General features: G+C 45.2%; 2 protein-coding genes across 2 annotated transcripts; both read left to right on the forward strand.

Annotated features, from left to right (window-relative positions):
• The first annotated feature begins 8,388 nt into the window (after positions 1-8,388).
• On the forward strand, positions 8,389-59,091 carry COQ8B (coenzyme Q8B). Its single transcript, XM_069746747.1, has 16 exons — positions 8,389-8,662; positions 10,329-10,365; positions 11,740-11,923; positions 12,268-12,540; positions 22,388-22,454; positions 22,782-22,859; positions 23,445-23,564; positions 26,238-26,323; positions 26,407-26,547; positions 27,424-27,505; positions 29,653-29,746; positions 30,065-30,206; positions 36,525-36,632; positions 37,262-37,327; positions 39,972-40,058; positions 58,497-59,091. The coding sequence occupies exons 3-16, from the start codon at positions 11,747-11,749 to the stop codon at positions 58,800-58,802; spliced, it is 1,827 nt and encodes a 608-aa protein (XP_069602848.1). The 5' UTR covers positions 8,389-8,662; positions 10,329-10,365; positions 11,740-11,746; the 3' UTR covers positions 58,803-59,091.
• Positions 59,092-71,944: 12,853 nt separating this feature from the next.
• Positions 71,945-137,417, forward strand: NUMBL (NUMB like endocytic adaptor protein). The gene is made up of 10 exons (XM_069746748.1): positions 71,945-72,081; positions 114,549-114,700; positions 120,270-120,411; positions 122,892-122,966; positions 125,192-125,266; positions 125,548-125,688; positions 132,467-132,671; positions 132,759-133,058; positions 134,598-134,759; positions 135,161-137,417. The coding sequence occupies exons 3-10, from the start codon at positions 120,286-120,288 to the stop codon at positions 135,859-135,861; spliced, it is 1,785 nt and encodes a 594-aa protein (XP_069602849.1). The 5' UTR covers positions 71,945-72,081; positions 114,549-114,700; positions 120,270-120,285; the 3' UTR covers positions 135,862-137,417.
• The last annotated feature ends 6,762 nt before the right edge of the window (positions 137,418-144,179 follow it).

A 144,179-nucleotide genomic window follows, 5' to 3' on the forward strand; every position in this document is an offset into this window, starting at 1 on the left:
GACATTATACCAGTATGGGGGACATTATACCAGGATGAAAACATTATACCAGCATGGGGGTAGTATACCACGATGGTGGACATTATACTGGCATGGGGATATTATACCAGGATGGGGCATCATACCAATATGGTGGAGACATTATACCTGTATGTAGAAATTATACCATAATAATAATTTTATTTATATAGCGCCAATATATTCCGCAGCCTTTTACAAATTATAGAGGGGACTTGTACAGACAATAGACATTACAGCATAACAGAAATCACAGTTCAAAATAGATACCAGGAGGAATGAGGGCCCTGCTCGCAAGCTTACAAACTATGGGGAAAAGGGGAGACACGAGAGGTGGATGGTAACAATTGCTCTAGTTATTCGGACCAGCCATAGTGTAAGGCTCGGGTGTTCATGTAAAGCTGCATGAACCAGTTATCTGCCTAAGTATGTAGCAGTACAGACACAGAGGGCTAATACTGCATAAAGTGTATGAGAACATGATGCGAGGAACCTGATTATGGTTTAAATTTTTGGGGGTTTTTTTGTGAATGGGCCACACAGGGATAGTTAGGTTAATGCGTTGAGGCAATAGGCCAGTCTGAACAAATGCGTTTTTAGGGCACGCTTAACCCCTTCATGACCCAGCCTATTTTGACCTTAATGACCTGGCCGTTTTTTGCAATTCTGACCAGTGTCCCTATATGAGGTAATAACTCAGGAACGCTTCAACGGATCCTAGCGGTTCTGAGAATGTTTTTTCGTGACATATTGGGCTTCATGTTAGTGGTAAATTTAGGTCAATAAATTATGCGTTTATTTGTGATAAAAACGGAATTTTTATTCTGTTAAACTAGAGAGTTATGTGACACAAAATAGTTAATAAATAACATTTCCCACATGTATACTTTACATCAGCACAATTTTGGAAACAACATTTTTTTTTGCTAGGAAGTTATAAGGGTTAAAATTTGACCAGCGATTTCTCATTTTTACAACGAAATTTACAAAACCATTTTTTTAGGGACCACCTCACATTTGAAGTCAGTTTGAGGGGTCTATATGGCTGAAAATACCCAAAAGTGACACCATTCTAAAAACTGCACCCCTCAAGGTGCACAAAACCACATTCAAGAAGTTTATTAACCCTTCAGGTGCTTCACAGCAGCAGAAGCAACATGGAAGGAAAAAATGAACATTTAACTTTTTAGTCACAAAAATTATCTTTTAGCAACAATTTTTTTATTTTCCCAATGGTAAAAGGAGAAACTGAACCACGAAAGTTGTTGTCCAATTTGTCCTGAGTACGCTGATACCTCATATGTGGGGGTAAACCACTGTTTGGACGCACGGCAGGGCTTGGAAGGGAAGGAGCGCCATTTGACTTTTTGAATAAAAAATTGGCTGCACTCTTTAGCGGACACCATGTCACATTTGGAGAGCCCCCGTGTGCCTAAAAATTGGAGCTCCCCCACAAGTGACCCCATTTTGGAAACCAGACGCCCCAAGGAACTTATCTAGATGCATAGTGAGCACTTTGAACCCCCAGGTGCTTCACAAATTGATCCGTAAAAATGAAAAAGTACTTTTATTTCACAAAAAAATTCTTTTAGCCTCAATTTTTTCATTTTCACATGGACAACAGGATAAAATGAATCCTAAAATTTGTTGGGCAATTTCTCCTGAGTACGCCGATACCTCATATGTGGGGGTAAACCACTGTTTGGGCACATGGTAAGGCTCGGAAGGGAAGGAGCGCCATTTGACTTTTTGAATGAAAAATTATCTCCATCGTTAGCGGACACCATGTCACGTTTGGAGAGCCCCCGTGTGCCTAAACATTGGCGCTCCCCCACAAGTGACCCCATTTTGGAAACTAGACCCCCCAAGGAACTTATCTAGATGCCTAGTGAGCACTTTAAACCCTCAGGTGCTTCACAAATTGATCTGTAAAAATGAAAAAGTACTTTTTTTTCATACAAAAAATTCTTTTCGCCTCAATTTTTTCATTTTCACATGGGCAATAGGATAAAATGGATCATAAAATTTGTTGGGCAATTTCTCCCTAGTACGCCGATACCTCATATGTGGGGGTAAACCACTGTTTGGGCACTCGGCAGGGCTCGGAAGGGAAGGCGTGCCATTTGACTTTTTGAATGGAAAATTAGCTCCAATTGTTAGCGGACACCATGTCGCGTTTGGAGAGCCCCTGATGTGCCTAAACATTGGAGATCCCCCACAAGTGACCCCATTTTGGAAACTAGACCCCCCAAGGAACTTATCTAGATGCATATTGAGCACTTTAAACCCCCAGGTGCTTCACAGAAGTTTATAACGCAGAGCCATGAAAATAAAAAATAATTTTTCTTTCCTCAAAAATGATTTTTTAGCCTGGAATTTCCTATTTTGCCAAGGGTAATAGGAGAAATTGGACCCCAAATGTTGTTGTCCATTTTGTCCTGAGTACGCTGATACCCCATATGTGGGGGTAAACCACTGTTTAGGCGCACGGCAGGACTCGGAAGGGAAGGCACGCCATTTGGCTTTTTAAATGGAAAATTAGCTCCAATCATTAGCGGACACCATGTCACGTTTGGAGAGCCCCTGTGTGCCTAAACATTGGAGATCCCCCAGAAATGACCCCATTTTGGAAACTAAACCCCCAAAGGAACTAATCTAGATGTGTGGTGAGGACTTTGAACCCCCAAGTGCTTCACAGAAGTTTATAACGCAGAGCCATGAAAATAAAAAAATTATTTTCTCAAAAATGATCTTTTAGCCTGCAATTTTTTATTTTCCCAAAGGTAACAGCAGAAATTTGACCCCAAAAGTTGTTGTCCAGTTTCTCCTGAGTACGGTGATACCCCATATGTGGGGGTAAATCACTGTTTGGGCACATGCCGGGGCTCGGAAGTGAAGTAGTGACGTTTTGAAATGCAGCCTTTGATGGAATGCTCTGTGGGCGTCACGTTGCGTTTGCAGAGCCCCTGATGTGGCTAAACAGTAGAAACCCCCCACAAGTGACCCCATTTTGGAAACTAGACCCCGAAAGGAACTTATCTAGATGTGTGGTGAGCACTTTGAACCCCCAAGTGCTTCACAGAAGTTTATAATGCAGAGCCGTGAAAATAATAAATACGTTTTCTTTCCTCAAAAATAATGATTTAGCCCAGAATTTTTTAATTTTCCCAAGGGTTACAGGAGAAATTGGACCCCAGTAATTGTTGCGCAGTTTGTCCTGAGTACGCTGATACCCCATATGTGGGGGTAAACCACTGTTTGGGCACATGCCGGGGCTCGGAATTGAAGTAGTGACGTTTTGAAATGCAGACTTTGATGGAATGCTCTGCGGGCGTCACGTTGCGTTTGCAGACCCCTGATGTGCCTAAACAGTAGAAACCCCCCACAAGTGACCCCATTTTAGAAACTAGACCCCGAAAGGAACTTATCTAGATGTGTGGTGAGCACTTTGAACCCCCAAGTGCTTCATAGAAGTTTATAATGCAGAACCGTGAAAATAATAAATACGTTTTCTTTCCTCAAAAATGATGTTTTAGCAAGCATTTTTTTATTTTCACAAGGGTAACAGGAGAAATTGGACCCCAGTAATTGTTGCGCAGTTTGTCCTGAGTATGCTGGTACCCCATATGTGGGGGTAAACCACTGTTTGGGCACACGTCGGGGCTCGGAATTGAGGGAGCACCATTTGACTTTTTGAATACGAGATTGGCTGGAATCAATGGTGGCGCCATGTTGCGTTTGGAGACCCCTGATGTGCCTAAACAGTGGAAACCCCTCAATTCTACCTCCAGCACTAACCCCAACACACCCCTAACCCTAATCCCAACTGTAGCCATAACCCTAATCACAACCTTAATTCCAACCCTAACCCTAAGGCTATGTGCCCACGTTGCGGATTCGTGTGAGATTTTTCAGCATCTTTTTTGAAATATCCGCGGGTAAAAGGCACTGCGTTTTACCGGCGGATTTTCCGCGGATTTCCAGTGTTTTTTGTGCGGATTTCACCTGCGGATTCCTATTTAGGAACAGGTGTAAAACGCTGCGGAATCCGCACAAAGAATTGACATGCTGCGGAAAATACAACGCAGCGTTTCAGCGCGGTATTTTCCGCACCATGGGCACAGCGGATTTGGTTTTCCATAGGTTTACATGGTACTGTAAACCTGATGGAACACTGCTGCGGATCCGCAGCGGCCAATCCGCTGCGGATCCGCAGCCAAATCCGCACCGTGTGCACATAGCCTAATTCTAAAGGTATGTGCACACGCTGCGGAAAACGCTGCGGATCCGCAGCAGTTTCCCATGAGTTTACAGTTCAATGCAAACCCATTGGGAAACAAAAATCGCTGTACACATGCTGCGGAAAAACTGCACGGAAACGCAGCGGTTTACATTCTGCAGCATGTCACTTCTTTGTGCGGATTCCGCAGCGGTTTTACAACTGCTCCAATAGAAAATCGCAGTTGTAAAACTGCAGTGAAATGCGCAGAAAAAACGCGGTAAATCCGCCATAAATCCGCAGCGGTTTAGCACTGCGGATTTATCAAATCCGCAGCGGAAAAATCCGCAGAGGACCAGAATACCCTACCCCTAATCCTAGCCCTAACCCTACCCCTAACCCTACCCCTATTCTAACATTAGTGGAAAAAAAAAAATTATTTATTTTTTTATTGTCCCTACCTATGGGGGTGACAAAGGGGGGGGGTCATTTATTATTTTTTTATTTTGATCACTGTGATAGATTGTATCTCAGTGATCAAAATGCATTTTGGAACTGCGCATGCGCCCGCCATTTTGGAAGATGGCGGCGCCCGGGGAGAAGACGGACGGACCCCGGCAGGATCGGTAAGTATGATGGGGTGGGGGGGGAGCACGGGGGGGGGGATCGGAGCATGGGGGGGTGAATCGGAGCGCGGGAGGGGTGGAACGGAGCACGGGGAGGGTGGAACGGAGCACGGGGGGGGGTGGAACGGAGCACGGGGGGGGTGGAACGGAGCACCGGGGGGGTGGATCGGAGTGCAGGGGGGGTGATTGGAGCATGGGGGGGTGATTGGAGCACGGGGGTGAGCGGACAAGAGCACGGGGGGGAGCGGAGCACAGGACGGAGGTGAGCGGGGCAGTGTACCGGGCAGATCGGAGGGCTGGGGGGGCGATCGGTGGCGTGGGGTGGGGGCACATTAGTGTTTCCAGCCATGGCCGATGATATTTCAGCATCGGCCATGGCTGGATTGTAATATTTCACCCGTTATAATAGGTGAAATATTACAAATCGCTCTGATTGGCAGTTTCACTTTCAACAGCCAATCAGAGCGATCGTAGCCACGGGGGGGTGAAGCCACCCCCCCTGGGCTAAACTACCACTCCCCCTGTCCCTGCAGATCGGGTGAAATGGGAGTTAACCCTTTCACCCGATCTGCAGGGACGCGATCTTTCCATGACGCCACATAGGCGTCATGGGTCGGATTGGCACCGACTTTCATGACGCCTACGTGGCGTCAAAGGTCGGGAAGGGGTTAAAACTGTGGGGATGGAGACATTATACCAGGATTGGGGCATTATACCAGGATGGGGCATTATACCAGGATGTGGGCATTATACCAGGATGGGGCATTATACCAGGATGTGGGCATTATACCAGGATGGGGCATTATACCAGGATGGGGCATTATACCAGGATGTGGGCATTATACCAGGATGGGGCATTATACCAGGATGGGGCATTATACCAGGATGTGGGCATTATACCAGGATGGGGCATTATACCAGGATGTGGGCATTATACCAGGATGGGGCATTATACCAGGATAGGGGCATTATACCAGGATGGGGGAATTATACCAGGATGGGGAATTATACCAGGATGGGGGCATTATACCAGGATGTGGGCATTATACCAGGATGTGGGCATTATACCAGGATGGGGCATTTGTTGTGAATTCTGCTTTTGGGCTCCCTCCGGTGGTTGTAGAGGGTAATGCAGTTGTGCCTGGACTGCATGATTGGACAGGTGTATCTGCTAATTGCAAAGCTGACTGGGGTATTTAGCTTTGCAGGACTCTTTAGTCCCTGCCAGTTGTCAACGTTACTTTGGAAGTGTTGGTCCTGCCTGGCCTCTCCTGCTTGCTGCCATTTCAGCAAAGATAAGTGTTTGCTTCATTTTGTTTTAGACACACTGCTGTGTGTTTATTTTCTGTGCTATCTTGTTTCTATTTTGTTCATGCTATACTGTGCCTGATGTTTTTCTCAGTCTAGTTGGACTCGCTGGAGTCGCAGATATACTCTCCACATCTTTAGTTAGGTGGTGGAGTTTTTGTATTTTTCGGCTGTGGATATTTTGTAGTGTTTTATGCTGATCGCATAGTATCCTGTACTTTCCTTTCCTATCTAGGTAGAAGTGGCCTCCTTTGCTTATCCCTGTTTTCAGTCTGCGTGTGTCTTTTCCTCTCCTACTCACAGTCATTATTTGTGGGGGGCTGCCTATCCTTTGGGGGTCTACTCTGAGGCAAGAGAGTTTTCCTATTTCCATCTTTAGGGATATTTAGTTCTCCGGCTGTGTCGAGGTGTCTAGGTCTGGTTAGGCACACCCCACGGCTACTTCTAGGTGCGGTGATAGGATCAGGGTTTGCGGTCAGTATAGTTACCACTGCTCCAGCGAAGGTCATTTCATGCTGCTCCAAGGCCACCTGATCATAACAGGCATTATAACAGGATGGGGGCATTATACCAGGATGGGGGCATACCAGGATGGGGGCATTATACCAGGATGTGGGCATTATACCAGGATGTGATCATTATACCAGGATGTGGGCATTATACCAGGATGTGGGCATTATACCAGGATGGGGGCATTATACCAGGATGGGGGCATTATACCAGGATGTGTGCATTATACCAGGATGGGGCATTATACCAGGATGGGGGCATCATACCAGGATGTCGGCATTATACCAGGATGGGGGCATTATATCAGGATGGGGGCATTATACTAGGATGGAGACATTTTTACATGGGGGAGGTACACGTTTGTCTTTACAGGATCTAGAACACTGCAAGGGCCCATGCATCTGACCAACATGCAGGTGGGGATCCAGGTTAAAATTTTGCACTGGGGCCCATCGGACGCTAGTTACGCCACTGTCCACCAGTGATACAAGATGTTACCATTGGAAGCCCAGTAGGAAGGTTTCTACTTTACGGTGTCAAATACTTGTAAACTTTGATTGCAGCAGAAAAATAATCTGAATGTTTTGCAATTTTTGCACGGAATACTTCTGCCCCCAAATAATGACTCCCCTGACATTTGTATCTAGGTCTTCATTTCCCTTTTAGGTCTTCTCAGGAAATGCCTCGTCCCTGAGCCGTCACTTCACACTTGTCCGTACCAGGTAGGATATAAGGGTCCGTACCTCCACGGTCGCCATGATTCATATCCCCGGCGTGGAGGGAACGTAGGCATCTGACCTGTACGTAGCTGATCATGTAGACCACCATCTGCCGTCAGATCTGCGGCCACAGGAGCCATTAATGGCATTTGACACGGCCGGACAAGCCGCAGCTCGCACTTCCTCTTACTCACAGCATTGGTGACACAAGGGAAGCGTCAGCCCTGCGAGGAGCACGAGAGCCATATAACCCGTAATCAGGCGTAATATTACTTATCTGCCCGACAGTCGCCGATCATAGCGACATCCCCACAGTCCGCCACCGATAACTGGTCACTTCCCGGCAGCAGATAAAGGCCGTGCAGGCGATGTGAAGAAGACGCTGGCGGGAAAAAAAAGCAGAGGATATGGTCATTGGCGGTGATCGGGCACGGCGCCCCACGTAGGCGCCCAACGTAGGACTGCTGGAAGGACTTACGGGAATCTGTCAGCAGAGAGCGTCACAATGGAGGGGCAGAGACCCTGATTCCAGGGATGGAGATTTTTTCAGTGGATTCTGCTACAAAATCCACATGAAATAAACTATATATTCATTTCACTGGAAAAAAGACGCCTAGTGTGAACGTGGTGCTGTTTATATCCTGCCTGGGGGCATTTCTATATGGAAACAGAAGCAAAATGTCAGTTCTTCGAGACGTTTCTGAAACAAATGAAGTGGGGGAAAAAGCTCACGTATAAAAAAAAAGAGGCCATATTATATACGTATATATTTTTTTTTCCTGAAGGAGTTATTTATGCAGGTTTTAGACAGACAAAATGACAGTACGGATAAAGAAAGCTCAAGCAAAACGCAACTAGTGTGAGGCTGTGAGTACATGTACTGAGGAGCCTTCACCATCACGAGGTCGCTCTGCATCACGTGACCCCTTCGGCATTCAAGTCTCGCTGGCTCATAACCTTCAAACTGACATCGGCAGACACAGCCAATCACATCTATTTTGTCATTTCTCACCAAGGCATATTCAGATGACTCCAGCGCTGTGATTGGGCCGCTGTAACGTACAGCGCTGATTGGTTGTTAAGAGTACAGCGCCCTGGGGTTCAGTCTCATTCCCGGCACTCGGGTACGGCACGCCGCAGGTTCCACTCTAGTCCCCGGTGATTATAGGCGCCTCCGGTGCAGCGGGGGTTTGGTGAGCGCGACTGTTGCCCTTATCAAAAATGGCGGCAAGTGATTCTCAGTGAGTGCATGGAAGATAGAGGTGAGTTGTTCCCCATGTTTGGGCAGCTATTGCGGCTGTGGTGGCGGCCCTGGTCTCTGGTGAGGAGTCAGCTCGGCGTACTTGTGATGTAACATCCGTTGGAGCTTCCATTACACTGATTGCTGTCAGTGAATGGGAACATTAATCCTCCTCACAGACTGAATGTTTCTGCTTCTATCCTGCACTTACCTGCTCTTCATAATAATAATAATCTTTATTTATATAGCGCCAACATATTCCGCAGCGCTTTACAGTTTAACAGTTTCAAACACAACAGTCATAAGTAACAACGTTAATAATACAATAAAGCAAAATAAGACGCCCCTGCTCGTGAGATCTTACAATCTACAATGAGGTGGGGGAGATACAAAGTACAGGTGTGTATTTACAATGATGTATTTACAATGATGGTCCAGCCATCTTCAGGGGGTGGGGGATAGATGGAGATAGTGAATGGGCTACACACACACAAATATAAAATGACTTTGATTGCTGAACGAGACAGGCCGCTCTGAACAAATGTGTTTTGAGCGAGCGCCTAAAACTATGCAAGTTGTGGATGGTCCTAATATCTTGGGGTAGAGCATTCCAGAGGATTGGCGCAGCACGGGAGAAGTCTTGGAGTCGGGAGTGGGAGGTACGGATTAGTGCAGAGGTTAGTCGGAAGTCATTTGCAGAGCGCAGCGGTTGGCTAGGCCGATAGACAGAAATGAGGGAGGAGATGTAAGGGGGTGCCGCACTGTGGAGAGCTTTGTGGGTGAGAACAAGTACTTTGAATTGTATCCTGTAATGAATGGGTAGCCAGTGTAACGACTGGCGAAGAGCGGATGCATCTGAGTAACGATTAGCTAGATGGACAACCCTGGCTGCTGCATTAAGGATAGACTGGAGAGGGGAAAGTCGCGTGAGGGGGAGGCCAATTAGTAGAGCGTTACAGTAGTCCAGGCGGGAGTGGATTCGGGCAACAGTGAGGGTTTTTGTTGTCTCCATGGTGAGAAAAGGGCGGATTCTAGAGATGTTCTTTAGGTGTAAGCGGCACGAGCGGGCAAGAGATTGTATATGGGAGGTGAAGGAGAGATCGGAGTCAAACATAACACCCAGACAGCGCGCCTACTGCCGGGGTGTTATTATGGTGCCACCCACGGAGAGGGAAATGTCAGATTTAGGGAGGTTAGTAGAAGGCGGGAGCAGAAGAAGTTCAGTTTTGGAGAGGTTGAGTTTCAGATAGAGAGCGGACATGATGTTGGAGACTGCGGACAGACAGTCAGTGGCGTTCTGTAGTACAGCGGGGGTAAGGTCAGGGGATGACGTGTATAGTTGTGTGTCATCGGCATAAAGATGGTACTGAAAGCCAAATCTGCTGATGGTCTGTCCAATTGGGGCTGTGTAGAGGGAGAAGAGAAGGGGGCCAAGGACTGAGCCCTGAGGTACCCCAACAGTGAGAGGAAGAGGAGATGAAGTGGAGCCAGAGAACAGAACACTGACGGAGCGGTCAGAAAGATAGGAAGAGAACCAGGATGCTCTTTCCTCCTTTTCTACAACACTCTGCCCTCCATGAGACCATAAATGCTTTCTCCCTCCACCACATTGTGGAGATCAGCCAAATTATGGAAACTAAAATGTGTTTTGAACCCATTAAATAATTTTTATTTCTTCTTAACAACAGAGTTACCTTGAATAGAAGAACTTGGAAAGAAACAAAGGTGAGAAATGTGTAGACTCGTGTGGTGCCATGTATCACACTGCAGATAAAGTTGACGGGACCTTGATCCCGCAGCCGGGTGAGTGTTCTGTGGCCCCTGGTCGGGAGCCCTGTGGCCCCTGGTCGGGAGTCCTGTGGCACCGGGTCCTCTTTTGACTAGCCGGGTTACGCCACACCAGCTAATTAACTGAAGAGCTGGGGATTCAGGCCGGTACAATGCGGTTTGCAGGGGCCACAGAATACTGTCCAGGGTCACCAGACCGTGCCAGATCTGACGAGCATCATTGTGAGTGGTCGTCTGCCTCTATGCGCCTCTCCTTTAGGGGGGTGGGAGAGGTGTAGTGGGTGGGCTGCTGTTGCTCGGGTGTTTTAAAAATATCATCACCCCCTGACCAGGGGTTTCTCTGGAATTATTTCCCAACCCCATTGAAGCAAATGCAGCTCTGTTGCAATACCGCACACCACCAATGGTCCGAGGTGGCGCCGCTTCTGCAAGAAAGCAGCCATGTTTCTTCTAATCTTGGAAACCGCTTTTAACGACCAGATGTGAGAGTCGCTTCTCTGACTACTGGAGGGGCACACAGCCTCAACTGATGTAGGGGACCCACACATCCTCCATTATACAAATGTCAAGCGTTTCTTGAATTTAAAGGGATTGTCGAGGATTAGAAAAAAAAAAACATGTCTTCCATCTTTTATAACCCAATGAGTTGTGTGAGTCTGTGCGGTACTGACTCCTTACAGTTCCACATTCACTTCAATGGGGCTGAGCTGCAATAACAGACACAACCCATGGTCAGGGGTGGCGCTCTTTCTAATAGAATGTTTTTATATGTGAGTTAAAGGGATTGTCCATCTGTGTGTGTGTGTATGTATGTATGTATGTATGTATGTATGTATGTATGTATGTATGTATGTATGTATGTATGTATGTATGTATGTATGTATGTATGTATGTATGTATATATATATATATATATATATATATATATATATATATATAAAAAAAATTTTTTTTTTCTTGAAGTGCCCTATGAAGGGTTATTGCCCTTCTTTTGTATACTAATATCATTGCTAGGCTCTGTGAGCCCCTGGAACCCCCACCAATTCCATGCATGATGGGGCCACAGAACTTTGTGAAAGTGTGTAACATATAGCAAGGAGATCTAACCGGGACACTGAAGCCAGAGTGATTTAAAGGGCCATTACCCTATAGCGCGGCCTTATAACGTGCACACTCGGCCTTTCTTTCAGACATTTATGGCTCTTTTGACTTTCGCAGCTTCTTGTAAGATCCGAGCACGTGATCCCGTATTGTGTAGTTGTGGGAATATTGAGACTTTGTCCTGAGCCCTGTTTTATCTTTGCATTGCAGAGCTAGGATGTGGAGCGAGGTGGTCTTGGTGCTGCAGGGAGGGTCTCGCGTGGCGCAGGCGGTGGTGAAGATGGGCTGTGAAGAGCTACGTGTGGCCTCCGCTACCTCCACATTAGGAAGCGGGATTCGGTCTCTGCAGTCCGCGGCGGAGCGTTGTGTGAGCGCGGCGTTCACTAACCTACAGGTAAGTGAATAGTGCCGCCATATACTTTTGCTTTTTACATCCGCCATGACTACCGGAGGAAGGGCCGCACATCGGTAGCGGGATGTCCCGCTGGTTTTGTCTGCAGCGCTGACGTTCTAGTGACAGCACTGCAGCCAATCAATGCTCTCAGCAGTTCTGCCGTCATGGGTCGTTGAACTCATTGGCTGCAGTGCTGTCGACGTTGCAGCAGCGGTGTGGACCCGGGGAGGGTGATTAAGGCCCGGATCATTTCTAATAAAAACAAAACTGTAGTCGGGGGTGGGATAGGAGTTTTTAGAAACGGCAATACCCCTTTTCATTTATTGCCCCTTTTGTCATTTTAGGTTAACAAGACTGATTCCAGGGAGCGCCCGCCATCTTCAGATTTCAATGCCGAGTCTTGGAGTGTGATGTCAGATTTACCCCCTGCTGAAGAGGCGCCATCTTCCCAGCCGAACCCTGCAGGATGGGAGAAGAAGGGCCCGAGCGTGACTGGCATGGGGCAGGTGCGAACATACAGCACCATCAGAGGGTTAACGGCCGATGAGCTCCAGAGAGCGAGGGAGGCGAAGCAACACGGCGGAGCAGAGGATCATGGGAGAAACAAGCGGCAGAAGGTGGGGGACAGCTTATAATAAATATCAAGCTGTCAAAATCTGTGTCTGATCCTGCTTGGTCTCACTTATAACTTTTCTCCTCTTAGTTTTAATTTCCGCCATTCTGCACTCATTTTTTTTCTACTGTGGAGCTCCAAATCCCTTTTAAAATGGTCACAGTTAATTAAGTAGGACCTGATGAGGCTAGTGTACTTGCTGTGAAAATCCATTTCAGAATGGCTATGTATTACCTGGTAATAATATGAGGGTTTTTTTTTTTTTTGAGTCCAGAGTGAAAGATCTCATCAATGTATCCAGCCTGAGTGACAGCGGCAGCTTGTGCTGAGCAGTGTGAGATCACAGCAGGGAGGAGGGACGCTGAGGAGCTGTCAATCAGGTTAGGGGGACGGAGATTCAGTTTACACTTTCACAACTGTTTTTTCACAACCATTCTGACATAGAATTTCTTCACTGTCAGTACACCAGCCTCATCAGGAACAAGATCTATATACCAGTTTATACAATGTGTTGTGAAATCTGGTGACAGCGCATTTAAAGGGACGTCGTCTAGGATTTAAATTTAAAGCAAAACTGCTAAGAGCAATAATAAAATAATAAAAGCACCTATTCAACTCTATGCAGACAATCTCTTTTAAATGGTAAAAAGAAAAATATGTCTGTTTGCAACGACCACTAAAAGGAGGTGCTTTCTGGCTTTTGGAAAACTCCTGACGTCATGTTGACAACCCTGCAGCTAATCGGTGAGCTCAGCAGCTCGTGGCGTTAACCCATGCAGAGCTGATAAGCGCATTCATTGACTGCAGCGTTGTGGACCATAACGGACTCCAGGAGTAGCGGCAGAGACTGTGCTCTGGACCTGGGGAGGGTGAATATAGCGCAATTTTGCTACTTGTTGGTTTTTTTCTTTTTTTTGTTTAAATTGAACTGCACCCTGGGACAGGGCTATCCTGAAATTGGAAAACTCCTTTAAGTTCTGTGTAGTCATAAAGCTCCCCCTAGTGGTGAATAGGTAACATACATTGGTCAGTGCTGAGGATTTGGAGCTTTGTATCAGAAAAGGATCTGACGGCTTTAAAAATAAATTAAGCCAACAGAATTTTGTACTCGCTAAGGGAAAAACATTTTCTAAATGTAAAGCCCATCAGAAGTTTAGAGTGTAAGCTCTATGGGGCAGGACGTGTGCAATCAACTTATGCTGTTGTGTGCGATTCCCCCATGTTTTGTGTGCGGATGATTTTGCCTTTTGGGACTTGTAGTTCTTCCTTGCAGGCATTAGCCATTATTGTTATCGCGGACGTGCTGACAATAAAGTAATTGTGCGGTGAATTGTCTGGTGTCGTTCAGTGTGCGCATGGCGTCCATAACATTTCCATTTACAATCCAGACGCCCAAGTGACGGGCTGAGAAATAAAGTCGGAAGTCGGCCTCTGTTTCTAGACTACGGGGGCGGGTTGTCCGGCAGCTTTACGTTACTCCTCATCGCCAGGACTAACCAGTAACTGCGAAGAATTCAATGCTCTATGGCTGGGGAATCCACGGATATAATGGGGGCCACGTAGTGGAGGCGGTGGTTTCCCCCGAGCTTCCGAGACGTGTCCTATAGTGATGGAAGGTTAGAGCGCCGACATTGAGGAGGTCAGTAATGGATCAGATCCACGGATATAATGGGGGCCACGTAGTGGAGACGGTGATTTCCCCCGACCTTCCGAGACGTGTCCTATAGTGATGGAAGGTTAGAGCGCCGACATTGAGGAGGTCAGTAATGGATCAGATCCACGGATATAATGGGGGCCACGTAGTGGAGACGGTGATTTCCCCCGAGCTTCCGAGACGTGTCCTATAGTGATGGAAGGTTAGAGCGCCGACATTGAGGAGGTCAGTAATGGATCAGATGCGCGGCCAGATCTACGACATCGTCTGCACGGAACGTCCGGATCTCCATGTCGGATTTTATGGGCAGCTGTAAGGATGATGATTAACCCCACGATCAGACTGACACTCGGCAGTAACTCACCTAAAACCAGTCTAATGTAGGCCATTAACTCATTAAAGACCAGGTAATTTTTTTTATTTTTTTTTTCTCCAAGAGCCATAACATATTTTTCTATCAACAGACAATATTCGTATGGCTACTTTGCGGGACGAGTTGTAGTTTAGACTGAACTACTCATTTTACCTTTTAAAAGTTACTGTAATAAAAAACAGGAAAAAAAAAATCCGAAGGGAATGAAATGGTGGGGGGAAAGTAATTGTTCTTGGGAATTTTTTTTTTTTTTCCAATGGTAAAAATGACCTGACAACAGGATCCCCCGGGTTGGTATGATTGCAACTGTTCTAAACTTGCATAGATTATTATTACTATTGTTAATATACTGTATATACAGTATATTTAAAAAATTTACAGTGAATAAAGATTTAAGCATTTAAAAAACAAAAAAAACTTTTTGAGACCTGTAATATTTTTTTGAGCATGTTGAGGGCTTGTTTTTTTGGGGTTTTTTTTTTTTAATACCATTTTGGGGTAAATACAATATTTTAATGATTTTTAAGGATATGTGGCAATTCTGGCACTTTATTACTTTTTTTTTTCCCTTTACAGAATTTACCGTACATTTAATTCATTTTATAAAATGCACATAAAAAAATAAAGGGAACACTAAAATCCCACATACTAGATACCACTAAATTAAATATTCCAGTTGCAAATCTTTACTCATTACATAGTGGAATGCGTTGAAAGCAATAAAAGATAAAAATGATCAACACCCACTTGTGGAGATCGGGCCCTCATACCATCCTCATGGAGTCGGTTTCTAACCGTTTGCGTAGACACATGCACATTTGTGGCCTGCTGGGGGTCATTTTGCAGGGCTCTGGCAGTGCTCCTCCTGTTCCTCCTTGCACAAAAGAGGAGGTAGCGGTTCTGCTGCTGGGTTGTTACCCTCCTACGGCCCCCTCCACATCTCTTGGTGTGTTGGCCTGTCTCCTGGTATCTGCTCCATGCTCTGGACACTACGCTGACAGACACAGCTATCCTTCTTGCCACAGCTCTCATTGATGTGCCATCCTGGATGAGCTGCATTACCTGAGCAACTTCTGTGGGTTGTAGACACTGCCTCATGCTACTGTACTGTACCTCTTGGGGTAAGAGCAATGACAAAATGCAAAAGTGACCAAAACAGCCAAAAAGGATTAGGACAGAGAAACGGTCTGTGGTCACCCCCTGCAGAACATAGTAACATAGTAACATAGTTAGTAAGGCCGAAAAAAGACATTTGTCCATCCAGTTCAGCCTATATTCCATCATAATAAATACCCAGATCTACGTCCTTCTACAGAACCTAATAATTGTATGATACAATATTGTTCTGCTCCAGGAAGACATCCAGGCCTCTCTTGAACCCCTCGACTGAGTTCGCCATCACCACCTCCTCAGGCAAGCAATTCCAGATTCTCACTGCCCTAACAGTAAAGAATCCTCTTCTATGTTGGTGGAAAAACCTTCTCTCCTCCAGACGCAAAGAATGCCCCCTTGTGCCCGTCACCTTCCTTGGTATAAACAGATCCTCAGCGAGATATTTGTATTGTCCCCTTATATACTTATACATGGTTATTAGATCGCCCCTCAGTCGTCTTTTTTCTAGACTAAATAATCCTAATTTCGCTAATCTATCTGGGTATTGTAGTTCTCCCATCCCCTTTATTAATTTTGTTGCCCTCCTTTGTACTCTCTCTAGTTCCATTATATCCTTCCTGAGCACCGGTGCCCAAAACTGGACACAGTACTCCATGTGCGGTCTAACTAGGGATTTGTACAGAGGCAGTATAATGCTCTCATCATGTGTATCCAGACCTCTTTTAATGCACCCCATGATCCTGTTTGCCTTGGCAGCTGCTGCCTGGCACTGGCTGCTCCAGGTAAGTTTATCATTAACTAGGATCCCCAAGTCCTTCTCCCTGTCAGATTTACCCAGTGGTTTCCCGTTCAGTGTGTAATGGTGACATTGATTCCTTCTTCCCATGTGTATAACCTTACATTTATCATTGTTAAACCTCATCTGCCACCTTTCAGCCCAAGTTTCCAGCTTATCCAGATCCATCTGTAGCAGAATACTATCTTCTCTTGTATTAACTGCTTTACATAGTTTTGTATCATCTGCAAATATCGATATTTTACTGTGTAAACCTTCTACCAGATCATTAATGAATATGTTGAAGAGAACAGGTCCCAATACTGACCCCTGCGGTACCCCACTGGTCACAGCGACCCAGTTAGAGACTATACCATTTATAACCACCCTCTGCTTTCTATCACTAAGCCAGTTACTAACCCATTTACACACATTTTCCCCCAGACCAAGCATTCTCATTTTGTGTACCAACCTCTTGTGCGGCACGGTATCAAACGCTTTGGAAAAATCGAGATATACCACGTCCAATGACTCACCGTGGTCCAGCCTATAGCTTACCTCTTCATAAAAACTGATTAGATTGGTTTGACAGGAGCGATTTCTCATAAACCCATGCTGATATGGAGTTAAACAGTTATTCTCATTGAGATAATCCAGAATAACATCCCTCAGAAACCCTTCAAATATTTTACCAACAATAGAGGTTAGACTTACTGGCCTATAATTTCCAGGTTCACTTTTAGAGCCCTTTTTGAATATTGGCACCACATTTGCTATGCGCCAGTCCTGCGGAACAGACCCTGTCGCTATAGAGTCACTAAACATAAGAAATAATGGTTTATCTATTACATTACTTAGTTCTCTTAGTACTCGTGGGTGTATGCCATCCGGACCCGGAGATTTATCTATTTTAATCTTATTTAGCCGGTTTCGCACCTCTTCTTGGGTTAGATTGGTGACCCTTAATATAGGGTTTTCATTGTTTCTTGGGATTTCACCTAGCATTTCATTTTCCACCGTGAATACCGTGGAGAAGAAGGTGTTTAATATGTTAGCTTTTTCCTCGTCATCTACAACCATTCTTTCCTCACTATTTTTTAAGGGGCCTACATTTTCAGTTTTTATTCTTTTACTATTGATATAGTTGAAGAACAGTTTGGGATTAGTTTTACTCTCCTTAGCAATGTGCTTCTCTGTTTCCTTTTTGGCAGCTTTAATTAGTTTTTTAGATAAAGTATTTTTCTCCCTATAGTTTTTTAGAGCTTCAATGGTGCCATCCTGCTTTAGTAGTGCAAATGCTTTCTTTTTACTGTTAATTGCCTGTCTTACTTCTTTGTTTAGCCACATTGGGTTTTTCCTATTTCTAGTCCTTTTATTCCCACAAGGTATAAACCGCTTACACTGCCTATTTAGGATGTTCTTAAACATTTCCCATTTATTATCTGTATTCTCATTTCTGAGGATATTGTCCCAGTCTACCAGATTAAGGGCATCTCTAAGCTGTTCAAACTTTGCCTTCCTAAAGTTCAATGTTTTTGTGACTCCCTGACAAGTCCCCCTAGTGAAAGACAGGTGAAACTGCACAATATTGTGGTCGCTATTTCCTAAATGCCCAACCACCTGCAGATTTGTTATTCTGTCAGGTCTATTAGATAGTATTAGGTCTAAAAGTGCTGCTCCTCTGGTTGGATTCTGCACCAATTGTGAAAGATAATTTTTCTTGGTTATTAGCAGAAACCTGTTGCCTTTATGGGTTTCACAGGTTTCTGTTTCCCAGTTAATATCCGGGTAGTTAAAGTCCCCCATAACCAGGACCTCATTATGGGTTGCAGCTTCATCTATCTGCTTTAGAAGTAGACTTTCCATGCTTTCTGTTATATTTGGGGGTTTGTAACAGACCCCAATGAGAATTTTGTTACCATTTTTCCCTCCATGAATTTCAACCCATATGGACTCGACATCCTCATTCCCTTCGCTAATATCCTCCCTTAAAGTGGACTTTAGACAAGACTTTACATAGAGACAAACCCCTCCTCCTCTCCAATTTTTACGATCCTTTCTAAACAGACTGTAACCCTGTAAGTTAACTGCCCAGTCATAGCTTTCATCTAACCATGTCTCGGTTATTCCCACTATGTCAAAGTTACCTGTAGATATTTCTGCTTCTAGTTCTTCCATCTTGTTTGTCAGGCTTCTGGCGTTTGCGAGCATGCAGTTTAGAGGATTTTGTTTTGTTCCAATCTCCTCACTGTGGATTGTTTTAGAAATGTTCTTACCTCCCTTCTGAGTATGTTTTCCTGGGTCGTCTTTGTTCGAGTCTAATGTTTTTCTTCCCGTCCCCTCTTCTTCTAGTTTAACGCCCTCCTGATGAGTGTAGCGAGTCTTCTGGCGAATGTGTGTTTCCCAGGTTTGTTGAGGTGTAGTCCGTCTCTGGCGAGGAGTCCATCATACCAGTAATTCACACCGTGGTCCAGGAATCCAAATCCTTGTTGTCTGCACCATCGTCTTAGCCAGTTGTTTGCATCAAGGATCCTGTTCCATCTCCTGGTGCCATGCCCGTCTACTGGAAGGATAGAAGAAAAAACTACCTGTGCATCCAGTTCCTTTACTTTCTTCCCCAACTCTTCAAAGTCCTTGCAGATTGTCGGTAGGTCCTTCCTTGCCGTGTCATTGGTGCCAACATGTATCAGAAGAAATGGGTGGACGTCCTTGGAGTTGAAGAGCTTTGGTATCCTATCGGTCACATCCTTGATCATCGCACCTGGAAGGCAGCATACTTCTCTTGCAGTTATGTCCGGTCTGCAGATGGCTGCTTCGGTGCCTCTCAGTAGTGAGTCTCCCACCACCACCACTCTTCGTTGCTTCTTGGCTGTACTTTTTGCTGTCACTTGTTGCTGTGTGCCCTTTTCTTTTTTGCTTGCTGGTATTGCTTCATTCTTAGGTGTGCCATCTTCATCCTCTACAAAGATTTGATATCGGTTCTTCAGTTGTGTGGTTGGTGATTTCTCCATGGTCTTCTTGCTTCTTTTGGTCACATGCTTCCACTCATCTGCTTTTGGAGGTTCTCTGACACTTTTTGCACCTTCTGTGACCAGTAGAGATGCTTCTGTTCTGTCTAGAAAGTCTTCATTCTCTTTGATGAGTTTCAAAGTTGCTATTCTTTCTTCCAGACCCCGCACCTTTTCTTCTAAAAGGGCCACTAGTCTACACTTCTGACAGGTGAAATTGGATTCTTCTTCTGGTCGATCTGTGAACATGTAGCACATGCTGCAGCTCACCATGTAGGTTGTCACATCTGCCATGTTGCTCCTAGATCCTGCTGACTTGCTGTGTGTTTTCCTTCTTGTGTAATCTACTCAGCCAAGCTCTCTTGCAATAATGTCCTACAGGCAAAAATTAGCCTCCTGAAGCTTGAATCCCTGGTTTGGTGATGCTTTCGAAGCAGCTGGTCCCGGCTGTACCCAACGATCTTCTAGCTTAGGGAGACTTCGCTTCTCCCAGAAGGCACCTGGAATATGCAAATTAGCCTCCTGAAGCTTGAATCCCTGGTTTGGTGATGCTTTCGAAGCAGCTGGTCCCGGCTGTACCCAACGATCTTCTAGCTTAGGGAGACTTCGCTTCTCCCAGAAGGCACCTGGAATATGCAAATTAGCCTCCTGAAGCTTGAATCCCTGGTTTGAAGCTTGAATCCCTGGAGAACCACTCCTTTATTGAGTGTGTCTTGCTAATTGCCTATCATTTCTACCTGTTGTCTGTTCCATTTGCACAATAGCCCAGAAGTTTATTCACAATTGGTGTTTCATAACTGGACAGGCTGATTTCACAGAAGTGTGACTGACTGGGAGTTGCATTGTATGGGTTAAGTGTTCCCTTTATTTTTTTTGAGCAGTGTACTATAATAGACCGGACTTTTTTGTTCCATTTTTTTTTGTTGTTGTTTCTTTTTCATGCTGCAACAAATAGTGAAAATCTCGGTCTCCTATGAGGCTCAGCCTGTGGCTGGGCTGCACAGGAGGATCAGCACAAGCCATTAGTGTCCTCGTCGGACCCCCGGTTGGTATGGTAAGCCATCTGTATACCGTGATGGATGGGTGGCGGCGTGCGCATTGGCAAGCTTTTTGTTTAAATGCCGCTGTCTGAAATTGATAACGGCATCTAAATGGGTAATGACGGCTCTGCTCACTGGCACCTGTTAGGCACCGATGCTGTGTATTATAGCCGCCATCTACCGTGGGTGGAGGGAGCTCAGCTCCTGAGTCCTGTCTATATCCGCGGACCCCAGTGCTGATGTACTGGTATGTCCTGTCCATGTTTGCAGACCCCAGTGCTGATGTACTGGTATGTCCTGTCTATATCTGCGGACCCCAGTGCTGATGTACTGGTATGTCCTGTCCATGTTTGCAGACCCCAGTGCTGATGTACTGGTATGTCCTGTCTATATCTGCGGACCCCAGTGCTGATGTACTGGTATGTCCTGTCCATATTTGCGGACCCCAGTGCTGATGTACTGGCATGTCCTGTCTATATCTGCAGACCCCAGTGCTGATGTACTGGTATGTCCTGTCCATGTTTGCGGACCCCAGTGCTGATGTACTGGTATGTCCTGTCTATATCCGCGGACCCCAGTGCTGATGTACTGGTATGTCCTGTCCATATTTGCGGACCCCAGTGCTGATGTACTGGCATGTCCTGTCCATGTTTGCGGACCCCAGTGCTGATGTACTGGTATGTCCTGTCCATGTTTGCGGACCCCAATGCTGATGTACTGGTATGTCCTGTCCATGTTTGCGGACCCCAGTGCTGATGTACTGGTATGTCCTGTCCATATTTGCGGACCCCAGTGCTGATGTACTGGTATGTCCTGTCCATGTTTGCGGACCCCAGTGCTGATGTACTGGTATGTCCTGTCCATGTTTGCGGACCCCAATGCTGATGTACTGGTATGTCCTGTCCATGTTTGCGGACCCCAGTGCTGATGTACTGGTATGTCCTGTCCATATTTGCGGACCCCAGTGCTGATGTACTGGTATGTCCTGTCTATATCTGCAGACCCCAGTGCTGATGTACTGGTATGTCCTGTCCATGTTTGCGGACCCCAATGCTGATGTACTGGTATGTCCTGTCCATGTTTGCGGACCCCAGTGCTGATGTACTGGTATGTCCTGTCCATATTTGCGGACCCCAGTGCTGATGTACTAGTATGTCCTGTCTATATCTGCAGACCCCAGTGCTGATGTACTGGTATGTCCTGTCCATGTTTGCGGACCCCAATGCTGATGTACTGGTATGTCCTGTCCATGTTTGCGGACCCCAATGCTGATGTACTGGTATGTCCTGTCCATGTTTGCGGACCCCAATGCTGATGTACTGGTATGTCCTGTCCATGTTTGCGGACCCCAATGCTGATGTACTGGTATGTCCTGTCCATGTTTGCGGACCCCAGTGCTGATGTACTGGTATGTCCTGTCCATGTTTGCGGACCCCAATGCTGATGTACTGGTATGTCCTGTCTATATCTGCGGACCCCAGTGCTGATGTACTGGTATGTCCTGTCCATATTTGCGGACCCCAGTGCCGATGTACTGGCACGTTCATGTGCCCTACGGGGTTAAATAACACAAGTGCCCTCTGTTCTATCCGGCATGTCAAATCCTCCTTGGCAAGAAAAGAAGACGGGAACACAACAATCTATCAGAAGTGAAGACTGCGCAGGTCCGGCTGCTACAGAAGAGCTTAAAGTGAAATTCTGTGTCTCCATCCCCTAATCGGACCCTCACAAGTCTTGATTTTTCCAACCCAATAGTCATACAATACTACATCTCTCCTCCTCGGCAGAGGCTGCTGGATGGGAGTTGTAGTGTTACATAATGAGTGATCATTAAAGCGTAAAGAAAGAACAATCCCAACGTACATTAATATCTTTTGTTTATTCACAGCTCAGTGAACGGGCCCGAGAGAGGAAGGTGCCGGCATCTAGAATCAGCCGCATGGCAAATTTTGGGGGTAATTTTATTTTTTTAATTTTTATTGTTGATTCTGAATCGTGATGAGTGAACGTGCTCGGATTAGGTGTTATCTAAGCATGCTCAGGTGCTAATAAAGTGTCTTCAGCGTGCTCGAATATTATGTCAGAGTCCCCGCGGCTACAGGTCTCGTGTCTGTTAGACAGCGGCAACACATGCAGGGATTACCTAAGAATCAAGACAATCCCTGCATTTGTTGTGACTGTCGAATATCAGCAAGACATGGAGCCGCGGGGACTTGGACATATTATTCGAGCACGCCGAAGACACTCGGTCATCACTAATCCTGAACCTACCGCTCCTCCAGGTTTGGCCGTCAGTCTTGGGATTGGTGCACTGACAGAAGCGGCTAAACAGTCCTTGAGCCGAGAAAAGAAGTCCGGAGGTGAGACACGGGCAAGCAGCCGTTTGCTTTTATTTTTCTTACTTTGTGAACAAAAGTAAAAATTATGTCGTAAAGTGTTTGTCGCCCCCTCTAAGCGAACCATCGTCGTAGCTGACCGGCACCAGCATGGTTGCTCTATCCAGTTGCACCGTTTGAATGCCGACATGAAATTTTACATCAGCGTTTAATTAGCTGAACAGCAACTATCGGCGCTACGTATGGAGCGGGCTCAGCTCCTGAGTCTGCTCCATGCCCCCGATGTGTGACGGAGGGGGAGAAATGTGTTTTGTTAGAAAATCTACGTTTATGATGATACCAAATTTCTAATAACAGCTTGTCTTTTTTTCTTTACTCTATAAAAGTAATTTTTTGCAAAAAAAATACAATTTTCCTCCAGACCCCCATATTCTGAGAGCCGAAATTTTTTATTTTTATTTTTTGTTGGTAGTGTCCTGCTCCATACAGCGAGTACGCACATCCGCCATAAATGGATGATGCGTAGGTTTTAAAAATTTTCTGAAACGTTATTCTACCCAAACTGCGGACACCACATTGTTTTTTTTTTTTGTTAATTTTTTAATCCAGATCTTACTGTGATGGAAGCGAATTCTTTCATGAATGAAGCCAATGCCGAGAGAATCGTTGACACGTTGTGTAAAGTCCGGGGAGCTGCCCTGAAGATCGGGCAGATGCTGAGTATTCAAGGTGATTATACGAGGATTTCTGGAAGGCTCCGCGCACAGGGGGGGGTCAGGTTTTCTTTTTCTTGGTCCTTCTATCGTGTAAGAATCTATTCCAGGTATCTTAACCCCTTAATGACCGCCAATACGTCTTTTAACTGACCTGAGATATAAGAGAATAGCCTCCCCATACAGGGGACAAACCAGCAGCTGTCGGCTGTACACTATAGCTGACAACTTGCTGTATCAGCCATGATCAGTGTTTGCACCGTCCAAATCTGTTTAACACCTTAGATGCTGCTGTAAATAGTGACTACACCATTATAAATGGTTAACAGAGTGTGGGGGCTTCTTCTTTATCCCAATTGGTGCCTTCAAATCATGATTGTGTGGTCCTGATGTTTGCGATGGCAATTCATGGTCAAATAGCAGCTTTACAGTCTGACAGCTGTTGTAACCTGTTCAGAAGTTAGAGGCATTTAGGTGGTAAAAATACACATTTTCATTTCTGTCATACCACTTTGTATTAATTCCTGTAAAGCACCTAAAGAGTTAATAAACTACCTGACAGCAGTTTTCAATATGTCAGAAGGTGCTGTTTCTAAAATGGTATCACATTTGGGGGTTTCCCAATATATGAGACCCCTAAAGTCACTTCAAACATGGAAAAGTCCCTAAAAAAAAAAAATTGTAAATTTCCTTGAAAAAAATGAAAAATTGCTGCTACATTTTTAAACCTCCTATAATACTAACAAAATAAAATAACATTTTACAAATGGTGCTGATGTAAAGCCGACATGTGGGAAATGTTATTTATTAATGGTTTGCTGTGGTATGACCATCTGGATTAAAGGGATAATCATTCAAATTTAGAAAATTGCTAATTTTTTTTACATTTTTCTCAAATATTACCGTAGATTTTTTTTATAAATAAACACAAACATATTGACCTAAATTTACCATTATCATAAAGTATAATGTCACGAAAAAACAATCTCAAAATCACTGGGATTTGTTGAAGCGTTGCAGAGTTATTACCACATAAAGTGACACTGATCAGATTTCAAAAATTTGGCTCCGTCACTAATGATGCATGGCAGGTGGAGAGCTCGGATACAGATCTTACATTGGGGCCCATCACGAGTTTAGTAATATTAGTTTAGTTGCTTGCATGTAATATCATTCTATAACCGGGTTGAGCTTCTTCATTGCTTACATATAAATATTGCAAAATTGAAATAAGTATATCAGAAAGTTTGTTATTCTCCCTCGTTGTTGTTGCTCTTCTCCCTCGTTGTTGTTGTTGTTGCTCTTCTCCCTCGTTGTTGCTCTTCCTCGTCGTTGTTGTTGCTCTTCGCCCTCGTTGTTGTTGCTCTTCGCCCTCGTTGTTGTTGTTGTTGTTGCTCTTCCTCGTTGTTGTTGCTCTTCCTCATTGTTGTTGCTCTTCTCCCTCGTTGTTGTTGTTGTTGCTCTTCGTCCTCGTTGTTGCTCTTCGTCCTCGTTGTTGTTGTTGTTGCTCTTCACCCTCGTTGTTGTTGTTGCTCTTCTCCCTCGTTGTTGTTGTTGCTCTTCGCCCTCGTTGTTGTTGCTCTTCGCCCTCGTTGTTGTTGCTCTTCGCCCTCGTTGTTGTTGTTGTTGCTCTTCTCCCTCGTTGTTGTTGTTGCTCTTCGTCCTCGTTGTTGCTCTTCGTCCTCGTTGTTGTTGTTGTTGCTCTTCACCCTCGTTGTTGTTGTTGCTCTTCGCCCTCGTTGTTGTTGTTGTTGCTCTTCCTCGTTGTTGTTGCTCTTTCTCGTTGTTGTTGCTCTTCTCCCTCGTTGTTGTTGTTGCTCTTCGTCCTCGTTGTTGCTCTTCGTCCTCGTTGTTGTTGTTGTTGTTGCTCTTCCTCGTTGTTGTTGCTCTTCCTCATTGTTGTTGCTCTTCTCCCTCGTTGTTGTTGTTGTTGTTGCTCTTCGTCCTCGTTGTTGTTGCTCTTCGTCCTCGTTGTTGTTGCTCTTCGTCCTCGTTGTTGTTGTTGCTCTTCGTCCTCGTTGTTGTTGTTGCTCTTCACCCTCGTTGTTGTTGTTGCTCTTCTCCCTCGTTGTTGTTGTTGCTCTTCCTCGTCGTTGTTGTTGCTCTTCGCCCTCGTTGTTGTTGTTGTTGCTCTTCCTCGTTGTTGTTGCTCTTCCTCGTTGTTGTTGCTCTTCCTCGTTGTTGTTGCTCTTCTCCCTCGTTGTTGCTCTTCGTCCTCGTTGTTGCTCTTCGTCCTCGTTGTTGCTCTTCGTCCTCGTTGTTGTTGTTGCTCTTCACCCTCGTTGTTGTTGTTGTTGCTCTTCCTCGTTGTTGTTGCTCTTCCTTCATTGTTGTTGCTCTTCTCCCTCGTTGTTGTTGTTGCTCTTCGTCCTCGTTGTTGCTCTTCGTCCTCGTTGTTGTTGTTGTTGTTGCTCTTCACCCTCGTTGTTGTTGTTGCTCTTCACCCTCGTTGTTGTTATTGATATTGCTCTTCGCCCTCGTCGCTCTTCGCCCTCGTCGTTGTTCGTCATCTCCGTCGTTATTGTTCTTCGTTCTTCTTTCTTTATCACCAGATGCATTAAATTGACATCTATTTCTGATTGCAGTTGTTTTAATTTTTCATATAGGAAGGATATTTATTCATTTTTTTTTCTTTGAATTATTTATTTTTATAGTATTGGGTTCCTTTTGATGTTTTGTGTTATTGCAGATAATAGCTTCCTCAGTCCGCAGCTGCAGAAGATCTTTGAGCGGGTGAGACAGAGCGCGGATTTCATGCCTTCCTGGCAGATGGCGGTGAGTATCGCTCTGTCTCTTACCCATCTCTGCCATAATCTGGTGGGGGGGGGCTGGTGAAATTATAGATATTACTCCCACAGAAAGTCCTGGAGGAGGAGCTGGGCTCTGGATGGAGGGAGAAGTTGTCGTACTTTGAAGATAAACCTTTTGCAGCCGCCTCTATTGGTCAGGTCCATCTCGCCCGGCTGCTGGATGGCCGGGAAGTAGCCATGAAGATCCAGGTGAGTTGTTGTTTCACCTTCTACATCTTCTTTTATTTTAGACTACGTAAAGGAGCTTTATTTTTAAGTTTTGCCAATGGGCAATACTCTAAATTAATTAAATATTCATTATTTATATCATGATGCCGCCACGCTCCAGCAGTCCCAGAAATAAATATGTACCATCCATCGCTGCAGCCAGTCACTAGCAGCAGCGGTCAAATGCTGTGAATGCAAACCTCACCTCTGAGGTCAGTGACTGGTTGACCACAGCGGTACTGCCACTGTCAGTAATGCATATTGCACTTTTTTCCCTAGTAATTGCCATTTAAAAAAATAAAAAATTAAGATCCTGTGCACACGGTGCAGATTTGTTGCGTTTTGTCGCATTTTTTTTTCTGTGCAAATTTGTCACAAAACCTGAAGGATTTCCTGACGCCAGCAAAGAGAATCCTGAGGTGTCATGCACACGTTGCAGATCTGGTGCAGATAATCTGCTGCCTGTCAATTCATTCAGCGTTTTTGCTGCAGATTTCACCCATAGTAAAGAGATGGGGAAAAATCACCGCTCTTTAGTCACCTGACTCCCCCCACGTCTCATCTGATCACGCACTGTTCTAGTCACCTGACCGCTGCAGCTAATCACTTGCTTTAGTAATCAGGTGACCAAAGAATGAGCCTGAGATGGCACATGGTAGCTGTGGGAGAGGACACTCGAGCGGTGGCCCTGGAGCCGCGTAGGACTCATTGCATGTTGTTTATTGTAACTTTTACCCCATTGGGTAATTCTGACGTCCCCGCCGGTGATCATGGACGTGTTACCGCCTGAGCTTGGTGCAGATGTCTCCTATGTGGTGTACTGAGCGCCGATTGTTACTCGTTTCCTTCTTCTCCCAGTATCCTGGAATCGCTCAGAGTATTAAGAGTGATGTGGAAAACCTGCTGTCAATTCTGAAAATGAGCGTAGCCATACCAGACGGTAAGGAGCCGGCCACAATCATTTACTTCTACTTTTTATAAATATTTAATTGGACGCTGACGTTTCCATGAGCTTGTTCTCACGTGATGGACAACACAATGACTGGTAAAATTCTTTATTTTTCCAGAATAATGTTTTTGGGACCTAAATTAACTGAAAAGTGACGATGTTTCTCGTCTGTGTAACCCGCTGTCCGCTGCTTGTTGTGAGCTGTAATCCGTCTCTAGCAGTAAACGCCCGGAGATGGATTACAGGAAGTGGAGGCGGGTCTTTGTAGCGCTATAGGAAGTGGCGGCATGTTGTTTTTTTTTTGTTTGTTTTTTTAGTTTTACAGGAAATGGGGGCGGGTCTGTGTCCCTCTATTGGCTAGGTGGGGGCGGGTCTGTGTCCCTCTATTGGCTAGGTGGGGGCGGGTCTGTGTCCCTCTATTGGCTAGGTGAGGGCGGGTCTGTGTCCCTCTATTGGCTAGGTGAGGGCGGGTCTGTATCCCTCTATTGGTTAGGTGGGGGCGGGTCTGTGTCCCTCTATTGGCTAGGTGAGGGCGGGTCTGTGTCCCTCTATTGGCTAGGTGGGGGCGGGTCTGTGTCCCTCTATTGGCTAGGTGGGGGCGGGTCTGTGTCCCTCTATTGGTTAGGTGGGGGCGGGTCTGTGTCCCTCTATTGGCTAGGTGAGGGCGGGTCTGTGTCCCTCTATTGGTTAGGTGGGGGCGGGTCTGTGTCCCTCTATTGGCTAGGTGGGGGCGGGTCTGTGTCCCTCTATTGGCTAGGTGGGGGCGGGTCTGTGTCCCTCTATTGGCTAGGTGGGGGCGGGTCTGTGTCCCTCTATTGGCTAGGTGGGGGCGGGTCTGTGTCCCTCTATTGGCTAGGTGAGGGCGGGTCTGTATCCCTCTATTGGTTAGGTGGGGGCGGGTCTGTGTCCCTCTATTGGCTAGGTGGGGGCGGGTCTGTGTCCCTCTATTGGCTAGGTGGGGGCGGGTCTGTGTCCCTCTATTGGCTAGGTGGGGGCGGGTCTGTGTCCCTCTATTGGCTAGGTGGGGGCGGGTCTGTGTCCCTCTATTGGCTAGGTGGGGGCGGGTCTGTGTCCCTCTATTGGCTAGGTGAGGGCGGGTCTGTGTCCCTCTATTGGCTAGGTGGGGGCGGGTCTGTGTCCCTCTATTGGTTAGGTGGGGGCGGGTCTGTGTCCCTCTATTGGCTAGGTGAGGGCGGGTCTGTATCCCTCTATTGGTTAGGTGGGGGCGGGTCTGTGTCCCTCTATTGGCTAGGTGAGGGCGGGTCTGTGTCCCTCTATTGGCTAGGTGGGGGCGGGTCTGTGTCCCTCTATTGGCTAGGTGGGGGCGGGTCTGTGTCCCTCTATTGGCTAGGTGGGGGCGGGTCTGTGTCCCTCTATTGGCTAGGTGGGGGCGGGTCTGTGTCCCTCTATTGGCTAGGTGGGGGCGGGTCTGTGTCCCTCTATTGGCTAGGTGAGGGCGGGTCTGTGTCCCTCTATTGGCTAGGTGGGGGCGGGTCTGTGTCACTCTATTGGCTAGGTGGGGGCGGGTCTGTGTCCCTCTATTGGCTAGGTGAGGGCGGGTCTGTATCCCTCTATTGGCTAGGTGGGGCGGGTCTGTGTCCCTTTAATGGCTAGGTGGGGGCTAAGTCTGCTGGGGAGGGGCTCGGGATCTCTTCCCCCACTTTTCTTTTTGTCTTACTGCATATAGGCATAAGAGACCTGGGGTTCAGGTCAATCCAGGCAGGGGCAATTCATATTGCAAAGTGAGGAGGGGACTAAGAGGGAGTTCCTGCACTTATAGTGCTGGCAGATTACTGATAAAGAGTAATTGCCCACTGAGAGAACGGCAAGTTACAGAGTGTGAGATTCAGGATAATTCTTAAGGCTCCTTAGCTCGTCTCGTGCGTGGATTCCCGCAGACCACACATTGATGGCCTATTAACTCCAGTATAAAAACGACAAGTGTGTAGTTACTCTGTGTGACTGCAGACTTGCCTTTCCTCACTGCACACACTGCGGATGCTCCGGTGTCCACGCCTGAATACTCCCGGTCAGATTCCGACTACACTGTGTCCGGCGCACTCAGTATTCCGCGAGGATTCATATTGTGACTGCAAACTGGTCGTTTTTGCCCCTTTATTCCAATGTGTTTTTTGCAGGTTTGTTTCCTGAAAATAGCGTACAAGTCCTGCAGAAAGAACTGGCCTGGGAATGTGACTACGTGCGTGAAGCCAAATGTGCCAAGACGTTCAGGTAGTACGGCAATCATTGTGTGTTTTGTAAGCAAATACCTACAGAAATGATCCAGAAAAAAACTGGCAGAAAATGTAATAAAAAACATAATACACAACTGTGGAACCTTTAATGGTGAAGTCTTGAGGGCGAGTCTATTTACTTCCCACCACTGAAGGCTGTGATCACTGTCCAAAGCGCTGATCCCAGTAAGACCAGCACAGGACGTCCACGGCCAGTAACTCTGGAAACTGCAGAGCACTAGGAGGGCACTAGAGAAGAAGCAGAGTAGATAAGAGTTCTCAAGCTTCGACTAAATGTTTTCTCCATGACTTCCAGGAATCTCCTGAGCAATGATCCGTTCTTCAGAGTCCCGCAAGTGATTGATGATCTGACTACCAAGAGAGTGCTGACTATGGAGCTGGTGCCTGGGGTTCCTCTCGACCATTGTGCAGAGATGGACCAGGAAACCCGCAACCAGGTCAGATGGCTGCATATAGCGGATAGTGAGATCCTGATAGCACTGGAGTAATCGGAGGAGAGCGAGATTCATCTGTCTGCACACTCCTTTCATCCTCTTCCCCACCACAAACATCTTAGTGTAAAATTGTACAAAAATGTTAATTTCTCCTTCGCCTCATTGGGGGACACAGGACCATGGGTTATGCTGCTGTCACTAGGAGGCTGACACTAAGCTGAGACAAAAAAGGGTTAGCTCCTCCCCTGCAGTATACACCCTCATGCTGGCATGCAGAGACCCAGTTTAAGCTTAGTGTCCGTAGGAGGCACACTGATTTTTTTCTCTCTTTTTTCATCTATTCCGGACGAAGGGGGCGACGGATTCTTCTAAGGTCCGATCTCCCCCGAACCAACAACAGGCGAGCACGGGAGTTTCACCTCACCGTATCCTCTCCTGCGACGTGGGAGCCACTGCCTGAGCTGTCCTTTTTTTGGGCGACGGTTTCTCCCCTAATGGGCCCCGATCTCCCCTTATACAGACGAGCACTGGTGTTCCTACCTCCAGTATCCTCCTCTGCAGCCAGGCCATTTTATTGCCGGACATCTGCCCTGTCCACCAGGTTCTACCCTCGGCTGTACAGTGGCTTTATCCCAGTGGCGTCCGTGCAGACCACACTGCATCACCAATGTGACTTGTGACTCAGGTGGTGGACGGTTCCTCTCCACCCCCCATGTGGGGTAGGTGGATAGAAGGCTTCCCAACCCCTGCACCGTTCCTATATATGGCACCATGGTTCCCTCTCACCTCCATCTTCAGGGTAAGTGCCCGGTGGGGGGACTGGGGGGGGGGGTGTCGCCGGCGGTCAGGAGGGCTCCTCATCCCTGGGCTCCATCTGCAGGCTTTTTGGGCGGTCCCTGTCCCTTTCCGGCGCTCGCGACCGCGCGCCGGGCCGAGGCCGCAAATTTAGTCCCCGGCTTCGGCCTAGCCGCTGGTCGCCGCCGCTAAGCTCCGCCCACTCCAGCCAGTGTCTGTGGCGCCGCCCCCCGCTCCTGGCGCTTCTCTCAGCCGCCGAGATTTCTCTTCCTGATCTCGGCGGCCATCTTGGTCCCTCTCCTCAGCGCCGCAGCTCCTGCCTGTCGCATCTCTGGTGCGTCAGTGGCCCACGTGCAGCCGGCTTCCTCCTCTCAGAGTGAACACCCCAGCAGTTCGTCTCTCCTGGATAGCGGGACACAGGACCGGGGTAAGGAGACATCGTTAGCTCCCCTCTGCAGCGCCCTCTCAGTCACTGGTCACCTCTATATAGACCCTGTAATTTTGTCTGCATTAGCATCATGTCGCAGTCAAGGTCTAAAAAATCTTCTAAGGTGCATACAACCTTCTTTTCTGCGTGTACCACCTGCCAGGCCCCTCTTCCCAGGCCTCAAAGCTCTCCCCTCTGCTCTGCCTGCGATGCCCCGTGTGCCCAGGAGCCCTCCACCGCCGCCGACCCTGGAGTACCTAGCCCCCCCCCGTGGGTCGCCTCGCTTTCTCAGTCCGTGGATTTTTTAGTTAACGCCATCAAGTCCATTCAAAATCCTCCCGGGGAACGGGGCAATCCGCTACAGGTGCTAAGGGATCCCTCCATAGCAGGGGAATCGTCGGCCAGCAGGGGCCGCTCGCCTCTTAAAGAGGCACGGTCGTCCAGAAAACGGACCCGTACTACCTCTCCAGAGCGTTCTCCTCGTCACTCAGACTCTGGCAGCTCCACCTCTCGCTCACCCTCTTTGGGGGCTCGAAGCGTTCAGGACTCTGAACATGAGTCTGAAATTTCTTTGGATCCGGAGGCTCCGGAGTTCAGAGCCACGGTTGACTCCCTCATCGTAGCAGTCAATCACGCACTAAAGGTGGATGACGATTCTAATTCCGCTCCGGAACATGCGGTCTCCTTTTCCAGAACCAAGCGTTCTCACAAAGCTTTTGCCTCTCATCCAGCCTTCCTGGACATAGTCAGGCGTCACAGGGAACACCCAGACAAGCGCTTCACGGGTAAGAAGGTCTTGGTTTCCAAGTATCCCTTCTCAGCTGATCTCGTGAAAGACTGGACGGATCCCCCCACGGTAGATCCGCCGGTCTCGCGCCTGGCTTCTAAGACTCTTCTCTCAGTCCCGGAGGGCGCTTCAATTAAGAGTCCCACCGAACGCCAGATAGACTCTCTAGCTCGCTCGGTGTACGAAGCCTCTGGCTCGTCCCTGTCTCCCTCCTTCGCCGCGGCCTGGGTGTCCAAGGCTATGGTTTCCTGGGCGGATGCCCTAGCGAAATCCATTAATGAGCAGGACCTCCCCTCGGAGATGGCGGACCTGGCTAAGCAGCTAGCCATGGCCAGCGATTATGTTATGTTCGCATCTCTCGACGCGGCAAATTGCGCTGCTTCGGCGGCTTCCAACGCCATCGCTATTAGAAGGGCCCTTTGGCTCAGAGATTGGCGCGCAGACTCTTCCTCTAAAAAATCCCTGATTTCTCTCCCTTTTCAAAGCGGGCGTCTTTTCGGCGAAAAGCTTGACCAGCTTATTTCCGACGCCACAGGGGGAAAGAGCAAGTTTCTTCCCCAACAGAGGCCCAAGGCGGCTTTCCAGCGCCAGCCTTACTTTCGTTTTCGGCCTTTTCGTACCAACTCTGCCTGGTCCAATCCCTCTGGCCTTCCCAGATCGGACCGCTCCGCCCGCGCAGACAGAGACGTTCGTCCATCCTTCAGACCTAATCCCTCCTGGCGCGGGAAACCGAGGCAGCCCCGAACCAGAGGTTCCAGACCTCCCAGATTCCCTTCTCAATGACTCGGGAACAGCGCCAGTCGATCCCAGAAGAGTAGGCGGTCGTCTACTCCTTTTTCAACAAGCCTGGCTCTCCGTCGTTCACGACGAATGGGTCAGAGATCTGGTATCGTCTGGCTACAAGATAGAGTTCTCCTCTCCCCCTCCCACTCGGTTCTTCCCCTCTCGTCTTCCCAGTTCGGGAGCTCAGTCTCGCGCCCTTCTTTGCGCCATCCACTCCCTCCGCCAGAGCGGGGTCATCGTGCCGGTCCCGGAACACGAGAGGTTCAGAGGCTTCTACTCAAACCTCTTCGTCGTGCCAAAGAAGGACGGGACCGTTCGTCCCATTTTGGATCTGAAGCTTCTGAACAGGTGCGTGAGAGTCCGGCACTTCAGGATGGAATCGCTCAGATCAGTCATCTCCTCCATGGAAAGAGGGGAATTTTTGGCCTCGATAGACATCAAGGATGCCTATCTTCACATCCCGATCTTCCCGCCTCATCAGAGGTTCCTTCGCTTTGCCATTCGAGAGGACCATTTTCAGTTCACAGCCTTGCCCTTCGGTCTCGCCACGGCGCCCAGGGTGTTCACCAAGGTCATGGCGGCTGTCATGGCCATTCTTCACTCTCGAGGAGTCGTCGTATTACCTTACTTAGACGATCTCCTCATATAGGGCCCGTCGTTTCAGGCCTGCGAGTCAAGCGTCCACATTACCCTGGATTCGCTTTCTCGCCTGGGCTGGCTGATCAACTTAGACAAGTCATCTCCCGTTCCTTCCCGTCGGATCTCCTTTCTGGGAATGATCCTGGACACTTCAAGGGGGCTGGTTTTGCTTCCTCGGTCCAAGGTCCAAGCGCTCCAGCAGGGAGTCCGTACACTCTGCCATCCTCGCCCGCGAACCATTCGGTTCGCCATGAAGATCCTGGGAAAGATGGTTGCGGCAATCGAAGCTGTTCCCTTCGCTCAACTCCATCTCCGCCCCTTACAACAGGCTCTGCTGGACAACTGGGACAGGAGTCTCTTTTCTCTCGACCTCCCTTGTCCCCTGTCTCCTCGGGTCAGACATTCTCTCATTTGGTGGACCCTGGGACCATCTCTTCTCCAGGGGAAGTCCTTCCTCCCGTTCCGCTGGTTAGTGGTAACCACCGACGCCAGTCTTCTTGGCTGGGGGGCGGTGTTTCTTCACCACTCGGCCCAGGGTCGTTGGACTGCTCGGGAATCCAGCCTCCCCATCAACATTCTGGAGATTCGTGCTATCAGACTTGCTCTGATTCACTTCCACGCTCTGCTTGCGGGTCACCCAATAAGAGTCCAATCGGACAACGTCACGGCGGTGGCTTACATCAACCACCAGGGGGGTACCCGCAGCAGGGCGGCGATGAGGGAAGTCTCTCTCATCCTTCGTTGGGCCGAGACCAACCACTCCATCATCTCGGCGGTGCACATTCCGGGAGTCGAGAACTGGGCAGCGGACTTCCTGAGCCGCCAGGGCCTTGCCTCGGGGGAATGGGAACTTCACCTAGAAGTTTTTCACCAGATCTGTCTTCGCTGGGGGACCCCGGACGTGGATCTGATGGCATCCAGATGGAACGCCAAGGTCCACAACTTCATCGCTCGATCTCGGGATCCCCAGGCCATTAGAGTGGACGCGCTAATTTCTCCGTGGCATCATTTTCAACTCCCATACGTGTTTCCTCCTCTTCCCTTACTGCCGAAGGTCATCCGAAAGATCAGGACGGAGGGAGGACCGGTCATTCTGGTCGCCCCAGACTGGCCTCGTCACGCTTGGTACGCGGAGCTCGTAGCCGACGTCCCCTTGCGGTTGCCAGACCGCCCAGACCTACTTCGCCAAGGACCGATCTACCATCAGAGCTCAGGGGCCCTACGTTTGACGGCGTGGCTGTTGAAACCTGGATTCTAGCTCGTGCTGGTTTCTCTCAGCAGGTCATTCCTACCATGCTAAGTGCTCGCAAGGCGTCCTCTGCCTCTATCTACCACCGCGTCTGGAAGACCTTCTTTTCTTGGTGCAGGCTCCGAGGGCTCCCTCCGCTCAGCTTCTCCATCCCTTGTATCCTGAATTTCCTTCAGTCCGGTCTGGATTCCGGTTTGGCCCTGAGCTCTCTTAAAGGTCAGATCTCAGCCTTATCCGTGCTGTTCCAGCGTAGGATCGCCACCAACCTTCAGGTCAAGACTTTCATTCAGGGAGTCTCCCATGTTGTTCCTCCTTACAGGACGCCTTTGGAGACCTGGGATCTCAATTTGGTCCTGGGGGCTCTCCAGGAACCGCCGTTCGAACCCCTTCAAGACGTTCCGCTCTCTGTTCTCTCTTGGAAGGTTGCCTTCCTGGTAGCGGTGACGTCCATCAGAAGGGTTTCAGAGCTCGCCGCTCTATCCTGTCGGGCACCTTTCCTTGCCTTTCATCAGGACAAGGTAGTCCTACGTCCTTCTCCCGCGTTTCTTCCAAAGGTGGTCTCATCTTTCCACCTTAACGAGGACATCATCCTTCCCTCCTTTTGTCCGCAGCCTAAACATAGGGTCGAGAAGGCTCTCCATACTCTGGACGTGGTACGGGCTCTCAGGAGGTACATTTCCAGAACGGCACACTTCAGAAAATCGGACGCCCTTTTCGTGCTCCCGGAGGGTCACAGAAAGGGTTTGGCGGCGTCTAAATCCACGATAGCTAGATGGATCCGATCTGCTATCCAGGAATCCTATCGGGTCAGGGGCAGTCCTATCCCGGCGGGGATTAGAGCTCACTCCACTCGGTCGATGGGTGCTTCCTGGGCCATCCGGCACCAGGCATCAGCGGAGCAGGTTTGCAAGGCCGCAACGTGGTCCAGCCTGCATACCTTCACAAAGCATTACAATGTGCATATCCAATCCTCTGCGGACGCGGCCCTTGGCAGGCGTATCCTGCAGGCGGCCGTTGCGCATTGGTAGTCAGATGGTACATGAAGTTACGTGGTTGTATTGTTTCCCTCCCAGGGACTGCTTTGGGACGTCCCATGGTCCTGTGTCCCCCAATGAGGCGAAGGAGAAATAGGGATTTTTGTGTGTACTCACCGTAAAATCCTTTTCTCCGAGCCACTCATTGGGGGACACAGCACCCACCCTGGTAGCCTTACGGCTAGTTATCTTTTTTAGTCTTTGACTGTTGTTTGACATGTTATGTTCCAATGTTTTTTGATATATTGTTCTCATTATCCTACTGCTTTTGCACTTAACTGGGTCTCTGCATGCCAGCATGAGGGTGTATACTGCAGGGGAGGAGCTAACCCTTTTTTGTCTCAGCTTAGTGTCAGCCTCCTAGTGACAGCAGCATAACCCATGGTCCTGTGTCCCCCAATGAGTGGCTCGGAGAAAAGGATTTTACGGTGAGTACACACAAAAATCCCTATTTTGTTGCGGCAGCACAGGTTGCACCAATGTTGTGTCCGCCCCCAATCCTGGCATAAAAAAGAATGGATTTTTTCTCATTTTTTTTGATTGCCCATGTTATGTGTTGGCTCGCAGTGGATGATTCTCCGCTCTTACAGCGTTCTTTGCTTTTCAGATATCCTACAGTGTCCTGCGGCTCTGCTTACAGGAGGTCTTTCAATTCCGCTTCATGCAAACTGACCCCAACTGGTCCAACTTTTTCTACGACTCTGATCAAAACAAGGTAAGAAAGTCCACTGGTCAAAAATCCATATGATGGACGTGAGATGATTTTTTTTTTTTTTTTTTTTTAAGCGACCATTAAAAGCTATGTCCGCCTTTGCAATTTTTTTTTTTTTTTAATTCTTCCAATGAATCCAAAAATGAAAAAAATATTCTTAATTTCATCACTTGCAATTGTTGCTTTTTTTTAATCATGCGGTAATCAATGACATTTAAAAAAAAAAAATGCTCTTTATTTTTTTTTTTGTGCTTTTTTTGCCTTTTTATTAAAAAATAAAAATAAAAAAAAGGTTGCGTGTTCCTCTTTAAAATGTCTCAAAATTTGCACAAAAATTGGGGAATATGATGTAAACATTTGGAAAACAAAAAGATCTCACACGTTGGCGAACTTACTTTTTGCAACTTTGAAAATCACTAATAAAAATGAATCTACGGTAATTGTAAAAAAAATAAATAAGAGGGATATAAATTGCAATAAGACTTCAGCATCTGACTCAACAAGAAACGTTTGTAGTCCATTACCATTGTGGCTTATTGCTTTACATGGGAGCTGTAGACACAACGGGGAATTTTTTACCTGCATTCGAGGAGCGATCCACATGGAAATAATAGTTTTTTCTTACTTCATAGGTGAACCTCTTGGACTTTGGAGCCAGTCGATGGTTTGATGAGACGTTCACCGATGAATATATTGAGGTGAGTTGAATTTGCAGCACATATTTCATGTAAATAAAGGGGTGGCAGTCTGGACGCTGCTCAGAACCCCTTTATTTTAGGTGGCAGCTCTGGATCGAGACCTCAGGAGCCATGTATAGCCACACATTGTTTTTGGAAATTGAGTCGTATTTCATGGGTTGGACATGTTCGACATTTAGATATCGTATATACTCGAGTATAAGCCGAGATTTTCAGCCCAAATTTTTGGGCTGAAAGTGCCCCTCTCGGCTTATACTCAAGTCACGGTAGCGGTGGGGTCGGCGGGTGAGGGGGAGAGGGCGCTGAGGCATACTTACCTAGTCCCGGCGATCCTGGTGCTGTCCCTGCCTGTCACACTGTCTTCGGGTGCCGCAGCTCTTCCCCTGTACAGCGGTCACGTGGTACCGGTCATTAGAGAAATTAATATGGACTCCACTCCAATAGGGGTGGAGCCGCATATTCATTTCTCTAATCCGCCTTGCCGGTGACCGCTGACAGGAAAAGCTGCGGCACCCGAAGACAGTGTGACAGGCAGGGGCAGCGCCAGGATCGCTGGGACTAGGTGAGTATTTTATATTCACCTGTCCGCGTTCCACACGCCGGGCGCCGCTCTGTCTTCGCGTCCTCTTGCACTGACTGTTCAGGTCAGAGGGCGCGATGACGCATATAGTGTGCACGCCGCCCTCTGCCTGATCAGTCAGTGCGGAGAGACGCCGGGAGCTGCGAGCAAGAGAGGTGAGTATGGCATTTTTTTTTTTTTTTATTATTGCAGCAGCAATGGCAGAGCTTTATACAGAGCATCTATGGGGCAATAATGAACGGTGCAGAGCACTATATGGCATAGTTATGGTGCAATAATGAACGGTGCAGAGCACTATATGGCACAGTTATGGGGCAATAATGAATGGTGCAAAGCACTATATGGCACATCTATGGGGCAATAATGAACGGTGCAGAGCACTATATGGCACATCTATGGGGCAATAATGAACGGTGCAGAGCACTATATGGCAAGCTATGGGGCAAGAATGAACGGTGCAGAGCACTATATGGCACAGTTATGGGGCAATAATGAACGGTGCAGAGCACTATATGGCACAGCTATGGGGCAATAATGAACGGTGCAGAGCACTATATGGCACAGCTATGGGGCAATAATGAACGGTGCAGAGCACTATATGGCACAGCTATGGGACAATAATGAACGGTGCAGAGCACTATATGGCACAGCTATGGGACAATAATGAACGGTGCAGAGCACTATATGGCACAGCTATGGGGCAAGAATGAACGGTGCAGAGCACTATATGGCACATCTATGGGGCAATAATGAACGGTGCAGAGCACTATATGGCAAGCTATGGGGCAAGAATGAACGGTGCAGAGCACTATATGGCACAGCTATGGGGCAAGAATGAACGGTGCAGAGCACTATATGGCACATCTATGGGGCAATAATGAACGGTGCAGAGCACTATATGGCAAGCTATGGGGCAATAATGAACGGTGCAGAGCACTATATGGCACAGTTATGGGGCAAGAATGAACGGTGCAGAGCACTATATGGCACAGTTATGGGGCAATAATGAACGGTGCAGAGCACTATATGGCAAGCTATGGGGCAATAATGAACGGTGCAGAGCACTATATGGCACAGCTATGGGACAATAATGAACGGTGCAGAGCACTATATGGCAAGCTATGGGACAATAATGAACGGTGCAGAGCACTATATGGCACAGCTATGGGGCAAGAATGAACGGTGCAGAGCACTAATATGGCACAGCTATGGGGCAAGAATGAACGGTGCAGAGCACTATATGGCACAGCTATGGGGCTATAATGAATGGTGCAGAGCACTATATGGTACAGCTATGGGGCCGTAATGAACGGTGCAGAGCACTATATGCCACAGCTATGGGGCAATAATGAACGGTGCAGAGCACTATATGGCACAGCTATGGGGCAGTAATGAACGGTGCAGAGCACTATATGGCACAGCTATGGGGCCGTAATGAACGATATGGAGCATCTATTTTTATTTTTGAAATTCACCGGTAGCTGCTGCATTTTCCACCTTAGGCTTATACTCGAGTCAATAAGTTTTCCCAGTTTTTTGTGGCAAAATTAGGGGGGTCGGCTTATCCTCTGGTCGGCTTATACTCGAGTATATACGGTAATAGACCACAGTATATGCCATAAATATATGGTTGTTGCTGGTCCCCTCTCCGAGCCCCTAATCTGGTAGCACCATTGTTGTGAATGGAGAGGAGGCTGCACCTGTCGGACCCGCACCGATCTGTCATTAATAAATGTCTAAGCTGCAAAAGATCCTTTACGGGCTGGTTACTACGATTCTTATTATTTTGGAACCTTATGGTTGTATTATATGGGCTGCATGACACTATATGGCAGTATTGCACGTGTCGGAACAACAAGAACAGTTGTCTAATGTGCCCTTTCATTTCTCATTTTCTACAAAACCATTCCCGTTCTCCCAAACGCATTAACGTCCGATAACAAATAATTTGCCAACTTCTACTGCGCCACACAGATGGGTTAGCCCCATACTGGGACCCCTCTTTATGGGGCTGTTTTGGCAACCAATGTTTTGGTGACTCCCCTCTTCTTCTCTACCATTTAGGTTGTTAAAGCAGCAACAGAAGGTGACAGAGAAAAAGTTCTGAAAAAGTCCAGAGACCTAAAGTTTCTGACCGGCTATGAAACCAAGGTAAGTTGTGGGGGGGGTTCGGAACTGTGTGGGATTTTTCTCATGTTGTCATAAGTCCGAATTTACTTGTTTGTTTTTTACCATGTACCCTCACAGCAGTAATCTCCTCCTCAAAGCCATTCTTTATTAATTACCTTAAGCTACCAGCACTTCTCTGTAGGACTACAAGTGTCAGTGGACTAGAGAGTACCCAGTGAGCCCCTGGTGGTGCCGATCACAGGGGTTTCCAGCAGTGAGACGCTCCGGGACGCTGCAGGAATTGGTTTCCAATATGAGCCTGTCATTTTGGTTTGCTAAGAAAAGGACTGAGAAACGTAACTTTAGAAGCACAGGGTGTCTTAGTGCATATCTGCACAGAGCCAGCTTCATTAAAAATGCATTTTATGAGCCTGTTAATGACCATTTATCTGACCACGTGGCCACGTTCAAACTTTAAAGGGATTGTGCAGGTTGCAAAACTATTTTCAAATACACTTTTGGGAGATTATTTACCCTTGTCGATTGGTGCATGAACCAACATATCTGCGTTACATGGACAACCCAATCATTGCAACTGATCGAAAACTGCATAATGCTTCATTCCCCTGTGGGGGCACTACAGGGGAATTGAACACTGGCTGACTGGCTCTGTGACCGGACATAAGAGATTTGGTTTCATATAACAGCATATTTGGCAAGTCATAGGTTTGGGGGGTCCTTTGATGGCACACAGATACTGATGATTGAGGATTCTCCGGCCATTTAAAGGTCTTTTTTGAGGGTTAAATTGGTTAAATTAAAAAAAAAAAAAAGGCATGTATTGCTTCCCATCTCTATGCCTGTGCTGCTATTGTGATGTCACATCATTCCTGACAACTATAACCTCATATCTCAGAAGTCACTTGCCATAAATGCCAACGTATCTGCCAAGGCCTGAGTGCCGAGAGCACTGGAGCCTTGGGGAATGGAAGAGGCGAGTGTATTTGTTAGTGTTTTTTTTTGTAATAGAAACTTTTTTTAATCTAGCAGCCTTGTCAGAAGTGCATGACTGCCATACGAGAGCTCTCAAACCTAATTGCCCCAGCGCCTCTTTTGATTAGATGCACAACGTCATACGTCCATCTTTCCGCAACTATGATGTGGTGCCGTATTACACCTTTTTACTTGCTGCTTTGGTCTTGTGGTTGGGTAGAGCTAGGCGAACCCGAACAGTAAAGTTTGACGTCCGTACCGAACACCTACTGTTCAGGCCTGGACACCGAACGCGAACTTCACCAGGAAGTCTGTTTTACTGTTCGGTTCGGCCCCCTGGACTCCGGGTGTTTGTCGCATGGTCAATTGCTCTACAGCACGGCAAACACTGCTTCTGATCGGCGGTAAAATCATCACTGGTCCGACAGCCACAGTTGGCAAGCTGTCAAATGTCAGCGTGAGCCCGTAGCTGTGATCAGAGCTATAAAGTTTACCTCCGGTCACTGGTTTCAGCTGATGGGACTACTGCTCTCATCAGCCAACACCTGCTGCCGCTAGTAACCGCGAGAGCAGGAGCAGCGGATGGGAGTATTCATTAGCCAGCGCCCGTGCGGTAAATAAATAATAAAAAAAAAAAAAAAGAATAGCGTGGGATCCTTTTGTATATTTGATAACGAGCCAGGCAAAACACAGCTCGGGGCTGCACCCCTCTGCTATCAGCTTCAGCAAGGCTGGTTATCAAGAATAGAGGGGGTCCCCTGCAGTGAATTTGAACTACGGTGAGCTGACCTCTGCACCGTGAGACTTTTTTTCTCACACTGCGAGCGGTGATCTCACCGAGGTCACACAGTTCACACAGTTCACCCAGGCTGGAAACGCAGCCTCAGTGACTGACGGTAACATCGATAATGTCACCGCCGGTCAGTGATGCTGCGCTCACATCAGCTCATCCAGGTTCTCAGCCTGGACGGTCGCATCTTGGCACCGTCCAGGTTGAAAACTATTAATCCCCCTGACCTGGATTACGGCGTGGGACAGAACGACAGACAGGTGAGGGATATTGTTGTTTTTTAATTTTTGTCTTATTACAGAAGATGAGGGATTCAGTGGAATTAAGTATTAGGTGAGTATGGTCTTTATTTACCATACAACTATCGGAATAGTAATGGAGAGGTGTCTTATAGACGCCTCTCCATTACTAAGCCGTGGGCTTGATGTCACCTGACAATACAAAGGTGACATCAATCCCACAAATATGAACCCCACTTACTACCGCTACAGAGCAAGTGAGCCGGGCAAAGCACCAGAATTGGCGCATCTAATAGATGTGCCTTTTCTGGGCAGTTGCGGGCTACTATTTTTAGGCTGGTGGACCTATATCAATGGCCCCTTACCAGCCTGAGAATACCAGCTGTCAGCTTTTGGCTCAAAAATGAGGGGGACCCCACGCCGTTTTTTGTTTAAATGCTTTATTTAAATAATTTGAAAAATCGGAGTGGGGGACCCCTTTATTCTTGATAACCAGCCTTGCTGACCGCTGAGGGTTGCAGCCCCCCAGCTGTGGGTTTTGCCTGGTTGGTTATCAAAAATACATGGGAACACACACAGTTTTTTTTTTTTTTATTATTATTATTATTTATTTACAGTGCAGGCGCTGGCGAATTAATACTCTCATCAACTGCTCCTGCTCTCACTGTTCTTAGCAGCAGCAGTCCCATCAGCTGACACTAGTGACTGCAGGTGAACTTTATGCCTCCAATCACAGCTGTGGGCTCACACTCTCTTTTGACAGCGTGCGACTGCAGCTCTCTGACCGGCGCTGATGATTTTACCGACGATCAGAAGAGGTGTTTGCCGTGCTGTCATGCACGACAGCGTGGCAAATACTGGATGTGCAGGCCCCCATTCAAGTTAATGGGTTTTGGGCATCGAACATCCAGGTGTCCGCCAATCTCTATAGTTGGGTATTATACCTTTTTACTTGCTGCTTTGGTCTTGTGGTTGGGTAGTATACCTTTTTACTTGCTGCTTTGGTATTTTTCTTGGGTATTGGGTAATTTACTTGCTCCTTCGGTCTTGTAGTTGAGTATTATACCCAACCAAAAGACCGAAGCAGCAAGTAAATGGTATTATACCTTTTTACTTGGTGCCTCGGTCTTGTGGTTGGATATTATACCTTTTTACTTGCTGCTTCGGTCTTGGATTGGGTATTATACCTTTGTACTTGCTGCCTTGCCCTTGTAGTTGGATACTATACCTTTGTACTTGCTGCTTTGGCCTTGTGGTTGGGTATTATACCTTTTTACTTGCTGCTTCGGTCTTGTGGTGGGGTATTATACCTTTTTACTTGCTGCTTAGGTCTTGTAGTTGGGTATTATACCTTTTTACTTGCTGCTTCAGTCTTGGGTTGGGTATTATACCTTTCTTACTTGCTGCTTCGGTCTTGTAGTTGGGTTTTTATACCTTTTGTACTTGCTGCCTTGTAGTTGGATATTATACCTTTTGTACTTGCTGCTTTGGTCTTGTAGTTGGGTATTATACCTTTTTACTTGCTGCCTTGGCGTTGTGGTTGGGTATTGTACTTTTTTACTTGCTGCTTCGGTCTTGTAGTTGGGTTTTTATACCTTTGTACTTGCTGCCTTGTAGTTGGATATTATACCTTTGTACTTGCTGCCTTGGTCTTTGTAGTTAGATATTATACCTTTTGTACTTGCTGCCTTGGCCTTGTAGTTGGGTTTTTATACCTTTGTACTTGCTGCCTTGGTCTTTGTAGTTGGATATTATACCTTTTGTACTTGCTGCCTTGGCCTTGTAGTTGGGTTTTTATACCTTTGTACTTGCTGCCTTGGTCTTTGTAGTTGGATATTATACCTTTTGTACTTGCTGCCTTGGCCTTGTGGTTGGGTATTGTACTTTTTTTCCTTGCTGCTTGGTTCTCGCTGACCCTGTACATCTCGTTTAGGACGATGTTTCCTTTATGTCATTCTTCTGTAATGAAGATGTTCATGTGGAGCAGAGCTAATTGTTTTCACGCCACTTGAGTGAAACATCGTAGCGATTCCAACATCCCACAGGGGAAAGTATTTACCCACAGGAACCCGTCTGCTGGCACTGGTTACCCAAGAAGATGCCGGGCAATGCTCATTACATGGTGTAAGGTCGTTATATAGGAAACTTCTGGGGGTTATTGGGCGTTCATTAACACTTTCCTGCCTGTAGCTTTGTCTTTTAGGCAGAGGTGGGCCTGCCCTGTCATTCAAGTCTTGTTAGGTTAATTTTAACCTTCTTGGATCCGGGATATTGACGGTAATATACAGTGACGGCTCTTCACAGTAATGACAGCCCAGACAGAAGCTGTCATATTGTCTCGCTCTCTGACTGTTCTCATTAGATCCCTTTTATACCTATTGCGCTGCGCTCGGCTAATTATCTGTCGAGCTGAAAGCTTCACTTACTGGAATCTAAATGAGATGAGACGACATATCCCGGTGGTGGGACACCGTTTTATTACAGAAGCAAGGATTCCAGGAATGCTGGAAAAATAGAAAATATTGCAAATTTACCTATAGGGATCATTTTAGTAACGCATGCCTTTAAGGACGAGTTGTCCTCTGCTGACATGTCTGATTCAGTAATACATGTATTTATTTGGAAATCCGGGAGCATCTGCTGTTATAAATGTATAGCGTCTGGGACCCCCTCAATCCTATGAAGGGGCTGCCGCTCTGTATCCGCACCCAAGTTCTTTCAGGTGATCTGCCTCCAGCCCCATTAACTTAAAGGAGAAGTCACTTTTACACCATAAGGATAGGGCAGGTGCCCGCGAGCCTGTATATGTGGCGTCGCCATCCGTCCCTCACCTCCCCATACAGAAGCCCACCCGACAGTGGGTGGCTGGGGCGCACAGGTCTACATCACTGCCTATTTTTGCACCTCTGCCACTCACTTTATACGACGGGAATATCCCTGTAATCAGAGTTTACCTGAAGCAGACCATTCCTTTAAATGGAGGTAGTCTAAGACGTCCCACTTAAGAATTCTGAAAGTTGAGATGTTCGGCATCGTCTGGTCACTGTCACGAGACAAAATGGCGTCTGTCGGGTAAGCCCAGTTTTGGGTTCTCTTAAACTTGTCATCTTCGTCACAATAAAGAAAAATTAAATACGGTAAATGTTCATGTTTTTTCACGTGGGAGAGAGGAGAAAGCCGCTGCCAGACCCTGATGAATACACAAGGGTCTGGCGTTGGCGCTGAAATTTCGACAGCCTCATCCTTTTCTCTCCCAGCGTCATCTGACAGCGAAGAGAGACGGTAGACCGCCATTTGCATCAGATGGTCGGCCGATATATAGTTTTGGAAAAGTTTCTTCTAATGTGTAAGGGGGGGGATTTAGACAGCACAGCTGCAAAAAGAGACCTTTTGTGGTGGGCTTTCAGGCCTCCGCAGGCTTTGGTTGTGAGTTGGGTAATAAGTTTTCATAAAGCTCTTCAGCTAAAGTAATCACACATTTCAGGCTCATCGTTTTCGGCATTTCTGCTTACTGTCAGTGAATAGAAATGTTCACGGTTGCAACTACTTTCCTGTTGTACCTGGAGCCGGATCAGAGCGGTCACTGACGACTCCTGCTTTGCGGTTCAGTTTCTTCACATTAACAGAGAAGCTCTTCCTCTTCCAGGCTACTTTGTCAGTGGGATGTGACTGCCAATGTCATGATCATTGACCATCTGCTCCCCACAGTAATGCAGCGGGGAGCCGACTGTCAATCAGTATGACATCAAAAGTCACACCTCATCAACAGAGCAGAAGAGAAGAATGTGCCCTGTCGATGTGACGTCGTTGGAAGCCACAGGAGCGGTATGTGGCCACTCTGTTTCTGCAGCGGTCTATGGCACGTCCCACCACATTGTCTGGATAGTGGATGGCTTCCAAACTTGGTTGTCCACCCACAGAGACTTTTTTTTACTTCAGTAGTTTTGGGCTAAGTTATAATATTTTGCATTTGGGTTTCATATACGATATTGCACTTCTTGGCTCTTGTAGTACAGTATAAAGCAGAGACCCTGATTCCTGCGCTTGAGCCCTTTTTTTTTTTTTTTTTTTCTTTTTTTTTAACCTCTTGCAGCACCTTTCCTAAAACCACAGTGTCCTAGTACTAGAATCAGGGTCTCTGACTCCCTTTATGCTGTGGCATAACCCTGGTCACCGATTTACCTGTAAGTGTTTGCATTTCTAAGGCCCATGTGACTCCCCTCCCATCACCTTGCCTTTTGTCTGGCAGCCCCTCATACTTCATTAAATGGCTTGTCCATTGTAAAAGTCATCATCGGAGATGGGTCTTAATAACCTATTGATCGCTGGGACCCGCGCTGATTAGCAGAACGAGGAATTGTTATTTCCGCCGAGGCACTTTTATCTCAATGAGTGGCAGGTATTCATTCTCTATGGGGCTGCCAGAAAAAGCTCCACAGCCTCGTAGGGAAGAAAGATGATCAAGCACCGATCCATTCTAAAGGAATTAAAGTGCCCAGTTTCGGTGGTCGGACCCCTACCAATCAGCAATTATACCCTATCCTTTGCATAGACGTGTTTCGCTCGACAACCCTTGTAACCTCCCATTGATCTGTTTGGAATTGAATGTTTTACCAAATGTTTTTTTCCTTAAATTGGCTGATAACAGAGAGCAATAATTAAATTGAACTATAAAGACTACATATACGTGAGTCCGTTGCCCTTAATAATGTGGTTAGGGGCTGCACTGATCTGATAACCAGTGGGGGTACATGACTTTTTTGGCCGTGTGTATGGAGCTGCTGTCTGTGCATATATCACAGAGAACATCCTTAACCCCTTCCCGACCTTTGACACATACGCTGCGTCATGAAAGTCGGTGCCATTCCGACCCATGACGCAGCGTATGCGTCATGGAAAGATCGCGTCCCTGCAGATCGGGTGAAAGGGTTAACTCCCATTTCACCCGATCTGCAGGGACAGGGGGAGTGGTAGTTTAGCCCAGGGGGGGTGGCTTCACCCCCCCCCATGGCTACGATCGCTCTGATTGGCTGTTGAAAGTGAAACTGCCAATCGGAGCGATTTGTAATATTTCACCTAAAAAAATGGTGAAATATTACAATCCAGCCATGGCCGATGCTGCAATATCATCGGCCATGGCTGGAAACACTAATGTGCCCCCACCCCACCCCACCGATCGCCCCCCGATCTGTGGTCCGCTCCCCTCTGTCCTGTGCTCCGCTCCCCCCGTCCTCCTGTCCGCTCCCCCCGTGCTCCAATCACACCCCCCGTGCTCCAATCACACCCCCCCGCACAGCGATCCCCCCTCCCCGCACAGCGATCCCCCACTCCGTGCTCCAATCCACCCTCCCCCGTGTTCCGATCCACCCCCCCCCCCCATGCTCCGATCCACCCCCCCGTGCTCCGACGCCCCCCCGTGCCCTGATCTCCCCCCCCCCCCCCCCCCCCCTTATACTTACCTGGCCTCCCGGGGTCCGTCCATCTTCTTTCCTGGGAGCCGCCATCTTCCAAAATGGCGGGCGCATGTGCAGTGCGCCCGCTGAATCTGCCGGCCGGCAGATTCGTTCCAGAGTGAATTTTGATCACTGAGATATAACTTCTCAGTGATCAAAATAAAAAAAAAAAGTAAATGACCCCCCCCCCCCCCCCCCTTTGTCACCCCCATAGGTAGGGACAAATAAAAAAAATAAATTTTTTCCACTAAGGTTGGGGTAAGAACCAGGGTTAGGGGTAGGGTTAGGGTTCGGGATGTGCACACGTATTCTGGTCCTATGCGGATTTTTCCGCAGAGGATTTGATAAATCCGCAGTGCTAAACCGCTGTGGATAAACCGCGGTTTTTCTGTGCATTTCACTGCGGTTTTACAACTGCGATTTTCTATTGGAGCAGTTGTAAAACCGCTGCGGAATCCGCAGAAAGAAGTGACATGCTGTGGAATGTAAACCGCTGCGTTTCCGTGCAGTTTTTCTGCAGCATGTGTACAACGATTTTTGTTTCCCATAGGTTTACATTGAACTGTAAACTCATGGGAAACTGCTGCGGATCCGCAGCGTTTTCCGCAGCGTGTGCACATACCTTTAGAATTAGGCCATGTGCACACGGTGCGGATTTGGCTGCGGATTTGGCTGCGGATTGGCCGCTGCGGATCCGCAGCAGTGTTCCATCAGGTTTACAGTACCATGTAAACATATGGAAAGCCAAATCCGCTGTGCCCATGGTGCGGAAAATACCGCGCGGGAACGCTGCGTTGTATTTTCCACAGCATGTCAATTCTTTGTGCGGATTCCGCAGCGTTTTACACCTGTTCCTCAATAGGAATCCGCAGGTGAAATCCGCACAAAAAACACTGGCAATCCGCGGTAAATCCGCAGGTAAAACGCAGTGCCTTTTACCCGCGGATTTTTCAAAAATGGTGCTGAAAAATCTCATACGAATCCGCAACGTTGGCACATAGCCTTAGGGTTGGGTTGGAATTAGGGTTGTGGTTAGGGGTGTGTTGGAGTTAGAATTAAGGGGTTTCCACTGTTTAGGCACATCAGGGGGTCTCCAAACGCAACATGGCGCCACCATTGATTCCAGCCAATCTTGTATTCAAAAAGTCAAATGGTGCTCCCTCACTTCCGAGCCCCGACGTGTGCCCAAACAGTGGTTTACCCCCACATATGGGGTACCAGCATACTCAGGACAAACTGCGCAACAATTACTGGGGTCCAATTTCTCCTGTTACCCTTGAGAAAATAAAAAATTGCTTGCTAAAACATCATTTTTGAGGAAAGAAAAATGATTTTTTATTTTCACGGCTCTGCGTTGTAAACGTCTGTGAAGCACTTGGGGGTTCAAAGTGCTCACCATATATCTAGATAAGTTCCTTGGGGGGTCTAGTTTCCAAAATGGGGTCACTTGTGGGGGGTTTCTACTGTTTAGGCACACCAGGGGCTCTGCAAACGCAACATGACGTCCGCATCAAAGTCTGCATTTCAAAAGTCACTACTTCCCTTCTGAGCCCCGACGTGTGCCCAAACAGTGGTTTACCTCCACACATGGGGTATCAGCGTACTCAGGAGAAACTGGACAACAACTTTTGGGGTCCAATTTCTCCTGTAACCCTTGGGAAAATAAAAAATTGCGGGCTAAAAAATCATTTTTGAGAAAAGAATTTTTTTTTTTTTTTTTCATGGCTCTGCGTTATAAACTTCTGTGAAGCACTTGAGGGTTCAAAGTGCTCACCACACATCTAGATTAGTTCCTTTGGGGGTCTAGTTTCCAAAATGGGGTCATTTGTGGGGGATCTCCAATGTTTAGGCACACAGGGGCTCTCCAAACGCGACATGGTGTCCGCTAATGATTGGAGCTAATTTTCCATTTAAAAAGCCAAATGGCGTGCCTTCCCTTCTGAGCCCTGCCGTGCGCCCAAACAGTGGTTTACCCCCACATATGGGGTATCTGCGTACTCAGGACAAACTGGACAACAACATTTGTGGTCCAATTTCTCCTATTACCACTGGCAAAATAGGAAATTCCAGGCTAAAAAATCATTTTTGAGAAAAGAAAAATTATTTTTTATTTTCATGGCCCTGCATTATAAACTTCTGTGAAGCACCTGGGGGTTTAAAGTGCTCAGTATGCATCTAGATAAGTTCCTTGGGGGGTCTAGTTTCCAAAATGGGGTCACTTGTGGGGGAGCTCCAATGTTTAGGCACACAGGGGCTCTCCAAACGCGACATGGTGTCCGCTAACAATTGGAGCTAATTTTCCATTCAAAAAGTCAAAAGGCGCGCCTTCCCTTCCGAGCCATGCCGTGTGCCCAAACAGTGGTTTACCCCCACATATGAGGTATCGGCGTACTCGGGAGAAATTGCTCAACAAATTTTAGGATCCATTTTATCCTATTGCCATGTGAAAATGAAAAAATTGAGGCGAAAAGAAATTTTTTGTGAAAAAAAAGTACTTTTTCATTTTTACGGATCAATTTGCGAAGCACCTGAGGGTTTAAAGTGCTCACTAGGCATCTAGATAAGTTCCTTGGGGGGTCCAGTTTCCAAAATGGGGTCATTTGTGGGGGGAGCTCCAATGTTTAAGCACACAGGGTCTCTCCAAACGCGACATGGTGTCCGCTAACGATGGAGATAATTTTTCATTCAAAAAGTCAAATGGCGCTCCTTCCCTTCCAAGCCCTGCCGTGCGCCCAAACAGTGGTTTACCCCCACATATGAGGAATCAGCGTACTCAGGACAAATTGGACAACAACTTTCGTTGTTCAGTTTCTCCTTTTACCATTGGGAAAATACAAAAATTGTTGCTGAAAAATCATTTTTGTGACTAAAAAGTTAAATGTTCATTTTTTCCTTCCATGTTGCTTCTGCTGCTGTGAAGCACCTGAAGGGTTAATAAACTTCTGGAATGTGGTTTTGTGCACCTTGAGGAGTGCAGTTTTTAGAATGGTGTCACTTTTGGGTATTTTCAGCCATATAGACCCCTCAAACTGACTTCAAATGTGAGGTGGTCCCTAAAAAAAAATGGTTTTGTAAATTTCGTTGTAAAAATGAGAAATCGCTGGTCAAATTTTAACCCTTATAACTTCCTAGCAAAAAAAAATTTTGTTTACAAAATTGTGCTGATGTAAAGTAGACGTGTGGGAAATGTTATTTATTAACTATTTTGTGTCACATACCTCTCTGGTTTAACAGAATAAAAATTCAAAATGTGAAAATTGCGAAATTTTCAAAATTTTCGCCAAATTTCTGTTTTTATCACAAATAAACACCGAATTTATTGACCTAAATTTACCACTAACATGAAGCCCAGTATGTCACGAAAAAACAATCTCAGAACCGCTAGGATCCATTGAAGCGTTCCTGAGTTATTACTTCATAAAGGGACACTGGTCAGAATTGCAAAAAACGGCCAGGTCATTAAGGTCAAAATAGGCTGGGTCATGAAGGGGTTAAGGTATGGCCGCTTGCCCATGCTGAATGGCCAGAAGCATTGTCTGTGGGCTGTGACACTGTATGGCGGTTGTACATTTAGTCCCACCACAATGGCTCGTGTCTGCGCCGCTCGGTACACGCCGTCCGCACAGCAGAGTGTTCAGACACCGTACAGGACATTGCTGTGTTATGTTTTCATTGTGATCTGCTCCCGAGCTGTAAAGGGAAGGCAATCTCTCGTCCTCCAGGACCATTGTGAGTTTTGGGGATTTGGGCTAGAAGTGATGACTTGGTACAATGCAGATTACAGCACAGCAGATGACGCTTATAACCGAGCGTCCGCAGGACTGATTGTCAGCGCGCGAGCGCCAGTGATCGGGACATTTACATTCCACTGTCAGCGATTGTGGAGAATCCGCTCTGCTGGTGAATGAAGGCACTTCAGATTCACATTAATAGATTCTGCAGTTTTTATTTTGTATGTACAATCGGGTTTTTCTCCTTTTCTCAAGCTGTGAGGGAGCGCAGCTTCAGTGACGGCACTGCTAATCACTGAAGCTGCCGCTCGCAGATGTGCTGACCTGGGATGACCTCTGGAGCGTGGGAAAATGCCAGTTCATTTTTCCCACGCTGAAGAGTTCACCACAGGTCAGGCTGTGAGGCAGCGCAGCGTCAGTGACGTCAGCGCTAGTCATTGATGCTGCCACCGGCAGCTTCTCATTAGTTCATCAGTGGTTTACAGCCGGGGCGGTCGGATTAGCAGTGCTCCCGGTTGTAAACTGTATATCCCCTAGATATGGATTACTGCGTGGGACTGAACGCCGGACAGGTATGGTATATTGTTGGTTTATTTTTTTTTCATTTATTATGGGAGATCTAGGGCGTCGCATGGATTAGCAGTAAGAATAAAATGGTCAAACTGTGTTCAGTGTTTTATTTCAGTAAAAGACTTTATTCTGGTTGTGTCTTTATTTAACCCTTTACCAGCTATAGGATTAGTAATGGATCTTATTGACACCTCTACATTACTAATCCAGCTGGATGTAACCTTACAATACAAAGGTGACATCAACCCCACAACTATTACCCCATATGCCACCGCTACAGGGCAAGTGGGAAGAGCGAGGCTAAGTGCCGGAATTGGCACAGAGTGCTGATGTTTTTAGCCGAGGGGGCAATATCCATGGTCCCTTCCTAGGCTATTAATATCAGCCCGCAGCTGTCTGCTTAGCCTTTGCTGGTTATTATAGGGGGACCCCACATAATTTATTTTTTTTTTTGGGGGGGGGTCCCCTATTTTAACCCCTTTCTGACCTCGGACGGGATAGTACGTCCGAGGTCAGATCCCCTGCTTTGATGCAGGGCTCCGCGGTGAGCCCGCATCACGGCCGGGACATGTCAGCTGTTTTGAACAGCTGACATGTGCCCGTAATAGGCGCGGGCAGAATCGCGATCTGCCCGCACCTATTCACTAGTTAAATGCCGCTGTCAAACGCAGACAGCGGCATTTAACTACCGCTTCCGGTCGGGCGGCCGGAAATTACGTCATCGCCGACCCCCGTCACATGATCGGGGGTCGGCGATGCATCTCCATTGTAACCATAGAGGTCCTTGAGACCTCTATGGTTACTGATCGCCGGTGGCTGTGAGCGCCACCCTGTGGTCGGCGCTCACAGCACACCTCCATTTCTGCTACATAGCAGCGATCAGCAGATCGCTGCTATGTGGCAGAGGCGATCGAGTTGTGCCTGCTTCTAGCCTCCCATGGAGGCTATTGAAGCATGGCAAAAGTAAAAAAAAAAAAAAAAAGTTGAAAAAAATGTTAAAAAAATAAAAAATATATAAAAGTTTAAATCACCCCCCTTTCGCCCCAATCAAAATAAATCAATAAAAAAAATATAAAATCTACGCATATTTGGTATCGCCGCGCTCAGAATCGCCCGATCTATCAACTAAAAAAAAGCATTAACCTGATCGCTAAACAGCGTAGCGGGAAAAAAATTTGAAACGCCAGAATTACGGTTTTTTCGTCGCCGCGACATTGCATTAAAATGCAATAACGGGCGATCAAAAGAACGTATCTGCACCGAAATGCTATCATTAAAAACGTCATCTTGGCACGCAAAAAATAAGCCCTCAACCGACCCCAGATCACGAAAAATGGAGACGCTACGAGTATCGGAAAATGGCACAATTTTTTTTTTTTTTTTTTTTTTTTTTTTTTTAGCAAAGTTTGGAATTTTTTTTCACCACTTAGGTAAAAAATAACCTAGTCATGTTTGGTGTCTAAGAACTCGTAATGACCTGGAGAATCATAATGGCAGGTCAGTTTCAGCATTTAGTGAACCTAGCAAAAAAGCCAAACAAAAAAACAAGTGTGGGATTGCACTTTTTTTGCAATTTCACTGCACTTGGAAATTTTTTCCCGTTTTCTAGTACACGACATGCTAAAACCAATGATGTCATTCAAAAGTACAACTCGTCCCACAAAAAATAAGCCCTCACATGGCCACATTGACGGAAAAATAAAAAAGTTATGGCTCTGGGAAGGAGGGGAGCAAAAAACGAACACGGAAAAACAAAAAATCCCAAGGTCATGAAGGGGTTAATAGCCAGTAAAGGCTAAATATACATCTGTGAGCTGATATTAATAGCCTGGGAAGCTCCATGGGTATTACCCCTTTCCCAGGCTATAAACATTTGCCCCCAGTCGCTGGCTTTCCCTCTGCTGGTTTTGAAAATTGTGCGGGAGTCCACGTAATTTTTTTCCAATAAATAAACGTTTATTAATTGCATGTCCAGTGATTTGCACACACACTGTACTAATTGTATTGACCACTCACATCTATATATTTAACTATTCTGCATGGATTTACTGTATGTAAACCATGTCTCCTATCCTGTCTGCTCCTGCATTGAGAAAGGATTGTATCCGAAACATCGCCGCACCATTTGGGCAATAAACATCACTTTTTTTCTAGAAGTCTGCTGTGGTGTTTCCCCCTTTTTTTTTTTTTTTTTTTTCTAAAATATATATATATTATAGTACATACCAAAAGTTTGGACACACCTTCTCATTTAAAGATTTTTCTGTATTTTCATGACTATGAATATTGGGCAGCACGGTGGCGCAGTGGTTAGCACTACAGCCTTGCAGCGCTGGGGTCCTGGGTTCTAATCCCACCCAGGACAACATCTGCAAAGAGTTTGTATGTTCTCTCCGTGTTTGCGTGGGTTTCCTCCGGGCACTCCGGTTTCCTCCCACATTCCAAAGACATACTGATAGGAATTCTAGATTGTGAGCCCAATCGGGGACAGTGATGATAATGTGTGCAAACTGTAAAGCGCTGCGGAATATGTTAGCGCTATATAAAAATAAAGATTATTATTATTATTATTGTACATTCACACTGAAAGCATCAAAACTATGAATTAACACATGTGGAATTATATACTTAACAAAAAAGTGTGAAACAACTGAAAATATGTCTTATATTCTAGGTTCTTCAAAGTAGCCACATTTTGCTTTGATGATTGCTTTGCACACTCTTGGCATTCTCTTGATGAGCTTCAAGAGGTAGTCACCAGGAATGGTTTTCCAACAATCTGAGTTCCCAGAGATGCTTAGCACTTGTTGGCCCTATTGCCTTCACCCTGCGGTCCAGCTCAACCCCAATCCATCTTGATTGGGTTCAGGTCTGGTGACTGTGGAGGCCAGGTCATCTGGCGTAGCACCCCATCACTCTCCTTCTTGGTCAAATAGCCCTTACACAGCCTGGAGGTGTGTTTGGGGTCATTGTCCTGTTGAAAAATAAATGATGGTCCAACTAAACACAAACCGGATGGATTAGCATGCTGCTGCAAGATGCTGTGGTAGCCATGCTGGTTCTGTATGCCTTCAATTTTGAATAAATCCCCAACAGTGTCACCAGCAAAGCACACCCCCCCCCCCCCCCACCATCACACCTCCTCCTCCATGCTTCACGGTGGGAACCAGGCATGTAGAGTCCATCCGTTCACGTTTTCTGCGTCGCACAAAGACACGGTGGTTGGAACCAAAGATCTCAAATTTGGACTCATCAGACCAAAGCACAGATTTACACTGGTCTAATGTCCATTCCTTGTGTTCTTTAGCCCAAACAAGTCTCTTCTGCTTGTTACCTGTCCTTAGCAGTGGTTTCCTAGCAGCTATTTTACCATGAAGGCCTGCTGCACAAAGTCTCCTCTTAACAGTTGTTGTAGAGATGTGTCTGCTGCTAGAACTCTGTGTGGCATTGACCTGGTCTCTAATCTGAGCTGCTGTTAACCTGCGATTTCTGAGGCTGGTGACTCGGATAAACTTATCCTCAGAAGCAGAGGTGACTCTTGGTCTTCCTTTCCTGGGGCGGTCCTCATGTGAGCCAGTTTCTTTGTGGCGCTTGATGGTTTTAGCCACTGCACTTGGGGACACTTTCAAAGTTTTCCCAATTTTTCGGACTGACTGACCTTCATTTCTTAAAGTAACGATGGCCACTCGTTTTTCTTTACTTAGCTGCTTTTTTCTTGCCATAATACAAATTCTAACAGTCTATTCAGTAGGACTATCAGCTGTGTATCCACCAGACTTCTGCACAACACAACTGATGGTCCCAACACCATTTATAAGGCAAGAAATCCCACTTATTAAACCTGACAGGGCACACCTGTGAAGTGAAAACCATTTCCGGTGACTACCTCTTGAAGCTCATCAAGAGAATGCCAAGAGTGTGCAAAGCAGTCATCAAAGCAAACAGTGGCTACTTTGAAGAACCTAGAATATAAGACATAATTTCAGTTGTTTCACACTTTTTTGTTAAGTATATTATTCCACAGGTGTTAATTCATAGTTTTAATGCCTTCAGTGTGAATGTACAGTTTTCATAGTCATGAAAATGCAGAAAAATCTTTAAATGAGAAGGTGTGTCCAAACTTTTGGACTGTCTATATATATGTATGTATGTATGTGTGTGTATGTGTGTATGTATGTGTATATGTATATGTATGTATATATATATATATATATATATATCTATCCATGGTGCTGTACATGAGAAAGGGGTTACATATAGAGTTATAGATATCATTTACAGTAAACAAGTTTACAATGACAGACTGGTACAGAGGGGAGAGGACCCTGTCCTTGCGGACTTACATTCTATGGGATAGAGGGGAAGAGACAGAAGGTAGGGTCGAGGCGGCGGCTCTGGCGATGGCGAGGTGGCAGGATGGTTATTGCAGGCTGTAGGCTTTCCTGAAGAGATGGGTTTTCAGGTTCTGTCTGAAGGAGCCGAGGGTGGTCGATAGTCGGACGTGTTGAGGCGTGGAATTCCAGAAGCTGAGGAATATTCGGGAGAAATCTTAGAGGCGGTTGTGTGAGGAACGAATAAGTGTGGAGGAGAGAAGGAGGTCTTGGGAGGATCGGAGATTACGTGAGGGAAGATAGCGGGAGATTAGTTCAGAGATATAGGGAGGGGACAGGTTGTGGATGGCTTTGTAGATCAGTGTTAGTAGTTTGAACTGGGATTTGCAGAGAGGAGAAGCAGGGGAGTAGCGAGGAGAGAGGTGGATTAGCCGGGCAGCAGAGTTGAAGACAGACTGGAGTGGTGCAAGAGAGTTAGCAGGGAGGCCACAGAGGAGGGTGTTGTGATCAAGGCGGGAGATGATGAGGGCATGCACAAGAGTATTGCTAGATTGTGGGCTGAGGAAGGAACGGATTCTGGATATATATAGATAGATAGATAGATAGATAGATAGATAGATAGATAGATAGATAGATATATACATACATACATACACACACATATATATATATATATATATATATATATATATATATATATAATATATATATATTTAGATATATAGATAGATATATATTTAGATATATAGATAGATATATATTTAGATATATAGATAGATATATATTTAGATATATAGATAGATATATAGATAGATATAGATATTTAGATATAGATATTTAGATATAGATATATAGATATATTTAGATGGTGTCCCGATTGTAACGCATCGGGTATTCTAGAATATACATGTCCACGTAGTATATTGCCCAGCCACGTAGTATATTGCCCAGCCACGTAGTATATAGCAGAGCCACGTAGTATATTGCCCAGCACAGAGCCACGTAGTATAGAGACTTAAAAAAATAAATAAACATATAGTCACCTTCCGAAGGCCTGTTGAAGTCCTGCTATACTCGCCCTCCGCCGCCTTTCTCGCTCCTCACGACGCACACCAGCCCTGGGACCGGAAGCTGCCGATTGCAATGGAGCTGTCCTGGGAGCGTGACGAGGAGCGGGAAAGGCGGCGTAGGGTGAGTATAGCAGGTTTTTTTTTTTTTTTTTACATTATTTTTAACATGACATTTTTACTATTGATGCTACATAGGCAGCATCAATAGTAAATAGTTGGGGACACACAGGGTTAATAGCTGCGGTCACGGAGTGCGTTACACCGCGGGCCGTTACCACTGCCATTAACCCTGTGTGAGTGGAAGGGATTATATGGAGCGGGCGCCGAGCAGTGAGTGTAGGGGAGGGACTAATCGGACTGTGGCCGTCGCTGATTGGTCGCGGCAGCCATGACAGGCAGCTGCCGAGACCAATCAGCGAATGAATAACCGTGACAGAAGGACAGACAGACAGACTTTTTAAGAATATTTGGTTTTAAAAGGATGTAGTACTGCTGTATGTAAAAGCTCAAGTTAAAATCTCAATGCGCTTGGATGTAAATCGGATGCTAGGTGTGAAAATTGCATTGTGCTCGCATAGCACTCGTCCGTATGTGTATGAGCCCTTAGACATAAGTCAGGAGGGGTAGGAAGTTGTGCACAGATCTCCACAGCCTGGGAAGGGAAGGAAGCACGTATAGTCTCAGGGAGGGCAGAGAAAATTGTATAAGGGTGAGTGTCCACGGTCCGGATTGTCGGTGCTTTGGACGGAGCGGAAAACCTGTTCCGCCCAAAGCGCCGCCCCCTTCTGTACGCTCTGTGATTCTGGATGTGTTCATTACACATACGGATTCGCCGCACCCAATACGCAGGACTGTTATTTACTTTGCGGTGACCGAGCGTCACCGTAAGGTAAACAGACATGCTGTGTTCTAAAAAGACGCCCCGCATGTCCGTAAGCGCAGGACCGCCGGATGCGTGTTCGCACGCATAGAGGAGACGGGATTTCATAAAATTCCCTCCACTATCCTGTAACATTTGGACGCTGCGGTTGTACGCAGCGTTCAATCCGCAGCTAATACAGATGTAATCCGGACGGTGGACACAGACCCTAAGAGTAAAAGGAAAGCGGAAATCAGTAATGTGGAGTTGTTTGTTTTGGTTTTTTTAAAGGAGATACAAGTGCTTCTCACTAAATTAGAATATCATCAAAAGGTTAATTGATTTCAGTTCTTCAATACTGACTAATTTTCTGTGTTATTCTACTACATGGAATTATTTTTGATGGGTGTATTTAACTTTTGTTTTAATTTTCCTGTTTTTCAGGTGTTCGAAGAAGCTCACGTGGACGCCGTGATGATTCTAGGGGAGGCTTTCGCCTCGGAGGAGCCATTCAATTTTGGTACCCAAAACACAACCAAAAGAATCCACGAGCTAATACCGGTCATGCTAAAACACAGACTCACCCCTCCGCCCGAAGAGACCTACTCCCTGCATCGGAAAATGGCCGGCTCTTTCCTCATCTGTGCCAAGCTTAAGGCGACCATCCCGTGTAAAGAGCTCTTTGACAATACATACAGTCATTACTGGGCACAACGAGGGCGAGAGGGGCGCCAGCCGACCACTCACTAACCCACTCCATCATTCTACTTGAAGCGAACTACTAGTTTTATCATTTTTAGTTGTCGGAGTTTTTTTTTTATCTTTTTTTAGTTTTTTTTAATTTTTTTTTTGGGGGGAGGGGGGTTGATACCCAAAGAATTATCCATACAGCTCTACGATACGACTGTGGGCTGAGCGCGTATGGTTTTGATCCCCCGCTGGTTTATAGCTGACAATCCGCTTCCAAAATGTTGGGCTGTGGTGCCAAGTGCGTTCTTTTCAGCTACCGTTTATCTAAAGTGGAATTTGTCTACTAAAAGGGGGTCCCGTCCTTTTTCAGGGTCCAACCTCCTCAGGGAGTGACTCAATAAGCAACGTATCATGTGGCAACCAGGCGTCAATCAGTATCTCAGCCGTGCCGCCGGAAAGCTTCAGCCTCCAGTCCAAATATTTTCTTTTTTATTTTTTTTATTTATTTTTTTTGGCTTGTTGTTTTATTTTTTTTAACTCTCATGTCTTCTGCCTCTTTCTCTCTGAAAACTCCAAATTGTGGGTTGACTTTCACCGACTTGTCTTTGGGATGTTTTAATTAATCGCTTAATCCTCTATTCATCATCCCCCTTTTGAAGCTGCCTCGTTGTTCGGAAAGATAGCATTCCCTGTGAAATGTTTCCCCGTTGACAGAAAGACCCCGGGAACAATACAAAATGGGTCACCCAGGTTCCAGGCGCTGATACGTCTCCAGAAATCCGGATCGCTGCTTATATTTCTTCAGCCAGAATATACAAGGAAGATTAAAGAAGTAAATGGCTGGCAGAGTGCGCCTCCCAGGAAGAGATTTATGCCAAACTAGCGTCTTGCAGACCTCTCGTCAGCCACGTCCGTTGCTTCTGCCGCTGACAAGCCCACCCTTATTTGGCATTGTGCAGGCTTCTAGTTGCCTTCAATGGACCACTAATCCCCCGCTGCTTTTATAGAAGAGGGAACGTCGTGCAATACACAAAAATATATTATACCGTTATCAGAACTCAACATATTTAGTTCGGGACCTTTTTTTTTTTTTTTTACATATATTTTGGGCCGACTATAATTTTTTGCAATTGGGTGTCATTAAATATTTTGCACCGTTTGACTTTTTTACACTCTTTTGTTTTCCTGCGCATTGCTGGCTGCAGAATGAGTTAACTAAGAATTGTTCAGTGAGCGCATTCTGATGGAAAGTTTGTGGTTATAAATCAGCCAAAAGCTGGGGGTCCTGGCTTCAAATCCCACCAAAGACACACCACCTGCAAGGAGTTTGTATGTTCAATCAGCAGCCTGCAATGTGCCGGGAAAGAGTGAGCCTGTAAAAGTGACAGGTTTTTGTTTTGTTTTTTTAATGAAACCCAATTGCAAAAATTATTTTAGCCCAAAAATATGCAAAAAAAATAAAAATAAATTGACAACCCTCCGCTCCTCCGAATACATCCATTTAATGTATACAGCATCAGAAAACATGTAATACGGACCAGAGTCTTTTTATTTTTTCGGATTTTTTTTAATTTTTTTCCCATCATTTCTTGCACTGCCTGATCTGTTGTGATGACTTCAGTATTTACCCCTCCACACCTCATTGATAGTTTTTGGTTTAATAGGAACAGCGCCCCTTATGTCTACAGGCTGTGTTTGGTATTGCAGCTCAGTCTCTTTTCATTGAATGGTTCTCAGCCGTATCATCTTTGTTTTGACCTGTGCTCGGTGCCTCCAGCTGTTACAGGCGCTGCTCTGAATGCTGTAACTTCTGTTTTTTTTGGTTGGACTTTGTTGTATTTGTCGTCGATCTGACTGCAGACCATCTACTTCACATGGAACCATGATGGTGCGCTGCCCCCGAGAGGAAAACAGTGCAGATCATCTACTTCACATGGAACCATGATGGTGCGCTGCCCCCGAGAGGAAAACAGTGCAGATCATCTACTTCACATGGAACCATGATGGTGCGCTGCCCCCGAGAGGAAAACAGCGCAGATCATCTACTTCACATGGAACCATGATGGTGCGCTGCCCCCGAGAGGAAAACAGTGCAGATCATCTACTTCACATGGAACCATGATGGTGCGCTGCCCCTGAGAGGAAAACAGCGCAGATCATCTACTTCACATGGAACCATGATGGTGCGCTGCCCCCGAGAGGAAAACAGTGCAGATCATCTACTTCACATGGAACCATGATGGTGCGCTGCCCCCGAGAGGAAAACAGCGCAGATCATCTACTTCACATGGAACCATGATGGTGCGCTGCCCCCGAGAGGAAAACAGTGCAGATCATCTACTTCACATGGAACCATGATGGTGCGCTGCCCCTGAGAGGAAAACAGCGCAGATCATCTACTTCACATGGAACCATGATGGTGCGCTGCCCCCGAGAGGAAAACAGTGCAGATCATCTACTTCACATGGAACCATGATGGTGCGCTGCCCCCGAGAGGAAAACAGCGCAGATCATCTACTTCACATGGAACCATGATGGTGCGCTGCCCCCGAGAGGAAAACAGTGCAGATCATCTACTTCACATGGAACCATGATGGCGCGCTGCCCCCGAGAGGAAAACAGCGCAGATCATCTACTTCACATGGAACCATGATGGTGCGCTGCCCCCGAGAGGAAAACAGTGCAGATCATCTACTTCACATGGAACCATGATGGCGCGCTGCCCCCGAGAGGAAAACAGCGCAGATCATCTACTTCACATGGAACCATGATGGCGCGCTGCCCCCGAGAGGAAAACAGTGCAGATCATCTACTTCACATGGAACCATGATGGTGCGCTGCCCTCGAGAGGAAAACAGCGCAGATCATCTACTTCACATGGAACCATGATGGTGCGCTGCCCCCGAGAGGAAAACAGTGCAGATCATCTACTTCACATGGAACCATGATGGTGCGCTGCCCCCGAGAGGAAAACAGCGCAGATCATCTACTTCACATGGAACCATGATGGTGCGCTGCCCTCGAGAGGAAAACAGCGCAGATCATCTACTTCACATGGAACCATGATGGTGCGCTGCCCTCGAGAGGAAAACAGCGCAGATCATCTACTTCACATGGAACCATGATGGTGCGCTGCCCCCGAGAGGAAAACAGCGCAGATCATCTACTTCACATGGAACCATGATGGTGCGCTGCCCCTGAGATGAAAACAGTGCAGATCATCTACTTCACATGGAACCATGATGGTGCGCTGCCCCCGAGAGGAAAACAGCGCAGATCATCTACTTCACATGGAACCATGATGGTGCGCTGCCCCTGAGATGAAAACAGTGCAGATCATCTACTTCACATGGAACCATGATGGTGCGCTGCCCCTGAGATGAAAACAGTGCAGATCATCTACTTCACATGGAACCATGATGGTGCGCTGCCCCCGAGATGAAAACAGTGCAGATCATCTACTTCACATGGAACCATGATGGTGCGCTGCCCCCGAGATGAAAACAGTGCAGATCATCTACTTCACATGGAACCATGATGGTGCGCTGCCCCTGAGATGAAAACAGTGCAGATCATCTACTTCACATGGAACCATGATGGTGCGCTGCCCTCGAGAGGAAAACAGCGCAGATCATCTACTTCACATGGAACCATGATGGTGCGCTGCCCCCGAGAGGAAAACAGTGTTGTCCATTTATTAAATAATTTATACACATCGCCATCTTCTGGTTGTCTTTGTAATGAGGCTGTCACAATGGTGTACTGTGTTGTGTTTTTTTTTTTTTTATATATATATATATATTTTTTATTTTTATTTTTTTGCATAATCCTCACTATGCAAAACTACGCAAATGCTTCTCTCGGGTGACATTTCATATGCTCACCTGGAAAGAAATTCATTAAAGGGGTTGTCCGGTCTGAGTAGGGCTGCGGCCTCTAGATGGGTTCGAATTTCGCATACTTGATCGCCTTTTTCAGCGCAGATGGCAGCGAATCTTCCCAGTGCACGCACTGCACAAGGGTGACTGCAGACTTGTCATTCTAGACAACCCCTTTAAGCGGTAGGCCAGTTTCAGCACCAGCTGGAGGCATTGATGCGGTGGAGATGAATAGGCAGGGCAACACATGGAACAGTAGAGCCAGCCGACGCATGGGGCAGCGGAGCTGAAAACGCTGGACGGCATAGGGGACAGCAAGGATCAGTAGAGCCGGATATGCAGAAATGCCCCTTGGAACAGAAGGGTTGGGTAAATGAACCTTAGTGCAGAGCCAAGTGTGTACATGGCACCCAGGAACAGAAGAGCTGAGTTGGCAGGCGGCCACTCACTCGGTAGTATCAGAGCCGGGTGTGTGGATTCGGTTTTTGAACATCAGATCTGAGACAGCAGTCAGGTATCGGGAAGATGCGCCGATTGGCATCTGGGTGTCTGCACATACCCTTATCGTTTTTTTTTTTTTTTCTGATAGTGCTCCATATCGCCTGCTCAGATACATGAAGGGGACAATCCCAATTTGTGGAAAATGTTGAGAAGCTGGTAGACCACATTGCAGAATAAGAACAAAATCCTCACTCCTCCTTCCGCAAGTGATGGAGCACCGACAGTCTTCGGACGCCCCGAATCTTTGGCTACAGCAGTCGCGTGTAAATAAGTGGCCACAGCATTCACATGCCATATTACTAGTATCACCGTAATGGTATGACACGAGCGCTGCTGTCATTGATCGACGGCAGCGGTTACGTGCCATTTGCTTGTACGCCTCAGGAGGATTGGTGCTGAATCGCTGACTGATAATGTTGGAAAATCCTTTTTAATGACTGTCTAAAGGGTAACGAAAGCTGCTTTGCCACTTATCTGATGGAAAAGTATAGAATTAAGAGAGGAAAAAGAAATCCAGACAGAACCGATCTCTTGGATTTCACTTGTCGTTTTGACGATAGAGCGATATGGGGTTTGGGTCTAACAAGATTATTAAAGTAAATTGGATTGGCAGAGTTGTGATGGACGGTTTCTCTACGAGATGAGTGTTACAGTGGCTAGCAAAAGTATTCACCCCCGTCCCCCAAACTGTTTAAATATTTTGATAGTCTAAGTTAATAAAGTGGGACTAATATAGGCATAATTAGATTTGTGGGATCAAATTACAAAAATGTGGCATGTGAATATGTATTCACCCCCTTTTGCTATGAAGTCCCTAAAAATTCTGGCACAAGCAATTCCCTTTATAAGTCACATGTTTAGTGACAGGACGTCACCCTGTGTGTAATATAAGCGTATATACATTTCACCTTTTCTGAAAGGCCACAGAGGCTGCAACACCATTAACAAGAGGCAGCACTAACCAAACACCACCATGAAGACAAAGGGATCTCGAAACAACATCATGAAGACCAAGGAGATCTCCAAACAACACCATGAAGGCCAAGGAGATCTCCAAACAACATCATGAAGACCAAGGAGATCTCCAAACAACATCATGAAGACCAAGGAGATCTCCAAACAACATCATGAAGACCAAGGAGATCTCCAAACAACATCATGAAGACCAAGGAGATCTCCAAACAACATCATGAAGACCAAGGAGATCTCCAAACAACATCATGAAGACCAAGGAGATCTCCAAACAACATCATGAAGACCAAGGAGATCTCCAAACAACACCATGAAGACCAAGGAGATCTCCAAACAACACCATGAAGGCCAAGGAGATCTCCAAACAACACCATGAAGGCCAAGGAGTTCTCCAAACAACACCATGAAGGCCAAGGAGATCTCCAAACAACACCATGAAGGCCAAGGAGATCTCCAAACAACACCATGAAGGCCAAGGAGATCTCCAAACAACACCATGAAGGCCAAGGAGATCTCCAAACAACACCATGAAGGCCAAGGAGATCTCCAAACAACACCATGAAGGCCAAGGAGATCTCCAAACAACATCATGAAGGCCAAGGAGATCTCCAAACAACATCATGAAGACCAAGGAGATCTCCAAACAACATCATGAAGACCAAGGAGATCTCCAAACAACATCATGAAGACCAAAGAGATCTCCAAACAACACCATGAAGACCAAGGCGATCCCCAAACAACATCATGAAGACCAAGGAGATCTCCAAACAAGTCAGGGACAAAGTTGTTGAGAAGAACAAGTCCAGGGTTGGGTCATAATAAAATCTCCAAATCTCTGATCATCCCCCGGAGCACCATCAAATCCATTATCATCAAATGGAAAGAACCTGGTACCACAACAAACCTGCTAAGAGAGGGCCACCCAACCAAAACTCTCAGCCCAGGCAAGGAGGGTATTAATCAGAGAGGGAACACAGAGACCAAAGGTTCACAGTTGTAGGCGTGTTCTTTACATGAACTGATGCAAACCTTCAAAAAAAGTGAAATTCCAGGTTGTGAGGTAGCAAAACCTGAAAAATGCCAAGGAGGTGAATACTTTCTCAAGCCACTGTAATTAACCATAGACCTTTGTCAGTGAGTGGCGGCGGAAAATACTGATTGCATTATAGAAACTGGCTGAGTATGGAATCTTGTATTCAGAGTTCCATGGGAGAGAAGTATGGAAATTTAGCTCTTGCGTATCAAAAGAAACTAGTTTTTAAGTACCACCTTGGACGTATCTACCCTATAAGTCAATGTCCAAGCCTTTACAAGGCTTGTAACATGATCAGGGAAAAAAATATGGGGAAGATGTGATCATAGAGAGTCACCATTTAAAGACGTCATCATATGATTTGCATTAAAACATGAGGAAGGGTGGAAGTTTTGCAACGTAATCTCGTGAATTTGGCATTTTATGTTACCAGACATCTTGGACATCATGTGACAGAAGTGGCGGTCAAGCCCCAGCAGAACTGGTCTGCTTCCTTGTAATGCTTTAGCCTGGTTTTAAAGGAGATTTTCACGCTGGTCCATTAAATGCCTGAAAAGTCTTTCTATTCACTTATTGTAAACCCACTTTGCTGTTCAGTCTTTTTTCAGGTTTTGAGAAATGCTTGGTGGGGAAAAAAAAAGTGCAAGTACAGTAACATATTTGACACATCTCCTAACGGAATCTGTTCCCAACTAAGCATTGTCCCATTAGAAGACTACAAAAAAAAACTCTAAACAAAAAAACCTTTCTTAAAACGCTTGAAAAACTCCCCAATTTAAAGAGTGTTTTCTGAAGTGGATTCCACTAGAAAAATAATGTTTTTTGACTCCGAAAGCTCTGTGAACACATCCCCTAAGGGCGTGTTCACACCGACTCTTCTTGCCATGTTTTTGGAGCTGAAACTTCAAGTTTCTGAGGAAAATGTTGGAAAATTTCCACTGAAGCATCAATGTGAACACACCCTTATAGTGCTTCCGAGTTGGTCCACCCTGTTGTCAGATCTCTGGCTTCATGCCTGGTTTTTGCCTTTTTTGGTTCCAGAACATTTTCCCATACTCTCTATGACTTCTTCTGGTCCCTAAACCCTAAAATAAATGTTCATTGTGAATTTCTGAACTCCTATACCATCATGTATTCTTTAGATTTTTGCGGTAATCCAAGTCTACGCGAGTCTTTGAGGCCTTCTTTGTGAACGTCTCACAGCAGTAGAGGAGAGTGATGGCGGTTCTCAGACGCCTCGCTCTCTGGCAGGATTTAATGCTGCGCACAAAACCCTGCAGGGTGGTGAAGTTCACTTGGCGAGGGTCAGTGACCAAGGCACAATGGATTTACTGTAACCGGATTCCCAGAAGCTAACTTTATGAAAAGGTTTGAAAACCTATTTAACTGTAAGAAAGAAAAAGAACTGACTGAGCAAAGGGGAGTACGGGGTCAGTGCTGACTCACGGAGAAGAATCTGTGCTCATTTACTGATCATGCTACAACTCTCCACCACCGGCCTTGTACCACCGCCACCATCTTATCACCTCTGGCCTCTCTGCATTCCACTTTCTTTTCCCAAGATGTCCATAGGCATTATTATGCCGTAATCACCAACTGTCCAGGGACATTATTACTTCCAGGCTAAGCCCAGCTTAAACAAAGTGTAACCTAGCAAATCCTGGCCCAACTACTGAACAGGAAGAAAATCATCGTAGTGGTCCGCAATTGTGTGAAACTGGCCTTACTATCTATTTTAGCCAGTGATTGCTGGGAATCCTGTCCCATGGATCAGCCACTGTTCCTTCGCTGCTTTTTCAGACACAGTGCCATTTATCTCCCTACTTCTGGTTCTGCAGATCATAAGAAGAGGCCATTCACACGGCTATCCTCTTTTCTGATCTAATGCTGGAGATGCAAGAGTGCTGATGTAAGTAGAGGCTGCTCACACTGCTGTTCTCCCTGTCTATCTGATCTAATACTGGGGATGCTGAGGTAAGAAGAGGCTGTTCACACTGCTGTCTATCTGAGCTAATACTGGAGATACCAGGGGTGCTGAGGTAAGAAGAGGCCACACACTGCTGTCCACCCTGTCTATCTGATCTAATACTGGAGATACCAGGAGTGCTGAGGTAAGAAGAGGCTGCTCACCCTGCTATTCTCTCTGTCTATCTGATCTAATACTGGAGATACCAGGGTGCTGAGGTAAGAAGAGGCTGCTCACACTGCAGTCCACCCTGTCTATCCGATCTTATACTGGAGATACCAGGGTGCTGAGGTAAGAAGAGGCTGCTCACACTGCAGTCCACCCTGTCTATCTGATCTAATACTGGAGATACCAGGGTGCTGAGGTAAGAAGAGGCCACACACTGCTGTCCACCCTGTCTATCTGATCTTATACTGGAGATACCAGGGTGCTGAGGTAAGAAGAGGCTGCTCACACTGCAGTCCACCCTGTCTATCTGATCTAATACTGGAGATACCAGGGTGCTGAGGTAAGAAGAGGCCACACACTGCTGTCCACCCTGTCTATCTGATCTAATACTGGAGATACCAGGAGTGCTGAGGTAAGAAGAGGCTGCTCACCCTGCTATTCTCTCTGTCTATCTGATCTAATACTGGAGATACCAGGGTGCTGAGGTAAGAAGAGGCTGCTCACACTGCAGTCCACCCTGTCTATCCGATCTTATACTGGAGATACCAGGGTGCTGAGGTAAGAAGAGGCTGCTCACACTGCAGTCCACCCTGTCTATCTGATCTAATACTGGAGATACCAGGGGTGCTGAGGTAAGAAGAGGCTGCTCACCCTGCAGTCCACCCTGTCTATGTTATCTAATACTGGAGATACCAGGAGTGCGGAGGTAAGAAGAGGCTGCTCATTCTAGGATAGGTTTCTGTCAGTTTAACAAGACTCTGGCCACCTTACTATAGTGATTACCTCCCTAAAGAAAATAAGTGTAATTTGCTAGGTAAAAGTATTTAGGAATGTATTTATACTGACATTTCTTTTTATAGTTTATATTCCATTTTCTCTTCTCAGAAAGTGCCAATAGTACAACCACAGCAGCTCTTCATCCCACAAAGTTTATTTTCTTTTCCCCTGTAGGCACTTTCTCCCTATTGCGAACACATGCACACTCAGCCCAAATTCGCATGTATTTATCTAATGTGTTTTGGCCACATGAACTGCTGACCTTTATCTAAAGTGTAAACCTGACTTTAGCCTGGAGCTACACGGTGACTTTGGCCATGACACTGCTCGGCCATCCAAAGATCGCTCTGTGCCGCCGCTGCATTGCGGTGTAATACGGGTGACTGGGATAACATTGCGACCATCAGTGTACCGGGACGGCATCAAGCAAGTCGCACACAAAAATCCAACTGGTTCTGACTTTTGTGAATTTTTTTTATCATGGTACCTTACGGGTTACGACGTGACCCCATTCACCTGCATTGTGCAGTGATGTCGCAGCAGCATAGAGCGGCCTTTGGTTGCAGATATTTTGTTCCTAATCCTTTTTAGAGATTTTATGCATTTGGGTGGCAATGAACATATTTGTAGGGTTTTTTTGTTTTGTCTGTGTCGATGTGCGAGCTCCGAAGCGAGGTGAGTCATATGTAACACACCCTGACCAGAGCATAGCCTGTCCTTAATTTGCTCCCGGCAGCTGCCTTGTGCAGAGTCTGGAATACTGGAATATCCTTTAACTCTTCTGAGGCTGCCAGGAAGCGGTGTGGGGGCGTCTTATGGGTACATTGGAAGGACATCAGAGGTAGAAAGGATTTCATGTCTGGAATGTGCAAACCTCACCCAGTAAATGACGTGCGTCGAAACCTTTCTTCCCATTCCCAGCCACCCCCACCAATGCTTTTGAGACTGGGTCCGGTTCCGACCTGGTAGACATTACACTATGCCGTTCTTTCAGTTTGCGGGGTATGACGTCATATTCCCATAGCTCGGCTAAAGATGTGATTTAATATCCCATTAGTATCCTGTCTAATTGGAAGGAACTTTTCCAGTTTGTTTTTTTTAGTCCAGATGTTCCGTGAACGAAACCTATGACAATGGTTGGGCCGCATTCAGTGCTGGGAATGTGTCCATTTTGGCGCTAAGCTGCATCATTAAAGGGGTTGTCCTGGCTTGGAATGAAAGCTTCTGAATTCTCACAGTGCGTGCATGGCATACTGTCAGGATTCATCAGTCGGCATCGCGAGCCACATGACCGCAACTATGAGATTTGCATACTACTGGCCACATTCCGTCTAGACGTCTGGCCTAGTGTGGCACGTCTAGTCGGAATGTGACCGCACATGTGCAAATCGCATGCTTGTAATCACATGACCGCCCGCTCTCGGCACTGGAAAATCCTGACAGCGTGTGTAGTGCGCACTCTGAGGAGTCACAAGACTGCAGTCACATCCTTAAAGCATCTGTATGGAAACTAAATACAATTTCCAATGTTAAGAATTGCTATGCATTCCACAAGGATTATATCTTTTTTTTTTTTTTACACTCCTTTTAAGTTTAATGGGAAAGTCAGATCTAAAAAGATCGGATCAGTGCATATTGCGATTTCTGAACACAGACCATCAGTAAAAAACAAAAAGAAAACAGATTTAATCATGAGGCTACAAATTTTTGCTCAAAATTGCTGTAAAAAATATAGATTTTCTTTTTTTTTTCCTAAAAATATTTTCTTCTTTTTAAATGTTCTTAATGGAAGCCGTTGATTAGTGATTTTGTCCAGTTGGATAATTTCCACAGTGCGGTCTGGTGCTGGAGCCGCGCCGGCCTCATGTCTCATCCTCTTCACATTTTAATGTGGAAATATCTCCTGTCACCTGCAATGTCTGGATCGTTCCTCGTCCATTTCTGGAAGATTTGTAGCCAACGACAGGATCGTCTTCCCTTGTGTAACTTCCCGGTAGACATGATCCCCACATGATCGGATGCTGGTAGGGGGGCGCACACATGACAAGTGAGCTAATCATCATGTGTTGGGACTTATACTAAGCAACCAGATATTCTAAAGGGGAACCCCGCATTACACATCAGTGCGTTATTCCGCTAACACCATTGATTTTATCGGAATTGTGTAATACTTCATTTCACCTTTGGTGGCGCTGCAGGTAACCTTAATTTACAGTTATGGTCTCCTGCAGATTACAGCTGATCGGGGTGGGGGATGGGCGGTCACATTTTGTCATCAGCTGATCTTTTTAATTTAAAAAAAAAGCTAACACAAAAGAGCTGATTCTTTACTGTTTGTTTTTGCACTTTTTTTGGTCTAGTTTTTTTATGCGCTTTTTTAAATTTTATAGATTTTTTTTCCTGTTTTTTTCGTGTTTGATTTTTATGTTTGTCATTTTAGAAGCGACGTATGGGTTTCCACATTTTTGGGGGTTGATTTTAAACTAATGCAACTTTAAAAAAAAAAAAAAAAAAAGTTTAGCGCAATTGTGCAGGTATTTTATGGAAACCTGAAAGTTTTGGCAAAGTTTGCAGTATTTTTTTTAGTCTCTGGGTCAACCTCGGATCACCAAGCAGTGGGTTATGAACGGAGCGGTGGTTTCACCATAAACCTGAAGAAATGGTAATATATGATTGGCATGCGGCAGGGTTAGGTGCGATTTAAGAACTTGGCCACCAGGTGGAGCTGCTGACACTATATGGCATCTTTTCCATAGGGCAGGGAGCCTTTGATTGAGGCGCGCCTGTCACTTTAAGATCGGTCCATTGCATAGGTTTTGTATGTTCTTGGAAATGCAGTCTGTTGCTCCCTGTTATCAGCCATTTAGGGCTTTGAAGAAACCTTCTATGCCTGGCAGCTGCCATTATATTTTTTTATTTTAGTTGAATCCTAAGGCAGACATATACCTTGTATCGCTTTTTGGTGAGAGTCCGGACCGCCGACCGCTATTCTGGTGGTCAGAGCATGCTGGGAGTTATAGTGTCACAACTGCTATTTAATTACATCCACATATCAGATGTGTCGCTCACCCCTTTAATTGGCTCGCACCCCCATATAGAGAAGTGCGAGGTTCGCCTACCGACTAGTTGTATCGTCACTAGGCGCTCACCACAACCAGATGAAACGAACCCCTAATGCTCGCAGATCTTGACGAAAGCTGATAACAGAGAATAATTGCATGACATTTAAAGGGGTATTTTTGGTTGCAGCCAGTAAAGATTGCATTTGTTGTACAATGAATAGTCATACAACTTTCCAATCTAGTTTGGATCAATTCATCACCGTTTTCAAGATCTCTGCTTGCTGTCATAAAGTGATCACTCTATCGGCACACTGTGTACCGTAACGTGCCGTGCATCCGTCACATGACCTGGACCTGAAAAGTGCGAAAAACCGATACAGTAAATATATTGGAAAATTGTATCACGTTCCAGAGCGTCATTTACCCCGACCCCCTTAAAGGGGTAAATTGTACAAAAAATACTATAAGAAAAAAAAATGAAAATATTTAATTTTCCTAAAAAAAAATTTTTTTATCTTTTAGACATTGTATGTTTTATATTTTTTTTTCTTAATTTTTTGTTTATTTTTTTCTTCAGTAATAATGTAGAAATCTACCAAATATTTATTGATATTGACATAATTTCCTGTCTTCTTCCTCCGGATTCTAAATTTAGGGGGAAGAATTCGTCAGATGCCAGATACTTTGTAACACAAGGATGGAATCCAAGACTCTGTCACAGAGGAGGAGGCCGAGGAGGTGGCTGGAAAGAAGGCAGATTTGCATATTCAAGCTGCATGCAGCCAATCAGCAGGGAGCTGGGCGGAGCTATGGTGATTGGATCCTTCCTAAGGAGCATGCGTGGATTGATGGGTAACAAAGCAGGAGCCTGAGTCGCTGCATTTGGGATTCTCCGCTGGGAAGGACTGAGCTGGGATTGTTCTCCTGCTGGCCCTGAGCACTGGGAGTCGTCCACCCTGGACTGGGAGCCCTCCTGTCTGTGGTGAGTGGTCTGTGGCACTACTGGGGGGCTCTCCCTAATCAATGAGGCAGGCAGGGGGGCATTTCATCTGGATTTACAGTGGGCGGATGCTGAATTCTGCATCTGGGAACCTGAGGGCTGTGCGGCGTGATGTGTGCAGGTGTTCAGTGCACGATGTGGCGGATTATACGTGTAGGTCGCGGTGCTTTTTATTTTTTTATAGATATATTTTTTTGGGGGTATTTTTTTTGTCTTAATGGAGTCAATGTAACCCCTGCAGTGTCTCCAGTGCGTGCACATAGGGATATCTAGGCATACGCGCGGACCCCCAGCAGATGACGAGTGTTTGCCTCCCTGGTGTTCCGGGGCAGAGTTGGCACACTTGCCGTATGTGAGTATCCGCTATACAGTATGTGTGGCCTTATGAGAGAAGGCATTAACCACGCGTGTGCTGGGGAGGAGCGGAACGTCGGGGGGCTCCTTTCTGTGATTCATCGCAGCTGCCAAACTGATTTTGGTTCTGGGATTTCATTGATTTTTATGGATTTTTGGCTGAGCCGACACGCGGCGCTGTGCCAGGGCTGAGATGTGCCAGCCGAGGTGCTGCACGCCTGCGTGTGTTGCTGCAGATAGGATACATGTATAGAAACGACAGTGTGCAGCGCCCCGAGCCCCCTCTATATACATTACCTGCCCTACCGTACCTCTCCATAACACTGAGCCCCCTCTATGTACATTACCTGCCCTACCGTACCTCTCCATAACACCGAGCCCCCTCTATATACATTACCTGCCCTACCGTACCTCTCCATAACACCGAGCCCCCTCTATATACATTACCTGCCCTACCGTACCTCTCCATAACACCGACCCCCTCTATATACATTACCTGCCCTACCGTACCTCTCTATAACATCGAGCCCCCTCTATATACATTACCTGCCCTACCAAACCTCTCCATAACACGACCCCCTCTATATACATTACCTGCCCTACCAAACCTCTCCATAACACCGAGCCCCCTCTATATACATTACCTGCCCTACCGTACCTCTCTATAACACCGACCCCCTCTATATACATTACCTGCCCTATCAAACCTCTCCATAACACCGACCCCCTCTATATACATTACCTGCCCTACCATACCTCTCCATAACACCGAGCCCCCTCTATATACATTACCTGCCCTACCGTACCTCTCTATAACATCGACCCCCTCTAATATACATTACCTGCCCTACCAAACCTCTCCATAACACGACCCCCTCTATATACATTACCTGCCCTACCGTACCTCTCTATAACACCGAGCCCCCTCTATATACATTACCTGCCCTACCGTACCTCTCCTTAACACCGACCCCCTCTATATACATTACCTGCCCTACCAAACCTCTCTATAACATCGAGCCCCCTCTATATACATTACCTGCCCTACCGTACCTCTCTATAACACCGACCCCCTCTATATACATTACCTGCCCTACCGTACCTCTCTATAACACCGACCCCCTCTATATACATTACCTGCCCTACCGTACCTCTCTATAACACCGACCCCCTCTATATACATTACCTGCCCTACCAAACCTCTCCTTAACACCGACCCCCTCTATATACATTACCTGCCCTACCAAACCTCTCCTTAACACCGACCCCCTCTATATACATTACCTGCCCTACCAAACCTCTCCTTAACACCGACCCCCTCTATATACATTACCTGCCCTACCGTACCTCTCCATAACACCGACCCCCTCTATATACATTACCTGCCCTACCGTACCTCTCCATAACATCGAGCCCCCTCTATATACATTACCTGCCCTACCGTACCTCTCCTTAACACCGACCCCCTCTATATACATTACCTGCCCTACCAAACCTCTCTATAACATCGAGCCCCCTCTATATACATTACCTGCCCTACCGTACCTCTCTATAACACCGACCCCCTCTATATACATTACCTGCCCTACCGTACCTCTCTATAACACCGACCCCCTCTATATACATTACCTGCCCTACCGTACCTCTCTATAACACCGACCCCCTCTATATACATTACCTGCCCTACCAAACCTCTCCTTAACACCGACCCCCTCTATATACATTACCTGCCCTACCAAACCTCTCCTTAACACCGACCCCCTCTATATACATTACCTGCCCTACCAAACCTCTCCTTAACACCGACCCCCTCTATATACATTACCTGCCCTACCGTACCTCTCCATAACACCGACCCCCTCTATATACATTACCTGCCCTACCGTACCTCTCCATAACATCGAGCCCCCTCTATATACATTACCTGCCCTACCGTACCTCTCTATAACATCGAGCCCCCTCTATATACATTACCTGCCCTACCGTACCTCTCCATAACACCGACCCCCTCTATATACATTACCTGCCCTACCGTACCTCTCTATAACATCGAGCCCCCTCTATATACATTACCTGCCCTACCGTACCTCTCTATAACACCGAGCCCCCTCTATATACATTACCTGCCCTACCGTACCTCTCTATAACACCGACCCCCTCTATATAAATTACCTGCCCTACCGTACCTCTCTATAACACTGAGCCCCGTCTATATACATTACCTGCCCTACCATTCCTCTCCATAACACTGAGCCCCCTCCTATATACACTGCTCAAAAAAATAAAGGGAACACTAAAATCCCACATCCTAGATATCTCTGAATGAAATATTCCAGTTGCAAATTTGTAATTATTGCATAGTGGAATGTGTTCAGAACAATAAAACCTAATTATCAATGTAAATCACAACTAATATCCCATGGAGGTCTGGATTTGGAACTCAAAATCAAAGTGGAAAATCAAATTACAGGCTGGTCCAACTTCAGTGGAAATGCCCCAAGACAAGGAAATGATGCTCAGTAGTGTGTGTGGCCTCCACGTGCCTGTATGACCTCCCTACAACGCCAGGGCATTCTCCTGATGAGGCGGCGGACGGTCTCCTGAGGGCTCTCCTCCCAGACCTGGACTAAAGCATCCGCCAACTCCTGGACAGTCTGTGGTGCAACGTGACATTGGTTCAGGTCTTGGGAACGGGCAGACCAGTCCATAGCTTCAATGCCTTCATCTTGCAGGAACTGCTGACACACTCCAGCCACATGAGGTCTGGCATTGTCCTGCATTAGGAGGAACCCAGGGCCATCCGCACCAGCATATGGTCTCACAGGGGGTCTGAGGATCTCATCTCGGTACCTAATGGCAGTGAGGCTACCTCTGGCGAACACATGGAGGGCTGTGCGGCCCTCCAAAGAAATGCCACCCCACACCATTACTGACCCACTGACAAACCGGTCATGCTGAAGGGTGTTGCAGGCAGCAGATCGCTCTCCACTGTGTCTCCAGATTCTGTCACATGTGCTCAGTGTGAACCTGCTTTCATCTGTGAAGAGCACAGGGCGCCAGTGGCAAATTTGCCAATCCTGGTGTTCTGTGGCAAATGCCAAGCGTCTTGCATGGTGTTGGGCTGTGAGCACAACCCCCATCTGTGGACGTCGGGCACTCAGACCATCCTCATGGAGTAGGTTCTTGCCCTCCTGTGGCCCCCTCCACATCTCCTGGTGTACTGGCCTGTCTCCTGGTAGCGCCTCCAGCCTCTGGACACTACACTGACAGACACAGCAAACCTTCTTGCCACAGCTCGCATTGATGTGCCATCCTGGATGAGCTGCACTACCTGAGCCACTTGTGTGGGTTGTAGAGTCCATCTCATGCTACCAGGAGTGTGAAAGCACAACCAACATTCAAAAGTGACCAAAACATCAGCCAGAAAGCATTGGTACTGAGATGTGGTCTGTGGTCCCCACCTGCAGAACCACTCCTTTATTGAGGGTGTCTTGATAATTGCCAATAATTTCCATCTGTTGTCCATTCCATTTGCACAACAGCATGTGAAATTGATTGTCAATCAGTGTTGCTTCCTAAGTGGACAGTTTGATTTCACAGAAGTTAGATTTACTTGGAGTTATATTCTGCTGTTTGTGTTCCCTATATTTTTTTGAGCAGTGTACATTACCACACGACTAGATTTACCTGCCCTACCATACCTCTCTATAACACCATGCCCCCTCTATATACATTACCACTAGATTTATATATCCTGCCATACCTCTCCATGCCGGGTGGGTCTATACATTGCTGATGCTTAGTCCTCGCCCGTCGGGGACCTATAGGACCCATGCCAGTTAGTGCCTGTGGCATTATAGGGGTGCGTCAGGGGCAGACATTGGTGGTAAGGGGCCACTACCATCTCCAGATCAGGAGGAATTGTGCATTATGAGGTGTCTGGCTGCAGGGGGCCCATATACTGTTCTTGCCCGGGGGCCCCTTCGGTCTGTGTCCTCTCCTGTTGCACGGCGGCCCTGGCACAGCTTTTGCCCTCTTGTGTGGGTATATTGTATGAATGGCCAGCAGCGTCCGTGATCAGCTTGTGTGATAGATTTCAGCCAGACAGGACACGTGTGTTTCCTCCATCATCTGTCTGCACCGCTGGGGGACGAGACCTCGCCAACCCGTCCATTACGCCTCTGGGGCGGGCGTCTCGCGTATACCCATTATGTGCCGGAGTGTGGGTCGGATACGGGCTCACGGTCACCGTTCCACGCTGATTGATTTTTCTTCTTTAGAGCTGACAGACAATTTGGAGATGTGATGGGGGGTGTCTGTCGGTGCTAGAGGGGTCCGGTGTATTGTACCTCGTGTGACCACCGACCTGCAGCATCCTAGCTATTGTAACACTACAGCTCCTAGCATGCCCTGACTCCCTCTCCTGGGGCTTGTAGTTCGAGAATACACGTTAGAAATTCACTGACTGAGTGCGGACCACAGTGTCCGGACCACCCAAACTCAACAGCCTCACGAATGCCTGTGAGTCCAGGATAGGAGGCCGGTGACCGATGAACAGTCCGGTCTGTGACCGTGGCTGTTGGACGAAGTAAACCGACCACTCGAATATAGCGTACCAAATAACCTGTCGGGGGGGTAGGACAGTATCGCTCCTACACGGCCGCTTTGTCCACTTTGCCGTGAGGTTGAGATTAAAAAAATGTATGGCCGATTTTCAATAAATATATATAATGCTATAAATTATGAAGAACATGGACAAACCCTTAATTTTAAAGTGTAATACTTCTTCCTACCTGCGGAGGCACTGCAGAAAAACCAACACTTGTGTCTGGGTCCCCGTTCCCCCCCTCCCCCCCCCCCAAATCTGTAATCAATGCATTTTTAGAGCACCTCTCTAATCAAACAAGGTTGTTTAAAAGTGGACAATCCCTTTATATAGAATCCATCATCAGATTTTGTTATGTAATCTGACAGCATCGTAATGTAGGGGCTGAGATCCTGATTCTGGCAATGTATCACTTAATTTACTGGATGCAGCAGTTGTGATACAATCACACTTTACTCTCCTGCAGGTCTAGCAGAGCTCGGAATGCTGGGCTGTGTATAACTCCGCCCACATCACCGCTGATCAGAGTTAGGGGCGGGGTTGGACTAGGAGGCACGAGACACCTAGTCCTGTACTGATAATCTCCTGCTGATAAAACACTGATTTTATTGCAGTAGCAAAATGCATCCTAGTAAGTGACACATCACTGGAATCAGGGTCTCTGCCCCTACATCATGCTGCTCTCAGGTTACATAGCAAAAACCTCCTGACAGATTCCCTTTATATGTCTTCACAATGATGAGTTTTCCTGAATACTAATGCACATCACAATTTTAAGATTTTATATTTTTTAAATATTCATAAAACCAATGTGTCCTTTCCTCTACACTTGGCTACTTTTGTGCTGGTATCACATAAAATCCCAGTAAAATACATTTAAGTTTGTAGGTGTAATGTGGAAAAGTTCAGGGGTGTGAATACTTTTTCAAGGCCCTGTATATAGCATGTGACGTAATGCCAAACCCAATATGATGATCACAGTGGCTCCAAGGTGGCGTATCGCTCCGACATCTGCCGTCTAATGCTTCCCTGTGCATTGTATTACGGTATATGATTTCTGCTGTGTCCTTCACTGCGATTACGGGCAGAAAATCTGCAGCGTCTACTAAAGTATCAACTCTACCCGGCCCCCAAAAAATGACCGCCACAGCGGGCATTCACCTATGGATTACTGCATGATCAGATTAAACATGGAGCAAGGTCATCAGGGACTCCATCATTCGCTAATCTTAAATCATGGTCCTTATTTAGAAACTGTATATCATTATTATTGTTCCAGAAGCGTACATCGCTGGTATTTTTGCACTATTTGGCGGTATTATGTGAGCAGTTTATAATAATCCATAGAGGCATTACCTTGGGGTAGGGAGGGTTCTTATAATTTTTTTTTTTAATCCTACATCGTTCCTAATTACCGACCATAATTTAAGATTAAACAATGAAGGGAACCTTCATAATACCGCCAAACAGTGCAAAATACCAGTGCATTGCTCTGCTGAAAAAGTAATGATAACTGATGGTCCTTATTTAGGAACTGTATGTCATTATTATTCCAGGAGCGTACATTGCTAGTATTGTTTCACTGTTTGGCGGTATTGTGAGTGGTGTATGTAATACCGCATAGTGATATTACTTGGGGGGGGTTCCCATCATTCTCTAATCGTATACCGTTCCTAAATAAGAACCATAGTGTAAGATTTAGAGAATGATGGGAGCCCCCAAGAAATGCCACCGTGCACTAATATGCCCTGCTCATATAATACCGCCAAACAGTGCAAAAATACCACCGCGATGCCTTGGTGCAATAATGATAGTGTACAGTTCTTAAATGAGGTCCATTTATCATTCTTATTCCAGCAGCACTGGTATTTTTGCACTGTTTGGCGGTAATATGGGGGAAGCATCATTCTGCATAGTGTCATTACATGGGGGTTTCCATCAATCTCTGATCTTAAATCATGGTCCTTGTATAGGAACTGTATATCATTATCATTGCCATAGGGCGCAGCGCTGGTATTTGTGCACTTCTTGGCGGCATTATATAGTGGCATTACTTGGTACTTCCCATCATTCTGTAAATCTTACATTATGGTCCTTATTTACGAATGGCATGATATTAGAGAATGATGGGAACCCCCAAGTAATGCCACTATGCACATAATACCGCCAAACAGTGCACAGTATACAAGCGCTGTGCCTGCTGCAATAATAATTATAAATCATGGTCTTTATTTAGAACCGTATGTCATTATTATTGCAGCAGGGCCTGGCGATGGTATTTTGTGCACTGTTTGGCGGTATTATAAGCAGTATATAATACTGCAAAGTGGCATTACAAGGTGCCTAACTATTATTTAGTGCATATTACGGTATATTCTGTATCCTATTTACCCCAGAGAGGACCACAGATCTCCGTATATACGGTAACCCCCCCAGCTGCACGGAGCCGGGCTGCAGTATACACGTAGACCTGGCCGGGGATCCGACGGCTGCTGACAATTCCATATTGCTTATTAATGAGTCTGGTCCTGAGAGCACGGCCTATTTCTTATCAGTCCCTGCTACATTATGTACGATAATAAGCTCAGGACAGGAAGTTTAGTCTCCAGAGAGGGATTGAAGTAAAATCGATAATCATTGGACGTCTGTGCGCGCTCGCCATACATTAATGAGCCTGCACCGAGGGACCTATAGATTGAGTAGAATTTGCTACTATGTATATAACGGTAAGAAATATCCAGACCGAATGTCGCACTTTGCATGAAGAGATGATATATTGTATACAGTATGGGGGAGCGTTGTAAATATAGGGGTACAGAGATGGCAGTCTGATGGGGGAAAAGACTGGATCATTGGGGCATTAAAAGTCGCCTATGCTTGGCTGTACCCATAATTGCAAAGATCCAAACTTTCTCGGGCATCGGGAGCTTCATGGTATGAGTTTCCTTGGCCGAGCAGCTGCATGCAGCCTTACATCACCAAGCACAATGCTGAGCGTCGGATAGAGTGGTGTAAAGTCGCCATCACTGGACTCTGGAGGAGACGTGTTCTGTGCAGTGATGGATCACACTTCTCTATCTGGCTTCTGATGGAGGAGTCTGGGTTTGGTGATTCCAGGAGAACATTATCCGCCGGTCTGCATTGTGGAGAAGGGATAGTGCTATCGGGTTGTTTTTCAAGGATCGGACTCGTCACGGGGAAGGAAAATGTTAATCCTTCAGCACAAGACATTGGAGACAATTGTAGCTTCCAGCTTTGTGGGAACAGTTTGGGGAAGACCCTTTTCTGTTCCCCATGACTGTGCCCAGTGCACAAGGCCCATACAGACATGGCTGGAGGAGTTTGGTGGAAGAACGTGGACCTCAACCTCCTCCAAAACTATGGAATGAACTAGAATGGAGATTATGATCCCGGCCTCTCCCCGACATTAGGGTCTGACCTCACAAATGCTCTTCTGGATGAAGGGACAAAAATTCCAACAGGCACCTCCAAAATCTTGTAGAAAACCTTCCCAGAAGAGCGGAAGATGTAATATCCTCAAAGTGTGGACTGACTCTGTCTCTGGATGTAGAATGGGAGGTCAGAAGAGCCCCTGTAGGTCTCGTGTAGAGGGGGCCACATACTTTTTGTCCTAATGGTGCAGATTTTTCATGCTTGCTAATTATTTCAAATTTTTGGGAAATAGTCTCGACAAAATTGTGATTTTCGAGGCCAAAAAGGAATCAGGAATACTCGAATGCTGCCCACAAATGTGTTCTTCTGGTACTGTAGCGAGAACCCCAACATGCCTGGGGTGGGACTGGAGCACCCCTAAATTGCCAAAACTAATTTGAATAATCTTGGATTTTCTTTTGGGTCCCAGAAGTTTCTTTAGCTTCTTAAGTTCATTCTTCCATTTTTCTTCTAGCATCATCTTTCTTATAATTGGCGTCTGGGGTGGAAATCGGTCATATTGTGATGATCCATCAGATGAGGAGCGATCATCAGGCTCTATGGGTATTCTTGGCTTTGATAGCTGCAGAGCATGCACATGAGATCTCCTCCAGAAGGAAGAAACCTCTCGTTAGTTCCCCCCTATAGGAAGCTACAATCACTGGACCCCCACAAATCCTAAGAATGAGGCTCTGCAGGGCCCTGTCTGAATGGGACACCAGTGATTTGGGTCTTTCCTGACTTTTTACTTATCATACAGATTTATGTGACTTTTTTTCTAGTGGCAGATGTGACAGGTCCCCCCCCATAAACATGGTCGAGGCGGCCGCGGATCACACAAGTACCTGCTGTTCCGAGGACCCTTGCCACCCGTAGGACAGACACATACCAGGCCTGATTTCTGTGCATATTGTTGCACTAATCCCATCAGTTGCATTGAATGAGGGTCTGCTGCAGGCAAGAGGGGGATTTCTGCCTCTCACAGCCAGCTACCAGCCGCCGGCGGACATGACAACTGCTTCAGGTTCAGCTTTGGATATGAACGGCTGCCCCCCCATTTGTTCAGGGCCCCGGCACTTGCCCCGGTATGCCGGGTGCTGACGCCGGCCCTGGCTGCTCCATTAGACAATATGGTGTAGTTTATTACCGGCTGAAATAATATCCACCAAGACCTACAAATAGTAAAAGACTAAAAAAAAAAAAATCAGATTTTATTGCAAAAAATTGCGCCCCACTTGGCCGTATCTGGTATTTCAGCTCAACTTCCCCACCCCCCCTCCCCATGGCTGACATTACAATAACCTTTAGCCCATTATGGGGCAAAGCAAACAAGAATGCTACGGCCCTCCCACACGTAATGGTAAGTCCAGGTGCGGAGGCGGTGCGCACACCTCGGCGTACGGTTCCTGCTCGGCTCAACTCCAACAGCCCAGTCCTTGTTTCCCCTTTCATCTGCCGTCCGGGGAAAGTCAGGACACCTTTCTGCACATTAGAAGGTGGACCAGTCATGCCAGATGGCGGCCTCCTGACCGGATCGGCGACTACTCTGATCTCAGCAGTTAACTTTCCTGTGGCTCCGTAAAGACTGATGGCGACACTATACAACTTGCCCTCACCTGGTCCAGTGCTGAGTCTCCACCGCCGCTCTTTTATGGTCTGCAGTGTCGACATCCACTCTGCCGCTAATCATTGTGCTGATCGGCTTGTGATGTACCCGTGCTGCGCTCAGTTATTGGCTGCAGTGCTGACTAGCTGCAGCCAATAACTAAGCTTAGCGGTGGAGCCTCAGTGCTGGACCCAGAGAGGGGGAGTGAAGCACAGAGGCCCACACGATTGTCCGATCCATCTGATGCCTTTTAGCGGCCCTTGTAGGCAGTGGGTGGCCCGCTTTAGCAGTGAGGCACCACGGGCCTCGGGCCTCCTAGATGTCACACGTACGGGTTACTAATAAATCAGACGAGGATTATGTGTTCAGGCTTCATTAAGGGCTCGAGGATGATAAAAATACAAATCATACAGTCTGGGGAATTACCCTGAATTTATGGTTTCAGGTTCCCGCCATGTCACCTACTATTCCGCCCCAAGAAGGCTGTCGTTGTTAGTTATGGGCCGCGTGTATAATATCTGAAATTTCTATTGTCAGAGGAAGCATTACACATCAACCTGCAACACAAGCCCATGTTCTATTGATCCACAGTCATGGAAACCTGCGACGTTCCTCAGGAAAGAGGAGGATGGAAAATGTAAGCCTCCATTTCCAGTAACGCAATCCATTGATTGATTGCTTTCCTTGTTTTAAAGATGTTTTGTCCATAGGCGTTACTCACATGCCCGGCTTTTTTCCAGTAGTTTTAATCATTTCTCTGTGTATATATTTTTTTGTTCTTATAATTTTTATGTATTTTTAGGATCGGTCATCAGTATTAGATCGGTGGGGGTCTGACACCAGACACACCATCTGATTTGTTACTGCCCCCCCATTGGCGTTCATCGGACCTCCGTTGTTCTGATTTTGATGACCTTCGACCTAAACAAGCCCCTTAACAAGTAAAATAGCCGAAACCTGACGGTCCGTTTTTAAAACCATAAACGTGTGTTGCACCAATTATGGTTACCGGTAGCGTCTACTAAAAATTGAAACTTTGACACAGATGTCGTATTACCGTAACGCCTGTACATTTCATACATGACCAGTATTAAAGGGAGAGTCTGACTACACCTGGGTGGAACACAGTGCACTGGTTATGGTGTCTTCTTATCCTGCCAATGACATCCGTTGTTTGCCAATCTCGCCCTCATCTTCTCCCGTGTTGTAAGCTCCAAGGCTAATTCTTCATCTATGGGATGAATATTATTGATAAACTTGTCTAATACTCTTAGCATTCCTTCGATTTTATAAAGTTTCTTTCTCTAAACCTTCTATACCGTCCTCTCACTTCCACGAAGCCTAAAACTTTGTCCTACCATGGCTCTCCGTCTGTTTGCTTCAGGTGGCCATGGCCACCACCATTCCTTGATGACATAATCCTCCCTACCTTTATATTGACCTTTCTATTTCACCTTGTGATCAAAGTAATTTATTCATGGATTCATTGCTGACTTTGAATCCTGGCCTTGGCATTGGATTCTTTTGGTACCTTTTTTGGGGGCGATTTGTCATTTGGTACCTGTTGATCTACTCCTGGTTTAAACAGAACCCAACAGATGCACCCGCGTATGTTTCTTTCCAGTTTGGAGACGCTTCTGATGGCGACTTATCTTCTAGGCTCAAATGAAGCACCCCAATCCTTCTTTTCCTGTTAAATCTTTTGGTTTTAGAAAGTAAGGACACTCTTATAAATTAGATGGTGATCTAGATATTCCAAAAGTTTTGGGCTGGCAATATCCACCTTAACACCAGGCTCAGCCTCTAACTGTGCACTTATTTTTCATTCTTGGACTTGCTGCGTCCTAGTTACCCCTCTTGATGATTTGTCATAATTGTTGTCTACTCTACAGTTCCTTCATGGCATTCGCCTCCAATTTGTGACTGCCATGTGGACCATGACCTAAGAATTCAACTGAGAAGGTCCATACTTTCTTGCAGAGGCTGGGGTTGAAGAATGGAATATTTTCCGAAGACTCCAAGAACTGTCTGCAGCTTGGATGATCCACATCTCTAGTTGCAGACCTAAAAGGTGTTGATTTTCTTCAACTTTTTCCCCATAACTTTCACTTACTTGAATTACCCAGGCTCGTCAGTGTTTCTCTCCTCCATATTTTTCCCATGGCATCTAATTTAGATGTTTATAGCCGGACTCTTTTTCTTGATGTGTGATGGTGCTCATAAAGTTGTATGGAGAACCGTACCTGTCATTTTTTCAGCAGAATGTCTGTGCTGGCCTCTAGCTGCTCCCCTCTTCATAGACGCACTTTCAGCAGAATGTCTGTGTCGATCTTTAGCTCCTCCCCTCTCCATAGACGCACTTGCAGCAGAATGTCTGTGTCGGTCTTTAGCTCCTCCCCTCTCCATAGACTTTTAAAAGCACCAACTTCATCTCCCATCTCAGGAATGGGATAATCTATCTTCAGTGTGTACACGTTTTACCCCTGATTTTAAAGTAAAAGATCAGACGAGGAGGAGAAAGAAGCAGATTTCTCTAATAAGTAAACTTAAACCTGGAGCCTAATTGCTCATTAAGACAAGCCAATCTTGTCCCGTTAATAAGCGCCAATTGATTTATATCCATGACGATTGCCACCTGTTTACGCTGCCCGGTTATTCTGATCTTCCCGCCCCCATACAGCGTCCTGTTAACAGCGGAACGTTCCTGGTCCACATGGGGCGATGTGCTGCCGATAACAATCATTTTTATGCCGGTGTAAACTCTTTGATCACCTGACGAATGTGGTGTTTTACATGTTCGTTGGTTTATCGCCGACATGTTTAATTCTGAACAATCGTTCTTAGGTGGGGGGAATAAGTCTAGGGCTGACTATTTATTTTTCTTGGGAGGTGGGGTTCGGGCGCCTTCCAAAAATTTTCCACAGGAAGTCTCTTCTCTGCATGTCAGTCTACTGATGTTTGGTGGGGAGGGGTGTGAGAGCTGAATTGTCAAGTGGCCATATTGTCTGCTGTACTTGCCCCATTTTTCTGCTATGTGTAGACTGATACAAGAGACCCCATAGCTCGTCTGTTAGATGAATGCATTCGGTTAGGCCCCTTGTCTCCTTACAATGCATAGTCTTCCGTGCTCCTTTACCAGCCCCTTCATATTCCGCAGTGCCCTCCTTTTGCATATGTATTTTTCCGTCATTCCATTGAATCTTTCTCCTCCATTCATATATTTTCAAGCACGTTCATTACCATATAATTGGGGACTGTGAATAACGAGTGGGTGAATGAATGAAACCATGAATTACCAAGGCATGAAGAACATTTTCATATCTCTCGCCCGCTGTTTTCGCAGCTCAGTCTGTGGAAAGCCCTACACCTCGCGCATTTGCCATTTATGGGGAGCACAATATAGAAATACATAAAATATCGGAACAGTTTGTCCTCAAGTGCCCGATCGCTCGGCCTGTAGGAAATGACAGCACCAATCAGTGTGCGTGATTTTCATGGTCTTCATCATTTAATGCATGTGGCTGAAGAGCAGGATGGAGGAAGGGACTGTTATGGAATGTTTTTTATCCTTAGTGATGTGGATGAGGATTGACAAGATTCATCCTGTACAGCAGATACTGGAAATAACCGTTAATACACTGCTAAAAAAAAATGAAGGGAACACTTAAACAACAGAATATAATTCCAAGTAAATCAAACTTCTGTGAAATCAAACTGTCCACTTAGGAAGCAACACTGATTGACAATCGATTTCACATGCTGTTGTGCAAATGGAATAGACAACAGATGGAAATTGTTGGCAATTATCAAGACACCCTCAATAAAGGACTGGTTCTGCATGTGGGGACCACAGACCACATCTCGGTACCAATGCTTTCTGGCTGATGTTTTGGTCACTTTTGAATGTTGGTTGTGCTTTCACACTCGTGGTAGCATGAGACGGACTCTACAACCCACACAAGTGGCTCCGGTAGTGCAGCTCATTCAGGATGGCACATCAAGAAGGTTTACTGTGTCTGTCAGCATAGTGTCCAGAGGCTGGAGGCGCTACCAGGAGACAGGCCAGTACACCAGGAGACGTGGAGGGGGCAGTAGGAGGGCAGCAACCCAGCAGCAGGACTGCTACCTCAGCCTTTGCGCAAGGAGGAACAGGAGGAGCACTGCCAGAACCCTGCAAAATGACCTCCAGCAGGCCACAAATGTGCATGTGTCTGCATAAACGGTTAGAAACCGACTCCATAAGGATGATCTGAGTGCCCAATGTCCACAGATGGGGGTTTGCTCACAGCCCAACACCATGCAGGATGCATGGCATTTGCCACAGAACATCAGAATTGGCAAATTCGCCACTGATGCCCTGTGCTCTTCACAGATGAAAGCAGTTTCACACTGAGCACATGTGACAGAGTCTGGAGACACCATGGAGAGCGATCTGCTGCCTGCAACATCCTTCAGCATGACCGGTTTGACAGTGGGTCAGTAATGGTGTCATTGGAGGGCCGCACAGCCCTCCATGTGCTCGCCAGAGGTAGCCTGACTGCCATTAGGTACCGAGATGAGATCCTCAGACCCCTTGTGAGACTATATTCTGGTGCGGTTGGCCCTGGGTTCCTCCTAATGCAGGACAATGTCAGACCTCATGTGGCTGAAGTGTGTCAGCAGTTCCTGCAAGATGAAGGCACTGAAGCTATGGACTGGCCCGCCTTTTCCCCAGACCTGAATCCGATTGAGCACATCTGGGACATCATGTCTCGCTCCATCCACCAACATCACATTGCACCACAGACTGTCCCGGAGTTGGTGGATGCTTTAGTCCAGGTCTGGGAGGAGATCCCTCAGGAGACCATCTGCCGCCTCATCAGGAGCATGCCCAGGCATTGTAGGGAGGACATACATGCACGTGGAGGCCACACACACTACTGAGCATCATTTCCTTGTCTTGAGGAATTTCCACTGAAGTTGGATCAGCCTGTAACTTCATTTTCCACTTTGATTTTGAGCATCATTCGAACTCCAGACCTCTGTGGGATATTAGTTGTGATTTACGTTGATAATTTTTAGGTTTTATTGTTCTCCACACATTCCACTATGTAATGAATAAAGATTTACTATTGGAATATTTCATTCACTAATATCTAGGATGTGGGATTTTAGTGATCCCTTTATTTTTTTGAGCAGTGTATATAACAGTAGAGACTCTGCCGAACAAAGTTCATTTTCTAGGTAGGTCATAGGAAGCTGAATAAAATATCATATCATCTGCGATCTGATGCCGTCTTCCAGAGAAATCCACATTTTTCTTAATATGTAAATGAGCAGTTAAGATCTATGAGCCGGACATAGATCTTCCTGAGAATCCACCTCCAGAGCTTATTGTAAATGAAAGGGGCAGTTACCAGTGTGAGACATGTAATGACTGACAGTCTGCTCTCTTGATATACATGCCTCACACTGGTAACTCCTCCTTTCATTCAAAATAATCTCTGGAGGCAGATTCTTGAGGAGATGTATATCCGAACCATAGATCTTAACAGCTCATTTACATATTAAGAAACGTGTGGATTTCTCTGGAATTAGACATCAGATCGCAGATATCCTATATCACGGATAAAACAGGGGTCACATAGATCCTTCTGCTGCCACCTGTTTGTCAGGGGACGCAACTCCGCTACCTCCAATCGTCTGGACAATTATGCAGTTGACTTACGAGTGATGGCTACGGCTGCTTCCACTACTAGGCCAGTTATGAGGGGACTCACATTGAGCGTATGGTATATAAACCCCCGATTCCAACGTATGGAATATATACAGTCACCAAAATAATATATACAGGACCAAAAGTGTTGACACCCTTGAAATTGTTCCAGAAAATGAAGTATTTCTCCCAGAAAATTATTCCATTACATGTTTCATATACACATATTCTTTATACAGTATACATTATTTCCTTTGTGTTTTGGAACAACACAAAAAAAAAACAGAGAAAAAAAAGGCAAATTGGGCATAATTTCACACACAACCCCAAAAATGGGCCAGATAAAATTATTGGCACCCTCAACTTAATATTTGGTTGCACACCCTTTGGAATAAATAACAGTAATCAAACGCTTCTTATAACCATCAACAAGTTTCTTAAATCTATCAACTGGAATTTTGGACCACTCTTCTTTTGTAGACTGCTCCAGGTCTCTCATATTTTAAGGTGCCTTCTCCCAACAGCAATTTTAAGATTGTTCAATGGGATTTTGATCCAAATTCATTGCTTGCCACTTGCACTCTCCAGCGCTTTGTTTCCATCCATTTCTGAGGGCTTCTTGAAGAATGTTTGGGGTCATTATCCTGCTGGAAAACCCCTGACCTAGGACCCAAACCCAGCTTTATGACACTGGGCACCAGATTGCAACCCAAAACCCTTTGGGAATCTTCAGATTTCATGATGCCTTGCACAGTCAAGGCACCTTGTGCCAGAGGTAGCAAAACAAGCCCAAAACATCTTTCAACCTCCACCATATTTGACTGTAGGTACTGTGTTCTTTTCTTTTAGGCCTCATTCCATTTTCGGAAAAAAGTAGAATATGCTTCACAAAAAAACTGTATCTTGGTCTCATCTGTCCACAAGATGCTTTCCCAGAAGGATTTTGGCTTACTCACATAGATTTTGGCATACTGCAGCCTAGCTTTTTTATGTCGGTGTCAGCAGTGGGGTCCTCCTGGGTCTCCTGCCATAGCGTTTCATTTCATTCAAGTGTTGACAGTTCACGCTGACAATGATGCACCCTGGACCTGCAGGTCAGCTTAAATTTCTTTTGTAACTTGGCTGGGTGTGCTTATCCAACATCCGGACAATCCTGCTTTGCAGCATTTCATCAATTTTCTCTGCTGTCCACGTCCAGGGATATTGGCTACAGTGCAATGAGTTGTAAACTTCTTGATTGTGTTGCGCACTGTAGTCGAAGCAACATCCAGATCTCTGGAGATGGACTTGTAACCTTGATATTTTTTAAGAATTTTGGTTCTGAAGTCCTCAGACAGTTCTTTTTCTTTCTGTTCTCCATGCTTAGTGTGGCACACATACACACAATGCAAAGATTGTCAACTTCTCCCCTTTTTATGTGGTTTCAGGTGTGATTTTCATATTGCCCACACCTGTTACTCACCACAGGTGAATTTAAAGGAGCATCACATACTTGAAACAAAGTTGTTTACCATCAATTTTGGTAAGGTTCCAACAATTTTGTCCAGCCCATTTTTGGGGCTTTGTGTGAAATTCTTTCCAATTTGCCTTTTTTTCCTCTTTTTTTTTTCTTCTTCTTCCAATAGACACAAAGGAAATAAACATGTGTGTAATTGCAATAATTTTCTGGAAGAAATCATTTTGTGGAACAATTTCAAGGGTGCCAACACTTTCCGTCATGACTGTATATATACCCCCATATGCACACTGCCAACTCCACAATAACAAAATTAACTACTAGCTGCCAACACCAATCATTTATACAGGCCAACTGGACAAGAGAAAATGACTAATCCAGAGCTCACAGAAATGGCTCAGATCTTAGAGGATTGAGGTATCTGCTAGGAAAGCAGACAGAACCCACAGCAAGCTGTACCTTCTAGGACTGACAAAATACAAAAACCCAAATTCTGATTTTTATATATCAAGGTTACGCCCACATATCATCCTTGGTGAGCTCATATGGGGGCTGGCTATGGGATGTACTAGGTCTTTTAGAACTTTGAGATCCCCAACTTTCACGATATCTTCGCCCTTGGAGGTCCCAGGCGGTAGATATTGTCGTCATGTTTCAATTTGTGATTATACCTTTCTATGGAGATGAAATATAGTGTGGATAGCATAATCCATTGTCCGGTGATGTGAGTGAATGCACTATTTTTGTCCCTTCGCTACGGCGACGAAACTATATCCGATATATTTTTAATTGATGCATATCGCGATATTCATCACTGACCCACTGGCTCGCAGACAAGCCCTTTGAACAGAGGAAGCTCTTGCCTCGGAAGTGTGCTTCTCCACCTATTTCCCAGACCAGATGTTTGCTGTTATTACTTGGTTGTGCAGACGGTCTCTACTTCAATGGACATTGAAGTGTAAGCTATCTCACTTCCCCAGTTATAATTAATCCCATATGTTCAGCGTTCTGGTGATATGTCCCCTCTCTGGAGATGTCTTTATGGATTAAAATTTTCTACTATGACGACGTGGTATCAGGTTTTTTTAGCTTTCAATGACCTGCATGCCCATATAGATGGCTTAGGGGGGGTTGATCCTACTGACAAATTCCTTTTTAAGCCGGCCATACACATTAGCTATCATACAGCCGACAACTCTCCCGACTACCCCATACACCATGCTCTTCTTGGCTGAATGTTCCTGTGTTGTCTTTGAGAGATCCACTGCCAGAATTATTTGACTCATCTACCCCCCCCCCCCTCTCAAAAAAAAAATAAAGGATCACGCAATTGAATTTCAACCGCTCAATCCTTAAATCCCTCCTCTGTCGAGGGACAATCGGGAGGCGCCACATACACTTTAGATTTTCGACTGATCCCTACAATATTGGCAAGTTTGGTCAACTTTTATCTAATGTGTAGGTTATCGGCAGGGGCAAGTTAAACAAAATTAATGAAACGTTGTCTGAAGATTTAGCAAAGAAGACTGGGTATGCCAACATCAATCGGAGTATAGATTTCAATATTCAAGATCCTTTATTCTTTGCTAGGTGAAGTCAATAACAACCATAAGGTTCATCGGATCATTCATGTTTGTGGTATAGTCAGGGAAGACTTCTCTACCAATTAGCTATCTCGCCCGCCTAAAGACATGAAGCTTCTGGTCTTCAAAATTTGCATTAGTCGCCTATAAGTTCTGGTGTCATCTTATTTAGAAGAAGGTTGCGATACACCCACCATAGCTGGACCACCTCTTAAGGGTATTATTTTGATATTTAGGATCAGATCCATCAAAATCCAGCTATTTTCCCTTTCTCCAGTCTTTTTCCATAGTAGGATGATGCTAAAATCTCACCGGTGGTCAAAGGTGAAATATAAATTGGAGTCTACGGCTGATTTCATTCTCATTACTATTACTCACAGAAAAGCTTCATCCATAGAGTAGAGTCCTCCTACAATCATGGAGAGCTTTCTCCAGATCTTCTTCGTCTTCCCCCAACAGGTCTATAATTGAGTTTAATTAAACATTTCCCATCTGAGAGATATTGTGCTGCTTATTTTTCTTGCTGTTCACACCAAAGAATCAAAATAGCAATTTCCCCAGGAGAATACAAAGGGCGAGGAGGAGTTGTGAGATAATTGTTCCATGAATCAGATTGTACAGAAGTTCATGATCAGGTTACAAGATCTTAGAAATGTTAAGAATCTCCCCCTTGGTATCTTCTAGCTTATATGGACAGGGTATTATTACTGTATGCCTAAGCCTTGCTCTGGATTTACAATAGGGGTAATAATTGCACAAAATGTTAGTGAATTCCCCCCGGATACCGCACGTTCTTTGCAAGGTGGTAATGGTAGGACGAGAAGGCTGATTAGCAGGATGGCGACTGCCGGGGGGACAAAAAAGCTGTGTCGTTGCATCCTATACAGAAGGCTGGAATGTAAAAGTGGTAAGGAGAGGATCTATAGGGCAAAGTGTGCTGGAGCCAATGGTTTTATGGAAGAGTGGCTTTGTAATTTGGCATCACGAATAATAGGTGATAACTTGCTGATCGGTGGGTGACCGACCACTGGGACCCGCACCACTTGGCAGATCGAGGAAGTTATCGCCATTACAAAATACTTGACAGCTTGAATATCAGATTGCGGCTCCATTTGTTCCCTGTGGGGCTGCCGGAAAGACCTGTACATAGCCCCTTAGGGAATGAGTAGAGCGGCAGTCGGGAATCATAGAATGTTGGCGTGGAAGGGACCTCTAGGGTCATCATGTCCAACACCCTTCTCAATGCAGGAGTCACTAAACCATCTCAGACAGATGTCTGTCCATCCTCTGTTTGAAGTCTTACGTTGAAGGAGAATTCACCACCTCTTGTGGCATCCTGTTCCACTCATTGATCACCCTCACTGTCAAAACGTTTTTTCGAATGTGTACTGTTGCTCTGTGCTCCACTCCAGTTGCCCCGTGCTCCACTCCAGTTGCCCCATTCTGTCGATTGTTGCGGATTCTAGTGGTCGGACCTCCACAATATACAAGTTATCAACTATCCAAGGAGCTTGTTTTCAACAGACAACTCCTTTTTAATATCCCTCTTTTTGGGCTGAAATAACCTAGTGGATCAAAAATAAAATCAAGGAGTTGTCTGAAATGGTTCTCTACGACCACACTTCATGTATCAGCTGTGGTCGACTTCATTGAAAGTTTTAAGATCAGTTGATTTATTCAGTTTGCTGTGTCTTACATGGACATTTTCATCTCCTACTTCAATGGAAAACCCACAGGATATACCGTAAATGTATAGTAAATGGGCATCCCACCAATAGCTCTCACATTTCTCTCGATAACAAGGCCCTATCAGTGACGCGATGGCCAGAAGAATCCTCATACAAATAAATGGGAATTCTAGCCACTTCTTCACTGGCAGCTGTGTGTGTCTTGTCCCCGTTCTCAGAGAGATACAGGTCCCTTTTTTAAGACCTTCTTCTGTTCTATATTTATAGCATTTACTGTTTATAATGGAATACCTCTTACATTTAATAAATGATAAAGTATTTGTGCTATATAAACTATATCAAGATCATTCAGTAGCAGCAATATTCCAAGATCTTCCTTGTACCTACGAAGCCTTTTATTTCCCAGATCCTTAAAGACTACAGCTGCCTTTGGCATGTGAAAGGTTAACAGAGCTGTCTTCTTTTCCTCTGAGGTCGCAGGCTTCCATATATTTCCCCATTCCTCTCAAGGAAGGAAATCCTTTTGTTGATGTAAAAATAGAGGCCCTCCCTGACGTCTCCCTAGCAGTCTACGGGGTCCGCACCCTCAAAGACGCTGAATGATGGTGATCAAGGAAGGAAGTTGGGGGTTAAAATTTCGGTAGGAAGTTACACTCCCTGTAGTGCTTTTTTGTCTTCCACAGTATCATTCTGAATGACTCGATGATATCACAAAAACAATGAATAACCAATATATAGTCAACTTGTGTCCTGCCTAATGGTAACATTATGTTTGTGTGTTCCTTTCACATTCTATAATGATATTTTATATTATATATTTGTTTAATGTATTTTCTTTGTGAGAGTTTCTTTTCCACATAGATGATCATTATATGGATATAAATTAAGGACCGTGACATTTCGCAGTATGGTCAAAGTAAAAATTTCTGAGCAAAATAACCAAAAAGTGTTCTTGCGCCAGCCACGGACCCCTGTTTTATGCCTGATTTAACTATCACTGCATGGAAAATCATGCCATACCTGGTGGACAGGAATTATATAAGTGCTGGAGGGCAAGTGGACCAGTTACATAAATTACTTTATGCAGTGGCAATCTGCATTTTTTTTTTTAAAGGTTTTCTAACATTATAGTGTGAAGTGTATACAGAGTTAAATTGAAGAGGGTTTCTGCTATTTCTTCCTTGCATCATTTAATCCAAAACGTATTACCATGGGCAATGGATGAAATTAGCAAGTTCCTACTTTAGACATGGGGGGGATCAAGGATTCCCAAAACACCACCTTAAAGGGAACTTGTCACCCCGTTTTTTGAGATTGAGATATAAATACTGTTAAATAGGGCCTGCGCTGTGTGTTACTATAGTGTATGTAGTGTACCCCGATTCCCCACCTATGCTGAGAAATAACTTACCAAAGTCGCCGTTTTCGCCTGTCAATCAGGCTGGTCGGGTCGGGAGGGCGTGTTCACAGCGCTGGTTCTTCCTCAGCTTTACGTTGGTGGCGTAGTGGTGTCCGCTTGTTGAGGTGACTAATCCACTGTGGGCACGTGAACAAGCAGCGCGCGATCTGCGCTGTCATCCCTTTCGTCGGTGGGGGCGGCCATCTTCCTGGGGCCGCGCGTGCGCAGATCGAGTGCTCTGCTGCACGGGGCTTCAGGAAAATGGCCGCGGGATGCCGCGCGTGCGCATTAGAGATCGCGGCGGCCATTTTCCCAAAGCCGAGATGCAAACTCGGCTTTGGGAAAATGGCCGCCGCGATCTCTAATGCGCACGCGCGGCATCCCGCGGCCATTTTCCTGAAGCCCCGTGCAGCAGAGCACTCGATCTGCGCACGCGCGGCCCCAGGAAGATGGCCGCCCCCACCGACGAAAGGGATGACAGCGCAGATCGCGCGCTGCTTGTTCACGTGCCCACAGTGGATTAGTCACTTCAACAGGCGCACACCACTACGCCACCAACGTAAAGCTGAGGAAGAACCAGCGCTGTGAACACGCCCTCCCGACCTGACCAGCCTGATTGACAGGCGAAAACGGCGACTTTGGTAAGTTATTTCTCAGCATAAGTGGGGAATCGGGGTACACTACATACACTATAGTAACACACAGCGCAGGCCCTATTTAACAGTATTTATATCTCCATCTCAAAAAACGGGGTGACAGGTTCCCTTTAAATATAAAAGATAGCTGTAATGTATGATCAAAGTCAATCTTGGGGTGTTTAGGTGTCCCTCCACAGATTTACGGATATTCAGGGTCTCCATATTGCAGATTCTTACAATTGTGTGTTAACTTTAGTGGTACCGCCATGGGTACATCATGAGGCCCTCTATTTTTTCTTTTATGCACATTTTACATTACAAAGGATTGACTATTGTAAACAAGATATGAAGATCAATTTTAAGATTTTTTTTTTTTTATTTTGCACTGTTATTCCTGTTCAAGAAAGGATGACTGCCATTGTGATGTTAAAATAATTGAGGTATGTCTTTGAGATTTAGGCCAAATTCACGCATTTGTGTTTCCATGCACAGACTGACTCTCTTGTGACCTAAACTTCACAGCCTCTTGTATTCCTATGACGCTGTAGAGTTCAGCTCTGAGGGCCCACTGTAGATGTGTACTTGGACCACGAAACATGGATGTGTGAATCCAGCTTAAAAGTGAACAAACTTTTGACTAAATTTGTCCTTTTTTTAAATGGGATTCTACTGCCCTATGAGGGTCATGTTTGGATATGTATTCATTGACCAGCCATTGTGTCTAGATGGGTTTTCTTAGGACTCTTGACTCTGATAAAAGACTGAACCCCGGCCTTACTCCTACCAACTGCTGGTGATTTGTTAGCCCAGAGTGGGGGGAGGAAAGTCTAGCAAACAGCTGTCCTGATTTTTTTTTTTGTGTCTACGTTTCTCCCCAGCTGCTTTCCATACCCTCTCCCCTGTCCGAAATCTTTTGTCCAATCCCTCTCCAACACCTCTCTTGTCTATGCACAGCTGTTGCCAAGTATGACTTTTCTTGGCCTTAATTAAAACGAGGATACACAATGGAGAGAAAGGGGGGCACCAGAGACGCCTTCCCCAGCAACCACCCTTAGTGGGCTTTGAGGCCTAGTGTGTCCCTGGAAGGCCTATGGCTGCAGTAAATGAGCTTTTAGTTGTTGAAGGGGGGGATGTTTTGGGGAGGTATTACTGTTGTCACAGCATCTGTGTCCTATTCAGACACTTGTGCTGGAACTATTCAAGTGACATAAAAGGAATGGAGATGGGTATTGTCTGTGGCACACGCTGCCTAACCCCCGTTATTCCCGCTACCCCCTTGTGAGTGAAAGGTCATTTATATTAATTATTTGTGTGGCAGAATTAAGTGACTTGCACTGGCCATCTGTAAGACACCCCTCGGCTCGCGTCTTAAATATTGTTTACTTTCTAATGCTTAATCCCTAGCAGTCCAACAAAAACTGCAAAAAGTCATGCCCAAATTTTTTTTATTTTTTTTTATTTACTGTAAGTGATGTGCTGAAATGAAATACAGATGGACTATAAAAATACAGATTTACAACTTTTTTGCTTAAAATCAAGTTTTAGTGAGAAATTCCAAAATATGTCATAGAGGTGTAGTTAAATGTTTTCCTTTTTAATATGCAAAAATAATTAAATTTAGACAGAAAGTTAATTAAAAAAATTGCCAAAATGTTCCATTTGATGATTTTAGATATACTGTATATTTTTTCACTTACACATTTTCTGCTACTTTGCATCATATGAACCTTTTATAACAGCATGAAACTTCCAAATAATCATGACTTCCCGAACAACAATAAGATGATTTAGGGGCTCCTAACAGCAAGATGTATCATTTTCAATTAAAGGGACCCCCCAAAAAAAAACCATGGGGTTGTCCCAACCTGACAACCCTTTTAACGCCTGATTGATGTGAAGTTCGGTCACAGATATTTGACTTCTCTCCTATAACTTATTGCCTGATGTATTGTTTTATCAGTGAACCGTGGAACAGCATGTTGTCCTCCAGCCATGACGGCATTTACTATTTTACCGGGTAGGCCTACATCTTTAGAGAGGAGAGGTATGGTGTCGTCTTCTCTTTTTTTTTTTTTTTCTTTCATTCAACTCTCAAAAATATTTTTATTTATTAAATGGCAAAAAAAATGGTGCAGGATTATGTATCGACTAGACGGTGGCCCGATTCTAAAGCATCGGGTATTCTAGAATATGCATGTCCACGTAGTATATTGCCCAGCCACGTAGTATATTGCCCAGCCACGTAGTATATTGCCCAGTCACGTAGTATATTGCCCAGTCACGTAGTATATTGCCCAGCCACGTAGTATATTGCCCAGTCACGTAGTATATTGCCCAGTCACGTAGTATATTGCCCAGTCACGTAGTATATTGCCCAGTCACGTTGTATATTGCCCAGCCACGTAGTATATTGCCCAGCCACGTAGTATATTGCCCAGTCACGTAGTATATTGCCCAGTCACGTAGTATATTGCCCAGCCACGTAGTATATTGCCCAGTCACGTAGTATATTGCCCAGTCACGTAGTATATTGCCCAGCCACGTAGTATATTGCCCAGCCACGTAGTATATTGCCCAGCCACATAGTACATTGCCCAGCCACGTAGTATATTGCCCAACCACGTAGTATATTGCCCAGCCATGTAGTATATTGCCCAGTCACGTAGTATATTGCCCAGCCACGTAGTATATAGCAGAGGCACGTAGTACGGTATATTGCTCAGTCACGTAGTATATTGCCCAGCCACATAGTATATAGCAGAGGCATGTAGAATATTGCCCAGTTGCGTAGTATATTGCCCAGTTACGGAGTATATTGTCCAGCCACGTAGTATATTGCCCAGCCACGTAGTATATTGCCCAGCCACGTAGTATATTGCCCAGCCACATAGTACATTGCCCAGCCACGTAGTATATTGCCCAACCACGTAGTATATTGCCCAGCCATGTAGTATATTGCCCAACCACGTAGTACATTGCCCAGCCACGTAGTATATTGCCCAACCACGTAGTATATTGCCCAGCCATGTAGTATATTGCCCAGTCACGTAGTATATTGCCCAGCCACGTAGTATATAGCAGAGGCACGTAGTACGGTATATTGCTCAGTCACGTAGTATATTGCCCAGCCACATAGTATATAGCAGAGGCATGTAGAATATTGCCCAGTTGCGTAGTATATTGCCCAGTTACGGAGTATATTGTCCAGCCACGTAGTATATTGCCCAGCCATGTAGTATATTGCCCAGCCACATAGTACATTGCCCAGCCACGTAGTATATTGCCCAACCACGTAGTATATTGCCCAGCCATGTAGTATATTGCCCAGTCACGTAGTATATTGCCCAGCCACATAGTATATAGCAGAGGCATGTAGAATATTGCCCAGTTGCGTAGTATATTGCCCAGTTACGGAGTATATTGTCCAGCCACGTAGTATATTGCCCAGCCATGTAGTATATTGCCCAGCACAGAGCCACGTAGTATAGAGACGTAAAAAAAAATATAAACATATACTCACCTTCCGAAGGCCCGTTGGAAGTCCTGCTATACTCACCCTCCGCCGCTTTTGCCGCTCCTCGCCACGCTCCCGGGACCACTCCATTGCAAGCGACAAAGTCCTTGTCGTACAGGACCTGCCGTGACGTCGCGGTCACATGACCGTGTAGCGGTCACATGACCGGGACGTCACGGCAGGTCCTGTTTGCGCAGGCGCACAGGGCTTGTAATGACATCGCGGTCACATGACCGTGACGTCATGACAGGTCCTTCTGCCAGACCATCCGTGCGACCGGAACGTGCCGGTTGCATCGCGAGGAGCAGGGAAAGCAACATAGGTGAGTATATAATCATTTTTTATTTTTTTTTATTATGTGTAACATTCAATGTTTTTACTATTGACGCTGCATAGGCTGCGTCAATAGTAAAAAACTTGGTCACACAGGGTTAAGAGCAGCGGTAACGGACTGCATTACACCGCGGTCCGTTACCACTGCCATTAACCCTGTGTGAGGGCAGACTGGAGGGGTGTATGCGGGCGTCGGGCAGTGAGTGCGGGGAGTAAGGAGCGGCCATTTTCTTCCGGACTGTGCGCGTTGCTGATTGGTCGCGGCAGCCATGACAGGCAGCTACCGAGACTAATCAGCGAACGAATAACCGTTACAGAAGGACAGACAGACGGAAGTACCCCTTAGACAATTATGTATATAGATGGGGTGATCGCTGTAAGACAACCGAAAAAACTATCAATTTTCTAAGAAAGTGCAAAATTTAGAGAAGGTAAGAGAACTGTGGGGGGTTTTAGCCTGCAGTAAATTAGGCCCTTACCATGAGTGTGATATGATGTGGTTTAAAGGGCATGTTCATCAACTGTAATTTGTGAGAGCATTCTTGTGCAAGTGATTCATTTTCCTGCAGCACCTCCGCAGGGGAAACCAGGCATTACACTTTTTTTTTTTTTCCTAATGCGTGCAAAGGTTGGACATGTAATAAAAACTCAAGGCAAGGAATACATAGATTCTTAATTCACTTAATAGAATAATCAAAAAAATGAAATATTCGGTACACCATCAAAAATTATATGTATGTATGTATCCCGCAATGGACATAATAACAGGCAAATCGGAAGAAATATACAAAAAACGGAGAACACAAAAACCGAACTAATGCCCAAACAGTGAATTCAAATAATTTTATTTGTAAAGGAATACACCAAATGGTAGGGGGAAAAAGAAACCAAAAGAGGGCACAAGACCAAGGAGACGGAGCAAAAAGACACACAGTCCTGTTATAGTATACTGATGATAAGATGCAAATAAATAAATAAATATATGTAACTCAACACAGAACCGGAAAGTATATATACACACACACACTAAAAATAATGAATATACCAAAGAAAAAAAGATGCAAAATATATATGACGGTGCACCTTTAAAAAACTAAGGTGCACATAGTAGCTGCAAGTGCAATGTGTGTGTGTGTGTGTGTGTATATATATATATATATATATATATATATATATATATATATATATATATATATATATATATATATATATATATATATATATATATATATATATATATATACACACTAGATTGTGGCCCGATTCTAACGCATCGGGTATTCTAGAATATGCATGTCCCCGTAGTATATGGACAATGATGATTCCAGAATTCGCAGCAGACTGTGCCCGTCGCTGATTGGTTGAGGCAACCTTTATGACATCATCGTCGCCATGGCAACCATTATGACATCATCGTCGCTGTGCCCGTCTCTGATTGGTCGAGGCCGCCAGGCGCAGGATTTCCAGGACAGACAGACGGAATAACTCTTAGACAATATATATATATATATATATATATATATATATATATATATATATATATATATATATATATATATATATATATACATATATATATATATACATATATACATACACAGTGGGGCAATAAAGTATTTAGCCAGTCAGCAATAGTGCAAGTTCCACCAATTAAAAAGATGAGAGGCGTCTGTAATTTACATCATAGGTAGACCTCAACTATGGGAGACAAACTGAGAAAAAAAAATCCAGAAAATCACCTTGTCTGTTTTTTTAACATTTTATTTGCATATTATGGTGGAAAATAAGTATTTGGTCAGAAACAAAATTTCATCTCAATACTTTGTAATATATCCTTTGTTGGCAATGACAGAGGTCAAACGTTTTCTGTAAGTCTTCACAAGGTTGCCACACACTGTTGTTGGTATGTTGGCCCATTCCTCCATGCAGATCTCCTCTAGAGCAGTGATGTTTTTGGCTTTTCGCTTGGCAACACAGACTTTCAACTCCCTCCAAAGGTTTTCTATAGGGTTGAGATCTGGAGACTGGCTAGGCCACTCCAGGACCTTGAAATGCTTCTTACGAAGCCACTCCTTCATTGCCCTGGCGGTGTGCTTTGGATCATTGTCATGTTGAAAGACCCAGCCACGTTTCATCTTCAATGCCCTTGCTGATGGAAGGAGGTTTGCACTCAAAATCTCACGATACATGGCCCCATTCATTCTTTCATGTACCCGGATCAGTCGTCGTGGCTCCTTTGCAGAGAAACAGCCCCAAAGCATGATGTTTCCACCACCATGCTTTACAGTAGGTATGGTGTTTGATGGATGCAACTCAGTATTCTTTTTCCTCCAAACACGACAAGTTGTGTTTCTACCAAACAGTTCCAGTTTGGTTTCATCAGACCATAGGACATTCTCCCAAAACTCCTCTGGATCATCCAAATGCTCTCTAGCAAACTTCAGATGGGCCCGGACATGTACTGGCTTAAGCAGTGGGACACGTCTGGCCTGCAGGATCTGAGTCCATGGTGGCGTAGTGTGTTACTTATGGTAGGCCTTGTTACATTGGTCCCAGCTCTCTGCAGTTCATTCACTAGGTCCCCCGCGTGGTTCTGGGATTTTTGCTCACCGTTCTTGTGATGATTCTGACCCCACGGGGTGGGATTTTGCGTGGAGCCCCAGATCGAGGGAGACTATCAGTGGTCTTGTATGTCTTCCATTTTCTAATTATTGCTCCCACTGTTGATTTCTTCACTCCAAGCTGGTTGGCTATTGCAGATTCAGTCTTCCCAGCCTGGTGCAGGGCTACAATTTTGTTTCTGGTGTCCTTTGACAGCTCTTTGGTCTTCACCATAGTGGAGTTTGGAGTCAGACTGTTTGAGGGTGTGCACAGGTGTCTTTTTATACTGATAACAAGTTTAAACAGGTGCCATTACTACAGGTAATGAGTGGAGGAAAGAGGAGACTCTTAAAGAAGAAGTTACAGGTCTGTGAGAGCCAGAAATCTTGATTGTTTGTTTCTGACCAAATACTTATTTTCCACCATAATATGCAAAAAAAATGATAAAAAAACAGACAATGTGATTCTCTGGATTTTTTTTTCTCAGTTTGTCTCCCATAGTTGAGGTCTACCTATGATGTAAATTACAGACGCCTCTCATCTTTTTAAGTGGTGGAACTTGCACTATTGCTGACTGACTAAATACTTTTTTGCCCCACTGTATGTATATATGTATATATATATATATATATATATATATATATATATATATATATATATATACATATACATATACACATCAGCATAAAGTGCAATAAGTGCTGGAAAGTGCAGCCGAAGAATAAATCTAGGGTGCAAATGTGCGGCCTGATATATGCTGGAGATAGGAATATGTATATAGGTGCCTGCTAGATGGATCTAGGCATAATGACCAGTGTCACCAATAACAAACGCCGAAACGCGCGTCGGGGAGTGGCACATCCAGGAGACGGCAGCATCAAAGGTAATACCTGCTCTAGGCTATTCATTTAAAGATACAGCACTTTAAATTCATGATTTGTTATTGCACTTGCAGCTACTATGTGCACCTTAGTTTTTTAAAGGTGCACCGTCATATATATTTTGCATCTTTTTTTTTTGGTATATTCATAATTTTTAGTGTGTGTATATATACTTCTGTGTTGAGTTACATATATTTATTTATTTATTTGCATCTTATCATCAGTATACTATAACAGGACTGTGTGTTTTTTTGCTCCGTCTCCTTGGTCTTGTGCCCTCTTTTGGTTTCTTTTTCCCCCTACCATTTGGTGTATTCCTTTACAAATAAAATTATTTGAATTCACTGTTTGGGCATTAGTTCGGTTTTTGTATTCTCCGTTTTTGTTTTTTTTTAAAGGTTGGACATGTGAATGAGCGCTTAGCTGCAAAAACAGACACAGCCCATTCACAAAAAATCCTATAAATTCCTATAATTCCTAGAAAATTCCTGTATTAATTGAGAATTTTAGCAGAAGTCAGAACACACCTTTAAAAAAAAAAAAAAAAAATTATATATATATATTTATTTATGGATTTCTGCGGATCAGGGAGTATATTGTTGGTTTATTATTTTAAATTTTTACAGGTGGTCAATGGCTTCGGGATCAAGGTGATAGAGTACATACTCAATGTTGTATGTACTGTATGTGTTGTGTATATGTACTGTATGTTGTATGTACTGTATGTTGTATGCACTGTTGTATGTTCTGTGTGTACTGTATGTTGCATGCACTGTATGTACATATGTATGCACGGTATATGTGTGTGGGTTTTGTTTGTTTTTTTACATTCAGCACATTAGCTGGATGATGGGACTACTAATGTCCCATCATCGGCTAATGTGTAATTCACTGTCACTGTAGCAGGCATAGCCGGATGAAACTTGTAGTCCCATCGGACGATGCCTACACACACACACACACACACACACACACACACACACACACACACACACACACACACACACACACACACACACACACACACACACACACACGAGATTTGAATCCTCTGTCAAACCTCAGCCGGCGGAGGATTATATATGTGTGTGCATGTATGTGTGTATATATATATGTATGTGTGTGTGTATGTGTATATATGTGTGTATATATATATATATATATATATATATATATATATTTATAATTTATATTATACTTAATCAACAGAATATAACTCCAGGTAATTCAAACTTCTGTGAAATCAAACTGTCCACTTAGGAAGCAACACTGATTGACAATCAATTTCACATGCTGTTGTGCAAATGGAATAGACAACAGATGGAAATTATTGGCAATTATCATGACCCCCTCAATAAAGGAGTGGTTCTGCAGGTGGGGACCACAGACCACATCTCAATACCAATGCTTTCTGGCTGATGTTTTGGTCACTTTTGAATGTTGGTTGTGCTTTCACACTCGTGGTAGCGTGAGGCGGACTCTACAACCCACACAAGTGGCTCAGGTGGTGCAGCTCATCCAGGATGGCACATCAATGCGAGTTGTGGCAAGAAGGTTTGCAGTGTCTGTCAGCGTAGTGTCCAAAAGCTGGAGGCGCTGCCGGCAGACAGGTCAGTACATCAGGAAACGTGGAGGAGGCCGTAGGAGGGCAACAACCCAGCAGCAGGACCGCTACCTCAGCCTTTGTGCAAGGAGGAACAGGAGGAGCACTGCCGAGACCTGCAAAATGACCTCCAGCAGGCCACAAATGTGCATGTGTCTGCACAAATGGTTAGAAACCGACTCCATGAGGATGGTGTGAGTGCCCGATGTCCACAGATGGGGTTTGTGCTCACAGCCCAACACCGTGCAGGATGCTTGGCATTTACCACAGAACACAAGGGTTGGAAAATTCGCCACTGGCGCCCTGTGCTCTTCACAGATGAAAGCAGGTTCACACTGAGCACATGTGACAGAGTCTGGAGACGCCGTGGAGAGCGATCTGCCTGCAACATCCTTCAGCATGACCGGTTTGGCAGTGGGTCAGTAATGGTGTGGGGTGGCATTTCTTTGGAGGGCCGCACAGCCCTCCATGTGCTCACCAGAGGTAGCCTGACTGCCATTAGGTACTGAGATAAGATCCTCAGACCACTTGTGAAACCATATGCTGGTGCCGTTGGCCCTGGGTTTCTCCTAATGCAGGACAATGCCAGACCTCATGTGGCTGGAGTGTGTCAGCAGTTCCTGGAAGATGAAGGCATTGAAGCTATGGACTGGCCCGCCCATTCCCCAGACCTGAATCCGATTGAACACATCTGGGACATCATGTCTCGCTCCATCCACCAACGTCACATTGCACCACAGACTGTCCCGGAGTTGGCGGATATTTTACTCCAGGTCTGGGAGGAGATCCCTCAGAAGACTATCCGCAGCCTCATCAGGAGCATGCCCAGGCGTTGTAGGGAGATCATACAGGCACAGGGAGGCCACACACACTACTGAGCATCATTTCCTTGTCTTGAGGCATTTCCACTGAAGTTGGATTAGCCTGTAACTTAATTTTCCACTTTGATTTTAAGCATCATTCCAAATCCAGACCTCCATGGGATATTAGTTGTTTTTTTGCATTGATAATTGTTATGTTTTATTGTTCTGAACACATTCCACTATGCAATGAATACAAATTTACAACTGGAATATTTAATTCAGTGATATCTAGGATGTGGGATTTTAGTGTTCACTTTATTTTTTGAGCAGTGTATATATATATATATATATATATATATATATATATATATATATATATATATATATCTACCTATACTATGTGTAGACATTTATTTTATCTATTCTATTCTAACCTGTCAGTGTGATTTTACTGTACACCGCACTGAATTGCCGGTTTTCTATAGGACACCAGTGCGTATTTCTCTCAAATCACACTGATTGTCTGTGTGGTGTGCGAGTTTTTTCTGCACCCATAGACTTGCATTACTGTATTTTGGGCATAATACGGTGACAACCGCAGCATACTGCGATTTCATATGCATGTATAATACGGCCGAGAAAATTGGTCCGAGTGCTATGCGATTTTATTTTCCTCCCCCCCCCCCCGCCCCCCGGATAGCACTCGTCCATATTACGCTCTAGCGTGACTCCGGCCTAAGGCTAAGTTCACACAGAGATTTTTTTTTTTTGTAACGCAGAAAAATCCCTTTCAAGAGGAATCAACATTTTTTTACTGTAGTTTTTTTTTTTTTATTCTAAAGTGTTTGAAGCGTTTCTTTTCCCCCCTCACATGTTATGTAGTCTCTTTTGATTTGTCAAGTATGACCTGTATTCCATGAGGGTTTTGCCTCGAAGTGAGTTTTCAAAAGTTGGCAGGGGTAAAATGTATTGAAAAGAAAAAAGAAAAACTGGGCTGTGGAGGGGATTTTCCATTTAAATAAAGAAGGATTTGAAGCCGTTTTGGAGGAAGATTTCAGAGCAGATCCAAAAGCCTGAATAGGATGAGGGTGGGGGGGATAAGCGGGGTATTTGCCCCAGGTGATGGGTACCAAGAAGCCATGTTGTGAGGGCCGAGGTATTTGGATACAGGTTGAGGGCAGTACATTGAACTTTTTGCCCTGGATGAGGGAAGACCTGACAATAGATCTACAGGTTAATTCGTCGTCCGTCGTCTTCCCGCGTCACCTGATCTCCCCCAACGCCCCCTATTCCGGGGATCCTTACCCTGTAATAACATGAGATTGCCAGGGCCGAGGTATTTGGATACAGGGTGAGGGCAGTACATTGAACTTTTTTCCCTGGATGAGGGAAGACCTGACTATAGATCTACAGGTTAATTCGTCGTCCGTCGTCTTCCTGCGTCACCTGATCTCCCGAAACTCCCCCAATTCCGGGGATCCTTATCCTGCAGTAATATGAAAGCGTCTCCCCTCAAAAACGCTGTCTCCACCATTCTTAATCCCGTCAGAATCTGGTAACGTGGCAACAATTTCCAAGGAGACAGGGTTCCCAGGATATGTGGGAAGCGGGATGTCGCTGACAGCTGAGGCCTGGGATCAGTCATTGGTGCTGGATATTTAAGTCCTGAGGTTCAGGGAACATATTGGGTTTATGTATTCCATAGAGGTTCATTTTTGCAGCATCTTCATTAAAAAGAAAGAAAAAAAGGAGTCTGTATCTGTAGTGCTGCTGTGCATTCATCCTCTGAAATACTCTGTGCTGCTGTTTAATTATCTACATAATTCTAGATTGTCCCATTATCTTGTGTCCCTGCCCTGAGGTTCGCCGATCATAGCTGCCGGCTGTGAAGAAATGGGTGCATATACGACCAAAAAAATTCAGTCACTAGAAAATTGATAGTGATGCATCTTATGAAATCTTGAACGCGGACCCCCTGCTATCAATGTCAGACTCTGATATCTAAGGAGAAACCTGTGGTTAGAAAGATCTGCAATGTAGTCAGAAACAGTGCCACTCTCTCCTATGGCTGTTTCTGGTATTGCAGCTGAGCCTCATATGCAAATATGTAAAATAAATAGTAACATAGTAACATAGTTAGTAAGGCCAAAAAAAGACATTTGTCCATCCAGTTCAGCCTATATTCCATCATAATAAATCCCCAGATCTACGTCCTTCTACAGAACCTAATAATTGTATGATACAATATTGTTCTGCTCCAGGAAGACATCCAGGCCTCTCTTGAACCCCTCGACTGAGTTCGCCATCACCACCTCCTCAGGCAAGCAATTCCAGATTCTCACTGCCCTAACAGTAAAGAATCCTCTTCTATGTTGGTGGAAAAACCTTCTCTCCTCCAGACGCAAAGAATGCCCCCTTGTGCCCGTCACCTTCCTTGGTATAAACAGATCCTCAGCGAGATATTTGTATTGTCCCCTTATATACTTATACATGGTTATTAGATCGCCCCTCAGTCGTCTTTTTTCTAGACTAAATAATCCTAATTTCGCTAATCTATCTGGGTATTGTAGTTCTCCCATCCCCTTTATTAATTTTGTTGCCCTCCTTTGTACTCTCTCTAGTTCCATTATATCCTTCCTGAGCACCGGTGCCCAAAACTGGACACAGTACTCCATGTGCGGTCTAACTAGGGATTTGTACAGAGGCAGTATAATGCTCTCATCATGTGTATCCAGACCTCTTTTAATGCACCCCATGATCCTGTTTGCCTTGGCAGCTGCTGCCTGGCACTGGCTGCTCCAGGTAAGTTTATCATTAACTAGGATCCCCAAGTCCTTCTCCCTGTCAGATTTACCCAGTGGTTTCCCATTCAGTGTGTAATGGTGATATTGATTCCCTCTTCCCATGTGTATAACCTTACATTTATCATTGTTAAACCTCATCTGCCACCTTTCAGCCCAAGTTTCCAACTTATCCAGATCCATCTGTAGCAGAATACTATCTTCTCTTGTATTAACTGCTTTACATAGTTTTGTATCATCTGCAAATATCGATATTTTACTGTGTAAACCTTCTACCAGATCATTAATGAATATGTTGAAGAGAACAGGTCCCAATACTGACCCCTGCGGTACCCCACTGGTCACAGCGACCCAGTTAGAGACTATACCATTTATAACCACCCTCTGCTTTCTATCACTAAGCCAGTTACTAACCCATTTACACACATTTTCCCCCAGACCAAGCATTCTCATTTTGTGTACCAACCTCTTGTGCGGCACGGTATCAAACGCTTTGGAAAAATCGAGATATACCACGTCCAATGACTCACCGTGGTCCAGTCTATAGCTTACCTCTTCATAAAAACTGATTAGATTGGTTTGACAGGAGCGATTTCTCATAAACCCATGCTGATATGGAGTTAAACAGTTATTCTCATTGAGATAATCCAGAATAACATCCCTCAGAAACCCTTCAAATATTTTACCAACAATAGAGGTTAGACTTACTGGCCTATAATTTCCAGGTTCACTTTTAGAGCCCTTTTTGAATATTGGCACCACATTTGCTATGCGCCAGTCCTGCGGAACAGACCCTGTCGCTATAGAGTCACTAAAAATAAGAAATAATGGTTTATCTATTACATTACTTAGTTCTCTTAGTACTCGTGGGTGTATGCCATCCGGACCTGGAGATTTATCTATTTTAATCTTATTTAGCCGGTTTCGCACCTCTTCTTGGGTTAGATTGGTGACTCTTAATATAGGGTTTTCATTGTTTCTTGGGATTTCACCTAGCATTTCATTTTCCACCGTGAATACCGTGGAGAAGAAGGTGTTTAATATGTTAGCTTTTTCCTCGTCATCTACAACCATTCTTTCCTCACTATTTTTTAAGGGGCCTACATTTTCAGTTTTTATTCTTTTACTATTGATATAGTTGAAGAACAGTTTGGGATTAGTTTTACTCTCCTTAGCAATGTGCTTCTCTGTTTCCTTTTTGGCAGCTTTAATTAGTTTTTTAGATAAAGTATTTTTCTCCCTATAGTTTTTTAGAGCTTCAATGGTGCCATCCTGCTTTAGTAGTGCAAATGCTTTCTTTTTACTGTTAATTGCCTGCCTTACTTCTTTGTTTAGCCACATTGGGTTTTTCCTATTTCTAGTCCTTTTATTCCCACAAGGTATAAACCGCTTACAGTGCCTATTTAGGATGTTCTTAAAAATGTTCCATTTATTATCTGTATTCTCATTTCTGAGGATATTGTCCCAGTCTACCAGATTAAGGGCATCTCTAAGCTGTTCAAACTTTGCCTTCCTAAAGTTCAATGTTTTTGTGACTCCCTGACAAGTCCCCCTAGTGAAAGACAGGTGAAACTGCACAATATTGTGGTCGCTATTTCCTAAATGCCCAACCACCTGCAGATTTGTTATTCTGTCAGGTCTATTAGATAGTATTAGGTCCAAAAGTGCTGCTCCTCTGGTTGGATTCTGCACCAATTGTGAAAGATAATTTTTCTTGGTTATTAGCAGAAACCTGTTGCCTTTATGGGTTTCACAGGTTTCTGTTTCCCAGTTAATATCCGGGTAGTTAAAGTCCCCCATAACCAGGACCTCATTATGGGTTGCAGCTTCATCTATCTGCTTTAGAAGTAGACTTTCCATGATTTCTGTTATATTTGGGGGTTTGTAACAGACCCCAATGAGAATTTTGTTACCATTTTTCCCTCCATGAATTTCAACCCATATGGACTCGACATCCTCATTCCCTTCGCTAATATCCTCCCTTAAAGTGGACTTTAGACAAGACTTTACATAGAGACAAACCCCTCCTCCTCTCCGATTTTTACGATCCTTTCTAAACAGACTGTAACCCTGTAAGTTAACTGCCCAGTCATAGCTTTCATCTAACCATGTCTCGGTTATTCCCACTATGTCAAAGTTACCTGTAGATATTTCTGCTTCTAGTTCTTCCATCTTGTTTGTCAGGCTTCTGGCGTTTGCGAGCATGCAGTTTAGAGGATTTTGTTTTGTTCCAATCTCCTCACTGTGGAATGTTTTAGAAATGTTCTTACCTCCCTTCTGAGTATGTTTTCCTGGGTCGTCTTTGTTCGAGTCTAATGTTTTTCTTCCCGTCCCCTCTTCTTCTAGTTTAACGCCCTCCTGATGAGTGTAGCGAGTCTTCTGGCGAATGTGTGTTTCCCAGGTTTGTTGAGGTGTAGTTCGTCTCTGGCGAGGAGTCCATCGTACAAGTAATTCACACCGTGGTCCAGGAATCCGAATCCTTGTTGTCTGCACCATCGTCTTAGCCAGTTGTTTGCATCAAGGATCCTGTTCCATCTCCTGGTGCCATGCCCGTCTACTGGAAGGATAGAAGAAAAAACTACCTGTGCATCCAGTTCCTTTACTTTCTTCCCCAACTCTTCAAAGTCCTTGCAGATTGTCGGTAGGTCCTTCCTTGCCGTGTCATTGGTGCCAACATGTATCAGAAGAAATGGGTGGACGTCCTTGGAGCTGAAGAGCTTTGGTATCCTATCGGTCACATCCTTGATCATCGCACCTGGAAGGCAGCATACTTCTCTTGCAGTTATGTCCGGTCTGCAGATGGCTGCTTCTGTGCCTCTCAGTAGTGAGTCTCCCACCACCACCACTCTTCGTTGCTTCTTGGCTGTACTTTTTGCTGTCACTTGTTGCTGTGTGCCCTTTTCTTTTTTGCTTGCTGGTATTGCTTCATTCTTAGGTGTGCCATCTTCATCCTCTACAAAGATTTGATATCGGTTCTTCAGTTGTGTGGTTGGTGATTTCTCCATGGTCTTCTTGCTTCTTTTGGTCACATGCTTCCACTCATCTGCTTTTGGAGGTTCTCTGACACTTTTTGCACCTTCTGTGACCAGTAGAGATGCTTCTGTTCTGTCTAGAAAGTCTTCATTCTCTTTGATGAGTTTCAAAGTTGCTATTCTTTCTTCCAGACCCCGCACCTTTTCTTCTAAAAGGGCCACTAGTCTACACTTCTGACAGGTGAAATTGGATTCTTCTTCTGGTCGATCTGTGAACATGTAGCACATGCTGCAGCTCACCATGTAGGTTGTCACATCTGCCATGTTGCTCCTAGATCCTGCTGACTTGCTGTGTGTTTTCCTTCTTGTGTAATCTACTCAGCCAAGCTCTCTTGCAATAATGTCCTACAGGCAAAAATTCGAAGCAGCTGGTCCCGGCTGTACCCAACGATCTTCTAGCTTAGGGAGACTTCGCTTCTCCCAGAAGGCACCTGGAATATGCAAATTAGCCTCCTGAAGCTTGAATCCCTGGTTTGGTGATGCTTTCGAAGCAGCTGGTCCCGGCTGTACCCAACGATCTTCTAGCTTAGGGAGACTTCGCTTCTCCCAGAAGGCACCTGGAATATGCAAATTAGCCTCCTGAAGCTTGAATCCCTGGTTTGGTGATGCTTTCGAAGCAGCTGGTCCCGGCTGTACCCAACGATCTTCTAGCTTAGGGAGACTTCGCTTCTCCCAGAAGGCACCTGGAATATGCAAATTAGCCTCCTGAAGCTTGAATCCCTGGTTTGGTGATGCTTTCGAAGCAGCTGGTCCCGGCTGTACCCAACGATCTTCTAGCTTAGGGAGACTTCGCTTCTCCCAGAAGGCACCTGGAATATGCAAATTAGCCTCCTGAAGCTTGAATCCCTGGTTTGGTGATGCTTTCGAAGCAGCTGGTCCCGGCTGTACCCAACGATCTTCTAGCTTAGGGAGACTTCGCTTCTCCCAGAAGGCACCTGGAATATGCAAATTAGCCTCCTGAAGCTTGAATCCCTGGTAAAAAAATAGATTTCTTTAACCGTGGAAAACTCTTTGAGCAGGTGGTTTGGAGGCATTGCTAGAAAGACAAGGAAGGGAAGCCATCTTAGGCTCCGCTTAAACATCCATTCTGACACTCCGTTCAGACATTCCGAACAGACAAATGGAATAAGTGACCAGTTGCACCAGTAACGGAGGCCGAAGCAGAGGTACCCCACTGATTATTTTGGGATCCATCTGGATCCCTTTTTTTTATTTTAATTTTTTTTTAGATCGGAAGAAAAAATTCTGTATGCAGGACTTTTTATTTTCCATCCTAAAAAATGGACACCAGTATAAACCCCATAATAATCAATAGGGGCCTTATCAAAAGTAAGTGACCACACACGCGCTCTGTCACTGTTCCATTAGGGCTTACTATATCAGACAAGGCAACGTCACTACCTTGGTAATTTTGTGCATTTATGAGAACATAGGAACTTAACGCTCCAGAATTGTAAATTTTTTAGGGCGTACACCCCTATAATTAAAGACGTGTAGGTATAATTCACTGCTCTATTTAACATCCCCATTTAATAACTTTAATACAGATCAGCTGCAATACCAGACATAACCTGTGGGTAAGGGTGGCGCTATTTTTTTTTTTGTAGATATAAGCAATGTTTGACTAATCCTGAACAATCCCTTTTATTATAGTTACTTTTAGATTATTTTGAAAATAGTGAAAGGTGTCCGGAATAGCAGATTTGGATCCTGCCACCCTTGTTATTTGTGGGCAGGAAGGCGGGTACCGATGTGCCAGGACAGCTGTATGCTCCATGTGAGAGGAGGAGGGTAGGCATTTACATTTGTGCACAGTTCTAGCACTGGCCACGTAGTCACTGCATTTTCCCTGTTACTGGGATCTTTGAATAGTAGAATAGGTTCCTATTTTTGCCCAAGTTACCAGTTGGCGGACCTGTCACTTGCCATAATCATGTAATCTTTTGCCCAATATAGATGCCGCTGTTCTCCTGAATCCGGCGATGTTTTTAGTTTCTTCCTGCGGTTCTCTGTTCCTGAGATACGGCCCTCTCTTTCCTGCATATAAATGTAGTCTTGTTAGCCAAATGGGCCTGGTCTTCTGCTGCTCTTTGTGGGCGTATTCTTGAGGACCACGCCTTCTTGACTAACAAGACTAGATTTATACCTAGGAAAGAGGAGGCCATATCTCAGGAACGGAGAGGCGCAGGAACAAAAGAAAAATATCGCCGGATTCAGGAGAACAGCGGCAATCAGGAAAATTAATTATGTATTGATAGCAAGTGAGAGATTGTCTTTAAAATGTGGTTTTGTTTGAAAAAATAAAAAAAATTTTTATATGTTCTATCGTGGATTTCTAGGCTCGTAGAGAAACGTCCCCATAGCTGACCATTCTAATCTATTAGCCAGTGACTTAACTGGAGTGTAAGAACTCAAACAGGACCCCCAATTATCACAACTAAAACCCCTGCTCTCGCTCTAGGTATACCCCCGCTCTTAGCCAGAGTGTAACTGCTAAGAAATTTGTTGTTTTTTTATACTCGGACTGTGATCATTTCTGCTTTGTCAAATCTTTTTGCATCGCCACGTCTTGACTGTGCCTCAGCCGTCTGTTCACCCTTACATGTCACTCTACTTTTATAGGGGGCAGTTCAGGACCCCTTTAAGAAAATTACTGATGCCCACTTGCAAATAAGGCTAATCGAAACATCAAGATATTATTATTACACTTGCCAAACTGCAAAAGATATGATGGACAGGTAGGGTCTTCCCTTAGGGGAAAAGGAACCGACATTTACTCCCACTCATCTTAAAGGAGCAGTCTTACTTCCATTATTTTTCAGTGTGTACCTGACATATATTGAGTATTTTTTATTTATTTTTTTCAATGTGTTGCCTCTTACCGGGAAAATGTAAAATCGGTGTTGTGTGCTGTGAGAATTTCCACTATCTGCTGTTTTGACTGAGACATTGAGTGAGAAACTGCAGCTGCATCTCCCTCCTTCCCCTCCTCCCATATCTACCATTTACGATTGCATATTGTGCTACTTTTCAATAGACCTAGAAGGATTATGGAAGGAAAATAATCCAAAATGGCAAGGATTAAAATATTGGGATTTGGGGAAATGGGGTGGGGATGGAAGGGTTATATATACTGTATATAGTATAGTTTGCCTTCAGAAGTCTGGAAAAGCTGGGTGGTAACCCCTTATACTTGCAGCCATTGGTGACCCTGAGATTCTGGCTGGAGACCAGTGATTTTTGGCCAAAATAAAAATAACTTACGAGGGAAACCAGCTGCGGGAACAGGCGCACACCCACTTTCCTTTAAGGAGACTTTAAATAGGTTTTACAATAACTATTATAATACTGGCACAAAATAGGATTACAGATCAGAAGAGCGATTAATCATTAGCAGCAAATCAATTGTGGTTAGCCTGGCTCAGGGTGGAATCCTAGAATAATTTAATGTTACAGCATATTTCCATAGTCTGAATAGTATGTAAAGGGGTTGTATAAGATTAGAAAATCGGTGAAACAGCGCCACCCTTGACTATAGGCCGCCTATGGTATTGCAGTTTAGCTCCATTCAGGCTCTCGGGATATCACACACAGCCCATGGATGGCAGTAATGATGGCTTCGAAAGAACAGCCAAGTTTTTCTCATGTCGTCATACAATTTCTATAAAGAGTAATAGTCGTTTTCGTTTGATAAATAGTGCACATGAAAATATAATTTTTTTAAATAATATATCTTAGAGAAATTTGCTTCTTTCTCCTCCTGGACTTGATCATTCACTCTCAATTCATGGGTAAAATCTGTATTTAGTGAAGACCGGGTTTCCTCATTACTGAGATAGGAGATGACAGTTGGTGCTTATGAGATTCTATGGAGAGGGGAAGGGGAGGAGCTAGAGGCGGAGACGGACATTCCGCTGCCAGTTCTTCTAAAATAGCAGAATGCCAAGAGTGTGCAAAGCAGTCATCAAAGCAAAAGATGGCTACTTTGAAGAACCTGGAATATAAGACATAATTTCAGTTGTTTCACACTTTTTTGTTAAGTACATAATTCCACAGGTGTTAATTCATAGTTTTGATGCCTTCAGTGTGAATGTACAATTTTCACAGTCATGAAAATACAGAAAAATCTTTAAATGAGAAGATGTGTCCAAACTTTTGGTCTGTACTGTATATGTATACTGTATATGTATACTGTGTGTGTGTGTGTGTGTGTATATATATATATAATATATATGTATTATAATATATAATATATATGCTTTCACCAATGCACAGATCTAAAAGAAATGCCCAATTATCCAGTCTTGTATCCAGTGCAAGATTTTGCGGATTCTGTTCTGATCGTTTCTCTTGGAAATCAATGTGACTTCTTCATTTTGGAATATATATTGAATTGCATTGTTCTTCCTTGTTTTCTTTTGCAGGTCTTGTTATCTCGCATCCTTTCTACGGTTATCACTGGGGAACATCTGAACATCTCGCTGGCTGTTCTCGCTGGGTTTTCGGGAGGGATCAGGAGGAGAATTTTAACTATTGGATGCCCATATCAGACCACCCTGCCGCTCCCACCAGCACTGTAAGTAGAGCTAGGCTTAAAGTGAATGTCCAACTTTACTTACCATCCCCAAATTCTAATATTATTTATTTTATTTTTTTTGGTGCAGACCTTCCAGTTCTTTTACATAGAGAGAAAGTATTCACACCTTAGACATTTGTGTCCTACCACCTCCAGAATGACAGTCTCTTGACCCCACTTCTGTTGGCTTTTGGCTTCCAAGGTTAAATGAATGGAGGGGGGTCCTCTGTTCACTTCTATGGGAGTCTTAAAACTGCAGAAGTGGGACCTGCTACATATTTAAAAAAAAAAAAAAAAAAAACAGGTAACCTATCTTACTTAAAATCTGCAACATCAAAAACTCACCAAAAGCTGATTGTGGAAACGTGGCCCAAGTGGCTAAGCCTCTGGTGCTGCCAGTAGGCCGGTCACAGGTGCCTTCTGCAGATCGCACCCAGCCCACTACTTTTAAGCTGATTTCCCCTTAGTCCCCTTTTAGATGGGTGAAATGGGAGAATTGGCCCTGGTACCGTGTTGCTGATGGTTATCACTTGTCCTCTTTTAGGCAGGGTCCCGATGTGACATGACAGAGGTCAGCGTCCTACTGTGGCATGAGATATCATTTTGGTAGTATTTTGGCACAATTAAGAAGCTGGGCATCAGCCTTGTTTGGTGTAACATCACCTAGAGAATCTCTGGATTCTGGACTACAAAAGCAGTAAAGAAATGAGGGTGTACTTATGACCAACAGGTCCAGAACGAGTCTCCCTGCACTAGGAGTCTGCTCAGGTGGAGTGGAGTCTTGTGTCATGCTGATTGTGAGGCCTGGTGGGTGGAAAATTGAATGTCCTCATATTGTCAAGAGTGAGGCCGGTAAAAATCAAGCCATGAATATTTCTATTATACCAGTGTGCCTCCTGGACGTGTGACTATGATGCCTGTGTGCCTCCTGGACGTTTGACTATGATGCCTGTGTGCCTCCACGACATGTGACTATGATGCCTGTGTGCCTCCTGGATGTGTGACTAATGATGCCTGTGTACCTCCTGTATGTGTGACTGTGATGCCGGTTTACCTCCTGTATGTGTGACTATGATGCCTGTGTGCCTCCTGGATGTGTGATTGTGATGCCTGTGTGCCTCCTAGATGTGTGACTGATGATGCCTGTGTGCCTCCTGGACGTGTGACTATGATGCCTGTGTGACTCCTGGATGTGTGACTATGATGGCTGTGTGCCTCCTGGACGTGTGTCTATGATGCCTGTGTACTTCCTGGATGGGACGTGTGACTATGATGCCTGTGTTCCTCCTGGACGTGTGTCTATGATGCCTGTGTACTTCCTGGATGGGACGTGTGACTATGATGCCTGTGTTCCTCCTGGACGTGTGACTATGATGCCTGTGTACTTCCTGGACGGGACGTGTGACTATGATGCCTGTGTGCCTCCTGGACGTGTGACTATGATGCCTGTGTAGCTCCTGGATGTGTGAATATGATGCCTGTGTTCCTCCTGAATGTGTGACTATGATGCCCGTGTAGCTCCTGGATGTGTGACTATGATGCCTGTGTACGTCCTGGACAGGACGTGTGACTATGATGCCTGTGTGCCTCCTGGACGTGTAACTATAATGCCTGTGTGCCTCCTGGACGTGTGACTATGATGCCTGTGTGCCTCCTGGACGTGTGACTATGATGCCTGTGTGCCTCCTGATCAGTAACGTACATTACACCTTTTAAGATCACGGACTGTGCTGTTCCTCCGGACAATGCCATTTTGCTGCGTGTACCCATGACCAGGCATGATTTGCACCACCAGGGGGAGTCACAACTTCATGTTATGGATTTCCTTTTGTGGCGATGATGATGATATCATCATCACCCATGATGTCATGAACGCATGGAGTCCCTCAAAGGCGCCTGACGAAGTTCCACCCTTACAAAAATGTACTCTGCTCTTCGAAACTGAAGTGGCGCCAAGTACTCTGATGGCTGCAGGTGGCTTCCAGGAAGTGTTTCCGCTGATTCCTTTCTGTGGGGGAGTTGCTAGCTGCGCAGTTGTCCTGCTCCTGGCATGCTGGTGGTCCTGCGCTTTACATGGCGGGTTGCAGGGTCGGGATAGAAGCTCGGCACAGAGGGCACAGTATTCTACAGCTGAAAGAGAAAAGAATGGAGCGAGTACCCAGCGGGGATGAAGGGCCGCTCTGTAATTAGCCATTTTGTTCCCACCATGTATAGACCTGTATCTGTGCTGTTCTGGGAGTCGTCTCCAGCATTTTCTTTGTGGCCTCCATATAACAGATGTGTAGGATATATTGTCTCCTCCGTCCTAGAGACCATATATGGTGCCAGGGCCGTACAATCGGTGATGCCCCTCATTAATGGGGGCAGATGCCAGCTCGGTGCAGATCTGTATGGACGTTGTGTTTGGGGGTCCGAGCTTGTAGCAGGGGACTAATGGATTTTTCCACAATGTTTTCTATAGAATTGTCCTCTACAAAGCCGATACCCACCGGACGGATTTTTTTTTTTTTTTTTGCCAATCCACAACTAATTAGCAGCTCTCTAAACAAAACCACCTTCTGAAAAAAAGGATCTGTCTGACTCGTCTGGCTTTGTATTTCCAGAGCAGTGGGGGTCTGGTATAGAAGAACCCCCCTCCATTCCCACATACAGGGCCACACACATCACTACATCTATAGCCTGATAATTGTCCTATAATTGAAACTTGGGCGACTCGCTCATAGTCTGTGTGCAAATTCCCATCCATTTTCAATATCTCTGATTGCATTCAGTGAATGGGAACATTTCTCTAATAGAAACACAGTACAGGTGGGGTGTCCACCTCTTGCCTTAGTGCATGTATCTGGGGCTAAAAATCATTTTTGCTATTTGGTTTCAATAAAAAATTTGCACCATTTTGCTTTTGCAGGCTTTTTTTTCCTGCACTTTCAACTTTGATGTGGTCGGTTTTTTTTCCATCTTTGATGTGGTCTGTTTTTTTTTTTTTTTTTACCCAAATGCAGGTATTTGAGGCCAAAAAAAATAAGTTTTTCAATCGGGTTTCAAGAAAAATGTTTCGCCATTTTGCTTTTACAGGCTTTTTATTTTTCTGCACATGAGACTTTGATGTGTTCTCCTGGAGTCACCAAACCCAGTCTCCTACATCAGACGCTAGATAGATAAGTGCGATCCATCACTGCACAGATCACGTCTCCTCCACCAGAGTCCAGTGGTGGCGGCTTTACACCACTCCATCTGACGCTCAGCCTTGTGCTTGGTGATGTAAGGCCGCATGCAGCTGCTCGGCCATGAAGCTCCCAGCAGGGGCGCAGTGTTTATGCTGATATTATTACCAGAGGAGGTCTGGACTGTGCATTTATGGGGTCAGCAGAGCGGTGGTAACTTTTTTGAGGGTCCTGATACTTTTTTTTGTATATATCTTTTTAATGGGGTTACAACAACCCTTCTTGAATTTTGGAAGCTCGGAGATCTTCAGTCCAGAAGAGTTTGGGTGGTGTTTGATGTGAAATATTTTTCCAAGGCCAGGATTGTATTTTTTTTTAACTTCCATGGAAATTAATAATACTCTGATGCACAAGTTCCATTGCACAATTTTACACTTTTCAAGTAGTTTTTCCAAAAACTGAACATGCCGCCCTCCCCTAGCAATTAGTCCATCCAACAGTAGGGTCACATTAAGACGCCTCTCCCTCTCTGCAGCCTGAGAGTCTATGTTGATCATACAAGATGATGCGGCAAAATGTTTGTACAGAAGACGAAAAGTTTTCTAAATGTCCCCTGTATCCCGGGCAATGTCTCTCCCATCAATGGCATGTGACTCCAAACTCCACGGGGTTAGAACCTCGTCTCCACACAGTGCCGAGGATTGTACCAACTTATTCCCTGCCTCCTTCCTCACCAAATCTTCTCGATTAACCCTTTTCGTCCTCAGATTTTGAAAAGCTTTTGACTTGTTGCTTTAGAGTCTTAGACCGTCTTCCTAAAAAAAAAAAAAACCAGTTGCGTTTTCTACATGCTTATTTTTCAAGCTTCCCATTGAAGTCTATGGATGAAAAATTAATATAAAAAATGTAAAGTATTTTTGCTTAAACTGTTAAACGCAGCTGATTTTAAACATACAGAAAAAAAAAATCCAGCAGCTTTTGTTAGTTGGTGACATGGCCTTAAAAAAGAACTTGTCGCCAATGGGCAGTTTTTGTTCTTATTTTATTCCCGCTGACCTCCTGAGAATTTTGTTTTTTTTTATTTTCGTAAATCCGCCTTACGGTTCCATAGATATTACCTTCTATTTTTGATGCTAATTGTTATGGTTTTTACCAGTGGGCGTGGCTCACGAGATCCTCAGGGGCGTGGCTCATCAGATTCTCAGGGGCGTGGCTCACAGGATCCTCAGGGGCGTGGCTCACGGGATCCTCAGGGGCGTGTCGTTAGACTGCTTTGCATAATTGCTCTGTGAAATAAAAAGGGCCTGTACTTCTGGAACCGTGCGGCGGATTTACAAAAAATAAAAAAACGGATTACGAAGGGGACAAGTGGGAATAAATCAAGAGATAAAATGAGACACCTTTGTCTTTTTTAAGGGATTATTTGAGTTTTAAATAAAAGTATAGGTTAAACTCGATAGACTTAAATCTTCCTTCATTATTAAAAACTATGAAACTATTTGCTTTTCTTATTTTTTTTTTTTTTTCTCCAGAAACTGTGTTTCCTATTGCTCATGGGTTGTATTTAGTATAGTAGCTCATTCTTATTAAAGGGCTAGGTCTGAACTGCAGTACCAGATGCCGCCTATTACTATGAGGGCGCTATTTCTGGGGGGAAAAAAAGGAATAACGACTTTTTTTTCAAAATATGTGCTGATATTTTCTAGAACCCCCACACCCATACTAATCACAGGACCCCCAGCTATCAGTGGTTCTTACCCAGGGCTCCGCATACAATTATTGCTGCGTCGTATGAGGGTTTTCTGTTTAGGGGCAAACGCTGCTCTTTTTATGGCTGGATATTAAATACTCGGCCATTGCACTTTTCCCATTTGTGTCAGCAGATTGAATGTAGATGAGGGTATCTTTATCAGTGACACAACGCCGGGGTCTTCTCTTTTATTTATTTTGCCTTTTTTCTTTTTTTTTTTTTTTTTCTCCCATTCTGGATCCCGCAGTTTCCAGATAAATGTCTTCCTCCACATATGTTTTCAATCTCGCTTAACATATGTCTGGAAAAAGGGTGGGGAGAGCCTGGAATTCTGGGAATTATTAACCCTTTCGGGGGCTGTTAATACTTTTGCATATCCTTTATCGCCCTATAATTTATTTTTTTTATCATTTTTTTTTTTTTGCTAAAGTGTTAACATTTATCGAGTCATCGTCGGCGTCATCTTCTGTGAGGATGACACCCAACTTTCCGGGACACCTGAATGGAGAAGATGCCTCACTATACAGCTGGCATTACCTTGCGCCATATTTATCATGGAGACATGGCCGAGGCCTTGGATAATAATTCTGCGCCCTCGGAGGTCTCGGTGGTCTCATTGCAGGACTTTATTTCATGGTTATTTCATTTATTTTAGCCCGACAACTCCTGAGATGAACAAGCTGCGGCAGAGCCTACGGAGGAAAAAGCCTACGTACGTCCCGGAGGCCAGCCGACCCCACCAGTGGGGGGCCGACGAGGAGGCGGTGAGGAGGGGGAAATGCAGCTTCCCTGTGAGGGTAAGCGGACCCAGGAGAACGATGTCTGATATCTCTCCCTGGGGGGCACACTTATTCTATTATACATTTACAATCTTAGCAATTCTATCTAGCTAAAAATAAAAAAAAATCTGACCAGCGTCTTCTAAGAGAATGAAGTGTGAACAGGTGCGAGCTGCGGTGGCTGTAATCATACACCGAGAACACCGCGGCGGCGGCGCTAGGGTGGACGTGAGCACGGAATATGTCACCTGCGTTACTGCCGTATACACTGCTTGTATAATGACGGTGTTTGGAGGTCCTGGCCGCTCGCACCTGTTCACACTGGCTTCATCCTGTCCGGTGGTGCTGGTCAGGCTCTTGTCTCTTTGTTGTATACGGTTGGAGGTGGTGGCTGCCTCCATAGTTGGCCGAGAACGCCTCCATCCACTGCCAGGATGTTTATAATCAGTGCCGGACCCTACCTGCCCCATTATATTTGGAGGCTCTGACCCCAGAAGCAGGAGGGATAAATATGAGGTTTAGGGTCCCAGCGAGGAGAAAGGTCATAATATCGTTTACATGTCACATATTCAATGTTTGTAAACATCTGCGATGCCGTATTCATTGTATTGTATCGATCTCTCTCTGATTATCGCTCTCTTCTCCATCTCTGTCTGTCTCTTATCTCTCTGTATTTCTGTCTCTTTATCGCTCTGCCCCTCTATCTCGCTTTCTCTTGCTTTCTCTCTAACTTTGTCTTTCTGTATCTGTCTTCTGCACTCTTTTTCTCTCTTGCTCTCTATATCTGTTTATCTGTCTTTTGCACTTTCTCGCTCTTCTCGCTCTCTTTCTGTCTTCCTGTATCTTGCTCTCTTGCTTCCTCTTTCTCTCCATCTTTGTCTCTATCTGTCTTGCGTGCTCTTACTTTCTCTTGCACTTTTTGTCTCTCTGTATCTTGCTCTCTCTATCTTTGTGTATCTGTCTTCTGCGCTCTTTCTCTCTGTATTTTGTTCTCTTTATCTCTCTCTTTCTGTATCTGTCTTGCATTCTTTCTCTCATTCTCTCTCTTTCTGTCTCTCTGTACCTTGCTCTATTTATCTCTCTATCTTTCTGTATATGTCTTGCTCTATCTTATTCTCTTTCTGTCTCTGTATCTTGCTCTCTTTACCTCTATATATGTGTCTGTCTTCTGTTCTCTCGCTCTTATTCTTTCTCTTTCTGTCTCTCTGTACCTTGCTCTCTTCATCTCTCTATCTTTCTGTATCTGTCTTGCATTCTTTCTCTCTCATGTTCTCTCTCATTCTCTCTTTCTGTCTCTCTATACCTTGCTCTATGTTTCTGTATCTGTCTTGCTCTCTTATTCTCTCTGTATCTTGCTCTTTACCTCTCTATATATTTCTGTGTCAGTCTTCTGTTCTCTCTCGTTCTCATTCTCTTGCTCTTTCTGTCTCTCTGTATCTTACTCTCTTCATCTCTCTCTTTCTGTATCTGTCCTGCGTTCTCTCTCATTCTCTCTCTTTCTGTCTCTCTGTACCTTGCTCTATTCATCTCTCTATCTTTCTGTATCTGTCTTGTGTTCTCTCTCTCTTTCTGTCTCTCTGTATCTTGTTCTTTACCGCTCTATATATTTCTGTCTGTCTTCTGTTCTCTCTCGCTCTCATTCTCTTTCTCTCTCTTTCTGTCTTTCTTACTCTCTCTCTTTCTGTATCTGTCTTGTGTTCTCTCTCTCTTTCTGTCTCTCTGTACCTTGCTCTATTCATCTCTCTATCTTTCTGTATCTGTCTTGTGTTCTCTCTCTTTCTGTCTCTCTGTATCTTGCTCTCTTTACCGCTCTATATATTTCTGTCTGTCTTCTGTTCTCTCTCGCTCTCATTCTCTTTCTCTCTCTTTGTCTTTCTTACTCTCTCTCTTTCTGTATCTGTCTTGTGTTCTCTCTCTTTCTGTCTCTCTGTTTCTTACTCTCTTCATCTCTCTCTATCTTTCTGTATCTGTCTTGTGTTCTCTCTCTTTCTGTCTCTCTGTATCTTGCTCTTTACCGCTCTATATATTTCTGTCTGTCTTGTGTTCTCTCTCGCTCTCATTCTCTTTCTCTCTCTTTCTGTCTTTCTTACTCTCTATCTTTCTGTATCTGTCTTGTGTTCTCTCTCTCTTTCTGTCTCTCTGTATCTTGCTCTCTTTACCGCTCTATATATTTCTGTCTGTCTTCTGTTCTCTCTCGCTCTCATTCTTTCTCTCTCTTTCTGTCTTTCTTACTCTCTCTCTTTCTGTATCTGTCTTGTGTTCTCTCTTTCTGTCTCTCTGTTTCTTACTCTCTTCATCTCTCTCTATCTTTCTGTATCTGTCTTGTTCTCTCTCTTTCTGTCTCTGCATCTTGCTCTCTTTATCTCTCTCTTCCTCTCTCAGTATCCATAGTTGTCCAATGGTCTGTGCTGCCCTCTAGTGCTCACATCCTGTGCTGCTCTCCCCCTTCTCTCCATTGTGCCCTGCCACCAGTAATCTCTCCCTTGTTTTCCTGGCAGTACCTGGGACACGTAGAGGTAGAGGAGTCGCGTGGCATGCACGTGTGCGAAGACGCTGTGAAGAAACTGAAATTGGTGAGCACGTGACCTTCATCTGTGATGTGTGACTTCTCAATTTAAAATCTCATTATAGGGGTGCGGATGGCACCGCCGAGGGGTAAGCCGCTCGCCCCTGCCGTGGGGGGTCCAATAGGAGAAAAATGATATTCTGTGGATTTTGACCGTGAATATTTGGAGGAGCCAGTGACACATCGTGATGCATTTGCATAAGACGTGTGAGCTCCGTGAAGGGTATTATTATGAGGCAGGAAATCTGGGGCTGGAGATAAGAGGAAAGGCGGCGTGCAAATGTTCTGCAGATTCCGGGGAGGAATTAGGAGAGAGACCAAAGTGAGCATCAAAGAGGTGCTGGCAGCCATCCTGTGACCTGTCGTAGGGCGGCGAGGGGTGGAATACATTCTGCTCAGTGTACATCCCCAATAGTCCCGTCCTGCCCCCTCCAATACGTTCACAGACCCCTACAGATCATCACACATTATCAAACCAGTGGCCTATTGTGGGGGGCCCCGGACTTGGCGGACCAGCACTGGGGAATCTCTGAATGCCACTTTTTCATGGAGACAGATATATAATGAAGTGAGCTTTGTTATCTCGGTCACTGCCTATGCAGAGCGCTCATCTCGACCACTACACTCTGCATAGGCAGCAGCAAAGATGACAGATGCTAAGCAGCTATTGAATAAAGACCGTATTGAATCCTGTGCACTGCACGCGTGCTGCACTGTTACGCACCTCTCATTTGCAATTTTGAAGGGAAACCAAGACCGGCTGGGGGAGATGTTCCAAAGTGAAAATGCACATGAACAAAAAAAAAAACCTACACTTTTTCTAACCAAGAGTGTTAGGGCTAGGGTAGTAAAATAGTTGCATTAACGGAAATTAAAGTAAAAAAAAAAAAACACAAAAAAACACAAAAAAAAGTAATACAAAAAATTTTTTTTAAAAATATAACAAAAAGCAGAATAAAACTATGGGGCCGAAGAGAAAACTATTTTCTTAAAAAACAATACATGTTCTTGGGAGGGTAAGGGATTTAATAGGAGGGGTGCCAATGGTCCACGGGTCCAACAATGATCAGTTAGAATGGATCCAGTAGCAACCTATTGTGCAGACGCCATTTCTTAGTCCGTTTTTAAAAACTGATCTCTGCTGGATCCTTTTTTTTTTTTTTTTTTGAGCCCTATGGAAAACGGATCCGTTAATTAGCTAATGACCCATCCCTTCTCTTCCATTTGTAAAGGATCCAGTAAAGAAACAAAACAGATCCTTTAAAAATGAAAGCAAAATGGATGGCTGATCAACAGATCCGTTTTTCTTAGACTTCAATGTAAAAAAAAAAAAAAAAAATGGATCCAGCGGAGATCAGTGCAGAACGTGGCTTCTGCACAACTAATCTTTTTTCACCTCTTAGATAACATTTTTTTTTTCATACCGGTGCAAAATGGGAGATGAATATGGGACTGCAGAACCAGGCGGGTTTTCCATCCGCGGCTTTGTGAAAGCTGAGTGACGAGTCCAGTGGGAGCGGTCGTGGCTGAAAATTTGGATGCCACCAAGATAAAACTAAGAAATGGCAAAATGAACTTTAAGGGTCTGTGCACACTTTGCAGTTTTATCGTTTTTTAGTTTTTTTTCTGCTCAGATATGCCACAAAACATAAAGGATTTACTTGTGCCAGCAAAATGAGAGATTCCTGAAGTCTCATACATCTGTCGGTTTTTTTTTTTTTTCCTTATATTTTTCCCCAGTTTTAAATACTAGTGAGTGGGAAAAATCTGCAACAAAAACGCATGCTAAAACAAAAGGGTCAAAAACTCTCCTATTTTCCTGTCAAAAGATGCAGAAATGTCTTCTGAAAATACATCGTTGTGCACACATCCTTAAAAGGGATGGCCATCCTATTTTTTTTCTAATATAATTTGGGAGATGACATGTGACCACTGTGGCTACTGATTGGCTACAGCAGTCACGTGACATCACATGACATCTCCTCCCAGGGGAACTGGGGCAGCGCTACCCATGAATGACAGTTGTCCGATTTTTTTTTTTTTTTTTTTCCTTTCTTTTTATTAATTTTCAGACCACCATGGTCCCATATATAAGATGAAAAAAACAAAAATGGTGGACAACCCCCTTTAAGAGCTTGCAAGACGCAGACGACTCGTCAACTTCTATCGGGTGCATATCCATGTGTCTGATCCCTTCACATGTGTTAATTCTGTTCCCTTTTTCTTTTTCAGCTTGGCAAGAAGTCCGTAAAAGCCATTTTGTGGGTTTCCGCTGATGGACTGCGGGTCGTGGACGATAAGACGAAGGTGAGGACGGGGATGGTTTTGCCCGTGTACAGCCCCTGCCCAGCTGAGATGGATCTGTACATGGCACAGCGGGGTGGTTAGCATGGGGCCGTAATGGGATTGTCCAGCGTTAAGAAAAAAAAAAACTCTTTTAAATGTGTTTTTGAAAATGGCTAAAGGGGGCTTGGATCTCCAGATATGAGCGCCAATCCCGACTTAGCTTTGATACAGGAGAGCCTTTTCTGTGCTAATGGCGGCTGCCTTTCCTTTCCCCCTTTTCAGCCTTTGCCTTCCTTTTTCAGGACCTTATAGTAGACCAGACCATTGAAAAGGTTTCATTCTGCGCACCGGACCGCAATTTTGACAAAGCCTTCTCTTATATATGTCGGGACGGAACGACGCGGCGCTGGATCTGTCACTGCTTTATGGCTTTGAAAGATTCGGTGAGTTTATTAGGTGGAGATAGAGCTATATTTATTATATCACAACATATTAAAGAAAAGTGTAATCCGAAAAACATGTTTTTTTAGTTTAATGTGTATATATATATATATAGATTCAAAGAAGCTTTATTGGCAGGACCAAATACACATCAGTTTTGCCAAAGCAAGTGTATAAAGGCATATATGTATATATATACATGTGTGTGTATATGTGTGTATATATATATATATATATATATATATATATATATATATATATATATATATATATATATATATATATATATATATATATATATATATATATATATATATAATTTTTTTTTTTTTTTTTTTTTTTTTTTAATCAGTTTTCTATATCACGATCTGTTATAACAATCTAGGAATATGGCTGTTTTCACACTGGCCATTAGGCCTCCTACTAGGTTCATATGTCTTTTTCTGTACAGACTAATTTTCAGCAGACCCATTATCATCATAGATAGGATTACAATTACTGAAAACACCTTTATAAACAGCAGATTATACTGGATCCAACATTCACAGGTGATTCATAGGTGATGTCACAACTCGCCTTCTCCCCCTCCTGTAAAATGACTGATAACACCTCTAAATACAGTATATAAAACAGGATCCATCATTCACAATAGGTGATGTCACAGCTCACCTCCTCCTCCTCCAGTACAATGACTGATAACACCAATGTATACAGTAGATAACACAGGATCCATCATTCACAATAGGTGATGTCACAGCTCACCTCCTCCTCCTGTACAATGACTGATAACACCTCTATATACAGTACCTAACACAGGATCCACCATTCACAATAGGTGATGTCACAGCTCACCTCCTCCTCCTATACAACGATTGATAACTGTTATGGCTGCGGCCGAGCCGACGCCTCCACGTCGCCAGACATAGCGACGTGGGGCGAGCGTCTCAAAAAGGAACGCAATGTGGACCCACTGGACCACATAGAGTAACCCGGACCTACCCAGACTAGGGAAGGGCAGCGAGCAGGGTCTGTGGCAGCTGAGCATGTGAACAAGATGTCAATATGCAGAACTAGACTACACTGCACAACTCCAGGTATGAAGAAACAAAGTTTACTTAAATGAAAGCACAGTACATAACAAAACATAATGATGTCAGGAACCCGATTCCACACGTCTAGGAAGGGTACACGTCTCAGATGTCAGACGAAGGCAGGAGGACATCACGGGTTGATGCAGTCCAGGGTCATCTGGCACGGGCTTACTAGGACGGCTTCTCTCTCAGGCCACAGGAACAGCACAGGCACAGCAAGAGAACATCAGACACCGACCCAGGACAGACGTCATCACAGGGTGGACCCCAAGGAACCGGTGGAACATCGGGTCACAGGCAGGACATCAGGACTTCAGACACAGGCAGGACATCGGATACAGGCAGGACATCGGACACAGGCAGGACATCGGACACAGGCAGGACATCGGACACAGGCAGGACATCGGACACAGGCAGGACATCGGACACAGGCAGGACATCGGACACAGGCAGGACATCGGACACAGGCAGGACATCTAGGACACTGGCGTGGCAGCCCAGGTCATCGGCTGGGACACTGGCGTGGCAGCCCAGGGAATCGGAACATCGGAAACAGGAATACCGGATAGACATCTGGGACACTGGCATGGCAGCCCAGGTCATCGGCTGGGACACGGATGGCACAGGACCAGGTAGCGGAGGTCATCTGGTTCCTAGCTATGGCCGTCAGGCTCCGGGCATCAGACCTAGGAAGGAACTCAAGCACCGCCGGACTGGAACTGGGCCAGACGGGGTTAGCACCGCATGGAAGGCTGAGCACAGAATAGTAAGAGCTCAGCAAGAACACCGAACTCCATCTTTAAAAGATGAGCCCGGAAGGTTCAGTCACAGGGTGCGGGGTGTCAGACACAAAATTACTTCAGAAACATAACACAGGCAGGTTCAGACAGGATCAGGTACAACTGGATATGCAGCCTCCAGGATAGGCGGATCTGGGTACTCTGCCCCCCCAGAACAGGCGAGAGACGGGTATCAGCTCTCCCAGAACATACTGCAGACAGAACGTGAGCTGGATACCTCACAAGGCAAGACACAGAAACACAATGCAATGCTCTGGGCATGCCCAATAGGAAAGAGGGAGCTGCTCCTCAGCAATAGGCTGAGGAAGCAACACAGATGCACACTCAAACCCTAATAAAAGCAGGGCAGGTGTGGCCGCGCGCACCCTAAGCACAAACAGAAACCATTACAGCACAGGAACTGTGGCTTAGGGCACCTAGCAGCGACTGCTAGCCTGGACACACGTGGAAAGTCATGCACCAGCAGCAGAGGACCTCGCAAGCCGTGGCTAGCTTCTGCAGCAGCAGCCAGGAGCCGCACATGCGAGTGGCCATGCAGCAGAGCAAAGACATCACGGCACATGTACAGCTACACAGCGGTGGCAGGGAACTGAGAAGCGTCCATACAGGTAACAGACTACAGTATGCCTGCAAGTTAGGGGGAGAGGAGCAAGGGTTAAAGCAGAGACATGCAAAAGTAATGCCGAAGAAAAAGGTATAAACCCAGCGGCGTTACAATAACACATCTATATACAGTAGATAACACAGGATCCATCATTCACAATAGGTGATGTCACAGCTCACCTCCTCCTGTACAATGACTGAAAACACCTCTATATACAGTAGATTACACAGGATCCACCGTAACAATAGGTGATGTCACAGCTCACCTCCCCCTCCTGTACAATGACTGATCACACCTCTATATACAGTAGATCACACAGGATCCACCATTCACAATAGGTGATATCACAGCTCACCTCCGCCTCCTCCTGTACAATGACTGATAACACCTCTATATACAGTAGATTACACAGGATCCACCTTTCACAATAGGTGATGTCACAGCTCACCTCCCCCTCCTGTACAATGACTGATCACACCTCTATATACAGTACATAACACAGGATCCACCTTTCACAATAGGTGATGTCACAGCTCACCTCCTCCTCCTGTACAATGACTGATCACACCTCTATATACAGTAGATCACACAGGATCCACCTTTCACAATAGGTGATGTCACAGCTCACCTCCCCCTCCTGTACAATGACTGATCACACCTCTATATACAGTACATAACACAGGATCCACCTTTCACAATAGGTGATGTCACAGCTCACCTCCTCCTCCTGTACAATGACTGATCACACCTCTATATACAGTAGATCACACAGGATCCACCGTAACAATAGGTGATGTCACAGCTCACCTCCCCCTCCTGTACAATGACTGATCACACCTCTATATACAGTAGATCACACAGGATCCACCATTCACAATAGGTGATATCACAGCTCACCTCCGCCTCCTCCTGTACAATGACTGATTACACCTCTATATACAGTAGATAACACCGGATCCACCATTCACAATAGGTGATGTCACAGCTCACCTCCCCCTCCTGTACAATGACTGATCACACCTCTATATACAGTACATAACACAGGATCCACCTCTCACAATAGGTGATGTCACAGCTCACCTCCTCCTCCTGTACAATGACTGATCACACCTCTATATACAGTAGATCACACAGGATCCACCATTCACAATAGGTGATATCACAGCTCACCTCCGCCTCCTCCTGTACAATGACTGATTACACCTCTATATACAGTAGATAACACCGGATCCACCATTCACAATAGGTGATGTCACAGCTCACCTCCCCCTCCTGTACAATGACTGATCACACCTCTATATACAGTACATAACACAGGATCCACCTCTCACAATAGGTGATGTCACAGCTCACCTCCTCCTCCTGTACAATGACTGATCACACCTCTATATACAGTACATAACACAGGATCCACCTTTCACAATAGGTGATGTCACAGCTCACCTCCGCCTCCTCCTGTACAATGACTGATTACACCTCTATATACAGTAGATAACACCGGATCCACCTCTCACAATAGGTGATGTCACAGCTCACCTCCTCCTCCTGTACAATGACTGATCACACCTCTATATACAGTAGATCACACAGGATCCACCTTTCACAATAGGTGATGTCACAGCTCACCTCCCCCTCCTGTACAATGACTGATCACACCTCTATATACAGTACATAACACAGGATCCACCTTTCACAATAGGTGATGTCACAGCTCACCTCCTCCTCCTGTACAATGACTGATAACACCTCTATATACAGTAGATCACACAGGATCCACCTTTCACAATAGGTGATGTCACAGCTCACCTCCCCCTCCTGTACAATGACTGATCACACCTCTATATACAGTACATAACACAGGATCCACCTTTCACAATAGGTGATGTCACAGCTCACCTCCGCCTCCTCCTGTACAATGACTGATTACACCTCTATATACAGTAGATAACACCGGATCCACCATTCACAATAGGTGATGTCACAGCTCACCTCCTCCTCCTCCTGTACAATGACTGATAACACCTCTATATACAGTAGATAACACAGGATCCACCATTCACAATAGATGATGTCACAGCTCACCTCCTCCTCCTGTACAATGACTGATAACACCTCTATATACAGTAGATAACACAGGTTCCACCATTCACAATAGATGGTCACAGATCACCTCCTCCCATCCTGTACAATGACTGATAACACATATATATATATCTATCTATATATCTATCTATCTATCTATCTATCTATATATATATATATATATATATATATATATATATATACATATATACATACAGTGGGGCAAAAAAGTATTTAGTCAGTCAGCAATAGTGCAAGTTCCACCACTTAAAAAGATGAGAGGCGTCTGTAATTTACATCATAGGTAGACCTCAACTATGGGAGACAAACTGAGAAAAAAAAATCCAGAAAATCACATTGTCTGTTTTTTTAACATTTTATTTGCATATTATGGTGGAAAATAAGTATTTGGTCAGAAACAAACAATCAAGATTTCTGGCTCTCACAGACCTGTAACTTCTTCTTTAAGAGTCTCCTCTTTCCTCCACTCATTACCTGTAGTAATGGCACCTGTTTAAACTTGTTATCAATATAAAAAGACACCTGTGCACACCCTCAAACAGTCTGACTCCAAACTCCACTATGGTGAAGACCAAAGAGCTGTCAAAGGACACCAGAAACAAAATTGTAGCCCTGCACCAGGCTGGGAAGACTGAATCTGCAATAGCCAACCAGCTTGGAGTGAAGAAATCAACAGTGGGAGCAATAATTAGAAAATGGAAGACATACAAGACCACTGATAATCTCCCTCGATCTGGGGCTCCATGCAAAATCCCACCCCGTGGGGTCAGAATGTTCACAAGAACGGTGAGCAAAAATCCCAGAACCACGCGGGGGGACCTAGTGAATGAACTGCAGAGAGCTGGGACCAATGTAACAAGGCCTACCATAAGTAACACACTACGCCACCATGGACTCAGATCCTGCAGTGCCAGACGTGTCCCACTGCTTAAGCCAGTACATGTCCGGGCCCATCTGAAGTTTGCTAGAGAGCATTTGGATGATCCAGAGGAGTTTTGGGAGAATGTCCTATGGTCTGATGAAACCAAACTGGAACTGTTTGGTAGAAACACAACTTGTCATGTTTGGAGGAAAAAGAATACTGAGTTGCATCCATCAAACACCATACCTACTGTAAAGCATGGTGGTGGAAACATCATGCTTTGGGGCTGTTTCTCTGCAAAGGGGCCAGGATGACTGATCCGGGTACATGAAAGAATGAATGGGGCCATGTATCGTGAGATTTTGAGTGCAAACCTCCTTCCATCAGCAAGGGCATTGAAGATGAAACGTGGCTGGGTCTTTCAACATGACAATGATCCAAAGCACACCACCAGGGCAACGAAGGAGTGGCTTCATAAGAAGCATTTCAAGGTCCTGGAGTGGCCTAGCCAGTCTCCAGATCTCAACCCTATAGAAAACCTTTGGAGGGAGTTGAAAGTCCGTGTTGCCAAGCGAAAAGCCAAAAACATCACTGCTCTAGAGGAGATCTGCATGGAGGAATGGGCCAACATACCAACAACAGTGTGTGGCAACCTTGTGAAGACTTACAGAAAACGTTTGACCTCTGTCATTGCCAACAAAGGATATATTACAAAGTATTGAGATGATATTTTGTTTCTGACCAAATACTTATTTTCCACCATAATATGCAAATAAAATGTTAAAAAAACAGACAATGTGATTTTCTGGATTTTTTTTTCTCAGTTTGTCTCCCATAGTTGAGGTCTACCTATGATGTAAATTACAGACGCCTCTCATCTTTTTAAGTGGTGGAACTTGCGCCATTGCTGACTGACTAAATACTTTTTTGCCCCACTGTATATATGTATATATATATATATATATATATATATATATATATATATATATATATATAATAGATAACACAGGAGCCGCCATGAAGTTGAGTTCCACTGAAGTGAAAGGGGTTGAATTGCGGTATCACACACCCTGTGGACATGTTTGGTAGAAAGCAGCCATGTTGTTTCTGTAAAAAGGGAAATGTACTGTAGAAAAAAAAAGTAAACATTTTGAATCTTTAGGTTTATGGTTCAGTTTTGGTGATTTGCATTGGAAAGTTGGTGAATTTAAGAATTAGTAAAATTGCCCAAACTTGGGTTTAATGCACTGAAGGTGGCGGTGCAGTCACTGGGGCTTCTGCATGCCGGTCAACCTGTGTATCTTACTCTCTGACCAATAGGGGGAGCGCCTGAGCCATGCCGTTGGCTGTGCATTTGCCGCCTGCCTTGAGCGGAAGCAGAAACGAGAGAAGGAGTGCGGTGTCACTGCTTCCTTTGATGCCAGCCGTACCAGCTTTGCCCGGGAGGGATCGTTTCGTGTCACTTCAGGATCCCAACAAACTGAACGAGAAGATGCGATGAAGCAGGCGCAGGAGAAGAAGAAAGGTAAAATCTGGGAAATGTATAAATAAGATGCAAGGGTGATCAAAGCAGACGGAGCTCGGCAGCTCACCGATGACCTCTCTTTTCCAGCTGAAGCCGTTCAGCCCCAGCCCATCATTCCGCCATCCATCCCGGCGCTGCCAGTCCAGCCGGAGTGTTCTTCTCCGCTACAAGGTCAGTCAGCTCCGGCGGAGAAGGGGGATTCTGGTGGGCAGCATGCAATCCCCCGCAGACACGCTCCCTTGGAACAGCTTGTCAGACAGGGATCTTTCCGAGGGTTCCCTGCTCTGAGCCAGAAGAACTCGCCCTTCAAGAGACAGTTATCCCTGAGGCTGAACGAGCTCCCATCCACCTTACAGCGCAAAACCAACTTCCAGGACAAAAGCCAAGGTGAGAAATATAGATCTAACCCGGTCATAGGGCTGGGAATCATTTAGTATTCATCTGCATGTATTCCATCTGTATGTGCCCTCCGGTGCGCGCATTCCGGCTGTATGTGCCCTCCTGTGCTCGCATTCCGGCTGTATGTGCCCTCCTGTGCTCGCATTCTGGCTGTATGTGCCCTCCGGTGTGCGCATTCTGGCTGTATGTGCCCTCCGGTGCGCGCCTTCCGGCTATGCGTGCCGTCTGGTGCCTGAATTCCGGCTTTATGTGCCCTCTGGTGCGTGCATTCCGGCTGTATGTGCCCTCCAGTGCCCGTCAGCTGAATCATTCATTATAGCAGACGGCAGCAGAGGACGAGTTGACCTGGAGGACTGATCAGAGGCAGGTCCCTGATGGCTTTTCCCGCTAATCCTGAGAGGTCTCTTCCTATATGTGCGCATAGAGCGAGCCCTGTCGGTCTACGTGAGAAGACGCCGGGGACCCGTCTTCTGACCAGTCATCCTAGCCACTGTCTTAAAGTAGGTTTCCTTCGTGTCTGAAATGTCGGTGTCGCATAAATTAGCTGACCGCGTTGGAACCCAAGCACCACAAATCTGGGGTTTCTCGGTTCTACTAAAGTGTCCAGGTTTTTTACGGGGAAAAATAGCGCTACACTAAAAGCTATCCTACTCCTTTTAGCTGGGGAACATCTATGAGAATATTGGACATCACTTAGAAGCATAAACGGGTTATCCAGATTTAAAAGAATCTGTGCCTCTCCTGTCCTTAGGAGATGTCAACAATATCACATCGGTTGGAGTCAGACACCCGGCATCCACACCAATTTGCTGACAACTGGAGTCAAGGAAACAGGAAAAACACAATGTAAAGAGTCAGAATAGCACAACACAGCTCGGTTCACATTTGCTTCAATGGGAGTTGATCTGCAGTACTCGAGAATGGCCACTACTTGGTGTAGAGAGCTGAGGTTTTCCTGCTTCCTAAACTGTGAACTTCTAGCAAACAGTGCTACTTCTATACCTAAAAGAAGCATCTTATTTTTTTCTTTTTACTTAAACTTGTGCAACCCCCACTAACAACCTTTAAAAGTATAGGTATCTGTGAAAGCAGAGATGTTGCCGCAGTCACATCGCATGATATAATTATCTATTCTCTTCGATGACCCTTATAGAACAATCTGAATTCCACAAATGAACTGAAATCTTTCAAGGGTTTTAAGATCTCTTCTTGCTTTCCTCCAATAAGAACATTCACAGTTTATTTTCAGTGGATATAAACATGTGCTGGTCATATGATGGACACACAGGTACAGTTATCAGATCTGTCTCCAAACTGTGCACCCAAGTGTCCATCACACGACCAGGATTGGGTTGTATCTTCTTGAGCAGCGAGCAGAGATCTAAAAAACTGCACGGAATTGATTCAGGAAGTATATATAAGATAAATGTTGTATTTTTCATCACACTTTGAAGGTTTATTTGCTGGAACCAGAATTGTCCCGACCAATCAGCACAGGTGTAGTGATCTCCATGTTTCTTCTCTTAGTCCCAGAGATGGATCCTGCAGGACCTCCGGATCCAGATGGAATTACTGATCTATGCAACCAAATCAATAACTCCTTCACTAACAAACCACCAGAAGACCCCTTTATCAATGGAAACGGACCGATGACCCCTCCTAATGTGGCAGCACGGCAGACGGCACAAAGTGAGTAACAAGGGCAAGTGATCAGGGGCTCCTACATTTGCTCTTTATTTTGGCCAGACTTGCATGAAGGTCTCCTAGGAGTTTAGGGTAGGACCATCAACTTAAGGCCAGACCAAGATGGAAGCTGAGATTGGTCAAGAGCCCAATAAAGGTGCTCTTCATTGTTTGTCCAACCACCAGTTAGGGCATGGCAAGTTTCTAGATGTCACATTTGTACAGCACCACAGATTTCATATCAGGCCCTGGTTTTATGGTCTGCATATGGTCCCCAGGTCTTCGTACCTGAACTTACAGCCTCATGTATGGTCAGGAGACCCGCAGTCCGTATACTGTCTATGAATTACCGTACGTCCTTTTGAATCCAACCTAACATATCTCTCATTTTGTGCATTTCTGTTTAGACCTCCCAGGATGGACAGATCAAGCCATGACCACCACAGCCCCCTCTAACTTCCAGATGGGTCATCGCCGAACCCCATCTGAGGCCGAGCGATGGCTGGAGGAGGTAGCAAAAGCCGCCAAAGCCCAACAGCAGCAGCAACAACAGCAGCTACAAGAGCCCATGCCTCAACCCATGGTGGCTGTGCCCATGGCAGTACCACCTGCTGTGCAGGCATATCCCGTCTCGTACGAAGCTACCCCTGCTCCTCTTGGCATGTTTATTGCTCCTCACATGCAGTCAGCTTATGTACCAGTAGGTAGTTATACTTCATCTATGGCAAATAGCATGTCATACCCTGCTCCAAGTGTGCCAGTGGTGGGTATTACTCCATCTCAGATGGTGGCTAATGTTTTCTGCTCGGCCACCCAAGTACCATCATCCAACCTGGCAAGTAAAACCAACCCATTCCCACAGAACATGCTGCACTCTTCAACCACAAGTGTCCCGAATCCTGCCCCATCACAGCCATCCGGACCAAAGTCAAATGGCACTGCCAATGGCACATGGCCCCCAGATCCTAGCCAACTGAGATTGGCCTCCACGGCACAGGAAGTGGACCAGTTTGAAGCTCAGTGGGCAGCGCTTGAATCCAAGTCTCAGCAACGTATGGCCAACCCTTTCTCCAACGAACTTCAGAAAACTTTCCAGATAGAATTGTAGCCAAGATGTCACCCAGTCTATAAAAACTCTGTTCAGGATCTACTGCCGGTACAGGATCGGCCCGTAGGACATGCCAACTCCACCGTTCAGCAAACCTGTGTCTAGAAACACTCCAGATGTCAGTCACTGGGTGGGTGGGTATAACTGGAGATCAAAAAGACGACATCTGCATTAGTGGATGGGATCGATATGGGCTGCCCGATACCCACTGGGGCCGAGGACTGCCAGACTTGATGATCCAATGTGTCAAAATAAATCCTGAAAGATCTTGGTTTATGAGAAATAATGTACGATGGGGACACGTATGTAGGAAGCATGAGCGTTTTAAGAGTCTGTGATTGCGGAAGGGTTAGGTATGTGCAAAGGAGCTATGCGGTAAGTGATAGGGAGGCGCTGGGGTGGGATACACCGGAGGTGCAGGCGAGGGCCCTGTTTCGCTGTCCATGTGGTGCTATTTAGGTTGCTTTATCCAGGGTATCATGTTTTCTTATTTATTTGTATATATTGTCTGTCTCTTCTAAGTTATTCATATATTTGTGAATGCTGCCTCCTGCACGAAAAGATTGGCAGAGCTGTGACAAAAATGGAAGCTCGGCCATAGACGCAAACATAGAAGGGGGTTATTCCATCCATGGCAAATACAGAGATGTTGCCTGAAAGTGGGGAATCAGAACAGGGAATTTTTATCCCCCAATGGGGCACTTTTATGTGGATGCGACAGGTCGAATGTCCAAATTGCTGCTCCATCCATGGGTATGCCGGAAACGGCGAGTGCAGCACTCGGCAGCCCTATAGGGAGTGAATGGAGCACGGTCACGAATGCGCAAATGGGATAAAAAGTTCCTCATTCTGCCTATCGGTACCGGTCCCAATGGTCTGTCCCCGGCCGACCAGCAAGCGGTCCACTCCTTGCAATTATCCCAAGAAAATCAGGACTGTTGGCGAAAACAGAGATCTTGCCAGGATCAATACACAAAAACGTCCATAGCGCCAACATAAATGGCGCAAGTTTGTTAATTCATCTATGTAATTAGATTGCGCCCTTTACTTGTTGCTTCGGACTTCTTGACTTGTGTGATTGGCAACCCCTCCCCAGACCTGCAAAGTATCTCAATTATCTGAAACTTTTCTCTCTGCGTCTATGGCCGGTTTTATACCGGTGTCCCCGGCACATAGTGGAGGCGGATGTGATTAGTGACCTCCATATTGGTTCTTCTGACCACTCCACGGCCTCTGCTTTGCACCGGGGAGGGCAGCTTCACTGTTTCATCTCGTTTCTTTGTGCCAAATTGTAATCCACTCCAGGTTTCTTCTGTCATACGTGACCAAACCATCGATCACGGTGAAGACGGCTACATTTCACATGTAGAACCATATACGTTTTATGTTGTCGTGTTTTTTTTTTCTTTTTATAGTTTTTGTTTTTATTTTTTACATATTTTTTTATCAATGTAACTTAAATGCCAAATGTATCTCATATTTAATATATATTTTCTTAGTTCTGTTGCATCTGTTAAAGTTATCTTTCCGATATATAAAGTGACCAAATACCCTGGAGAAGTCGCTTTACGGTACATTACTTATTATATTAAGTACAGTGATATATATATATATATATATATATATATATATATATATATATATATATAATTATTCAAGACTCTGAAGAAGTGGTCAATGGTGGAGAAACTTTTCCAAACCATACATTTTAAAGGTCTAAAGGGGGTTGTACATAATTGGAAAAACATGGCTGATTTTCTCCGGGAACTAAGCCACACCTGTCTATGGGTTATCCATGATATTGTAATGACGTTCCATTAAAGTCGATGGGGGCTGAGCTGCAGTACCACACACAACCTGTAGAGAAGTGAGGCGCTGTTTTTTGGAGGAAATCTAAATTTTGGTCAGTCTTCTTAAAAGAAATCTCAAATGAAGCACAGGAGCCCTGGGTACCCTATACTACATGTCACGTAGCATCAGACCTACCCAACCACCAGACGCAGATCTCTTACCATCATCTCGTAGCAAAGCTTTATCTATTAGACACAGGGACAGCAGTCATTAGCTTCGTCTATCCGTGTCTTAAAGAGATTGGTCATAGACACTATAACAAAAAAAAAAATGTTCAGTGGACCGTCCCCTTAACTGTTTTGCCAATGAGGGGATCACAACTAGTTTGTTCATCTTTCCCAAGTTTTCCTACAGGCTCCATGTTCTTCTAAATGTTTACACGGGAGATCTGATGTTGGAGGAGAGTCGGGGGCCCCTCATACACGCTGGGTGGTTGGCCGGTTCTGCACATTTGGCTGACATTAATCAGCTATGGTGTTAGTAAATGTCCTAAACTGTATGGGGAACATATTCTGCCCAATTGTTGGAAGTCCGAGACTATGAACTATGAATGTCTTACATGTACAGTCTGTGCCTATGCAGAGGATTTGGAGCTGTGTGTGAGTAAAATACAGCCCGGACCACCACAAAAATATATTAACAGAATGTTGGTTCCAAAGGGGTATTCCCAAATTGGCAACTCGCTGATCACTATAGCCCCCACATGCCCCGTTACGATGGAGTGGTGGCCGCACATGCATTGTCTATGGGACAGCCGAAGATAGCTGAGCCCTGTACTTGGCTAACGGGGCATCTCGGAGCTCCGTTCTCGGGACCAGTGGGAAACTCAGCAGTCATCCCCCACCTCCCCCCAGTGATCCCCAAATTATCACCTATCCCGAGAGTAAATTGGGAATATCCCTCTACGTCCCATGATGAATACTTAAACATTAATTACAGGCTCCGTAAGGGATCACCCCAGGGCCGGATTCACACGTCCAACATTCTTAGTCCGAGTAGAGACCGCGATGTCAGGACTGACCACCAGTCTTCTGACCTGGACTCGACAGCCTCATATATGCCTACGAATTCCTTGTGTTTTGGACAGGAGACCCCCTGCAAATCTGGACATCAAGGTCCGTTCTCAGACCTTGGACGTTGGATGTGTGAAACTGGCTTTCATGTCTTACTATCAGGAAAAACAGTGATTAGAAAGCTTAAAGGGAGTGTTTCTGCCCAAATTGAGAGTATAAACTAAGCACACAGCCATGTGGGAGATGAAGCCCCTTATAAAGGTCACACATTTGTTGTTCTAATCGGTGCCTCTGTTCTGAATGTTAATCAAGCATTCTATTTAGGGTGCACCCTGGGTGTAGCTAAGAGGTTCAGTATATCTCTCCACCCACTTGATTTGCATGTCCCCGCCTCCCTCACTGGCAAGCCAATGAGGCTCATCACCAGTGAGGGAGGCGGAGACATGCAAAACCAGTGGGCAGCGCACTGAGCCCTTTGGCCACACCCAGGGTGCACTGAGCTCCATAATTGTCATGTTTAATTAAACTTCAGTTTCTGCAGAACGGGGGGGGGGGGGCAGCAATTAATCACTATTAATGCTATCTATATAGTGACTGTATCCCTATAAAACTATGTACTTAGATTTTACTGTCAGTTTGGGCTGATGGACTCCCTTTAAGAACTACAGATAAAAAGTAGTTCTTTAAGAAGAGTCTAGAGGAGGGGGTTGAAGTAATAGCGAGGGTCCTTCATAAGTTTTTGGCACCTAACAAGTTTGTTCATGAAGAAAAGCCAATTTTTAAAGATGACCTCATGTATGTAAAGCCCCCCATCGATCGCCATCCCCGATAGTGAAACATTAGTATTGTTAGACCGCCATCTGCTGGGCACAGAGAGAATTTGCAGTCAATGTCTGTATGTATATATTATCTGCTGTATATGTGTCTGGCGGAGATCAATAATTGGTCCTTTTCCTGCTATTCCCCGAGGACAGAGTTTACAATTATATCTACTGTTCTGTAAGCTTGAGGGGGTAAAAATAGAAAAGAGATATATTATATTATATATATATATATATATATATATATATATATATATATATATATATATATATATATATATATATATATATATATATAGAAAAAAAATCAATTTTATTTTATCTTCAGCACCAGGGAAATTGTGACCCATCCCCCATCCCCAAAACAGACTAACCGCCATATATATATCTATAGACTATAACCGTATATAATGTGTATATAAACATCTCTGTACATATTCAGGAGAATTGACTCAGGTGTCTGTTTAAAGTGTACATTTACCTTCATGATAGATTATTATACGCGGATCGTGTGTGTACAAGTGTATAAAATCCTCATTTACATTATATACCAGGCGCCTAAGTATAAGAGTGTATTTACCGTACATGCTGGATGTATTCAGGTATCACAAATGGAGTCACCGCATAGTTACCAATATTTCTGGGGATGTATAAAGGGGGTTGTCCCCGTTTAGAAAAAAAAATGTCCTATAAGTTCCATTAGTAATAAAAAAAAAATTGTGTGCTTTATTCACCCTTCTCAGGTCCAGTTCTGAGTTTCTACCTCTCGTCCCGGTGGCTGTTATGGTCGACAGCTCTGCAGCCAATCGGTGAGCTCAGAGGCTACATCGACAGTCTGTGATCTCATTGATTGGCTGCAGTGCTAATGACGTGATGTCAGCGCTGCAGACAATACCAGGCACCAGGAGCAGCGGTAAAGACTCTGAGCCGGACCAGGTAAGGATGAGTAAAGCGCATTTTTTTTTAAATTCCTTTATTGTTTTTATTACTAACTGAGAAAATAGGAAAAACTTTTTTTTTTAATGGGGAAACTCTTTTAAGCCCTGTCCATGCCTTCCCACAAAATGCCCACTTTTGGCACAGGACTCCTGGGAAATCCAGGACAGGTGGCAACTATGCCTCAGTCTGGCAAATGGCTAAAACAATTTTATCTATATTTTCAGACAACCATTTTAAAGAGGAGGACAATATTGATATCCAATTCTTAGGATAGGTCATTGTCAGATACGTGAAGCCCCCACTGATTAGAGTTGAGCAGGAACCTGGTCCAGTGGCCTTATTGGTGGTCCAATGGCCTCCTTGGTGGTCCGCACCCTCTGCACCTGAGCTCTGCAGACCTCCTCCTTCCTACTGGAATCTCTGGCGCATCTTCTAATTAGTGGACTCATTACAGTGTGATGAGTGCATGTCGCCACGCCGGACCTGCTAATCAGAAGAAGCGCTGGGGATGCCGGCAGGTAAAAGAAGGTCTGCAGGGTTCTGAATGGACTATTGATGTGGCCGCTGGACTAGAGTCCTGAAAAAAAAATAAGCTCCACTCCACCACTGATCAGTTGATGTGGCGCTCTGATGTGGCCCTTCCACTATTTGCTTGGCACAGCGCCATGTATTGACTTGTGGCCATACTTGGTATTACAACTTAGCCACTGCAAAAAAAAAATCCACAGCTGTGCTTGTTATATAATGACAAGGCCACAGGGCACTACGGCTATTTTAATCAGTATTGATAATTCGGTCGGGGTGCCCCCCAATATTTTTGATAATGACCAATACTAAGAAAAGCTAATCAATAGTAAAGCCCGTTAGGTGTGCAATATTATTTATAGAAATGGGCCTCAACTCAATTACATCATTAATTATAGCCAAAGTCGTCAACTTGTCTTTCAACTACCGCAAGTGATCAACTATTGTCAAGCACAGTTTTTGCAAAGCAACTCGCAAAAAAGAGCCTCAGCCCGTGAGCGACTACAGAGACCGTCACACAGAAGGATAGGTGGGGTGCATTGATGACGTATGTATCTATAGGGGTTAGGTAGTCGTTACTCCTGGTGGACTGTGGGTGAAATAGGCCATATTATGAGTTGGTGAAAGTCCTGTTACCGATTTGGATATTACTAGCACATGTGGGGCTCTGTCAATTACTGCCATTCAAAGACAAAGTGGGTCGCGGGACGAGGCTCAGAAATAACACTGCCATTTGCAATCTTTCTTACATCATCTTTTATATATATATATATTAAAAAAAATCTTATGGGTTTCTTAAAGAAAACGCAAAAGATTGAAAAAATCTCACTTTTCCCAATCTATTCTATAAGCTGAATAAACCTGAAAAATCACAAATCCTGACTGTCCGGATTTTGTATCTAATCCTGTATTTATATTATAACATTGTGAAAATTGAAAATAAATCCAGCGACCTCCTAAAAGTCAAACTGAGTGATGGAGCCTAATTTACTTGGTGGTGTTGGGGGTGTTTTAATGTGTAAAGCATGGTGGAGGGAGAGGGAAGTATGCAGAGCCAATGGTGGGACGGGATTTTAGATTATCCTCAAACTCCAGTGGACACAACAGCTAAGCTGGAGTCACCGTGTCCTAATGAAATGGGCCTAAAAAGGATGCAACACCGAAGAAAATACTTGGGAGGTAAGCATCACTCAAAAGTTTGGACTTAAAGAGGATCTGTCACTTGCCATAAATGTGTTGTTATATTTACCTGCAGCAAATGCCGCCATTCTCCCGATTCCGGCGTTGTTTTTCTTTCGTTCCTGCGCCTCTCCGTTACTGAGATATCAGCCCTTCTTCCCTGTTTATAACTCTAGTCTTTTAATGAACTGGGCGTGGTTTTCTTGAATACGCCCACAGGGAATAATTGAGGATCACGCCCCGGTAGCTCAAAAGACTAGATTTACATGCAGAGAAGAGGGGGTGATATCTCAGGAATGGAGAGGAGCAGGAAGAAAAGAAAAACAGTGCCTGATTCAGGAGAACAGCGGCATTTACACCAGGTAAAAAAAAAATTACATTTATGGTAAATTATACGTTCCCTTTAAAAGGGCACAACTGGGCATCCTATTGAAAGTGTGCTGCCTACTCATGCTATATCCTTACTATGTCATCCATAGGTCCAAACAGAACATATGGATGAGGGTTATCTTCATATGACAGCCCTATTAATGGCCTGCGAGTGTTGATTTCATAACAAAAAATTTGGCGATAATCATGTCCTAATATACATTCTGTATGAATTCCGCAGAAACGGGATGCTAAAATTTTAAACATTTTTAGAAAAAGTTCAGCTAGGGAAAATTGTCTTCAGCCCAAGAATTGAGCTATACGAGACAGAATGGCTGCAAAGGACTTTGTCTGCAAACCCCATTGTTCCAGCAACCAGTGTCTTTCAGAGGATAGCTATTTTTCTCAACAGCTGGATTAGCATTGTCCTTGTAAGCAATGGGGTAAATGCTGCTATAGTCCGGAATCTGGTGTTGTTTTTCTTTTGTTTCAGCTCCTCCCTGCTTCTGAGACGTGGTCCCGTCTTCCCTGTATATAAATCTAGTATTTTTTTTTTTTTATCAAAGAAGCTGTGATCCTCAAGAAAAGTCAAGGACCATGCTCCTGTTTGATGAAAATACTAGATTTGTAGACAGGGACTAGGGGCGATATCTCAGGAATGAAGAAGAGCTGGAACAAAAGAAAACCGCCAGATTCAGGAGAAAAGCATCATTTATGTAATGTGGTGCAAGGCAGTAGTCGTGGACGAGGTACCAGTCTTTCACTGCCCCCTGCACATGATGAAGATGGGGGCCCTGGTTGGGTGTGTGACCTTTGTCTTCGGGGGCTCTTGCAGGCTGTGTGATGCCGGTGACTTCTGCTGTCCAGGACTATCTGCTGAGCGGTTCAATGAGTGAGACCACCAGTCAGCATTAAACAGTTTTTTACTGAACAGTTATGTACAATAGATAGCGAGGGCATAACTTCAAGAAAGTTTCCTTTACAACATGGAGCATTTTCACACACGGTCTCTCTACCTCTTCCCGGCTTACTTGCTTTTGTCCCCAAGTTCCTCCACCTTCATCACAACCCAGCACAGGACTACAGTCCAGTAAGTGAGAGTCCTGTCCTTAACCAGCAGTTCTACATTGTTTTTCCTGCTTCTACGCTTCCCATCTCGGGACCCTTCTCCAGTGCATCACTCTGTCTTTCTGTCACTTTTCCTTGTCTCTACTCCGGATCTTGCTATCCACTGCCTCGGTCTCAACTCATGTTAGGGACACGCACGTCAAGTGGCTCTGCTGACTTGTCCGACCTTAGGTCTGCTTCCACTGCAGACTAAGCCCTATCTGACTTCCTGTCTGTCCCTTCGCCTTATCCCCTCCCACTCTGGGCTAGTCCCAAACCTTAACTCTCCCTACTGTCGCCCAGAACACACTACTGTGACAACTAAGGCATGTCACAATACACATTACAACAATTTTCAAAAGCTTTTGATACGGTGCCACACAAAAGGTTGATACATAAAATGAGAATAATGGGGATAGGGGAAAATATGTGTAAGTGGGTTGAGAGCTGGCTCAGGGATAGGAAACAAAGGGTGGTTATTAATGGAGCACACTCGGACTGGGTCGCGGTTAGC

The sequence above is a fragment of the Ranitomeya imitator genome, chromosome 2 (genome assembly GCF_032444005.1).
Source record: "Ranitomeya imitator isolate aRanImi1 chromosome 2, aRanImi1.pri, whole genome shotgun sequence".
In the NCBI taxonomy this organism is placed as follows: domain Eukaryota; kingdom Metazoa; phylum Chordata; class Amphibia; order Anura; family Dendrobatidae; genus Ranitomeya; species Ranitomeya imitator.

Excerpts from the sequence above, each read along its gene's own strand:
- COQ8B (XM_069746747.1), top strand. The coding sequence starts at position 11,747 with ATGTGGAGCGAGGTGGTCTTGGTGCTGCAGGGAGGGTCTCGCGTGGCG. Across the intron at positions 22,860-23,444 it reads CCGAGAAAAGAAGTCCGGAG|ATCTTACTGTGATGGAAGCG; the intron begins GTGAGACACGGG and ends TTTTTAATCCAG. Across the intron at positions 27,506-29,652 it reads GAGCGTAGCCATACCAGACG|GTTTGTTTCCTGAAAATAGC; the intron begins GTAAGGAGCCGG and ends TGTTTTTTGCAG.
- NUMBL (XM_069746748.1), top strand. The coding sequence starts at position 120,286 with ATGAACAAGCTGCGGCAGAGCCTACGGAGGAAAAAGCCTACGTACGTC. Across the intron at positions 120,412-122,891 it reads AATGCAGCTTCCCTGTGAGG|TACCTGGGACACGTAGAGGT; the intron begins GTAAGCGGACCC and ends TTTTCCTGGCAG. Across the intron at positions 125,689-132,466 it reads TTATGGCTTTGAAAGATTCG|GGGGAGCGCCTGAGCCATGC; the intron begins GTGAGTTTATTA and ends TCTGACCAATAG.